A 109979-nucleotide genomic window follows, 5' to 3' on the forward strand; every position below is an offset into this window, starting at 1 on the left:
CGTGTGTTATTTGCTTTACACACAAACAATGGCCTTATTTACATTAAGTGTTATTTACATTCAACAACAGTATGTGATTGGAATACACGTTTTTTTTCCTGCCGATATCCGATCCAGTGATCTGGGCCAATATTGGACTGCCAGCCCTAATTTGGCTGAATTCATTCTTTTTTTTTAATTCTCACCGGTCTCTTTGTCTCTAAAGCTACAATGCACCCCCACATCAGGATGCTACCACCTCCATGTTTCACTGTAGGGTGAAGGAGGAAAAGGAGAAAAAGAAGTCTGCATTTCCCAAGCTGCTCATTATCCTGAAGAAGAAATTGTTGACTCTCCATAGAGCAGAAGGGCATAGGTAGTGGGCAAAGGAAAGATCCAGGAGTCAGGCAGCCTTCATTACAAACCCCTTTGGCTTTATCAAGAAACTGCATGAATATGCTGGCAAAGGCAGAGATGACCAAGTGTAGAGGGCATCTCACCAAATCTTGAGTACAGCTGCCGCTAACTGTGTCCTGACAATAGCAATGGCATCAGTTCAAGGCAGAAGATAGATCGGCAGTGTTTGGAAAGATTTATCACTTAAGCATGCAGGTCTGTCAAAGTCCAGGTCACTAGAGATAAAAGAGGGAAGTTTACTGACAAGTTTCAGTTCACTCTGAGAGGCTTGACTTGACTTGACTTGATTAGAGCCACAAATCAAGATCTGGAAGCATGGCTAAAGGCTGTGGATAAACAAGGGCTGCCAGACAAGTTCAGAGCTTAAATTTACCAGCATGACATTCTCTCAGAATCCTGTGGCCACTGTTGGTTTATAAGTTCTCTTGGTCCACCCTCAAAGGTTTTAAGAGTATGATAAGTCATCATCTCTGCAAGTGAATACAGTTGCCATCAAGCCTGATCAGGTGTAATGTGGTGGGTTGCACCTCGTAAGTAAAACGCAAGGTGAAGCCCTGCACCTACAACAATAAGAAAGAACCAAAGTGCAGACTAACAAAATACCCGCTGCCCACAATGAAACAAGCAAATAAAACAGGGATAGTGCAGAACTGAGAAGTGATTGTAACAATATGACAGGATGCTCCAGTTGTCTGCAGCAACTCTCACAGGATGATCCCCCCACAGGACGATCCTACCACCTCCATGTTTTACTGTAGAGAAGGAAGAAAACAATGACATCATAGTTTTGCTAGTTGTAGCTTCTGGCTCAGCAGGGCTGAGTAATACTTGAACTATCTGTTAAGGCCAAAAGAAAGGATTGAAGAAAGATTGTCAAGAAAGGAGTGAGTGCTGAGGGAAAGGAGCTGTGTGTGAGCCAGGTAGTTGGGACGCAGCAACAAAGTATGGGAACAGGCTACCAATCTCCTGGTCTGAGCTCTGGCTGACAAAATCATTAAAGTGGAATTCGTTCTCCAGGAGAGGGAATGGGACATCGCTGGTGGGAACCCAGGAGTGTTCTTCCAGACCATAACCCTCCCAATCAACCCTCCTCCATCTTCGAATATGTCGGGTGGTGCATCTTCGGGGACCGTCTCCTGCAGGGAATCAGGTACTACAGGCCAAGGAAAGATACATGAAATAGTGAGACCTTGAATTGGTTAGGTAATTGAAGGGCAAAGGTTACCCGATCAACTTGTGACAGGATCTTGAATGGGCAATTATAGCAGGGGGCTAATTTCTTTGATGGGTATTCCAGGCATAGGTTTTTAATAAAAAGCCATGCCGGGCTCCATGTCTGTACTCCGGTGCCTCCCATTGCTATGTACAGACATGGAGCCAGGCATGGCTTTTTATTAAAAACCTATGCCTGGAATACCCATCAAAGAAATTATCGGCTTGCTGCATATGTTCACAGCTTCCTTGAGGAGTGGGTGAACAGACTCCCACAATACTTGACTGTGATGCATTCAGCCATCTACTGCAAAAACTGTGCCATTTCTGGGGTCTTAATAAAGAGGTTGATGTCCTAGAAAACACTGCAAGGAGGTCAAACCGGTAGCAAAATGAATTAAAGAATTCTGGGCATACTCAGTCTATGGCAGTAATCTCAACCACTCATGCTGCTGGAGGCTACAATAACTCATAAAGTACACCGATCAGGCATTAAAACCACCTCCTTGTTTCTACACTCACTGTCCATTTTATCAGCTCCACTTACTATATAGAAGCACTCTGTAGTTCTACAATTGCTGACTGTAGTCCATCTGTTTCTCTGCATACTTTGTTAGCCTCCTTTCATGCTGTTCTTTAATGGTCAGGACCCCCACAGGACCCATCTTTCATTAAATTACCTTCCTTCTGCTTCAGTTTTATCTTCAGCTGTGTCCGAAATCGCATACTTCCATACTCAATAGTATGTGAAAGCAGTAGCGAGAGCGGTTAGTATGTCCGAATACATAGTATACATAAAAAGGTACACGAGAAGTACCCAGATAACCTACATCTTGGGCAGCCATGTTCGAGTATGCAAACGCTGCACACTTTCCGCTAATGTATCCCATAATTCAACTGGAGCTGCGTAGGCATTCGAAGCGGAAGAAGAAACAAGAAAGATGGCGGAAAACGGAGAGTCCTCTGTTTACAAGTGTAAGATAAACAAAATAAAAATGTTAATATTGCGTACAACCCTAAATAATGTTAGGATTAGCCCAAAAAGATTATAAATATCCAAAATTTTGGCGAGTGGGGCTTGTGATGAGCACGCGGTCTGTAACTATGGTGATATTACGTCATCACGTCCTCACGTCATCACCTTGACGTTGGTAAGATGGCGGACGTAGTACGTAGGGGTGTTGCTTGCATACTGCACACTTCTGTACTGAAAGTGCTTACTTCTTTACCGGCCGAGCGGTGCGTACTTCCTCGAATCTAGTACGTACTCTGTAAGTATGCGATTTCGGCTTTCTTGTACATTTTGGGATTATTTGTGAATATTTCTCAACATCACTTGTTGGAAAACCGCCTCAGTTAAAGCTGATGTGGAAACACTGCCATCTAGTGGCGGGATGAGGTCACATTGCGGGTCACAAAATCGGCATGCATTGTGGCAGATGCAGTTTATGTACGATTTTACAGTGTATTTTAAGGGCCACATAAAATGACGTGGTGGGCCGGATTTGGCCCGTGGGTCTTGAGTTTGACACCTGTGACGTAGATGATGTCAGACTAATGGAGCATATTATGGAAAACCTTATTCAAGAATGACAGAGACCATAAAGCATAACAAGACGCGCCAGAGCACACAATTCTGCAAAGAACAGTAGGTCAAAATTCCTTTGTACTGATGTAAAAGATGCCTTAAACCTTAATCTTTAATAAATGAAATTATCTTTTCAAAGTGCATTTTGAGTTCACTCATGTTGTCTTTATCTTACAATTAGTTGGACGATCGGAATGATTGAAATGTGACAAATTAGCATAAATAATATAAATTGGTAGGGCTCAAATACTGTCTTTTAGCCGCTCAGGTGGCACAGCGGTAAAGTACGCTAGCGCACCAGAGTTGGGGTTTTGAATACATCGTATCAAATCTCAGCTCTGCCTTTCCGACTGGGCTGGGCAGTAGCATGAACAACGATTGGCTGTTGTTCAGGGTTAGAGGGTAAAAAAAGTCGGATCATAGGTCCTCATAATTGGTGAAACTGCGGCCCCTGCTGGATGACTGATTGCGCCTGCACAGAGCTGAGGAATAATGCTGATGGGGATGTGGCCCTCCATGCACAGTGTCCATCAGTGTATGAACTCGACTCGTGCAGGTGAAAAATGCAGTCTGTACTGACTGTACGTGTCGGAGGGGGCGTATGTCAGTTGAGAGGTGTCCTCAGTCAGCCGCGAAGGGTCGAATCAGTATAGAGGATGCAATCAGGGTAATTGGACATGACTAGATTAGGGGAGAAAAACTGGGGGGGGAAAAAGTGGGGAAAAAATAGAAAATTCAAAAAAAAAAATAACTTCAATATTCTATAGTTGTGTCCTTGTTCCAACTTGTGTGAGTGTGTTGCAGGCATCAAATACATTTTTTTATATATACAAACTACAGTCAGTTGCCCCAGTTTTTACTAATAGCCTCTGGGATAACAGAAAACACCCAAAATTCTCTGGTGCATTCAGTCTGTAGAGACAAGCAAAGTTAACAATATTTGGATACATTAATGTAGAATGATGGTTTACTTTTACTAACATAATTAATTACCCTTGTACTGCACATTGCTGGAAGTATGTGGAGTAGTGGGAGCTTGGTTAGGGTCTGGTGTTGGGTTTTGGCTCTGGCTCTGTGATTTGGCATTCTAATTATTAATATAAATAACTCCAATTATTTTTATTCTTGCTAGTTATAACTTTCAGTTCAATTTGATCTTGTGTTTGTATGATTTGTGTCAATTCTATTTATTTAAATTATCCTCCAGACCACCCAAGGAGGATGATGGGGTCCCTGCTGAGTCTGGTTCCTCTCAAGGTTTCTTCCTGTAATTTTAGGGGAGTTTTTCCTTTCTACTGTCCCCATTGGCTTGCTCAACAAGGGTTTTTGGTCTGTTGGTTCTGGATTCTGTAAAATTGCTTAGATACAATGTATATTGTAAAAAGCGCTATACAAATAAATTTGACTTGACTTGACTTTAAGCTTTTGTGTTAGATGAATTGGGCATTAAGACTAATGAAACTTTGTGTTTCCCACTGAAGTAGTTATTTGTGTACTTCTTAGACACACTGAATTCTTAGTGTGCAATTCTGTAGAATTAATACTTTGGCATTAGGATTAGAGCTGGGCGGTTCCTGAATCACCCGGGTTAATGATTCGAATCTTCGTACTGAATCAGGAATCATGAGTCCAAGGTCTCAATTAACCCGGATCCTATGACTCCTCTGACTGGCTGTTGTTAAGTACACAAGGCGAGTGAGCAGACTAACCGGAAACACTGCGCACTCAGATGATTTGGCTGAACCGGCTTCACTCCAGTCTGTGAATCTAAGTAATAAGTTAATTATTCCAATAAACAAGCGGTTAAACACACTGGTGTTTGTTATGTGGCTGATTTACTGCACATGCTATTATTATTATTATTATTATTATAATTATTATCAGTAGTAGTGGTATAGATTAGTAATGTAGCATATATTCTTGTAAGCAAAACAACAACAAAATATAGTTATATTATTATAAAAATGCAAATGCTTACAGGCTACTTTAGGACTGTACCACTTAAGGAGTGTCATAGCTCTCCCCCCTTGGTAATTTAAGGACTGTTTGTTTTGGTGCCACTGTGGCTGCCTGACTGGGTCAAGTTACTATGGCAATTTGTTGTTGACCATCCCCCTTGAACCCTTGACCCATTAATATACCCATCTGATTGGTAAGTGAGTCCACCTTATCCCTATCCCCCATGATCAAGATTCCACTTAGAAAAAAGTGCCAACTTGTCACTGACAAGTGAAGTGTGAGGTGCCAAGAGAATTAAGAGAGAAGGATTTATTAACAGAAGATGAGTGCACCAGTGATATTTGGATGCATTCTCATGCAGTAAATTAATCGCAATCAGGATGTCAGTACAAGTGACCTAGATGACTCAAGTAAATCAGATGACATTACTGAGTGACTCAGATTAACCCGAGTCCATAAAATGAACCGAATTTACCACCACTAATTAAGATTTAGACTCAAACTAAGAGATCCAGGCTAGAAGGTTGTCTATTAATTAAAAAGGAAAATATGTCAAATGCTTTTTGGCCACCCTGTTCCCCATTAACATCTTGTTTACTTTATGTGTATTTTAGGTGTTTTTTCTTTAAAATCATTTACATAAATAACTACATCATACAGGCCATTTAGTGCTGAATTCTTGTTGTAATGTATAAACCACACAGTTCCAAAGGCCTGACTTGCCTTGGTGTGCTGATTTACCCATTTGCCAGAAGCAAGTTGTTAACCTGGAAAAACCTGTTCAAATTGTCAGGTGTAACTCTAGGTCAACAGTTACCTTTGTGTAAATTTTTCCTTGTTTTACATGCCAATTGCAATGTAGATTGAGTTAAAATAAAAACAACATTTTCTAAAGGAGAAAACTGTAACTGTAATGTCGACACGAGGCGGTATATAGGATACAAGTGCAGGTGCAGGTTAATTTACAGATCAGCAATGGTACAGACAAGGACAATTCAAACTCAAAGTCAAATATTAGCAAGGTCAAGCCTACCCCAGCTTTTCAATGGGCGCAAGGCACAGAGTAACACCCTGGATGGGGTGCCAGTCCATCGCAGGGCAGACACACATACACACACATACACACACCCATTCACCTATAGGGCAATTAAGTGTCTCCAATTAACCTGACTGCATGTTTTTGGACTGTGGGAGGAAACACGGGGAGAACATGCAAACTCCGCACAGAAAGGACCCGGACCGCCCCACCTGGGGATCGAACCCAGGACCTTCTTGCTGTGAGGTGACAGTGCTACATATGAATGTAATCAAGGGAAACACAAATTGGGTGTGAAAAACAGGACAAGATAAAAACAGACGAAAGACCCAAAACAGGGCTCAGACCAGTGTGAGTAAGAGAGAGGCAGTAATCCAACACCACTCTTCAGGATGATATTCCTCCAATTTCACAAGGTACTTGATCCTCCCTTAGCTGCATTGGAAGTCTAACAGATTCTTTATCTAGTATGGCAATTGCCCATCTATCTCTTTGGGAGGTGGAGGCTCTGTAGCTCTGTAAGGCTCGTTTTCACATCAGTGATTTAGGTTTTGAACAACATCTTCAATATATAAAATGATAATTTAAAAGCTGCATTTTGTGTTGTCTTTATCTTTTAGTAAATGTAGTTAAAAGATCTGAAACATTTAAATGACTAGCAAAAATAGAAGAAATCGGGTGGGGGCAAAACATTTTTCACTGCATTGTTTCTGCAAAAAGCTAGAACCTGCTTAGGTCCATTGAGCCCACTGTAGCAAAACACACAGTCATTGAAACATCACAAGTATGCAAAACATTTGGGTGCTCCCCAATGCTTCAGAGTGTTTTCTAGATCAAGGGAAAAAATTAGGCTTTTGACTGAAAAGCAAGGTGGTGTTTTTTCAGAGGAAAAAGCAGTGGTAACACAAAACCCTCATCCCTGTTCTGAAGTGTGGTGGAGGAAGTGTTATTGATTCGACCTACTTTACTGTTTTAGAGCCTGGACAACTAACAGTCATTGAGGAAACAGTGAATTAAAATATATCAACAAATGTCTTTTATCACCACCAATTCTCTTTACTGTTGTGCAAGTCTTATTAGCAGCTAAAATAAACAATAATCATTAACTATATGACTATTATTAGTAATTAATGCAGAAATGTAGGTTTTTCTTGCAAGACAATATAGCTTTAATTATAATAATATTTAATGTAGTGCAAGCCCAGTTTTATAAAATTGAAATAAAACAACAGTCCCTCATATCTTGATGGACATGGCTGTGAAAGTTGCATTGTAGGATAGGAATGGATAAGAGGCTTAGAAACATTAGAGCAGATTGGATTTTGCTCTGCTAATGCAGCAGATTACCACTGCAACAACCCTACTGGCCAACAGTTTTGCTGTGCAACATGCTTTCTGTTGATTGTTTCTGGTTTTATTTAATCTTCTGCAGCATGGGCAGTAAAATGTACAGGGAAACTATGACGTCTTCATTTTATATTTAAGAACAAACAGCTTTTATTTAGGAAAACACATAATTGTAAGGGTAATGCATCCTTAGGTTAATTAAGTGATAGAGCATGTAGACACTGTGCATTATGACATACTACAGACAGTCACTTATGGATGCAGTGTGTCTTGGGCTCCAAGATACAAAGTTCAAGGATTATCTAGAAAGAAGACTGGCTTGGGAACTCTCCACTGATGGCATCACTTGTTTCATGTGAACAGATGTAACAGAAACAAAGAAGGGTTTAAGACATATCATTGGATCCAGAAGAATCAACAGAGACGGATCACGACAGACTCGAAGGATAACAAGTGCTTGCAAGCACAAGCTGTAACCTCCAAATCCCAGCAACAAACACTGGAGCCCAATTTGGTAATTGGGAAGATGGAGGAAGACAAGGACAAAGTGCCATGTAATAATGAGGCCAAAGAAGACAAAAACTATGAAGATAAAAGAGAAAACAATGCAGTGGACACTCATCATGCAGGAGGTTGTATAGGCACTGAGTGTAAAGACTCTATCAATGAGAATCACACGTCTAAAAACAAGCTGTCAAAAACACCCAGTTTTGGGAGGACAGTCCGCTTTTCAGATACTAAAGAAGTGGTGAGAGGAGACAGCTCGGAAGTTAACCTTTTCCCGGATCATGAAAACAAAGAATGGACCACGACTACATTTGAGGAGTTGTTCACATCTGGGGACTGGATCAACCTCACAGGTAAGCTATCTATTGCATAGTTGATATAAGTGATTCATGCATTGCATGTCAGAATCAGAATCTTTATTTTCTCCAAGTACATGATGTATGAAGAATTTCTCCATGGTGCAGGTGTCAACATATATTTATGAAATTAAATAATAGAAAAAAGGAACACGTTGGGTGTGTTCAAAAAGCTAGGGAGCTGTCTACATAGACAGCATTTTACGTCATCCTGTGCGCGCTCCCGAGAATGAGGCTGTTCGAAATCCTAGATGCCTTAAAATCCTCACTTCTGAGGCATCTTAATATTTCAATGTTATTTTGGCTCAAGAACGAGGGAGCATCCGACGCTGCCTTAGTGATCAAGGCAATCCCAACATTCATTGCGGGTCGGATGCTCTTCTCTCACAGAAAAATAAACATGGCTGATGGGGCGGAGAAACTAATGGAGTTATTTTCAAACGTAAATAAAATATTACTGATTTTTAACTTGTATAAACTTGTACCGAGTGTTTTTTGCAAGTTTGGGCTTGTCAGGAAATTTAACCGTTATCGGTACATGAAGGAAGATGTTATATTGACGTTAGCGTGCTGTGCTACCTCAGTTTATTGGTTTTAATGGCAAGATGCTAAATGCTAAACGCGAAATGCGAAACCCGATGGAATCGCTATCTAAGTAGTGCGTTCGAGTAACCTGCCTTATAAGTCACTGACTTATTAGAATCCTCTCTACTAAGGCAGCTGCCTATGTAGACAGTAAGACAGCAAGGCAGCTCCCTAGGTTTTCGAACACACCCTATATATAAACATAGAAAAACAATACAACAGTGACATAAACAGTACAGAATCAGACAAGTGTGCAGTGGAGACGTATAGTACAGCACAGTGACAAACTTCAGATAAAAAAAATTGTGTGATGGATTATTAAGTAAATAAGGTGCATATGTGCGTATGTGCATTGACTGCATAAGGGAAAATATTGTTGCTGATATTTGGCTTCCAGTTTGTGCAGTAGTCTTAACTTGCCTTTGTAATGCAGCAATAAACTATAGATTTAGCAATAAACTTACTGACTAGGGTTTTCCAAATTATTTCCAAAACCATGGTTATATTTATTACAGAAGCATGTAAGTTTTTGATAATAATGCCATCTGAGGAAGTAAAGTAACCAGCATTCACTGGTTTTGTCTGATATATATATTAGGCTTTAATCACTGTGTATTTTTACTTTAGTTTAAAAATGATTGACATTCTTAAAAGCCTGTTAATCAAGTAGATTGATATTGAATTCCCCATTCTGACTCTGACTACTTTTAGATGACTGTCTGCTTAGGAAGAAAGTGCTAAATGTCAAGCCCACACATGCCCCATGTCCCATCTGGGGGCATGAGGTCACCATGAAAATGCAGGGGATCCTGAAAGACAGAACCATGGTAGAAAAGGACTGCAAGCTGGTCTTTGTTATAGGAGAAGGAGATGTCAACCAAGTAAGATGCACAATTAAAAACCCTACAACACACACACATACACACACACACACACACACACACACACACACACACAGGTGTTACTCAGAGCACCTGCCACTGTTCAGACTATAACATTGCACTTGTTGCATATTGAGATCTCTATAGGGAACAGCCAGTGTTTTCACTGATCAGCCATAACATTAAAACCACCTCCTTGTTTCTACACTCACTGTCCATTTTATCAGCTCCACTTACCATATAGGAACACTTTGTAGTTCTACAATTACTGACTGTAGTCCATCTATTTCTCTACATACTTTTTTTTAGCCTGCTTTTACCCTGTTCTTCAATGGTCAGGACCCCTACAGAGCAGGTATTATTTAGGTGGTGGATCATTCTCAGCACTGCAGTGACAATGACATGGTGGTGGTGTGTTAGTGTGTGTTGTGCTGGTATGAGTTGATCAGAAACAGCAGCGCTGCTGGAGTTTTTAAATACCGTGTTTATTCACTGTCCACTCTATTAGACACTCCTACCTAGTTGGTCCACCTTGTAGATGTAAAGTCAGAGACGATCACTCATCTATTGCTGCTGTTTGAGTTGGTCATCTTCTAGACCTTCATCAGTGGTCACAGGACGCTGCCTACTGGGCACTGCTGGCTGGATATTTTTGGTTGGTGGACTATTGTCAGTCCAGCAGCGACAGTGAGGTGTTTAGAAACTCCATCAGCATTGCTGTGTCTTATCCACTCATACCAGCACAACACACACTAACACACCCTCACCATGTTAGTGTCACTGCAGTGCTGAGAATGACCCAACACCCAAATAATACCTACTCTGTAGTGGTCCTGGGAGAGTCCTGACCATTGAAGAACAGCATAAAAGGGGTCTAACAAAGCATGCAGAGAAACAGATGGACTACAGTCAATAATTGTAGAACTACAAAGTGCTTTTATATTGTAAGTGGAGCTGATAAAATGAACAGTGAGTGTAGAAACAAGGAGGTGGTTTTAATGTCATGGCTGAAATGGGTTGGCTGAAACACTTAAACTCAATAATTAGAAGTGTGTTCACATACGTTTGGCTATATGAACTTTAAACCTAAACTTTGCAATACACTAAATGTTAATGTTATTTTTTTTCTTAAATGGCTAAATAATAAATGTACTTCTAATCAGATTGTTTGAAATGGCATACAGTTTTTAATTCTAATCAATACTTGATAATCTTTTATTAAAAATCATACCGAAAGTCCCAAATGGGTATGGTGCTTATGTGCAGGCGTTGGAGAAGTGTGCCGTAACAATGAGGATGGAAGAAGTTGCATTATTGCTGGCAGACTCACAATATACTTATGGACAACTGGGAAGGTAGGGGAAAAATGTGACAAATTATTTTTTGCATAATGCTACAGCCTTAATTGTGTTTCACTCTGCTCAAATTTAAGCCTAAATAAGATGTTTGTTGAGGGGTTTTCATTGTCTTTCATCATGACATTTATCGTTACACAGAGGGTATGTTCTTTTGTACCTGTTGCTGTTAGGGTGAATGGCCTCTGCCCACCAGGTTGCTAAATGAAGCATGAATAGGAGCAGATGGCCTACCAACTAACACCATTCAGTAGTTGGCCAGAGGTTCCTACCCCTCCCTTCCATTCCTAGAAGTGCAGTGCTCCAATTTCAGTCAACGGCTCAGTTTTACCACTCTCATTTAGGAAGACCGGACATTAAATGTCAATTCAGTTCAATGTCAGTTAGTGTCCATAAGATCATCTGAAATTGCCACTCTAAAAATAAATTAAACCAATAAATAAAATAGCATCAATAAAACATGCACTAACTGGCACATGCATTGACATATACTGCAATAATTTTACACACACAGTAACTTCTTAAAAACCAAAGAAAATAAAGAGAAAAGAAAAACAGTTTTAGAAATACAACAATCAGTTAAGTGCTTTCAGCGGTTTGCTTAATAAAAAAATGTTTTACATTTAGCATTACATTTCATTCAATGCCATTCCTTTGTTATAACCATATACAGTGGTACCTTGAAACTCAATGTCAGTTGGATCTGGGAATGGTGCTGAGTTTAAAAGGTGTTGAGTTTTTAAGGTATTTTTTCCCCATAATGTATGAAAAACCTGTTAATGCGTTCCATTGTCCTGTGGAACTACATATATTTTAGGCAAATGTAAAATAACGGGGTTGTTTTTGACACTTATACACTGAAACTAAATGAAAATGCAATTTAAAAAACAGTTAAAAATCAATAAAAAATACAATAAAAACTGCTCTTTACCTTAACTTCTTTGTTTTCTTATGTTTCTTAATTAGTGACGAGAACTTATGAGCAGTAATTATTAAAAGAGCTTTAGTGTTTCTGTGTCATTCTTTTAATACATTAATTCACATTAAGCTTTTTTAACAATAAGCGTTTTAGACTTTCTCGGGAAAAAATGATTCTCACAATTTCTCAGAACCTCGAACTATAACACAAGTTTAAAAGTGAAACAGTGAGGAAAATCCAGCTAAACAAAGATACATGTGGACACTTTCAGAGTGGATTTGACGGTTATTCCACACAAATTCAGATTTGTATTCGCACTACGATGATGTTTTACTGCTGAACAAAACGACAGTCGCACGTTGTGTTTAAGTAAAACATTGAGTTCAAGGGTACAAATTTCTTGACGAATGGTGTTGAGTTTCAAAGACTTTGAGTTTAGGGGATGTTGAGTTACAAGTTACCACTGTACAATGATTTACCATAAACCATATATTTTTCCCAATTTGTGCTTGATTACTTGAACACTTCAGCTGCTCAACAGTCCAAAATTTTTCTTGCCATATATTGCACTTTATATTTTGCCACAGGTTTTCAAAGGGGGACAAGCCTGGACAGCAGCATGTCAGTCTAGCTCCTGCACTCCCTCACTATGAAACCATGCTGATGTAACAGCAATTGTCTTGTAAAAACAAGCAGGAACTATTCAAAGGCATTGTTCAAAATGTAGTTGTACCCCTAAGCATTAATGGTGCCTTTAAAGATGTGCAAGTTACCCATGCCATTGCCACTTACACACTACATGAAATGACAGATGCTGGCTTTTGAACTTTACATTGACAAACACTGAGATGGTCTTCTTTCTCTTTGACTATAGAGAACATGATTCCAAACATTTACAAGGTCAGACCACAGTACATTTTCATGTCTCATCAGACCATTCTAAATTAAATTGGGCCCAGATAACTGCTGTGTTTCTGGATGTTTTAATACATGTCTTTATCTAATAGAGTAATAGAGCCTTAACCTGCATTTGCAAATGCAGCAACGATCTGTGTTCACTGACAGGGGGTTTCCAAAGTATTCACTCATGTGGTTGTATTAATTGCAGAAACATATTGGCTTTTAATGCTGTGCCATTTGAGGAACCAAAGGTTATGGGTATTCAGCTTTCAGCCTTGACCTTTGCTAAATATACACTGATCAGCCATAACATTAAAACCACCTCCTTGTTTCTACACTTACTGTCCACTCTATTAGACACTCCTACCTAGTTGGTTCACCTTGTAGATGTAAAGTCAGAGACAATCACTCATCTATTGCTGCTGTCTGAGTTGGTCATCTTGTAGATCTTCATCAGTGGTCACAGGACGCTGCCCACAGGGCGCTGTTGGCTAGATATATTTTTGGTTGGTGGACTATTCTCAGTCCAGCAGCGACAGTGAGGTGTTTAAAAACTCTATCAGCGCTGCTGTGTCTGATCCACTCATACCAGCACAACACACACTAACACACCACCACTATGTCAGTGTCACTGCAGTGCTGAGAATGACCCACCACCTAAATAATACCTGCTCTGTGGTGGTCCTGTGAGAGTCCTGACCATTGAAGAACAGGGTGAAAGGGGTCTAACAAAGCATGCAGAGAAACAGATGGACTACAGTCAATAATTGTGGAACTACAAAGTGCTTCTATATGGTAAGTGGAGCTGATAAAATTGACAGTGAGTGTAGAAACAAGGAGGTGGTTTTAATGTTATGGGTGATCAGTGTATCTACTGATTCTCAAGCAAATGGCAAAGAAAGTCATTGTGATTATTTTGATGCATATTTAAACCACATTATCATATTACATTAATTGTACTGTTTAAATCAGACCTGTTTCTATACTTGACCAATGAAAGCTAATTTACTACCAGCTGGCTAACAGCTGTTAGCTGTTGACTTATTGGACAGCAAGAGAACAAGGCATTTTTAAATAAATACAATATTGAATGTTTGATTTGTAGATTCTGATATTTAATAAGAGTAATAATAAAAGTTTTTACTCTAGTTTTTACTGTGGTATTACTGCGTATGTTTTACATTTGTATTTACTTTATACAAGTGAGAATTATGAACTACCAAAATTATGTAGACAGCTTACTGTGAGCCAGACTAAATACAACCCCAAATCAGAAAAAGCATGGAAAATACAAATAATCAAAAACATTCACTTTGAGTTTTATTTGATTGCAGACAGGATGAACCTGAGATATTTCATGTTTTATCTGCTTAACTTTATTTCATTTATTATTAAACATCCATTCCTGCATTTCAGGCCTGCAACACATTCCAAAAAAGTTGGGACAGTAAAGCTTTTACCATTGTGTAATGTTGCCATTCCTTTTCACCACACTTTAAAGACGTTTTAGCACCAAGTGATTTAGCTTTTATTTTGTCTCATTCTTCCTGCAAACACGTCTTAAGATGTGCAACAGTACGGGGTCGTCGTTGTCACATTTTTTGTTTCAAAATTCTCCACACATTCTCTATTGGGGACAGGTCAGGACTGCAGGCAGGACAGTCCAGTACCCGTACCCTCTTCTTCCATAGACATGCCTTTGTAATGTGTGCAGCATGTGGTCTTGTTGTCTTGTTGAAAAATGCATGTACATCCCTGGAAAAGATGACGTCTTGAAGGCAGCATATGTTGCTCTAAGATCTCAATGTACTTTACTGCATTAATGCTGCCATCACAGAAGTGTAAATGACCTTTGCCATGGGCACTGACACAGCCCCATACCATGACAGACCCTGGCTTCTGGACTTGTTGCTGATAACAGTCTGGATGGTCCTTTTTGTCTTTGGTCCGAAGCAAACAGCATTAAATTGATTCTTCTTTTATACTGTTGCTGGGTGATTCGACTATGTGTTATTGTATTGTGATCATCGTTGTTTGTTTTCAATGTCTTATGTAAATTTGTTTGTATGATTGTTCCTCAAGAGGCTTTGCCTTTTGCCAGGCTGCCATTGTAAATAAAAAGCAGTTCTTAATGACTTGCCTGGTTAAATAAAGGTTAAATAAAAATAAAATAAATAAAATAAAAATCTGACCACAATACACGTTTTCACCGTGTGATGGTCCATCCTAGATGCCTCCGAGCCCAGAGAAGTGGACGCTGCTTCTGGACATGGTTAACATAAGGCTTCTTTTTTGCACAGTAAAGTTTTAAGTGTCATTTGTGCATGTAACTCCGTATTGTAGTTCTTGACAAAGGTTTGCCAAAGTAATCCCTTGCCCATGTGGTTATATCAGCTATTTTTGAGTGGTGGTTCTTGATGCAGTGTTGTCTGAAGAATTGAAGATCATGGGTGTTCAGCTTAAGCTTGCGCCCTTGGCCTTTACTCACTGAAATTTCTCCCGATTCCTCTAATCGTTTCATGATATTACGCACTGTAGAGGGAAAAATATGCACTTCAGGTACATAGTTTTTTAACATTTTAATAATTTTCTCACACATTTGATGACAAACTGGAGATCCTCTGATCATCTTTGCTCATCAAAGACTCAGCCTTTCCTGGATGCTGCTTTTGTACCAAACCATGATTACATGTTTGGAATCACATCATTATTTAGTTTTTTTCACCTCATTACTAGCCCTAAATTGCCCCTGTCCCAACTTTTTTTGGAATGTGTTGCAGGCCTGAAATGCAGGAATTGAGGTATATTAACAAATGGTGTTGAGCAGACAAAACATGAAATATCTTGGGTTCAAACTGTCTGCAATCAAATAAAAGTCAAAGTAAATGTAAGGAACACTGCATTTATATTTTATTATCATTTTTATACTGTCCCAACTTTTTCTGTTGGGGATTTGGGGTTGTAAATATGCATTTCTGTTGTAAAATGTACTTTTTATCAGCAGAAGGCAGATGTCTCCATTTGGCAGGATTTAAATTTCCACAGCTACATAGTGTTAGAGTGTGTACATTGGATTACCGCTTCGTCAGGGGGGGCAGTGAAGCTCGGTGCGTCGTAGGGGGGGGGGGCAAAGTGGATAGGATCACATGCAACCGAGCGTAGGTTCATCAAGGGGAGGGGGGAGTGTCGGATAACGCGCGTGGCAAACGCGACCGAGAGCGGACGCGGTTCGAAGGGTGCTCACGGTCAGTTCTTGTGCATAAGGCCCACAATTTGGTGCTACGCCCTGCTTGGGGGGGCACAGACACAATTTGGGGGGGCAATGCCCCCCTCAGCCCCCCCCTAGCGCCGGCCCTGATTGGATACATTTTCATTCAAATAAATCCAACACAGTGTTTTCCTTACTGACCTAAACCAAGATTTGTCTAGTTCTCTCACATTTATGTAAACAGAAAAACCAGGCTTCTTTTTATTTGTTTTGCTTTCTTTCCAAAAATAGAGGCTATAAACTGCATTTTACAAAAAGAAACCCAATCTTCCATCAGCGCTCTTGCTGAAGAGGCTTTGTGAATGCAAGCCCAGACCAGGTCATACCCACATTGTGTATGTACAATGTGTGATGTCGTGCCAGGGCAGGCCTTGTTTTTGTGCCAACTTTATGTGTGTGTTCTATTTATGTATCTATGTGTATGTGTGTGGCAGGAAATCAGATGGGGCTCCAGAGTGATTATTAGGCTTGGCTGGAGCTGTAAGCAGCCAGGCACTGAGGGGAGATGGTGCTGTGCAGCTCTCTCCTTGGCCCTGTTATGAACTGCCTCCTCCAGGACTTTGGCACTGGGGAAAGGCAGATAGATTCAGAGTTAATGGTTGTTTTGATACTACTGATTAGGGCTCTATGCAGGAGAGTTCACATGCAGCCTGGCTGACCCATGGGATAGCCTACAAAGAATTCTTAGCAGCAAATTAAAGGGCCATAGCAAAGCCTAAAACGAATTTGATTTGCTTTGCATTTTAGAACTCTTTCCCAAGCTAGCACTTGCATGATCATTTAGAGACAAATACAAGCATTTTTGCAAACCTTTTTATTAACTGAAAATGTAAAGACATAATGTAGATGAGTTAAAAAGCCTTTTCCAATGTTTAAACTGGCCTGCAAGACTACAACCAATCTATAAAAACAATTAATAAGAGCCGCTCAGGTGGCGCAGAGGTAAAAACACACGCTGGAACCAGAGCTGGGATGTCGAATACATCATGCCGGCTAGGCTGAGCGGAGAAAATGCATAAAAAATAAAATATATATAAAAAGAAACAATTAATAAAATATTTGACAATGTAGGATGCATTGCATATTTGCTCAAAAATATATGTGATTCTGTGCCAAAGATTTTGTGCCAAATGGCAAACTTCATGCCAATGTTCTTAAAATGTTTGCCACATGATGCCACAGTAGTTAAAAGCAGTCTATAAGTTTACAGTACACAAATGCATTGAAATATTATATATACAGAAAAAGGAAATACAGGTCATTTTATCATTAAGTTTTGTTTTACAACCCCAAATCAGAAACAGTTGGGACAACATGGAAAATGCAAATAATAAAAGACACAGAGTTCTTTTACATTTACCTTTATATTTTCATATTTTTTTCTAGGCAGACAGGATGAACCTGAGATATTTCATGTTTTATCTGCTCAACTTCATTTCATTTATTAATGAACATCAATTCCTGCATTTCAGGCCTGCAACACATTCCAAAAAAAGTTGGGACAGTAAAGCATTTACCACTTTGTAATGTTGTCATCACACTTAAAAGATATTTTGGCACCGAGGATACCAAGTGATTTAGTGTTTCAGGTTTTATTTTGTCCCATTCTTCCTGCAAACACGTCTTAAGATGTGCAACAGTACGGGGTCGTCGTTGTCGCATTTTTCATTTCAAAATTCTCCACACATTCTCTATTGGGGACAGGTCAGGACTGCAGGCAGGCCAGTCCAGTACCCGTACCCTGTTCTTCCACAGCCATGCCTTTGTAATGTGTGCAGCATGTGGTCTTGTTGTCTTGTTGAAAAATGCAAGGACGTCCCTGGAAAAGATGACGTCTTGAAGGCAGCATATGTTGCTCTAAGATCTCAATGTACTTTTCTGCATTAATGCTGCCATCACAGAAGTGTAAATGACCTTTGCCAAGGGCACTGACACAGCCCCATACCATGACAGACCCTGGCTTTTGGACTGGTTGCTGATAACAGCCTGAATGGTTCTTTTCGTGTTTGGTCCGGAGCACACGGTGTCCATTTTTTCCAAAAATAGACCTGGAATGCTGATTCATCTGACCACAATACACGTTTCCACTGTGTGATGGTCCATCCTAGATGCTTCAGAGCCCAGAGAAGTCGACGCCGCTTCTGGACATGAGTAACATAAGGCACAGCAAAGTTTTAAGTGGTATTTGTGCATGTAACTCTGTATTGTAGTGCTTGACAAATGTTTGCCAAAGTAATCCCTTGCCCATGTGGTTATATCAGCTATTGTTGAGTGGCGGTTCTTGATGCAGTGCCGTCTGAGGGATTGAAGATCACGGGCGTTCAGCTTAAGCTTGCGCCCTTGGCCTTTACGCACTGAAATTCCTCTTGATTCCTTGACTCGTTTAATAATATTATGCACTGTAGACGGAGAAATATGCAAATCCTTTCCAATTTTTCTTTGAGGTACATTGTTTTTAAACAGTTCAATAATTTTCTCACGCATTTGTTGACAAACTGGAGATCCTCTGATCATCTTTGCTCATCAGACATGGTTTTGTACCAAACCATGATTACAATCACCTGTTAACATCACCTGTTTGGAATCACATACTTATTTAGTTTTTATCACCTCATTACTAGTTCTAAATTGCCCCCGTCCCAACTTATTTTAGGAATGTGTTCAAATGCAGGAATGAAGGTATATTAACAAATTCATCATCTTTACCACACTTGCTTGCAGTACTATTTAATCACACACACTGTGCTCCTAATTGAGTACCTATTTGTTACCTATGGTATGTTCATATAATTTACCATAATGGTGTTTCAAGCATGAAAATAAGGTTTTCTTGCCATTGCATTACTTTCAAAAGTTCTAAGTTCAGGTCATTAAAACACACATACACGGTGTCAGTTACCCATTTTGCCTCAAGCTTGGGTTGTTGGCTCATTAAGTTCCTATTCGGTGTGTTTAGTAATTTTTTTGTATTTGTACTTTATATTTATATTTTATATAGTATTTTCAGTCATACTTACAGAAATACTGTTTTTTAATGGAATTTTGCACTCAAAGGTAAATGCAATCATCACTTAACTTTTTTTGGCTGCTTCTGACAGTTTTTCCAAATGGCTTGTGGAAAGCTTTTTGCAGGTGATGGGGGTAGACAATGACAGCAGCAGTGGCTGATACAGACAGCCCTGTCTCCTTTGTGGGCAGTTCTGCTTTTAGCCAGCAGACAGTATGATTTGACTGACTGGGGGATGAACTGTGACACTGGAAAAGCTTCCCCCCCAAAGCTTACTTTCTTTTTCACACTTTTTCTTTAAAAAGCTCTGCAATATTAACTTATAAAAGGCTAAGCACATTATTTTATTACTTGCAATTTAGCTGTCTGAACATGACAGGCAGCACGGTTAGAATGAACAGGCAGTGCAGTCAAAGGCAAATGGTAAATCATGGTAAAAGAGCACAGACTGTGATCTGCCAAATGTGTTGAAAATGAGCTACAGAGGTTAAACCATCATGTAGCCACTCTGTACAGAAAAATAAAAATAAAACATCTTAGGATAACAACAACCAAATGTCTGTTGGAAAGGCCACATGAATACATCATTAAAAACCACAAAGCTCTCAGAAAAATCACCACAATTCTATTGAAACATCAATGTAGACAGGATTAACATTAACATAAACATGATGTTAATGGGTGTAATAACACACATCAATAACAATATTCACTGAAGGCTAATTACTGTCTGAGAGCCTGATGTTATGACTATTTTGGAGGACAAAACTGTCATTTTTGAGCAGATGGCAGCAGAAGTAATTGTAATTCTCAGAGCTATGATATGCCTTTAGAGATTAGAGTTTAATGGTCAGCCATCGTTTGGCTCATCTTTTGTTAAATCTGTTACAGCATTCATTTATAAGAGTAAATCTTAAAATAGTTATACAAAGGTAATTTCTAACCCCTAATAATGTTTATTTTCATGAGACAAAGACAAGATTTTATGATTAGGTACTCATAAAATCTCTTTGAGTTTGAGGGAATGGACAGTATATGGACAGTATTTATTAAATTCATTTAACAATAAATACACTATATTGCCAAAAGAATTTGCTCACCCATCCAAATCATTGAATTCAGGTGTTCCAGTCACTTCCATAGCCACAGGTGTATAAAACCAAGCACCTAGGCATGTGTGGTACCATTATAGGATGCCACCTGTGCAACAAGTCCAGTCGTGAAATTTCCTCGCTACTAAATATTCCACAGTCAACTGTCAGTGGTATTATAACAAAGAGGAAGCGATTGGGAACGACAGCAACTCAGCCACGAAGTGGTAGTCCACGTAAAATGACAGAGCGGGGTCAGCGGACGCTGAGGCGCATAGTGCGCAGAGGTCGCCAACTTTCTGCAGAGTTGATCGCTACAGACCTCCAAACTTTATGTGGCCTTCAGATTAGCTCAAGAACAGTGTGTAGAGAGCCTCATGGAATGGGTTTCCATGGCCGAGCAGCTGCATCCAAGCCTTAAATCACCAAGCGCAATGCAAAGCGTTGGATGCAGTGGTGTAAAGCACGCCGCCACTGGACTCTAGAGCAGTGAAGACGTGTTCTCTGGAGTGACGAATCACGCTTCTCCGTCTGGCAATCCGATGGACAAGTCTGGGTTTGGCGGTTACCAAGTGTAAAGTTTGGTGGAGGGGGATTATGGTGTGCGGTTGTTTTTCAGGAGTTGGGCTCGGCCCCTTAGTTCCAGTGAAAGGAACTCTTAATGCTTCAGCATACCAAGAGATCTTGGACAATTACATGCTCCCAACTTTGTGGGAACAGATTGGGGATGGCCCCTTCCTGCTCCAACATGACTGCGCACCAGTTCACAAAGCAAGGTCCATAAATACATGGATGAGCGAGTTTGGTGTGGAAGAACTTCATGAATTTCATGTTACTCATTAGTGTGTATGGCCCCCATGTGCCTGTATGCACTCCCAGCAACGCCTGGGCACGCTCCTGATAAGACGGCAGATGGTGTCCTGGGGGATGTCCTTCCAGACCTGGATGGTGGCATCAGATGCACTGATACATAAAGTTCTTAATTGGATTCAGGTCTGGGGAACGTGAGGGCCAGTCAATGGCATCAATGCCTTTCTCATCCAGGAACTGCCTACACACTCTGGCCACATGAGGCTGGGCATTGTCTTGCACCAGAAGGAACCCAGGGCCCACTACACCAGCAAAAGGTCTGTCAATTGCTCTGAGGATATCCTCTCGGTACCTAACAGCATTCAGGGTACCATTGGCTATCACATGGAGGTTTGTTTGACCCTCCAAGGATATGTCTCCCATGTGACCCACCACCAAACCGTTCATGCTGGATGATGTTGCAGGCAGCATAACGTTCACCACGGCGTCTCCAGACTCTTTCACATCTTCCACGTGTGCTCAATGTGAGCCTGCTCTCATCTGTGAAGAGAACAGGGCACCAATGGTGGACCTGCCAATTCTGGTGTCCTCATGGAGTTTCTGACCGTTTGTTTAGAAACATGCACACCAGTAGCCCACTGGAGGTCACTTTGTAGGGCTCGGACAGTGCTCCTCCTGTTCCTCCTTGCACAAAGGAGCAGATACCGTCCTGCTGCTGGGTTGATGCCCTTCTATGGCCCTGTCCTGCTCTCCTAGTGTAACGGCCTGTGTCCTGGTATCTCGTCCATGCCATTGAGACTGTGCTGGGAGACACAGCAAACCTTCTTGCAACAGCACATATAGATGTGCCATTCTGGAGGAGCTGGACCTTTGCAACTTGAAAGGGCTGCAGGTACTGTCTCATGCTACCAGTAGTGACAAGGACATTAGCAATCAGTCAGGAAGGATAAGGAGAGAGTCTGTGGCCACCACCTGCAAAGCCATTCCCTTTTTGGGGGTTGTCTTGCTGTTGCCTCTCCAGTGCACCTGTTGTCACTTTCATTTGCACCAAAGCAGGTGAACTAGATTCACAATAACTTATGTTTCCTAACTGAGCAGATTGATATCCCTGAAGTTTAACTGACTTTGTGTTATACTGTGATGATTAAGTGTTACCTTAATTTTTTGAGCAGTGTATAAAATTAGACCTAAGCTGTAAACGGTCACAGACAGTGCTTTGAATAATTTCTATTACAGTTTTCCATCCAAAATAATTGGCACTACAGAGAAAAGATAAAAATAAGATTTAATTTAAAGAACTAAATTGCATTAGTTCATTGTAATCATTCATATTAGTTTCTGGTATTTCAACTCATTTTTCCATAATGTTCTTCCAATTAATTTCCATTACATGACAGCAACCGATCTAGAAAGGTAAGCTCATGCAAGCTTTCTCTAAGACATGCAGTACAAGCCAATCACATAATTTCAGCTCACATAACTTAAAGGCACTAGTCAGTGCCTATAATTTCATATTTTCTCTAATTCTTCATAATAGACCTAACTAAGCACAGGGATATGCTCAGTGCCAGTATAAAGGTCCTGTATCCTCCTAAAGAGCTATGCTTTTCTATGAGCTCACATATTTTAAATGTGTTTTTATCTTTATTTTAATTTGTGCTGTGCACCATATTGATAGCCTCACTGTTTATAGATTATATATTTAAATAATATACAACCCCTAATCAGAAAAAAGTTGGGACAGCATGGAAAATGCAAATAATAATAAAACACAGTGTTCCTTACATTTAGTTTGACTTTTATTTCATTGTAGACAGGATGAACCTGATATATTTCATGTTTTATCTGCTCAACTTCATTTCATTTATTAATAAACATCAATTCCTGCATTTCAGGCCTGCAACACATTGCAAAAAAAAGTTGGGACAGTAAAGCATTTACCACTTTGTAATGTTGCCATTCTTTTTCACCACACTTTAAAGACGTTTTGGCACCGCGGATACCAAGCAATTTAGTGTTTCAGCTTTTATTTTGTCCCATTCTTCCTGCAAACACGTCTTAAACAGTAAGAGGTCATCACTGTCGCATTTTTCATTTAAAAATTCTCCACACTTTCTCTATTGGGGACAGATCAGGACTGCAGGCAGGCCAGACCAGTACCCGTACCCTCTTCTTCTGCAGTCATACCGTTGTAATGTGTGCAGCATGTGGTTTTTCATTGTCTTGTCCCTGGAAAAGATGACGTCTTGAAGGCAGCATATGTTGCTCTAAGATCTCAATGTACTTTTCAGCATTAATGCTGCCATCACAGAAGTGTAAATGACCTTCGCCAAGAGCACTGACACAGCCCCATACCATGACAGACCCTGGCTTCTGGACTTGTTGCTGATAACAGTCTGGATGGTCCTTTTCGTCTTTGGTCCGGAGCACACGGTGTCCATTTTTTCCAAAAAAGACCTGGAACGCTGATTCATCTGACCACAATACACGTTTCCACTGTGTGATGGTCCATCCTAGATGCCTCAGAGCCCAGAGAAGTCGACGCCGCTTCTGGACATGGTTTACATAAGGCTTCTTTTTGCACAGTAAAGTTTTAAGTAGCATTTGTGCATGTAACTCCGTATTGTAGTGTTTGACAAAGGTTTGCCAAAGTAATCCCTCACCCATGTGGTTATATCAGCTATTGTTGATGCAGTGCTGTCTGAGGGATTGAAGATCATGGGCGTTCAGCTTAAGCTGGCATCTTAGCCTTTATGCACTGAAATTCCTTTGAATCATGGAATGTGTTGCAGGCCTGAAATGCAGGAATGGATGTTTATTAACAAATGAAATTAAGTTGAGCAAACAAAACATGAAATATCTTGGGTTCATACTGTCTGAAATCATATACTGTCCCAACTTTTTCTGATTTGGGGTTGTAAATAAACTTTATATTAGGATATTCAAATGTACAATACCAATCTTAAGAAAATTAAAAGAATGAAATATTAACTACATATCACACCTTTCAAACCACATCCCCATTCTGTATTCTCTTAGGTCATTACACGGCCATTACACACCCAGTCATAGCAGAGTTTTGCTTTACTGCAGCAAAATAAATATTTTAAGGAGCTCTGATCATAAGTGCAAACAGTATAGGCTTTTAAGCAAATAATGTATAATTTACCAGTAATTTTATAGTATAAGGTGTGAACGCAACCCCAAGCTGAAATCCTGGATAGATGGACATTAAGCCAACACCTCTGGATATTTGTCCAATCTGGGTCAAGCAGGAAAAATGAACTGACTGTTTATTCTGGTGAGCTGAACTAATTGTGTAAATTGTGTATTTCATTTCAAATATGTGAACTGATAAGACCTCATGAATTATTGCATTAAGGCTAAAAGTATGAAAGACACAAGGACAGGCATTAGCAGTAAACGTAACTCAGGTGTTAATTGTGAAATGGCTATGTGGGTGTGCATTTGTGAAAGTTTTAATAAAATCTCTCTGACAGGGTGCCAATTCATATTGAAAATGTACCTTTGCTGAGTTATTGTAGTGAGACTGTAAGGAGATCATATTATAGTGCTTTAGGACACATGGCAAGTACAAATCTGACCTAAAGAAAACCATGGATAATTATTGATGCCTAATGCCTACACAAATATTAGCTAGAATAATAATGAAATACATAGTATTTTATTGTATACTTAACCACATAACACTGTATTACAGGGTGAGTCAAAATTGAGGGGCGGAAACCATTTATTCACAAAACATACTTCATATGTATAAGATGATTTTTTTTTAAAGCATTTTCTCCCCTTTTTTCTCCCCCTTTTAGCACGTCCAATTGCCCAATTGCATCATGTTTCCTCTCCACCAATGCAGATCCCTGCTCTAACCGAGGAGATCAAAGCTAACCCACGGCCCCTCCGACACGTGGGCAGCAAGCCGTATGCATCTTATCACCCACACATTGACAAGTGTTGTGCCACCTAGCGTTGTGTACGAAGAGACACACCCTAAGAGCACTCTTTCCTCATCCCTGTGTAGGCGCCTCTAATCAGCAAGCAGAGGTCGTAATTGCACCAGTCTGACAGAGAGAGACCCCTATCCGGCTTAGTCCCACCCATCTGAACAACAGGCCAATCGTTGTTCATGTGGCCGCTTAGCCTCAGCTGGCAAGGCAGAGCTGAGATTCGATACAATGTATTCAAGATCCCAGCTCTGGTTGCAGCATGTGTTTTTACCGCTGCGCCACCTGAGCGGCTTGTGTAAGATGATTTACAGGACAGTTTCAACCTGTTCGCCATTATGTTCAACACACAAAAACCAGCGAGCAACAGTACCATTTAAAGCCCAGACACATTTCGTGGGGAATAGATCCATTAGTGTTAATATAATTTTGATTCACCCAGTATATAACATCCTAAACTAGTTTACCACCATCAATGTCATTAATATTCTGAACATCCTCCACCCTCTCCTTTATTACATATACAAATCTATTGTATTTTCACATATATTTTTAGGTGGAATTTTGTAGTATGTGATTAAAAGAGTGTGTAATGTGATTGCATATTGTTCACTACCCTATGAATTGCAAGTAACTGAATTATGAAGTGTGAGTGGTCCAGCACCTCTGAGTTTAATAACATTGTGTAGTATGCAACAGGCTCAAGTCAGCAACAGTGAAGTGAATTTGTGATGAATCTTCAGACTTTTGAGTATACTCACTCATTCACACACACTCACAAACAAACACACAAATTACATCCAGTCTCGAGAGATATCAGACTGGCAGCAGAAAAAAATGGCTGAAGCTTGTTTTCATCAATGTAAAGAAAACTGTCACAAGCCTTGAGGTTTGTCAAAAAGTTTAAAATATGACAAATTTTGGTGTCATAGATTATTATTCACCTCATCAATGAATACAGTACATTATTTATTTTATATACAAACCAAATCCTGATTGATGGCAACCCATTCTTGCCTAATCAGTGCTTGGAATTTGTTACAATTTCTGTGTTTTTGGTTGTCCACCTGCTTTTTCCCCCCCCAATTTTCTCCCTAATCTAGTTGTATCTAAATACCCTGGTTGCGTTACGTCTCACCTCTATCGATACAACCCTCCACTGCTGACTGGGGGGCTTTGAAACTGACACACGCCCCCTCTGACACGTGTGCAGTACAGATTGCATCTTTTTAACCTGCACAAGGCAGGTTTATATGTGGATCAGCTTTGTATACAGAGAGCCACACCCTGATTAGCATTATTCCCCAAATCTGCTCAGGTGCCATCAATCAGCCAGCAGAGGTCATAATTGCACCAGTTATAAGGAACCTGGTCAAGCTTGTCCCACCATGTAAACAACAACCAATCTTTATTCATGTAGGCACCCAGCCCAGCTGGATGGCAGAGCTGAGATTCGATACGATGTATTCTCAATCCCAGCTCTGGTGTGATAGCATGTTTTACTACTGCGCCACCTGAGCGCCGTCCACCTGCTTTTTGAGGACTGACCTGGTACTTGGTAGCCACTTAGTTATCACTTTTGCCTAGTGACAGTGCTCCACACAGGAAAAAGCATTGTTATGAACAGTTACAAATAACTGTTCATAAGGAGTTATGAGCAGTTACAAATATTACTCAAATGTGGTAAAACCTTCAGGCCTCTGCTAAAAAGCTATAGATGATGAGAAATTTGACTTTTCAGCATGACATCATCCCACCGCATAACTCCACATCAACAAAAAATGGCTTCACTAGAAAAAGATCAAAGCCCAGACCTGTGCACAGGAGATGACGTCACAATCTGACAGATTGTGAGTGCTTTTTTAAGCATGTTGTCCATTTTTGCACAGGTCAAGAAAACTTGTGGTTGAGTCTTGTGAGCTATTTGCATAGGATAAACAATAAAGCGGTATCATTACACTTAAATCTGGCTAGCCAGAGACATATTTATAAATGTAAAAATGCAAATGCATATATTGTATTGGGATCCAGTATATGATAGCATTATGATGCAATAAAATTGGTTGAGGTGTTCTATTTTAAATGTGGTCATTTTTTATACTTTTTAAAAAATGTTTACTTGTACAGTATATTTAAGTCCTTTCATGCACTGTTATCTGGGCATAAATCCATGTCACCTAGATGGTAGATCCAGCCATACCAGAAACAGGAAATATGTGTGTGTGTGTGTGTGTGTGTGTGTGTGTGTGTGTATGTGTGGCCTAGATACTGGCAGTAATGGCTAAGATGTTTTTTATTATGTCTCACACCTAAATGTCTGTATGCACAATGACAAAATGGGTTATATTTTACACATTGTCACGAATAAAGCCTCTATGCTTCTGGAGTTTGTTAATGTGCCACACCTCTCTCTCCAGGAGCACATGTTTGGAGTGTTTGTTTTCAACACCCCCTCACTATGATTGGTCATCTGCTAATGATCCACAGCGGCACCTGGTATCAGGTAAAATGCTTATGGCATATAAGGGTGCAGCTGTGGATCATTTGGCGGAGGCTAGTTTGACTTGATTTTGGTTTGACTGTGTCATGCCTTTGATATTCTTGCTCATGTTGGTTGGTTCATGCTCTTGTTGATTTAGTTTTGTCATGCTTTTGGTTTACTTGCTCATGTCAGGTTTGTCAGTTTTGTCAGTTTTAGTTCTAGCTCTTGCTCATGCTTCTTGTTTAGTCTTGTTCAGTCTTGTTCATGTTCTTTGTTAGTCTTGTTTATGTTCTTTGTTAGTCTTGTTTGTTTTGTGTTAGTCTTGTTCATGTTCTTTGTTAGTCTTGTTCATGTTCTTTGTCAGCAAGTGTTAGCTTAGGTTAAGGTTTAGGTTTCATGTGTTTAGCGATTAGCATTAGAAGTTAGTGTAGCATTTAGTTTAGCTTTAGCATAGTTCATGTGTGTTAAGATTAGCTTTAGCATTTAGCAGTTAGATTAACATTTAGCATAGGTCGTGTGATTGTGTCTGTTCTTGTCTTGTGTAACATTGTCTTGTCTTTTGTTATTATTAAATAATTGTAAGTGTGTGTGTCTGCCCCCTTTTGTCACAACTTGGCCCAATTCGTTACACACGTGGGGTGTGTTCGAAAACCTAGGGAGCTCTCTACATAGACAGCATTTTACATAATCCTATGTGCGCTCCCTAGAAGTAGGCTGTTTGATGCCTTAATAGCCTCACTAATAAGGTATCTTAAAATTTCAACGGTATCTGATTAAGGCATCTGATGCTGCCTTAATGGTGGAAGCAATCCCAGCATTCAATGCGGCACAACTTTTCTCACAGAAAAATAAAAAAACATGGCGGACGGTGCTGAGAAACAAATGGAGTTATTTTCAAACTTGAATAAATTATTATTGATTTTTAATTTGTATAAACTTGCACAAGTGTTTTTATTTGCAAATTCGGGCTTGTCAGCGAATTTAACTGTTTTCGGTAAACGAAGGGATATGTTAGTTGACATGCTAGCTCGTTGTGCCACCCCATCCCATTGGTTTGAATGGCATAAGGCTAACTGTGTTAGCTTAGTTAGCGAAAACTGATGGAATCACTGTCTAAGTAGTGCGTTCGAATAACCTGCCTTATAAGTCAATGACTTATTAGAATCTACTTAGGCAGCTGCCTATGTAGGAAGTAAGACAGCAAGGCAGCTCACTAGGTTTTCGAACACATCCGTGGTGTTTTTGCATTGTTTACTTTAAACTGTTTTAGAGCCGCATACAACATGCAATAAAGGACAGGGAGAACATGAGAAAACACAGTTGTAAATATCACCCATGTAAAAAATGTTAAATGTTGAGCCATCTTTTGCTACAACAATTGCAACTAAAGGTTTAATAAATAAAGATATTTATTTCACCATCAAAAAATGCTGGTTTACTCTTTACTTCAACTCAACCACACTGAAGGGTTGCTCATGTAATGTCCTGACACTGATTATGAGGTAGACTTGTTCTTATAGTTCTCATTATTGTCTGTTGTACTTAAGCTTTAAATCACAGACTGACGACTGGGCGTTGGCTACCTTCAGAATTTTCTGGAAGAGCTGATTTCTGGTAGAATGATGTTATATTACCATCAACTGTAATTGGATATTTCTGTTATAAAAATAGCTGTCTTAGAAAAACATGGGGTCATTCAGGTGTTTTTTTCTGACAAATTCGAGATTAGTCTTCATGTCCATTTATTTAATTTTTGCCCATCCACTGACCACTGATAACAGTAACTTCTGTTTAATCATTTCTATAATTGCGTTTGATTACAGCACAATGTGCTGTATGTTGAGACATTTTAACATTTGACATGTCTAAACATTGTAAGTACACAAACTCCCATACCCACATCACAGATACAAACACAGAGAAAAAGAGAGAGAGAGAGAGAGAGAGAGAGAGAGAGAGAGAGCGAGAGCGCAGCTGCTTCCAGTAATCAACAAAGCTGTAGGGCCAGCTGGCATGCTATTGGTCAGCAGCCTGACAAGCGTATATGGCTCTGTCTGTGTGCGTCACGCACTTGAAAGCAGAGAAACATGTGAAAGCAAGTGGGAAATTGAGTGAAGAGTCTGCTGAGTCTGAAGCCACTGGTCTGAGGAGGAGAACGTAGTAGCCAAACTCCTTTCTCCTTCACACACACACACACACACACACACACACACACACACACACACACACACACACACACACACGAGTCATAGAAAATGAGACATCAGATCTTCGTCACTAGTCCTCAGAATCAGCATGCAGCTCATTTCTCTCATACACACACACACACATACACACACTGTCCACTGCCTAAACATTTATTTGTCTTAAACACTCACCACTGAAAAGCATTTTGCAATTAGAGAAAAAATTTTATTTTTAATGCACAATTTGCCAAAAATATGTAGACGCCTGACAATGACCTTGTTGCACATTTTCCACAAATGTCAGTGTGTCTTTTGTAATTTTGTGCATATACAGTGAAAAGAGTACTGGCATTGATTTTGGACAAGAAGGCAGGTTTCGAATTGATCTCAAATGTGTTCAATAGGGTTGTGGTCAGATTGTGGACAATGTTACATCGCTCAGAACTTCATTTTAAAGCATCCGTTGTGTCTCATTATTCCCTACTGGCTAGACTTACTAGCTGGAGAAACTTAAGCATTCCTGAGCCTCAGATCTGGGCTGAGACTTTTCTCTATCTCTCTTTTTATCCATCTCTTTTGTTTCTGAGGACTCTGAGGTCAATAAATGGTAATGGATTTTGGTTTCTCCAGTGTCAACAGTTTCTTCTTTATCAAGGTTCCTATGGTTGTCATAGCAAATTTCCTAAGCCTAAGTTTTTGGGTTGTAACTTGACAGTTGACTACGTTTAGTTGAATTACACACAATTTTGTTTCCTTTGGAGTTTTTCTTTTTGATTTTTGAGATTACCTTTCTGAGTTTCACTTCATTGTTTTCCCTTTTTTGGTTTAGGCATGATTTTCACATCTTTAGCCATCCATCATCTAGTCTGGTTAGTAGACACATTGAGGGTCTAGCACTGGTTAGGGCCACTTTTCTTTGTCTTGTTCTTATTTGAATAGTTAATGCATGTAGTTATGAGTCTTATGAGACTTTATAAAGTCTTAGAGTTACATGTGGTGCCTCCATTCATTTGACGCGCTCGTCTTTGGTAAAGAGCTTTAGCCACAAAGTTAGAAACATATCATTTCAAATATTTGATTTTTTTTTACTTCCAGTAGGACAATCCATACATCCAAATCCATGCAAAATGGAAAGTCACAGAATCTTTCACTTTCCTTTATCTAAACCCCAGTGAAAACCTGAGGTGAACTGAAAAGAGAAGAGAATGCCTAAAATAATCTGGATAGAGTCTGTATTTAAACATGCTCTTAAATTCTCAGTTCTCTTTAATCACTATACAACATAGTAATGCCAAAATAAGAAAATAAAGGTTGAACAAAATAATAAATGTAGTTTTTATTACAATAAAAATTTTAAAATTAAGCCCTGTAACTGTTCTGTCACAGTCATATTTACCATGAACTTTTTCGTACGACCTTTTTTTTTTTTTTTACCAACCTTTACTAGGCAAATAACTGCTATTTGTAGTATTTACAATTATATGCTTTTATTTGTGTAATAATTCACACTTTATGAATGTTTATGCATGAAGGTGTGGGTAAATGTAACCAAAAATAAAATGATTGTTTAAAGGCATTAAACAAAAACAATAAATAGGAAAAAAACAAATTTATTTTTACATTTTTAACTGAAAGATGGCTTTATTTTCTGTTGGCATACTATTCTTCTCCCAGCATTGATATTAAGGTGTTTTAAAATCCCAACTATAACTATAAAATAAACTACCATATAATTATGCTGTTTGTGCTGAAAATGGTCCACCACACAAACATCATCCCATGGGGTCCTTTTTGATTGATAAATGGGGTATGGTGACAAAGTGTTTAGAGAAACAGGTTGGCTATAGTTAATTATTGTAGATCCACAAAGTTTATTAAAGCAAATGTAGCTTAGAAAATAATTAATGAATGTGTGTACTATATGTATGCCTAATACAATGCTTGGTAGGTGTATATAGGCATTGTATTATCTTATAGACCTTATAGATCACAAAAGATCATAAAAATCTGCACAGTCAGAAAGAATTGTTCACCCATTTAAGCATTCAATTTTTAAAAGGCTGGTAAATCTACTGTGTACCTGGTTTTCATTAGTTCTAGTATTTATTACTCCATTAATGGACTTAATAAGTCAATGAATTATGTTTTTGAGTCCAGGCATTTGCATATGCACCATGAACAAAAAAGTACCAGTAAAACCATAAAGGCTGCAATAATTCATTTATGGGTATAAATTTGAGTACAAATGGATTTCACCCTCTATTAATAAATCTTTACCATTTAAACTGGCAACTTAATTCAGCAAGTCTAGAAATGGTTCATGGAAAATATTCTGTATTAATAACCAAAATCCTATTACAAATTCATAATCATTGTTTTAAAACAAATGCCTATGAAATTCCCCCAAGGACTTTAGTATATTCTCGCTGTTGACTGGTAATGATTTTGACCCCAGTGACACTACATCTGGTCAGGTCTACACAGGGTGCAAGTCTGAGCTCCCAGTAGAAGGCAAACTGAAGACTAGTGCCATGATGGGTCAGACTAATGGTACTGCTATAATTAGAGCCCCAGATGTGACAAACTTCTCAATGACAACCCCAGGCATGTCTATCTCATTAACAGAAGAGACAGTGCCCTAATGGTGAAAAATAAAGAAAAAAGGAAAGAGAGACAGAAATGAAAGATGAAAAACAGCAAAGGCTTTTTAGCTAGAAAACATTCTTAATCCTTAAGTGTGCATTATTCTAATGGTTTCGGTATTTGGTTTAGATACTGGATGCTCAATAGACTAGGATTATCTCTTTCGTACTGAAAAACAGAGATGGGCTACTGTGGCTTAAATTGCAAATAATTTTTATACTGTTGAGTGTATCACAATACAGAGTGAATTCAACCCCTCTGTGTATAGAGCTGTGTAGTTGCAGACCATTCAAAATGCCAACTTCTGTCCACCACTGAAATCACCTACAAAGAGCATTCAGACATCTGAAATGGACATTGGAGCAATAGAAGAAAGTCAACTGGTCAAACTAATCCTGTTTTCTCCAAGATTATGTGGATAACCAGACAAATATGCATCATTTATCTGTGAGGTACAAGTATCTACAAAGAATAACAGATTAACAAAGTTTATGAGGACTATACAGTCGGGTCATAACCATTCACACTAAATCACACAGAAAAAGTGAATGAGCATACATCATTCAATGCTAGTGGCTGCCTGACAACTGACAGTTTGTTGCTTCTAAATCATAAGGTCCCCCCTCCTGCACACAGATGCACTGCTCTGATTGGTGGATGATGCTCAGCCATTCCAGAAATCAAAGCGATCTATTTGCTAGTCACAAACATACCTACAAAACTGGGTGGGAGGAGCACACACTTCCAACACAAATATATGCCAACTGCTCAGGAGGTGTAACATTAGACACACTGGACATGTACTGGTACCAGATACCACAGGGCTCCATTAGATGTCTTGAGAAGTCTATGTCTCTGAGCTTCAAAGCTGTTTTACAGCAGTTTTACAGCTTGTGGTCCTAATGTGTTAACTCATTTATGTAAATATATACACCTATCTCATCTGGTATTTTTTTTTATCTTTCACTGATATTAAGCTACACATATTAGACAGATGAACTTTCTGGGTATATAAGTAACTGTCGCTCTGTACACTTTCTGTACCTAATTTATCAACTGAACCCTATAGAACCCCCACTGTCCACATGTAATATGGGTGGTTGACCATTCTTAGCACTGCAGTGCTAACATTAACATGGTAATGAAATGTGTGGATAGGAAATACCTCACTGTTAATGCTGAGAAGAGAATAGTGCTCCAGAGTCCTGTAATCAGAAATTTTCCACAAACAGTAGCCTAGAGGATAATTAGACACACATTGTAAATAAAATTTTTTTTAAATACCTTTACTTTAACTGTACAATTACAATGAGTCATAACAGTGTATGTGTTCCCAATAAAGTGACCAGTAAATTTAAACAGTAGTAGTGACATGACATGACATGACTAGTGCTGGGATCCAGGGTTTGAATTTGGGTATGTGATGAGGCACCCACAAGACAACATTGAAGGCAGTATTAAGACAGGACTTGTGGAAGGACTCAGAAGACCAATTATATGTTGGATTAACATCACAACATGGATTGCATTATCAGGGGCTAGTCTGCTACAAGTGACACAAGGCAGAAGGCATTGGAGATAGCTAAACCATCTGTGCAGTCAACCATCGCAAAGTGATAATGGGATAGTGATGTAACGTGACATGTTGCATTATAATAGGCCAGATGTACTAGACTATGTATTGCATGGTGATCAAAACATGAATCTAATTCTCAGACATGGAATTGAGGTGTAGTGTTAACCAGACTAAGACAGTTGTACAAGACACATAATTCATTTAACAGGCCCAATATACCACTCACACTCCAACAACTGTTTATTTAAAAACAGCTGTGTTCTAGATACGAGAGAATACAAAGTTTATGTTGATTTAAGACTGGGAAACTGTCTCTTTTTCTATTTCTATTTTTTGAGGGTTTTTGGATGTCAAAACAAAACCTTGTTTAAAAAAAACTGAATAACTTAATTTGTTTAAACAGACCTGTAACTAAAAAATTAACTTGTTATTAAACAGCACAACAAGCACACAATGGATAATGTGAAGGATAATATTTCAGTAACTGAAAGAAATGAAAAAAAAATCCCACAGTTGTCCTGCTGTTATAATAATAATAATAATCTTCCTCTTATTATTATTATTAGTAGTAGTATTAGTATTATTATTATGTTGGAGGTAAAATTTTGTTCCATTTTCATTTTTTACAATTAATTGGGTAAATACCCATCATCGGTATTATAGTTTGGCATTGACAATAAGGTCACAAGGCTACAGTCAATGAAAACACAAGATATGAAGTGAGTGGGGCAGCACAGTGGCTCAGTGGGTAGCACTGTCACCTAACAACAAGAAGGTGCTGGGTTAGGGTTAGTTTTCCTCCCACAGTCCAAAGACATGCAAGTGAAGTGAATTAAAGATACAAAATTGTCCATGACTGGTTACATTCATGACAGAAACGATAGTTACTGGTTACACAAGATTAATCAGTTCTCAAGTTTAATGTAAAACACAAAGTGTGTAAAACATGACATTAAAATTCTATTAAATAAATAAATAAATAACGGAGTGAGGGGAAGCAGTTGTGAATGTATGGGGGGAGCGGTTGTGAATGTATCTTGCAGTGCGTGATCCCTAATCGCTGATGTGTAAAAAAACATATCAAAAACATATCTTAACCAAAGTTTGCAAATAACTTCACTATCTACCATATATAATACTGTGAAAAGATATATCTGAAAATATCTTCATCTGTGTGGGGCAAGACTGGAAATCGTTAAATGTGCATTGTTGAATGTGTGCCTGAATATAGCCACATGGGCACAGGAGTACTTTGGATAAATGTTGTCACTTAACGCAGTTCGTCACAGCATCACGAAATGTAACTTGAAACACTATTATGCAAAACTATACATAAAACCTATACATTAAAGCTATACATTAATTCTATGCAGAAACTTTCTCTATGCAGAAATGAGTTCTCATAGTCAGATGAGTTCAAATTTTAGCTTTTTTCAGGTAAAACACGAAATGACCAAACACGAAATGACCATTCAGAACACTTTTGTTTTCAGCAAAAAATGCAAAAACCAACATCATGCATAAAGGTAACATTGAAACAGAAACACATATTGGGAATTTAAAAAGACATGCTGCCACCAAGCAGCTTTTCCTTCACTTTTCCTGTGAAGTCCATGGTTATTTCAGCAAGACAATACCATGCCTCATTCTGCAAGTGTGCTATTTTTTGCCTGAATATGTAATATAATAATCTAAACTTAAACACACAGTGCCACACAGGTGTAGCGACTCCTGTTACTGTCTGGATGAATTTAGCATTGAGATTTAAAAGAAACACACACCACTAAATTTTCTCTGTGGTGCTGATTGGTATGATATTCACATCTGCACACTCAAGTGTTAGCTGTTAGAAATCAATACTAGTGACATTTTATTAACTGACAACATTGATTAAACTTATAATTTTTGATATACAGTATCAGTTAATCATTAACATACCTGGTGTAACTTTTATATTAACCAACATTGTGAATTCACAAAAATGTAATATTTAGACTCATCTAACAATTATTTGCCTATTTGTTTATTAATAATATCTTGCTCTCTTTCTCAGGCAGAGTGACCCCAGGCAAATTTTAATACGAAATTCAACATCTATTTACTGACAAAGCAAAAGAATACAATAGTAGTAGTAGTAATAATAATACTAATAATAAAACTAAATGATGCCCTATTTATGCAAGAAGGATAAATTCAGGCAGTGGAAAGAGAAGTACAATCGTAATATGACTACTGTGCTGAGTCAGCTTAAAATGTTATCCACATAGAAACCTGTTTACATTCTGAAAACATTCTATTTGATGTCCAAATGCTAGCTCACCGTAGATTTATGGAACCAAGTTAGACAATTGCTCATTTTTTTTCTTGTCACACTCTATAAATCATAAGGCAAACAGCAGTATATCACTTGTTTTACAGTGAATCTACAGCAAATCTACAGTAATTTGCTGATACATTGTGGTAATTGAGTTTTATGGTCTTGTTAATGAGCTAGACGTGTGTGTTTGTGTAGGTGTCCCTAAACAGCACATCCATTCACCATCTGTCCACATGGTCACTTGCCCCAATTCCATAGTAAGCAGATTAAAATTAACAAATCTTCAAGTAAAATAGGCTTTAAGTAAATGGTAATATGTTCTACATTCTCACCAACAACACACCAAAAGGCCACTACATTAATATAATTTAATGAATTGTAATATAATATAAAACTAGTTTGTTTAAAATGCAGTGTTAGCTTAGTAATTACAATACAAGAATAATGATAGGAAGGTCTTCGTTTCAAGCTCCAACACCACCAAGTGGCCATTGTTGGGCCTATTGTTAAGGTTTTTAACTCTTAATTGTTGGCATCGTATTTAGTCACTTCTGACAAATGTGTTTTCTAAATGCTGTACATGTAAAAATGTTGCTAACAATAATGTTTTCATAGCTGTTAAAATATAAAAATACTTAAATCCACCCAGATTCATAATTTTAAATCCACTGGTTTAAAAAGATCATGGTACAAAATGCTACAAAAATGCTAATAAAAAGCAGCGTTTCTTACATTTACTTTGACTCTAATTCAATTGCAGATATGATATCTTTAATAAAATTATCTTTCATAAAAAGGTTTGCCATGTTTAGCAATTAACATAGCCACTTTGTAGCTTGCTTTGCTAAGCAAACTGGGCAAAAGTTTAATTAGGTGAACTTTAAGCCGCGTGGCAAGCGGCACCGCCACACTCCATAGGAAACAATGGCACAGTCGGTGCAAAAACGGTTTTGTCGCTTCTCATGTGAATGCATTCTTACATATTGGTGCTGCCATCATATGGTAAAAAGAGGAATTACATGTTGAAATTGTATGATTTATTTTTTTCTGTTTGACTGTGCTGGCTGGCCATAAATAATGTAATGGGCAAGCCGCAGCGGTAGTGGGGCAGCGGTAAAAAGACACGCTGCAACCAGAGCTGGATTTTGAGTACATCGTTTCGAATCCAGCTCTGCCACCCCGGTTCGAGGCTGGGCGGCTGTATGAGCAACGATTGGCCGGTTGCTCAGTTGGGGGGTGGGACAAAGAACGGATGTGGGTCTCTCTCTGTCAGAATGCGATTACGACCTCTGCCGGCTGATTAGAGGCGCCTGCACAGAGATGAGGAAGAGTGCCCTTAGGGTGTGTCTCTCCGCATGCAACGCTAGGTGGCGCCAAAATCATCAATGTGTGGGTGGCAAAAATGCATCCGGCTGCTGCTCATGTTTCGGAGGGGATATGGGTTAGCTTCGATCTCCTCTGTCAGGGCAGGGTTCGGCATAGACAGAGAGGAAGCACGATGCAAACTGAACAATTGGATGCGCTAAAGGGGGAGAAAAAGGGGAAATAAATAAATAAATAAATAATGTAATGGGCCGGACTTTGAACATGCCTGATTTAGAGTAACTGCTTTTTCTTGGTCATCATGGCAATCATGGTCCTGGTTTAGTAATAGCTTAATCCTAATCAGGGTTAAAAACCCCAGGGATCAAGCATAAATACAGCTTGGCCGGAATGCAGGGTGCCACACATTCACTCATTAAATCACTCCAACCTAGATGCATTTTAGAGCTTACCTTCTGCATGATTTTGGAAGGTGGACAGTAACCAAGAGCACCAGAAAACAATGCATTAACTGTGAGAACATGCCATACTTCTTCGAGACAGTGACAGGAACTCTTGCTTCATCACCATGCCACCCTAATAATAGTATGATTATTATTATTATTATAGCACATTCTACCATGTACAGTCATAGCACATAATCACACAGGACAAAGCTAAAGCCCAAACACCACTTAACTGTCTTATTCAAACACATGAGGGGTGACCAACTCACTCATAATAATTATAAATTTTATAAATTAGAAAAAAAAATGAAAACATCAAGTAAAAAATAACTAGTAATTAGTGGTTACACTTGTGGAAATTAAGTACTGTGTTTATTTAACCCCTAAAAAGCTGCCTGAGCTCAAGAAGCTACTGCTTTTTTAAATGTGTACCTAATAAGCAATAAACTAAAAAAAAGCATTCCATTTTTTTTAAAGAAAGCTTTCAGAATGCATGCAAACTCAGACTGGGGTCAACACTCGATGCATACATATCTAAATTGTATAATTTTTACAACTACAACAATTGGTATTCTCAGTTCCCAAGCAATTACCAAACATTGTTAAAACATATTGGTAAGCATGTCCCAACTTTATATATATAATTGGTAGATAGATTAAATATCTTTTTTTTTTTTTTTACCATTTTCAATGAAATACAAAGGTTAAAAGGATTTGCAAATCATTTGTGTTTGTGTTCATTTCCATTTCGTCTAAACTAGATTATTAAAAATTGGGATTGTATGCTTAATTAAACTTAAACTTTAATGGAACCATTTTCATTCCACATTCCAACTTACTGTTAATATTGTTATACTTTTGGATGTACTTTTGCACATCTAACCTAAAACAATGAATATTGCAATGTGTGTGTGTTTGGCAGAGAGCCTGATATACCAGCCTGGGCACCTATTATGTACCAGCTGCAGCTCCTGGAAATCAAAGAAAAACTGGACCCCTTGTCTCTGCCTGTGGCAGACAGGATACGCATTGGCAATCAGAAACGAGAACGAGGCAACTTTTACTTTCTGAGGGAGGAGTATGATAGGGCAGCACAGGCCTATTGCATGGCCTTGGATGTGCTCACCACAAATTCACAAGGTAATTCACAAACACTTTCTTAACAGAACCCGAAACATGGTAATTTAATAACATATACATAATTAGAAGGTAACATGGTATGATAGTTTATTGTAATTTGCAATTATTTTGCTAGGTCATGCAATACCAATGAAACCCATTAACCTTTCACGTTATTTATTAGCTTCATGTTACAATAAATGGAGTTAACTGGCATGTTAAACCAACACCAAAAACTGAGGGCTGCTATTTTCCCCACAAAAAGGCAGAGCACACAAACATATTTAGAGCCCATTTAAGAGCTAGCAATTATAATTATCATCTGTTCTTAATAATAAGTTGGTATGTATATATTTGAATTAAAATGAAAAATAGATACTGTAAGTATTGTTTGGTTTTTAATTAATCTGATACTGAAATAAACTAAATTGGAAAAATCTTAAAAATACTGTTGTTACTTAAATATGGTAAAAGCTGAGAATAAACAACCTTTTCCAGCAGTTTGGATAAAAATTGCAATTTGGAAATTGGTCAATAAATACTGATCATAAAAGCATCGAGGCTAGGCTTTTTAAGCAGAGGAGTAACTATCATATGTTTAAAACAGGTCGGAACCGTACCAGTGGTTAGGGAGGTATTGAAAAATATCAAATGTCTTCCTAAGCAACTGTGGGGGCAAAACATCAAGTGGAAAGGTAGGCTTTGTATTCAGCAGTGGAGTGCGTTCCAGTGCTCTGTGATTGAGAGTATTTACTCCTCTGTTTCTGGCTTGGAGTTTCAGCTGAGGTTGACGGTGTGTGACGGACTGTTCCGGAAACACGGGTACCAGCCAACTGTAAACTGGTCCAGTGTTACAAAGAGACAGTTGTGATGAATGGGTCCAGACAGCACGTATTGTGAAAAACCAACCTTGCCATCCAAGCGATCCAATCTGATACTGAAATAGATTGTTTTGGAAAAATTATCTTTTTACCTTTTAATTGCAGTTACAAATTCTTGTCGCTTGTTGTGGCAAAATTCTCTTCCCCACAACCTAAATGACTAACAACCCTAATCACTTTGACTCCCCCCTTTCTAAGTATTGACAGAGTTAACACTTCCTAAAGGGAATATGTTTTTAAATGTAATATTATTCTGCAAATCTTAATGCAGAATTCAGTACAAAGTAAGCATATGAAACACTACATTTTTTATTTCCATTTTCAGTACTGTCTCAAATTTTTCTAAATCCTCTTGCAAACACGTCTTAAGATATGCAACAGTACAGGGTTGTCATTGCTGCATTTTTCGTTTCAAAATTCTCGAGACACAGGCTAGTCCAGTACACATACCCTCTTCTTCTGTCATGCCTTTGTAATGTGTGCAATGTACTGTGTTTTGCAATGTACAAACCTGGAAAAGATGTTGTCCTGAAAGCAGCATATGTTGCTCTAAAGTTCCAATGTACCTTTTTACATTAAGGCTGCCATCACAGAAGTGTAAATTACCTTTGTCAAGGGCACTGACACAGAAAATGAGAAGAGGGCATCCAGGGGAAAAATTGAAAAGGCTGCTCTCAAATAGTAGTGGGGTCAACAGGTGACATCAACAGGAGACATCAACAGAGGAAAAAAAGGGGGGGGGGGGGGCATCAACAGGTAACATAAACAGACGATCTGGCAAAGAGTGGAGGAAAACCAGGGGCTTTTAACGGCAGAGTGATGAGAAGCAGATTGAAATTGCGTGATTAGCAATGGGGGAAATCTATTGGTTGAACTATTAGGGAAAATCTGGGGCAGTTTCCTTTAGCTCCACCAAGTCGCCAAAGCTTCCCTGGGACTCCTGACCTTAACATGAAGACTCACGTTTTCAAAAAAGAATTAATCTCTCCATTCTCTCATCAAAATGTAAACAATTAAAGTAAAAAGTAAAAATTCAGCATCATCTTCAGAGATAACTGCTTGAACTTTGTCGTTGGTGGGTTTGCTCTTAAAAAACTCCATAATGGCTCTTCCATACCAAGCTCAAGTGCAAAATGAGTGTAAATGAGCATAGAGCCCCTTTTGAGTAAAGAAGGATGGTACTTTTTTCCTCACGTCTGCAATAGCTGGCAATGTGATGTTGGCAATGTATTTCTGTGACTATACTGCAGTCACAGAACTGCTTTACTTCTGCTCTCTTACCACCTTTTACACCTTCTTAAGAGTACATTTTTTTTGGGCATTTTATTTTCACTGTGTCATACATCTCCTCTGGTGGGGGATCAGGCTGGAATCTAGAACACCCATATGTGTCAATAATAAGTCCTGATGAATGGTGTTGCCAAAAACTACTGTTACGATTAAGATTTTCAGTTTGGGTTATGACTTGAATTAAAATAGAAGTATAGCTGCATGCTGAAACTCGACCACTGACACACTAATCTGCAAAAGTCTTAGAGTACTGGCAGACGATGCTCTGGCAAACAATGAGACATTGCGAGCGTGTAGGGTTTGATTCAAACTTTCTCATTTCATCTGCCAGTACTCGGCCTATCTGCTGTCTTGCTGCAGGTGAAGGTCACTTACCATCAGAGAGGTTCAACAGGCATGAGGTTCCATGGAACCTGGAAAGTCTCTGTCCAATCTTTTTTTATATGAAAGGAACACCCCTAATTTTCTTACTGGACTCTCGCTATATGTCACTGTAGAGGACAGACCCTAGCATGGCTGTGATGATAAGATGTTGTCTGGGTAGGTAGCTGTAGGTTCATGTTGCAGACCTCTGTAGGTAGCTGTAGGTTTATGTTTCAGCTGTAGGTTCAAGTGACTATATATTTGTATTCTTTTTCTTATAGACATTGATGTACAAATGCAAACATGTAAGATATCAATGAACTTTTGTCATAAAGAATGCACAGTGAGGAGCTTGAATGCCAAACAGTGTTACTCTGTCCTGTGCTCTCTTCTCATGATTAGCTTTATTGCATTTGCATCCCAAATTTTTATTTGCTACTAAATATGCTAGCATGATTATAATAAAAGAAAGTAAAGAAAGATTAGCATTTGCTTTTATTCAGTATAGAGTACATTCCAAATATATTGTAGAAGTTAGGTAATTAGTCATTTTAAATGCATCCAGTAGTTTATGTTGTTGAATAATAAATAGGTCATCAATGTCAGGTCAGCAATGTCTTTTTGCCTTATGTATTTAAGGTCATTTATTGATTCCAAAACCGATTTCAGTAGCTGGCTATTCATCTATGGTTGGCAAAGTCCTCAGGATAATCCCACTCAGCTCTTCAACCAAGGTGGGCATTTTTTCTATGATGAGAGTAAAGAATGATGAAGCACTACAACTGACATTCCATTTACTGTGTATTCAGGCAAAACAGAACTGCTTCATGAGCAATCAAAGTATTAGTAGGTATAAACAAACTCTGTGGCCTGTAAAAGTAAGAAGTCTCTCTACAAGAGTTGTGCTATGCAATTTTCTTGCACACTCTTTGGAGTACATATGTTTGCACTCAAATCTGAGAGTCCACAAACAGATAAGGGGTTCACCACTAAATTTGGTGCTTGGGTTTTGGTTGGTGACCAGGAAGAGCAGATTTCCTGAGATGCTAATATTAATCAATAAAAACTCACAAATATCCTATCTGGCCAGTGGAAATAAATGGTGCAACAATTTCAAAACAAAAGTTGAAAAAACTAGTTGCCAGTTTTATACAGTATTTCCAACTAGTTTGGTTCACTTCACAATGTACAGTGTATCACAAAAGTGAGTACACCCCTCACATTTCTGCAGATATTTAAGTATATCTTTTCATGGGACAACACTGACAAAATGACACTTTGACACAATGAAAAGTAGTCTGTGTGCAGCATATATAACAGTGTAAATTTATTCTTCCCTCAAAATAACTCAATATACAGCCATTAATGTCTAAACCACTGGCAACAAAAGTGAGTACACCCCTAAGAGACTACACCCCTAAATGTCCAAATTGAGCACTGCTTGTCATTTTCCCTCCAAAATGTCATGTGATTTGTTAGTGTTACTTGGTCTCAGGTGTGCATAGGGAGCAGGTGTGTTCAATTTAGTAGTACAGCTCTCACACTCTCTCATACTGGTCACTGAAAGTTCCAACATGGCACCTCATGGCAAAGAACTCTCTGAGGCTCTTAAAAGACGAATTGTTGCGCTACATGAAGATGGCCAAGGCTACAAGAAGATTGCCAACACCCTGAAACTGAGCTGCAGCACAGTGGCCAAGATCATCCAGCGTTTTAAAAGAGCAGGGTCCACTCAAAAAAGACCTCGCGTTGGTCGTCCAAAGAAGCTGAGTGCACGTGCTCAGCGTCACATCCAACTGCTGTCTTTGAAAGATAGGCGCAGGAGTGCTGTCAGCATTGCTGCAGAGATTGAAAAGGTGGGGGGTCAGCCTGTCAGTGCTCAGACCATACGCCGCACACTACATCAAATTGGTCTGCATGGCCGTCACCCCAGAAGGAAGGCTCTTCTGAAGTCTCTACACAAGAAAGCCCGCAAACAGTTTGCTGAAGACATGTCAACAAAGGACATGGATTACTGGAACCATGTCCTATGATCTGATGAGACCAAGATTAATTTGTTTGGTTCAGATGGTCTCAAGCATGTGTGGCGGCAATCAGGTGAGGAGTACAAAGATAAGTGTGTCATGCCTACAGTCAAGCATGGTGGTGGGAATGCCATGGTCTGGGGCTGCATGAGTGCAGCAGGTGTTGGGGAGTTACATTTCATTGAGGGACACATGAACTCCAATATGTACTGTGAAATACTGAAGCAGAGCATGATCCCCTCCCTCCGGAAACTGGGTCGCAGGGCAGTGTTCCAGCATGATAATGACCCCAAACACACCTCTAAGACGACCACTGCTTTATTGAAGAGGCTGAGGGTAAAGGTGATGGACTGGCCAAGCATGTCTCCAGACCTAAACCCAATAGAACATCTTTGGGGCATCCTCAAGCGGAAGGTGGAGGAGCGCAAAGTCTCGAATATCCGCCAGCTCCGTGATGTCGTCATGGAGGAGTGGAAAAGCATTCCAGTGGCAACCTGTGAAGCTCTGGTAAACTCCATGCCCAGGAGAGTTAAGGCAGTTCTGGGAAATAATGGTGGCCACACAAAATATTGACACTTCAGGAACTTTCACTAAGGGGTGTACTCACTTTTGTTGCTGGTGGTTTAGACATTAATGGCTGTATATTGAGTTATTTTGAGGGAAGAATAAATTTACACTGTTATATAAGCTGCACACAGACTACTTTTCATTGTGTCAAAGTGTCATTTTGTCAGTGTTGTCCCATGAAAAGATATACTTAAATATCTGCAGAAATGTGAGGGGTGTACTCACTTTTGTGATACACTGTATGTCACTTGCATCATTACCTACTTACTTAAACTGATTTATTCTTTGGTTCAATTTAAGGTAACTTAATTGTTTGTCCACTGACAAGATGCTGAATGTATAATGCAAGATCAGAGCAAATAACATCTTTAAACAAGGACATGAATGCAACCCTGGCTGATATACATGAAAAAAGACAGCTCATCTAACACCAAGTCTAATTTGATGCCTCCACTGTGGACTGCACCAGCTTCAAGTTTTTAACATGCTCCTTGAATGACTGTGCTGTGTGGCTCTGAAGAGAGAATTGTCTGAAAGGTCACAGGTCAAAGGAGTGAACCGGTTTTATCTGGGAGATGTGGAAAGTGGGATTAAATCTCATATGCCTAGGTAGTTTCAGATTAATTATCCTTTCTGTCAGAAAGGGGCCGATATACCGGGAGGCCAGCTTCCTTGCAAAGGGGAATGTTGTGAGAGGATAACCAGACTGATTGACCAGGGGAGTACTGGGTGCCAGGTCTCCGATGGCGGTTGGCAGAGCGATGAGGGGAGATACAGACCTTGTGGTATGCGGCTTAGGCCTCCCTCCAGATCTTGCCATCACCGTTGTAGGTGATGTTGCATGGAAGGGACAGCCCGTTCGGTCTCTTGTTCTGGGAGAAGTGGGGGCTGGTATCCAAGGGATGCTTCGAAGAAGGAGAGGCCTGTGGCAGTACAGGTGAGGGTATTGTGGGCGTACTCAGCCCAGGCCAGGTGGGAGTTCCACTGTGTGGGGTTCTTGGTAGTTATACAGCGCAGAGTGGTTTTGAGCTATTGGTTGGCCTGTTTGGCCTGCCAATTAGATTGGGGGTGGAAGCCCGATATGAGGCTAACATTGGAGATAAACATTGGGCCCGGTCATAAACAATGTCCAGGGGTGTCCCGTGAATCTTAAACATCTGGTCAAACAGTAGATTAGCAGTCTCTAGAGCAGTAGGATACTTGGGGATTCTGCGTCCAGAATTCCACGGCATTATTCTGCAACTGACCAGGAACCATGGCGCAGTTTAAGAAGCTGGCTGGACGCAGTCCCTGCGTGGTCCGGATGGTCAATCACAGCCCGGAACTGGTGGATGAAGTCTGCATATGAGCCCTCCACAGAGTTTACTTGGGACTGGGTGGCCTCAGCCCACATTAAAGCCCTCCCACGCAGAAGACCAATAATGTACGTGATTTTACTGGCATCGGTAGCAAAGAGGTGAGTCGCCGCTCGAACACAAGTGGAGCTCCCCATGGTACGGTTCTGGGGGGGTTCACTGGAACCACCAGAGGCCTGGGCTGACTGGATGGGAACCTGTGCAGGGACCTGAGGAGAAGGTCAGTCAGTTGCTGGGCCAGCATGCTGTTACTTTCCAAGAGAGAGCTAAGTAACTTATCCTGCTGACCCAACCAGGCTTCCTGGCAGCTAATAACCATCTCCAGCAGCATCTGGTCAGCACAAGGGAATGGAGGAAAATCTGATGTTCTTATAACACTGCTTGAAGAGGGGTGACTAATGATAAGGTGAGAGGTAGGAGTGGCCGAGAGATCTGATAGGAGTAGGTGATATGATGTAGTCAACTCGCTCCACCAATAGATCCCTGAAAAAACACACACACCACACTCACAGAAGCAAACGAAAACAGAGGAAGAAAGGGACCGGGGTAAATGAACCTGACAAGGGGAAAAAGGAGAGACTACTGGACGGACTCTAACACACTGGGGGTAAGGTACACCAGAGACTGGTACAAGAAGGAACAGACCCCCAATCTGCTTCCTCCCTCAGTGTATGCAAATCAAGCATCCTTCACTCTGGAATCCCAAATCTGGACGTCACAGATGACCAGAGACAATGTACTCCCCTCAAACCCAACACACACACAATTATCTGGAATTCCAGTGACCTGATCGGGATCTGAGCCATGACCTACCATGAGTTGGAAAAGAACTAAGCAAAGTAAATTCTACCAAAGACAATCCAACAACTGTTGTAATGTCTCTGAATAGTACCTTAGAAAACTGTCCCCATAATTATACCTTTTATGTATTGTTTCTGTCTTGCTTACTGTGTTTGACTTAAAACATAGTGTTAGGAATTATGTTATAACAATATCCTGTATAAAAGGCTAAAGAATATTTGTACTGCGTGCTTAAATCATTGGTGTAACCAACAGACATGAGGTGATTCGACTACGGGCCTCTCTTTGCAAATCCTTCCCTCATTAGCTGACAGGTACACGCCTCACAGGTGAAGTGCTTGGTTTTAATATTTATTTGTTTCCAATAATCTATCAGATTATTTCACAGTAATAGTTTACCTACCGATTTATACTTATCATTACCACTTACGTATGCCTTTTACTTATTAATTGCCCTTGTATGTGTTATGTTTTAGAGTTCAATAAACATTAGAAAGATTCAGAATTTAGTGCTGTGAGTTTGATTGTCTGGGTGAGAGAAATACTCGACCTAACAAACTTTACTCCAACAGAAAGTGACTGATCTGTTATGAATTTGGTTTTTCTGGTAATTTCCTTTAAAATTGCCAGTGGTGCCCCATAATTAGCTATTACTTACATAATTAATTAAATAAATAATTAATTGCTAACATCTCAAGAACACCCATGGGTTAGAGCAATATACCAGGCGAGTCAAAATTATGTTAACACTTGAATGGCGGAAACCATTTATTCACAAAACATACTTCATATGTGTAAGATGATTTACAGGACACTCTCAACCTGTTTGCCATCATGTTCAACACACAAAAAACAGCGAGCAACAGTACCACTTAAAGCCCGGACACGCAAATCGCAGGGAATAGATCCTCTAGTGTTAACACAATTTTGACTCACCCGGTGATGCAATATAATGAGAGAAACCCAAGGGCCTACATGTTATGCCAAGGACAATATTACAAGTCCATTAAGCAGTTTAATGTATTGGCACGGTGGGAAAAGATTCATAAATACATTCAAGCTGGAATCAAATAATATGTTCAATAATATGTTCAAACTGACATGATCTGAAAAGCATTCTTGTTTATTTGAGAGGTATTACTGATCTGCTGACTTGGGAAATTGTATTTTTTGAGACAATGTCTTGACAGAAATTCAGAGATATCATGTGCTATATGCACTTTGATGACAAGAACACCAGCGCTGCCCGCCTTGTGACAGATAAATTTGCCAATATACCAGAGATATTCAGTAAGTTAAAAAACAGTGTTGATTCTTAAACACTCTGTGAGAACATAACCAACATAACTATAGATGAACAGCTGTAGCCTACCAAGGCACGCTGTTGTTTCACACAGTACGTGGACAATAAACGGAACAAATTTGGTATTAAATTCTGGTTGGCACTCATCGTTGGCCTGTAGCTACGTTTTATTAAAGACCTGGCTGTAATTAAAGCACATATTCTGTAAAAACAAAGCATAAAGGTTTATTTAAGCAGAAGGAACTTAATTCTTTAGCTGGTAACAGAGTTGTGTGCCAATCAGAAAATGGCAAAAAAACGCAGAGGGCATAGCACACAAGTGACCTTTACCTGAAACGCCATCTCCACCTGCATAAAGGAGATTTCCAGGGAACAATACATCTGCCAGACATGTAAATGACTTACCTGTAGCAAATGCTTCAAGATTACACCAAAGCTGTGCTTGAAATGTCAATAAAGCGCACATCCTAATACAATTCAATACGTTGAGAAAAACGTAGCTTGCCTAGCCATGAATCATTTGACTTGCTGAGGTGGTCATATAAGCACAATGATTCTAATAAAATAACTGAATGCTATCAATACGGAAAAAAAAAATGACACACTAGCCAAACCCAGGTTGAGATTATAATCAAACTATTTACTTTGTGCAAGATGTGCCATTTACAGATCTTTACGTGTCAGTAACAGTACCCTTGTCTAGAGACTCGCCCCACTATAAGTTGACAAAACAAACACAGCTTTCAAAGTAGGTAGTCACAGAGGTCAGCTCTGCTCTACACAGGACTTTAGTGTTTAAATCTGTTGGCCTCAGATCAACGCCTTGTATGCAGGTCCTGTAGATGGACCTGAGGGGTCAGCTATTTACCTTACTCTGTTCACGTTGTGTTCATTGTTTGAACATGGCTTGGCTTGGGAAAACCTTGCAGTGTTAACGAGCCATTTTGTACAATGACACTCATGCACTATTGTACTCTGTAATAGTTAGTTAATTAATCAAATATATTTATTATATATTGTATATTCCTAATCTATACTCTCTTGTTCTCCATATTATAATCCTATCCCAATCCATATTATAATGGATTATACATTTTAAAACTACACACCCACCCAGCAAAAATACTCTTACCTTTTTTTTTTCTTTCTTTTTTTTTTTTTACTTCTATTACTTTCTATTTTTTCTAACTCCTCATTCATACAGTCTTGACAGTCTGGTACTGATTTACTGATTACATTTTTCCACTCTTTGCCTCACCTGCACAGCAATTAGACACAGCAGTTGGTTTCTAAGCCCATGCACCACCTGGTGTCCTAAACTATGAGCACCCCGGCTCGTAATTTTTACTTAACTGTGAGCTATTTTAGTCAGCCAGGCAAAGCTGTACTTATCTGTCCTTAGACAGATACCCCAGGAGGAGAATAGCCCCAACGTTTGGGCAGGGTCATCTATGCAAAGCTTTTAGATTTTTGTTGTTAATTTTAATATCATTAATTACTTCAGTTTTCAGTAGCACTGTTTCTTAATCTCTTTATTTTTTTTTTAATATTGTTTATTTTTATTTGTCTCTAATTAAATATTTTATCAAACAGCATTAACTCTCCTGCCTCCCAACATTCCTCAGTAACCTTAATTTTCTTACACCACTGTTTATTGTTTCATCATGGCAAACCTAAGGTCATGTTCTCAGACACAAACACACAGCCACAAGAGCATTGAAGTAAAAAGCTCTACAGTCTGAACTGAATGGCTGCCTGGGCTGGCATTTAGTAAAGTGAGGGAAAGAGTTTTGGAGAATCGACTCTTTCCCTGTAACGATTTAACCCTTTAACCATCAATTGCTTGCATGGAATTCGGTCATGTAAGTCACCTTGGATAAAATCTTCTGCTGAGTTCTGTAAATGTAAAAGGGAGTCAGCAAACCAATGCCATAAGTGATTCAATGGGAAAAAAAGATGTATAAAGCAAAAAGATCTCTTTGAAAAAAGGAGGTGGAATGCACGCCAACCACCTACCTGAGATTAAGGTATCTTCATAAAAAGTCAGAAGACAGTGCATTGATTTTTAAAGAACTTTAAAAATGACAGCCAATGAGCTACAAAAGGATCGAATAATGGGTGGCTAAACTAGTTATATGGTCACAAAAACTGAATTTTAGGCTTTAAGTGAAACAGTCTTAAAACAGTTCTATAGTGGAGAGTGAAACTTGTAATGTCACCATCTTTTACTTTGCTACCTTGATTTATAATGAAAACTCAGAATGTATGGATAGCATTTATTGCCACACACACACACAGGGAGAAGTGTTTAACTGGATGATAATAAAAATGCAGTTTAACAGGTACTTTTTACTAATGTGTTTACAGAGGAGCAATGCTTCACTCCAGAAGAGGAAGAGGTCAGTGATTACCGAGTAAAATGTCTGAACAACCTAGGGGCAGTTCAATTAAAGCTACAACAGTATGATGAGGCACTGCATACCAGCCAAGATGTGCTCTGCCTAGACCCTAACAACGTCAAAGCTCTCTACAGGAAAGGGAAGGTAAGACATGAATTTTCCTGAGACTATTAAGTAGGAAGGAAATGTTATGATTTAGTGTTCAGTTGTAGTAAGTCATTGTAAATTTATTTTTGAATATACAGTGTATCACAAAAGTGAGTACACCACTCACATTTCTGCAGATATTTAAGTATATCTTTTCATGGGACAACACTGACAAAATGACACTTTGACACAATGAAAAGTAGTCTGTGTGCAGCTTATATAACAGTGTAAATTTATTCTTCCCTCAAAATAACTCAATATACAGCCATTAATGTCTAAACCACCGGCAACAAAAGTGAGTACACCCCTAAGAGACTACACCCCTAAATGTCCAAATTGAGCACTGCTTGTCATTTTCCCTCCAAAATGTCATGTGATTTGTTAGTGTTACTAGGTCTCAGGTGTGCATAGGGAGCAGGTGTGTTCAATTTAGTAGTACAGCTCTCACACTCTCTCATACTGGTCACTGAAAGTTCCAACATGGCACCTCATGGCAAAGAACTCTCTGAGGATCTTAAAAGACGAATTGTTGCGCTACATGAAGATGGCCAAGGCTACAAGAAGATTGCCAACACCCTGAAACTGAGCTGCAGCACAGTGGCCAAGATCATCCAGCGTTTTAAAAGAGCAGGGTCCACTCAGAACAGACCTCGCGTTGGTCGTCCAAAGAAGCTGAGTGCACGTGCTCAGCGTCACATCCAACTGCTGTCTTTGAAAGATAGGCGCAGGAGTGCTGTCAGCATTGCTGCAGAGATTGAAAAGGTGGGGGGTCAGCCTGTCAGTGCTCAGACCATACGCCGCACACTACATCAAATTGGTCTGCATGGCTGTCACCCCATAAGGAAGCCTCTTCTGAAGTCTCTACACAAGAAAGCCCGCAAACAGTTTGCTGAAGACATGTCAACAAAGGACATGGATTACTGGAACCATGTCCTATGGTCTGATGAGACCAAGATTAATTTGTTTGGTTCAGATGGTCTCAAGCATGTGTGGCAGCAATCAGGTGAGGAGTACAAAGATAAGTGTGTCATGCCTACAGTCAAGCATGGTGGTGGGAATGCCATGGTCTGGGGCTGCATGAGTGCAGCAGGTGTTGGGGAGTTACATTTCATTGAGGGACACATGAACTCCAATATGTACTGTGAAATACTGAAGCAGAGCATGATCCCCTCCCTCCGGAAACTGGGTCGCAGGGCAGTGTTCCAGCATGATAATGACCCCAAACACACCTCTAAGACGACCACTGCTTTATTGAAGAGGCTGAGGGTAAAGGTGATGGACTGGCCAAGCATGTCTCCAGACCTAAACCCAATAGAACATCTTTGGGGCATCCTCAAGCGGAAGGTGGAGGAGCGCAAAGTCTCGAATATCCGCCAGCTCCGTGATGTCGTCATGGAGGAGTGGAAAAGCATTCCAGTGGCAACCTGTGAAGCTCTGGTAAACTCCATGCCCAGGAGAGTTAAGGCAGTTCTGGGAAATAATGGTGGCCACACAAAATATTGACACTTCAGGAACTTTCACTAAGGGGTGTACTCACTTTTGTTGCCGGTGGTTTAGACATTAATGGCTGTATATTGAGTTATTTTGAGGGAAGAATAAATTTACACTGTTATATAAGCTGCACACAGACTACTTTTCATTGTGTCAAAGTGTCATTTTGTCAATGTTGTCCCATGAAAAGATATACTTAAATATCTGCAGAAATGTGAGGGGTGTACTCACTTTTGTGATACACTGTACCATCAATTTTACTAAAACATTTTAAAAGTGACCCTAATACTTATTGGACTGCTGATTTTATGATAATGTCAGTGGGTTAAATTCTTTTCCCTGTTCAGCAGAGTTTTGACATGTTCTCAGTGTCATATGTTTTTTTTTTTTTTCCTGAAAACTACATCACAAAAACATGGTGGACTAACCCAGCGATCCCCAACCTTTTTTGCACCATGGACTGGTTTCATTTAAGATATAATATCATGGACCGGCAGGGGCGGGGGGATTTAAAATAGAATGACTGTACTACTCACAAATGAGCTTTTATTTACTGCAACGAGATGCTGCTCCCACCTAGGGGTAATTGGAGACAATAACACCCGCAAAGTAGTGTTTTCATTGCTAATGTAGCGACCTCAAATTATTTATTCTTTCTGTGTGGCCCTTTAATAAATGACCCACAGACTGGTACCGGTCCGTGGCCCGGTGGTTGGGGACCACTGGACTAACCAATGTAAGTTTGAGTGAATGTGTAAATATAATAGCACTTGTGTAACTGACTGGTAGCAGTGCTCCCGAGTTGGTTCCAGATCCACTGCAACCTTGATTAATGAAACTTGTCAAACCATGAACGACCCAGGAAGAGCCTATTCTCAAATTGTTGAAAGCATATAGTTTGTTTTATATAATTGATTGCATTTACCACTTAGCTATGAGTGGCTTAAAACTCCTGACCTCAGTAATTAACAGGGGGGTCCACACACTTTTGGCCATATAGGGTATGTGTTTATGCCACTGACACAAATAATGGTTGTAGATAATTTGACATGTTTGGCTGCTGATAATTTATTTTACCTTTATTTTCATCATGAATGTGGTCTGGCATCAAATGGAAATACTAAGAAGGCTGAAAAGGCACTAATCCATCACAAGGCAACACACATTCATTCACACCAATCCACCTTCTGAATGTTTTGGATGATGAAAGAAAATGGAATACCTAAAGAAAATTCACACATACATAGGGAAAACATGCAAAATTCCTTACAAATAGTCATCAGAGGCTAGATTTAAATCCAGGTCCTGTTGCCTACTTTGCCAGATACATTACCGTAACATGTCACCAGCTTAGACTGCCAGCAGTTGGTGACCTAGCTTTCAAGTTCTCAGCTCCTGCATGTGTCATAATACCAACACCACTAGCACTGAACTAATCAGACAGCTGACTGGGATGCAAATATTTAAGATTATACCACACATTTATGCATCTTTACTACTACTAGACATTTCAAAACCTTTATGACCACATTGTGAGTGCAGTAAAAAGCCAGTGTAAGTTTTGATGCAAAGTGGTTTACACACAATTAAAGAACATTCCACTTTTAAGGACTAATACTTTCACCCACTGAATGCTAAAATGCCTTTGCAGCTTTTATCAAACATGGGTGATTATGAGGAGGCCATGGAGACCCTAAAGAAAGCCTTAAAACTAGAGCCATCCACTAAGGTAAGAACTAATTTCCTTTCTTTGCATTTACATGTAAGTCTTTAAGCAATGGCTAAGGAGTAAGCAAAACCCAAGAATAATTAATACAGCTAAATTGTTTAAACCTATTGTCTTATGCTAAACAAAATATTAGGACGCACACACAGTCACTTGCATGACCAAATGTATTCGGACGCCACCAACTGCTTACTTGCACAGACATGCTCCGTCACCTGCATGACCAAAAGTATTTGGATGCCACCAACACCATGCTTGCACTGAAACACACTGTCACTTGCCTGAGCAAACTGCAGGGGTCCAGTGAAGGGGCAAGCTGGGTCTTAATGTGCCTTGCTTTTATACTTTTATAGTAAATATATCAACAATAAAATTTTATCTAGAGCCTGCAAAGTTTAAGTATGCTGCTTAAATAAGAACACATTGTGGATTCATTTTTAAAACATTAAAACAACAGTATACTTATTTAAGTAGTATATGCACACTTGTGTTGAGTTAGCTGTTGTCTGTGTCAAGGCTAAAACATGTCTTATCATGCCACTGTGGCTAGCGCAAGCTGGCAATTCCTTTGTGTAGTCACAAAGATTACAGATGTCTGGAGCTCACATTACTGTGTTTCTTTTACAGAGTGAATCCATGCTGTACTTTTTGTACTGCTGCTCAATAGAACAACCACAACATACAATAAAGGCTAAATATGCAGGTTGATGCCAACTGCTGACACTGCAAGACTTGTTTTCCAAAAATTGTGGAAGAGGAATACCAGACAAATAATAAGCTGAATAGAAATAACAGTAATAACTAGAGAGGTGCATTCCTGAACAAAATGCTAGTGTGATTGCAGCGCAGCAGTGGCAGAGTATGTGGTGGATGGAAAACTTTTGGTGAAAGACGCGAGTTTGTGCATGCATGTATGTATGTATGCATGTATGTATGTATGTATGCAGGCAAGGGGTCAGGGGTAAATACATTTGCTCAGACAGGTGATTGTGTGTGTGCAAGCATGTATTTGGTGGGGATGTGAATACTTTTGCTCATCCAGGTGATTGTGCAAGCATATATTTGGTGGGAGTGTGAATTATTTTGTTTGGTTTGATTGTATTTGTGCAAGCATGTATTTGGTGGAGATATAAATTATTTTGTTCAGACAGATAATTGTGTGTAAGCATGTATTTGGTGGGGGTATGGACAAGTTTGTTAAGGTAAGTGATTGTGTGCAAGCTTTGATTTGGTAGGGGGGTGAATAATTTTGCTCAGGTAAGTGATTAAATTTATGTATGTATGTTAAGAGAGAATACTTGTAAGGGAACACTTAATCACCACTGTATAACACAAAGTCAGTTAAACTTCAGGGATATCAATCTGCCCAGTTAGGAAGCATAAGCGATTGTGAATCAAGTTCACCTGCTTTGGTGCAAACTAAAAAGTGACAACAGGTGCACCAGAGAGGCAACACAAGACAATCCCCCAAAAGGGATTGGTTTTGCAGGTGGTGGTGGATAGGATGGAGACCTTGGTAATAAATGAAATGATTTGAAAAACTGAATAGAGAAAATCCTTTCTACGCAGCTGTAGGTCATGCAGTCAGAAACTAACCACTTTTAAAGGCTATAGGTTGCCTAATTAAAATTTTGCATACAGACTAGCTGTGGTCTCTAACTGCGCCCATACAATATGAATACCAACAAGGTAGTGCTAGCAAAACTAATTGGCCGGTATGTGTAAAGTTTAAATGTGTGATGCTTAAATACACCTACAACACTGCTGCATATCTTCTTGTTTACTTTGTTTCACAGGCCATACATGCTGAACTATCAAAACTAGTTAAAAGACAGGCAGGGGACAAAGACATATTGAATCCAGTCACTGCTGAGATATTTAGAGGAAGCACATCCCTGTTACCTAAAGCCCGCAAAAAGAACTCACATGTAAGTGAACATTTACTGTTGGGGGGAAATGCTGAAAGGAACAGAATTGTATTACAAATAATTTACCTTTTGTTTCAGGGCATTTCTTCAGTCATGTTGCTTGGTGCAATGGTGGTGGCCTTGGTCAGCTTAATCATCTCACTGATCCTGACTGCAAGAAGCTAAATCTCTTAAATACAAAAAGCTTACAACCACAAAACAAACATTTCACAAAACTTAAACCAGAACTCAACGAAAAAAAAACATTGCACTGCACTATGTAAATCAGTGTTTTACTTATAATACCCACTGGCAGCAACATATGTGCATAATTAGTAAACCTTGAAATGAAAAATGTAAGTACACACTTAATAAATGAATCCATTAATTTATGTTATTAAAGTTATAAGTACAGGGCCTATTTATTGCAGAGCAGTGCACACTTTTTACTCATTCATATATACAGATGATTTTGAGTATTCAGTCTATATTTTGAAAGGTGTGAAGTAACCAGAGAAAACCCATGCAGACATGGAAAAATTAAATAACTGAAAGCATGAATGAAGAAAATATAAATGGAGGCAAGAATTAAGCCAGGGTTCCCACTAGAGCTGTGTGACAATGGTGTGCTGAAACCACAGTCACCTGGCTTTATGAACATGACAGTGAGTTCAGTGTACTTCAGTGGCTTTCCAAGTCACCAGATCTAAATCCACAGAGCACTTTTGGGATGTGGTAGAACAGGAGATTCACAGCATGAATGTGTAACTGACAAATCTGCATTAATCATGTGATGTAATAATGTCAAAAGTGGCAACTGGGTGTGTGTTTTACAGATGTTTTAGATATTTTTATAACCCAAAACAGAATAAAGATTATTGAAAAGAGATTTGGAAGGATTTATACAGAATAAAACAGTTACTTATTACAAACAGAAAAACTTTATGATAATGTTAATATAAAATTTAGGGGCAGAACCCCCCTACATTGGAAAATTTCTAAACACATTAGAACAAAAACAAACAAAAACCTTCCTCAGAGCCACTCAGGTGGCATGATGGTAAAACACGCTAGCCCAACACTGATGAGATCTTAAGCTTTAGAATTCAAATCTCATCTCAGGGTTAAGCTTTACATGATTTTTTAAAGCAAAGACACACATCATCACATCACAAAAACAGTAAGTTCTACCCAGACAAGCATCTTATTTCCTTTACCTGTAAGTTTTAAAACTGTTAAAAACCTTGCTTGGGGAATATTGTATATTGTATTGCCAGTATATGCTAGTATTTTAAGTCTACAAGGACATATGCCTTTTGCCTGATTAGTAACCACTTTGTGTTTACCTCTGCTCATACTAAATAATGTTAAAAACCATGTAATATGTGAACAAGAAGAAGTATGTAATATACTGTATAATCAACATGAATAATTCCTGTATAAGAAAGAATTATGGTTGTTTGTACAAAGTTTCATGAATACATTAAAAATGGTAAAAACAAAAGTATGCTTATTTATTATTAATGATTTATTTCAGCCGGTTAAAACTGCTTAGTTGTAATTTCAGTGCTATACAATGTTGGCTGATATTAATAAAATCTGTTCCAATATACCACATATGCTAATGAGCCATTTCCATGCATCTTGAATACCTGGATGGAATTACTCAAGGATGTGTGTTCATGCACCTAAAACATTTAAATTTGATTACTCAGACCACAAAATTTAGAGGAAAATATATCATCTAATGTTGGAATACAAAGCAGATTACCCAGGAATTAACAACATATTTCATCAGCAAGTTTTAGGGGTCGGTGTGAGTGATTTGTGTCATTGACTTGAAAAGCCTAATACATTTATCAGGTAAGGTTCTTTACTAGAGACTTACGGCTGCATCTAATTAAGTGTACATAACCATTATTTCTTTCATAGATAAATTAGAATACATTCTCCTATAATATCCTGGTACATAATTCTATTCTTGATTTCTTTTATGGTGCATGTGTCAGGAGTTGATTAGTTGTGGGTTCATTAACCTTTCACTTTTGTATCATCTAACCAATTTTACTGACGGATGTTTAAGGTCTACACCATACAGCTCATCGACCTGGACATAAAAAAGATAAAGTGAGATTAGTGTAAATGCACACACATATGTACTCTTAGAATGTTCCTGTGCATGTACCTGTGGTGGATCTGGAATGGCTGGACTGTGGCTGTTTGTGAGCCACAGCTACTAAGGAGATTGTTTCCTCTTAGTGGATGTTCTTAGTGGATGGCTGTTCCATCCTTCAACAAAATAGTCAAGGTGCTGCTTCAGTCTGGGAAGAAACACCCAGTGAAGGGCGAAAATGTGCACATCATTGTCTGTAGATAGGATGCCCTCACTCTCCACACTTCTGAAGAGGGAGTGGAATGAATCTGTTACACAGGTAAACATCCCTCCAATGGCACTCAATTCTATAAGAAAGAGGAAGACAACATTTAAGGTTTCTTTGTTTCATATATTTCCAATAGCTAATAGAACAGTTCTGTACTTAATTAATACCTAAGTAAAAGTACAAATTACTTGCTTATGGATGTACTTGAGTAGCAAAAGTTCTCTAATTTATATTACTTTGAAAAAGAAGTTCTATAAAGGAGTCCTATGCCTGCAGAGACGAACAAGTTTTAATGTCTGCAGTCAAACAGATGTAGCAGTAACAACATCCTTTGTGTTACCATGGTCTTTACCTGACAAACTCTTTACTTTAGCTGCAGTTTTGTGTTTTGCTGAACTGGCACCTTTATTTGATACTGACACGTACTTGTCAGCCTTGTCAGTCATGTCTTCTTTACCAAGGATCCCGACTGAGACAATAACACAATTTTTTTCTGTAGTTCGTCTGTGAATTTTTATTTACGCTTGGGCATTTTTAAGAGAAGTGCGAGAAAACGGTACCTAAGGAGAAAGGTGGTCTTCAAGACAAGTGAAATCAGTGCAAAACACACAAAGAGTAGCACATGCAGACTGACAAAGCGAATCCCGGACATTTCTGGTGATTTAGAAATCCTGGCCAGCTGAATTTTTTAGGTTAAAAAAAAAGAGGACGTCTGGAAAAAAGAGGACATATGGTCACCCTGTTACCGTACAATAAAAAACAGGCATAAGTTAACCTATTCTCCACAGAGAATTTCCGCACATTTTAACACATAATTGCTGTTCATTTGCTAAACCTAACATAGTGGGAAATAAAACGTCACCATGGGGGTAAAACCAAAATCCTAAATATTTTTGGCTGTGTATGATGCAAGTTTATCTCTTAAAAAAAAGAAAATGTCCAACAAAAAATAAGATGTGCTGTCTTACTGGGAACATTTATTATTTAATGGGGTTTGGTTTATCTTTTATTCTTCATTATTCAAATTCACTGTGGGTACATAGCACCAGGTGAAAGGTAGGAAAAAATCTGGACAATCTGTCAACAAGCAGATATCGTTAGGCATGACTCTCTTTTACACTTGTTGTCTTCAAGATTAACCTCGTCTGACAGTGAACGATTTAGACCGACCGACGCATGATTTGTACTGGTTCTTCTAACAAGCGGGAGAAAGGATTTTAAATGTACAACTCCAGCGACATTGACAAATACGTAGGTAAGTACGTTAGCAAACATTTCCTTAAAACCATGCAAGTAGGCTAGTTGTGAACTGGTTAGTGGTTGTTTTGCTAGACTAGACAAACACTACATCTAGCTTGACGAGCAGACCAGTATCAAGATTCATGTTTTAGTTAGCTTTGAAGCATACCGTTAAAATTTCATTTTTATGCATCTTCTACTTGCACAGTGTCAGGTTAGGCAAGCTTTAAGATAGATAGTGTCAAATCCCATGTATTAATGATGTTCAAACAACAATATATATATATATATATATATACAGTGTATCACAAAAGTGAGTACACCCCTCACATTTCTGCAGATATTTAAATATATCTTTTCATGGGACAACACTGACAAAATGACACTTTGACACAATGAAAAGTAGTCTGTGTGCAGCTTATATAACAGTGTAAATTTATTCTTCCCTCAAAATAACTCAATATACAGCCATTAATGTCTAAACCACCGGCAACAAAAGTGAGTACACCCCTTAGTGAAAGTTCCTGAAGTGTCAATATTTTGTGTGGCCACCATTATTTCCCAGAACTGCCTTAACTCTCCTGGGCATGGAGTTTACCAGAGCTTCACAGGTTGCCACTGGAATGCTTTTCCACTCCTCCATGACGACATCACGGAGCTGGCGGATATTCGAGACTTTGCGCTCCTCCACCTTCCGCTTGAGGATGCCCCAAAGATGTTCTATTGGGTTTAGGTCTGGAGACATGCTTGGCCAGTCCATCACCTTTACCCTCAGCCTCTTCAATAAAGCAGTGGTCGTCTTAGAGGTGTGTTTGGGGTTGTTATCATGCTGGAACACTGCCCTGCGACCCAGTTTCCGGAGGGAGGGGATCATGCTCTGCTTCAGTATTTCACAGTATATATTGGAGTTCATGTGTCCCTCAATGAAATGTAACTCCCCAACACCTGCTGCACTCATGCAGCCCCAGACCATGGCATTCCCACCACCATGCTTGACTGTAGGCATGACACACTTATCTTTGTACTCCTCACCTGATTGCCGCCACACATGCTTGAGACCATCTGAACCAAACAAATTAATCTTGGTCTCATCAGACCATAGGACATGGTTCCAGTAATCCATGTCCTTTGTTGACATGTCTTCAGCAAACTGTTTGCGGGCTTTCTTGTGTAGAGACTTCAGAAGAGGCTTCCTTCTGGGATGACAGCCATGCAGACCAATTTGATGTAGTGTGCGGCGTATGGTCTGAGCACTGACAGGCTGACCCCCCACCTTTTCAATTTCTGCAGCAATGCTGACAGCACTCCTGCGCCTATCTTTCAAAGACAGCAGTTGGATGTGACGCTGAGCACGTGCACTCAGCTTCTTTGGACGACCAACGCGAGGTCTGTTCTGAGTGGACCCTGCTCTTTTAAAACGCTGGATGATCTTGGCCACTGTGCTGCAGCTCAGTTTCAGGGTGTTGGCAATCTTCTTGTAGCCTTGGCCATCTTCATGTAGCGCAACAATTCGTCTTTTAAGATCCTCAGAGAGTTCTTTGCCATGAGGTGCCATGTTGGAACTTTTAGTGACCAGTATGAGAGAGTGTGAGAGCTGTACTACTAAATTGAACACACCTGCTCCCTATGCACACCTGAGACCTAGTAACACTAACGAGTCACATGACATTTTGGAGGGAAAATGACAAGCAGTGCTCAATTTGGACATTTAGGGGTGTAGTCTCTTAGGGGTGTACTCACTTTTGTTGCCGGTGGTTTAGACATTAATGGCTGTATATTGAGTTATTTTGAGGGAAGAATAAATTTACACTGTTATATAAGCTGCACACAGACTACTTTTCATTGTGTCAAAGTGTCATTTTGTCAGTGTTGTCCCATGAAAAGATATACTTAAATATCTGCAGAAATGTGAGGGGTGTACTCACTTTTGTGATACACTGTATATATACAATATATATACAGTGTATCACAAAAGTGAGTACACCCCTCACATTTCTGCAAATATTTCATTATATCTTTTTATGGGACAACACTATAGACATGAAACTTGGATATAACTTAGAGTAGTCAGTGTACAGCTTGTATAGCAGTGTAGATTTACTGTCTTCTGAGAATAACTCAACACACAGCCATTAATGCCTAAATAGCTGGCAACATAAGTGAGTACACCCCACAGTGAACATGTCCAAATTGTGCCCAAAGTGTCAATATTTTGTGTGACCACCATTATTATCCAGCACTGCCTTAACCCTCCTGGGCATGGAATTCACCAGAGCTGCACAGGTTGCTACTGGAATCCTCTTCCACTCCTCCATGATGACATCACGGAGCTGGTGGATGTTAAGACACCTTGAACTCCTCCACCTTCCACTTGAGGATGCGCCACAGGTGCTCAATTGGGTTTAGTCCATCACCTTTACCTTCAGCTTCCTCAGCAAGGCAGTTGTCATCTTGGAGGTTGTGTTTGGGGTCGTTATCCTGTTGGAAAACTGCTGGAAAAGTTTTCGAAGGGAGGGGATCATGCTCTGTTTCAGAATGTCACAGTACATGTTGGAATTCATGTTTCCCTCAATGAACTGCAGCTCCCCAGTGCCAGCAACACTCATGCAGCCCAAGACCATGATGCTACCACCACCATGCTTGACTGTAGGCAAGATACAGTTGTCTTGGTACTTCTCACCAGGACGCCGCCACACATGCTGGACACCATCTGAGCCAAACAAGTTTATCTTGGTCTCGTCAGACCACAGGGCATTCCAGTAATCCATGTTCTTGGACTGCTTGTCTTCAGCAAACTGTTTGCTGGCTTTCTTGTGCGTCAGCTTCCTTCTGGGATGACGACCATGCAGACCGAGTTGATGCAGTGTGCGGTGTATGGTCTGAGCACTGACAGGCTGACCTCCCACGTCTTCAACCTCTGCAGCAATGCTGGCAGCACTCATGTGTCTATTTTTTAAAGCCAACCTCTGGATATGACGCCGAACACGTGGACTCAACTTCTTTGGTCGACCCTGGCGAAGCCTGTTCCGAGTGGAACCTGTCCTGGAAAACCGCTGTATGACCTTGGCCACAATGCTGTAGCTCAGTTTCAGGGTGTTAGCAATCTTCTTATAGCCCAGGCCATCTTTGTGGAGAGCAACAATTCTATTTATCACATCCTCAGAGAGTTCTTTGCCATGAGGTGCCATGTTGAATATCCAGTGGCCAGTATGAGAGAATTGTACCCAAAACACCAAATTTAACAGCCCTGCTCCCCATTTACACCTGGGACCTTGACACATGACACCAGGGAGGGACAATGACACATTTGGGCACAATTTGGACATGTTCACTGTGGGGTGTACTCACTTATGTTGCCAGCTATTTAGACATTAATGGCTGTGTGTTGAGTTATTCTCAGAAGACAGTAAATCTACACTGCTATACAAGCTGTACACTGACTACTCGAAGTTATATCCAAGTTTCATGTGTATAGTGTTGTCCCATGAAAAGATATAATGAAATATTTGCAGAAATGTGAGGGGTGTACTCACTTTTGTGATACACTGTATATATTAGAGATGGACCGATCGGGGTTTTTGGCACCGATTCCGATCTCCGATCTCCTTTCAGGGACATCGGCCGATAGCCGATTACGATCGGGGGGTGGATCAGCAGTAAATAAACTTAAAAAGAGCCTCACAGTAAAGATAAACCGGAGCAGCGCGCGCGCGCGTGTGTGTGTGTGTGTGTGTGTGTGCCTTTAGAAGATAAGCTTTGTTCACAGTATCGCTATAAGTGATTCATTGATTCATGAGTTGATTCGTTTTTATGTGAAGCGTAAGTTTCTCTTCTCGGTTATCTCTCCGTGTTTACTGTTATTAATTAAATGTCGTGGTTTTAAATAAACACCAACTACTACAGAACATTTTGTGTGACTCTTACATTAAAAAGCTTAATTAAAAAGCTTAATATTAATATTATTGTCATGGTGACGGTGGACGCTGGCGCATTTGGCTGCCGCTGCCGCTACCATTACTGTATTTTATTGTATTTTTTTGTACTTTTATCGTGTTTTTCTCTTATTTTCATCTTTTTATTCACTCCTGTAATCACTACCGCTCCTGTTGATAGATGACTATGGAGTGTGTTGGGTTATTTTAAAAGATGCGAGCACTAGTATGTTTGGCTACTGCAGGACTATCTCCATAATTCTCTTTGAGGGCGCTACAGTGACTCGTTATCTACCTATCTGCTGTCAGCGTTTCACAATAGGAACTTTTTACCTGGACTTGAATTTTTCTGGTGTGCCCTGCCTTGTGGTCTGGTCCTGTGCACCGCTTCCACGAGTAGCAGCTACAGCTGATCTCCACACGCACACGATGTTAAGGTATTCTGTCAATCAACTGAGGAAACTCAACAACTACACTACTCCATCGTGTTTATCAGCAATAAAACAACTTGGACTTTTACGCCGGTGCCGCTACATTCATAGAAGCTCCCGGAGAAAGTTTGTTTACTCCCAGTCCGATTCCAGTCCCAGCGCGATTCCATCTATCTGGTCAGCTGTGCGCTCCGTCTCAACACTACATGCGGAGCGGGATAGAAAACGTGGAGTGGACTTCAATACTCTTCGACGAATTCCCTCAGCTAATGAAACCTCGTTGGCTCCCCCTGTGAATATGTGCTTAATTAATGCACGCTCAGTGGGGAATAAGGCTCACGTGTTAAATGACTTATTTATTAGGACCAATTTGGCCTTTCTGTTTGTAACTGAAACCTGGCAACGAAATATGGATTTTGTTCACCTAAATGAACTTTGCCCACTGGACTGTTCTTTTATTGGGACCCCACGATTGTCTGGTCGCGGTGGAGGTCTCGCGGTGTTTTGGAAAAATCAATATAATTGTCAGTTAGGAAATATTGAAGACTTTACTACATTTGAACTGCAATTCATAAAAGTTGGAGGGCTAAAGCCATTTTACTGTGCTTTAATATATCGACCTCCTGGTCCAGCTGGTGAGTTTTTATCTGAGTTTACAGATTTTTTATCCTCAGTTATTAAGCTGAACAATGTTCTACTGGTTGGAGATTTTAATCTGCATATTGATGATGCCTCAAATTGCATAGCTACAGAATTTATTAATATTACAGAGTCACTTCATTTTAAACAGTTTGTTTCGGGTCCCACTCATTTGGGTGGTCATACTTTAGACCTTGTTTTCTCTCTGGGGTTAGATATTGATCATATCTGGTGTGAAGATCTTTTGATTAGTGATCATAAATGTGTCTTTTTTAACCTGTCTGGAAATGTTGCACATTTTTGTCCTAAAAAAATGACACATTCTCGCATTATAACTCAGAAATCAATTGATCAATTTTTAACTTATTATGGTTGTGATTTCGAGATAGATTGCAGTAATGCTGAGTTTTTAATGCAGTCTTTTAATAATCATTGTTCTTCAATACTGGATAAAGTAGCTCCGGTAAAGGCCAGGTCTAGAGCCATTCATAACAGTGTCCCGTGGATGACTGATGAGGTCCGCTCCTTAAGACGGAAGTGCCGAAGTTATGAACGATTATGGAAGTCTACTGGGTTGGAAGTACACCGCCTTTACTTAAAAGATCTTCGTCTTTCTTTTAATGATTTAGTAAAAGATGCTCGTTCTGCTTATTTTGCAAATCTAATTTTATCATCCAAGAGAAATCCTAAGATTTTGTTTGATACAATTAATACCATTGTTTCGCCACCAGTTACAACATTGCCATGTGTGTCTGTTGAGGATTGCAACAGATTTCTTTCTTTTTTTGTTGATAGGGTAATGGCTATTAGATCTAATATTCAGACAAGGTCGGATCTATCTAATATTGGTCCTCCAGGTCTTTTTATTGCTTTGGATTCTTTCCAACCTATCAATTTAGATGAGTTGTTGGATGTTGCTGGGAAATTAAAGCCATCAACAAGCACCTTAGATGTGATGCCTTTTTCATTATTTTTAAGAGTTTTACCAATTATAGGCCCCGCATTGTTAAATATAATTAATTCTTCACTGGCAACAGGGTGTGTACCTTTTTATTTTAAACATGCTATTGTTCAGCCATTAATGAAGAAACCCAATTTAGATCCTGCAGAGCTTAAAAATTTTAGACCTATATCTAAACTCCCATTTTTATCAAAAATTTTAGAAAAAGTGGTAGCTAACCAGCTCACTGCTTTTCTGGAGAAATATAATATTTTTGATACGTTTCAGTCAGGATTTCGAAAGGGACACTCAACGGAGACCGCTCTTTTGAGGGTTTCCAATGATTTGTTAATGTCTTCTGATGCAGGTGAATGTTCTGTTTTGGTTTTGCTTGACCTTAGCTCTGCGTTTGATACTGTAGATCATCAAATTTTGCTAGATAGGTTACGTGACTGGGTGGGCTTATCGGGCATAGCGCTAGATTGGTTTAAATCATATCTAACTGAGAGAAGTTTTGCTGTATCTATTGGAGATGTTGGGTCAGTTTCTGTTCCACTACTTTGTGGTGTTCCACAAGGTTCAGTTTTGGGGCCACTTTTATTTTCTTTGTATATGTTGCCTCTGGGACAGATTATTAATAGTTTTAATATTGCTTATCACTTATTTGCTGATGATATCCAATTATATTTTTCATTTAAACCTAATGAGTTGCATAATATAAGTAGACTCTTAGACTGTGTAGGTGCTATTAGGGACTGGACAGCAAATAATTTTCTACAGCTCAATGCAGAAAAGACTGAGGTTATGATTATTGCCCCTGATAAGGTGACTACCTTAATTGAAATTGGTCTTGGACCTCTCTTCTCTGCTGTCCATTCAGATTTAAGAAATCTAGGTGTTGTTTTTAATCAGTCATTGTTGTTTGACACACATGTTAAACAGCTGACTAGATCTTGCTTTTTTCATTTAAGAAATATAAGCAAATTGAGATCTATAGTTTCAAATGCTGACCTAGAGATGATTATACATGCTTTTATTTCATCTCGTATTGACTACTACAATGCCCTGTTTTCTGCTCTTAGTATGTCTGCTTGTGATCGGTTGCAGATAATACAGAATGCTGCTGCTAGATTACTTACGAGCTCAAATAGACGGTGTCACATAACCCCACCGTTAAGATCTCTACACTGGCTTCCTGTGCAGTATAGGATCCAGTTTAAAATTTTGACTTTTACCTATAGAGCATTGCATGGTCAGGCTCCCATCTATATATCCGAGCTACTTCACCCATATGTATCAGGGCGCTCTCTTAGGTCTAGCAAGCTGAACTTGCTGTCTGTCCCACGCTCCCGCTTAAAGTCTCGTGGGGATCGCGCGTTTGAGGTAAACGCTCCAAAATTATGGAATGCACTACCCAACTTTTTAAGATCTGCAGATTCTGTAAATTCTTTTAAAAAACAACTAAAGACTTATCTTTTCAAGCAGGCATTTGTTTAATGTTGAATGAATTGTTTATTTATTTTTATTTTCTTATTTAACCATTTATTTGCTTTTTAATTTATTATTATTATTATTATTGTTGTTTAATTTATTTTATGTTGTGTTTTATTATGTAGATGAGTGTATATTTTGTCATGCAATGTTTTTGTAAAGCACTTTGTGATTCGTATCTGTGAAAAGTGCTATATAAATAAATTTTACTTTACTTTACTTTAATTAAACTGCTATTACCACAGATCTGTAACCGAGTCAGACTTGTTCCGTCTAAGGAGCTAAAAGTTTTCTAAAAGTTCAGCAGATGATCCTGAACTAACGAATTTGGTAATGAATAATCTTTTGCCTCTGATTGGCTCTGTAACGTTTTCTGTTCTCATCTACATCACAAGTAAGAACCACTTACGATTTACCAAAGTGAACCAGGAGTTTATATAACGTGCTGATAGAATCGACTCAGATGTGACCGGGTTGAATTATCTTTTTAAAGTAAATATTACAATCAGCAAAATTACATCGTAAGAGCTTTCACGATGGTTTCTGTACGATTGTTGGATGAATGGTGATGTGATGGTTGGTGCTTCGTAGCTCAAAGTCTGGATCAATCCACTGAGCTGTTAACTTAACGTGATCTTTATATATCACACGATCGGATCGGCTACTTTTAGGAAATATCGCCGATCGCATATTTTGATTAAAAATCGGCCGATACCGATTCATAGCCGATCGATCGTCCCATCTCTAGTATATATATATACTGTGTATATACAGTGTATCACAAAAGTGAGTACACCCCTCACATTTCTGCAAATATTTTATTATATCTTTTCATGGGACAACACTATAGAAATAAAACTTGGATCTAACTTAGAGTAGTCAGTGTACAACTTGTATAGCAGTGTAGATTTACTGTCTTCTGAAAATAACTCAACACACAGCCATTAATGTTTAAATGGCTGGCAACATAAGTGAGTACACCCCACAGTGAACATGTCCAAATTGTGCCCAAAGTGTCAATATTTTGTGTGACCACCATTATTATCCAGCACTGCCTTAACCCTCCTGGGCATGGAATTCACCAGAGCTGCACAGGCTGCTACTGGAATCCTCTTCCACTACTCCATGATGACATCACAGAGCTGGTGGATGTTAGGGAGTTTTCGAAGGGAGGGGATCATGCTCTGTTTCAGAATGTCACAGTACATGTTGGAATTCATGTTTCCCTCAATGAACTGCAGTGCTACCACCACCATGCTTGACTGTAGGCAAGATACAGTTGTCTTGGTACTTCTCACCAGGGCGCCGCCACACATGCTGGACACCATCTGAGCCAAACAAGTTTATCTTGGTCTCGTCAGACCACAGGGCATTCCAGTAATCCATGTTCTTGGACTGCTTGTTTTCAGCAAACTGTTTGCTGGCTTTCTTGTGCGTCAGCTTCCTTCTGGGATGACGACCATGCAGACCGAGTTGATGCAGTGTGCGGCGTATTATCTGAGCACTGACAGGCTGACCTCCCACGTCTTCAACCTCTGCAGCAATGCTGGCAGCACTCATGTGTCTATTTTTTAAAGCCAACCTCTGGATATGACGCCGAACACGTGGACTCAACTTCTTTGGTCGACCCTGGCGAAGCCTGTTCCGAGTGGAACCTGTCCTGGAAAACCGCTGTATGACCTTGGCCACCATGCTGTAGCTCAGTTTCAGGGTGTTAGCAATCTTCTTATAGTCTAGGCCATCTTTGTGGAGAGCAACAATTCTATTTCTCACATCCTCAGAGAGTTCTTTGCCATGAGGTGCCATGTTGAATATCCAGTGGCCAGTATGAGAGAATTGTACCCAAAACACCAAATTTAACAGCCCTGCTCCCCATTTACACCTGGGACCTTGACACATGACAGCAGGGAGGGACAACGACACATTTGGGCACAATTTGGACATGTTCACTGTGGGGTGTACTCACTTATGTTGCCAGCCATTTAGACATTAATGGCTGTGTGTTGAGTTATTTTCAGAAGACAGTAAATCTACACTGCTATACAAGCTGTACACTGACTACTCTAAATTATATCCAAGTTTCATGTCTATAGTGTTGTCCCATGAAAAGATATAATGAAATATTTGCAGAAATGTGAGGGGTGTACTCACTTTTGTGATACACTGTATATATATATATATATATATATATATATATATATATATATATATATAATGTATGTGTGTGTGTGTTCAATTCCCAGGTGGAGCGGTCTGGGTTCTTTCTGTGTGAAGTTTGCATGTTCTCCCTGTATCTGTGTCGGTTTACTCCGGGTGCTCCTGTTTCCTCCCACAGTCCATAGACGTGCAAGTGAGGTGAATTGGAGATACAAAATTGTCCATAACTGTTTGATATTAAAACTGATGAATCTTGTGTAATGAGTAACTACCATTTCTGTCATGAATGTAACCAGTGTTGATGCATCAAAACATGATGTTAAAATCCTAATAAAACATAAAACAAACTAAACATATCTGACTGGATATATTAGCAATTTACCCTCAATCTTTTGATTAAGTGTAAAAAGTTTTGTTCACCAATATACGAATGAGTTATCTTTGATTTATTATCAAATGTTATATGTCAGACCATAATAAATTTTCCTGTCAATTGATTAATTTGATGTTACAGTATTAACATGTCTTTCTCCAAAAACATATTTGTTGTAAATGCGAGGAGGAACTTAGATTTTTTTTATTCTTATGTTTTATACAGCAGGTTATCAAGAATTAAAGTCATTACAGAATTTATCAGTGTCAAGCTGGCAGCAATGGGGTATCAAATATATATGCTGTTCAGTTCAAAACCTTGTATCGCATTACAAAAGAAAGAAAAAAACTTCCATTTGAAGTTAAATGTAAAAAGATTTTATTTCAAGTCTTTTTAACGCCATTCAAGTGGTCTATTCATCATGAAATAAATGTTAAACAACTGCCAGATTCACAAAACGTAAGAAACAGCAAAAACTGTTTTACACACTCAATATAGAAGCACTTTGTAGTTCAACAATTACTGACTGTAGTCCATCTGTTTCTCTACATGCTTTGTTAGCCTCCTTTCATGCTGTTCTTCAATGATTCTCCCAGAACCACCACAGAGCAGGTGTTATTTGGGTGGTGGATCATTCTCAGCGCTGCAGTGACACTGACATGGTGGTGGTGTGTTAGTGTGTGTTGTGCTGGTACGAGTGGATAAGACAGCAGCGCTGCTGGAGTTTTTAAACACCTCACTGTCACTGCTGGACTGAGAATAGTCCACCAACCAAAAATATCCAGCCAACAGCACCCCGTGGGCAGCGTCCTATGACCACTGATGAAGGTCTAGAAGATGACCAATTGAAACAGCAGCAATAGATGAGTGATTGTCTCTGACTTTATGCCCACAAGGTGAACCAACAAGGTAGGGGTGTTTAATAGAGTGGACAGTGAGTGGACATGGCATTTAAAAACTCCAGCAGCGCTGCTGTGTCTGATCCACTCATACTTTTTAAAGATGGCGGCGCGCAGCAGTGCAGCGGCTTCTCCAGCTCTCGGTGTTGGTGTTAAAGTTAGTACAACTACTGTCAGTAGAATAGCAATACAGTATAGCTCATCGGAGCTAATGGAAATAAACTACAGTTTTCATGTTCGTTTGTCTTCGGAACTCACAGCAGCGCTCGGCAGGCTGCAGATCTTACGGACTGCGGTGCGTAGCGGCAGACGGAGCTGGCTCGGGGCCAAAAGGAAGCGGTGTACAAGAAAACAGAAGAGGGGCAAAAGAGCCGGTCTGCTATCCAAGTTAAGAGCTAACGCAAATAGACCTACTATTCCATCGCTCTTTTTATCCAATGTCCGGGCTTTGGATAATAAAATGGACTTGCTGCAACACAGACTGTGCCAACGGGAGATGCAAAACTGCAGTGTCTTTGTCCTGACGGAGACGTGGCTTAACAACAACATGCCGGACTACGTCTTTGAACTCGCCGGACGGCTACTTTTCCGCTCGGACAGAGACCGGCAGCTCTCCGGTAAAACCAGAGGAGGACTCTGCATCTATATTAACAAAGGTTGGTGTACAAACTGTTCTGTAGTGGGAAAACACTGTTCTGAGGCGGTGGAACATCTAATAGTAAAATGCCGTCCTCACTATCTACCACGGGAATTCACAGCAGTGTTTATAGTAGCGGTTTATGTACCTCCGAAAGCTATAGCTAATGATGCGCTTAGAGTACTGCACGATAGCATCGGCTCGCTCCAAAACAAACACCCAGAAGCGTTGTATGTAGTGGCAGGGGACTTCAACCATGTGAATCTGCAGGACATTCTTCCCATGTTCCACCAGCACGTTAACGTTGCCACTCGGGGTGAAAACACTTTAGACAAAGTGTTTACAAACAGAAGAGGAGCGTACAGAGCAGCGCCCCGCCCCCACCTCGGAGCCTCGGATCACATCTCTCTCCTGCTCGCTCCTGCATACTGCCCAGTGTCAAGGAGCAGAAATTCTGTAACAAAGACCATCTGTGTGTGGCCGGAAGGTGCTGTGTCCAGGCTACAGGACTGCTTAGAGACCACAGACTGGCAGATCTTCAGGGAGGCTGCGACATCAGAGACCAACGTGGATTTAGAGGAGTACACATCATCTGTTCTGGGTTACATCAGGACGTGCATGGAGAATGTGACCACCTCTTAGACCATAACCATCCAGAAGAACCAGAAACCTTGGCTGAATGCAGAGGTTCGCTCCCTGCTGAGGACCCGTGACGCTGCATTCAGGGATGGTGATGCAGCAGCACTTAGAGCAGCCAGAAGAAACTTGACGGTGGGCATAAAGAGGGCAAAGTCCACATATGCTCTCAAGATCCAGGACCACTTCAACTCAAATGACCCAAAGAGCATGTGGAAGGGCATTAGATGTATCACTGACTACAAGAAGAATGATGCACAATGCCCTGAGGACCCAGATCTCCCCGACACCTTAAACACCTTTTATGCTCGCTTTGAAGTTTCCAACACCACCTCCCCCTCCCGGATCACCCCCTCCCCGGACGAACCCCTAACCATTAGCATAACAACAGCAGAGGTGAGAAGAACATTGCAGAAGGTCAACCCCCGGAAGGCCCCTGGCCCTGATGGGATCCCAGGTAGAGTTCTGAGAGACTGTACACACCAGCTGTCTGAGGTCCTGACGGACATATTTAATATCTCACTGTCCCAGGCTAGAGTTCCATCATACCTCAAGACATCCACAATCATCCCCGTACCTAAGTCCTCTTCAGCATCGTGCCATAACGATTATCGCCCTGTTGCACTTACTCCTGTCATCATGAAGTGCTTCGAGAGGTTGGTGTCGAGGCATCTGAAACAGACTATTGATGTAGCGGGGGATTTACACCAGTACGCATACAGACGTAACCGGTCCACAGCTGATGCCATCGCTGCTATAACTCATCAGGCCCTCACCCACCTGGAGGATAAGGACTCCTACGTGAGACTGCTGTTTCTGGATTTCAGTTCTGCATTTAATACCATCATCCCGCAGAAACTGGTGTCCAAGCTGAAATCACTGGGAACTTCCTCATCCCTGTGCAACTGGGTCCTGGATTTCCTGACCTGCAGGCCACAAAGTGTCAGGATCAACAACAACACATCCTCCACTATTATCCTGAACACCGGCTCCCCCCAGGGATGTGTGCTTAGCCCACTGTTGTTCACTCTGATGACCCACGACTGCAAAGCTCAATTTAAGAACAACCTCGTGGTTAAGTTTGCAGACGACACAGTGGTGGCCGGACTCATCACTCACGGAGATGAGTCGGTATACAGGCGGGAGGTAGAGGACCTGACATGGTGGTGTAGGGAAAACTACCTCATCCTCAACGTCCAGAAGACCAAGGAGATGGTTGTGGATTTCCGCAATAAAGCTGAGTCTGATACTAGCACAACACACACTAACACACCACCACCATGTCAGTGTCACTGCAGTGCTGAGAATCATCCACCACCTAAATAATACCTGCTCTGTGGGGGTCCTGGTCATCAAGAACAGAAAGGAGGCTAACACAATATAGAAAGAAACAAATGAACAGTCTATAAGTGTAGATATAAAAGGTATGTTTACATAATGAAGAGGCTTTTGTTGGCTTTTTATGCTTTTGTTTAAAAACAGAAATAGAGTATAAACTATAATATATATTTACAATATTTAAATGTGCACGTTCTTTAAAAAATTACTGTCAAAAACGAATGTTTAGCTCCATCCCCTGACAAGTGGTCCAATCTCACGACACAGTAAACAGCTGATTTATGCTCCCAGATAGCGATCACTGTGTCAAACAACTTATGCTTTTACCCGTCGGATGCAGCATTCAACATGAACCCTGAGAATGTTCCAATCCACTCCGATCTTGTTTTTGAAAACGCAAAACCTTCTTACTAATTGTAGAACTCAAACTCTATATATTCACCGATATACGACACGTTGTGATTAGAAATTTGCCGGTGTTTATAACAAACCGGATGCTAGACTGCCCGACTAACGCTAAACGGAAACGCGTCACAGAGCTTGCGTGCATAGAGCCTGCCCAGAGCCGTAGATAGAGAGAGTTGCGACACTCCTTGATCTCGCCGCTACGCGGTCACGTGGTTCATGTAACCCTCAATAGTTCCAAACAAACCCGGCGCTGTCATGTTCTCAAATGGGACAGGCAGCAGTAAATGAAATATTAAACGGCAAATAATAAACATTTGTACAATTTCTGGGTATTTTCAACTGCGTTTACATTTACTGCATCTGCTTTAATGTCAATTTGGTATATAAAGTGGAAGATTGATGTTTATAATGACTTGTTATTAGGTCGTTCTTGTTAACACACAGTACATTATATTAGCATACATTACATAATGCGATATCCTTAAGTAGTAGAGACAATATACAGTATAGACATTAAAGTTTTTTATGTTTTGTTTTTTGCATAAACTAATCTCCCTTCACTTTCCTGAGGATTCATAATAATAATCATTTTTGCTAAACACTAAGTCATGTGCTGGATTCATAAGGTTTACCTGCACTGAATGAACAGATTGATAAACACATTACCGTACCAAAAACATTATAGTGCAGGTACATGAAAAAGCATTCATTCATCTCTTATTTCATGAGTGATTAATAATTGATTCCTACATGTAATACATTAATGAATTCATTATGAATATGCACTAGTTCATTTTGTCTAATGTAAGTGGTGGACAAGGTAGACAAACCATGTAGTTGAGTTAAAGTAGAGATATCCAAGGTAACATATTACTCCAGTAAAAGTAGTAGTAAAAGTAAAAATACTCTTTACCTCCACTAAAGTACTAAACTAAATTTACCTTCAAATGTACTTAAGTATGAAAGTAAAAGTATAATGATTTATTGTGGTTCTAATGTTTTATGATCATTTCTGTAACAAGACTCAATGAGTTGATTAATCAACTCATTTTAGGTGAAAAGACTCGTGTGTCATTAATTAAGCTTAACTGACTAAGCTAAATTGGGTTATACCTATTAATTAAGATAAACATGTAACATTTAGTGCTGAGCAAATGCTAAACAATAACAGTATTAAGTATATTAATGACATTAAATTCATAATTTTTTTAAAACAAAGCAACATACAGCTAAAAATGTTTGATAAGTAGTGGAAATGAATGGGGCTCTATGGGTTGTTTGGAACTATACAGAGCTCCACAACCCGGAAGCTGGGCAGAAAAAATGTCCCGCCCCCTTTCCAACGGTTCCCTATGGGAGTGTCGCCACTCTGTTCTCTCTACCGCTCTGAGCCTGCCTATATACAGCATTGGAATGAAAATGACTAACCATCGCCATCTAAAGGCGCATTGCTCTGGAGCGTATATGAGTGTAGCTGACCTGATGTGGGTAGGTCGGTATACTGGGTATACCCAGAGCGGTAGAGAGAACAGAGTGGCGACACTCCCATAGGGAACCGTTGGAAAGGGGGCGGGACATTTTTTCTGCCCAGCTTCCGGGTTGTGGAGCTCTGTATAGTTCCAAACAACCCATAGAGCCCCATTCATTTCCACTACTTATCAAACATTTTTAGCTGTATGTTGCTTTGTTTTAAAAAAATTATGAATTTAATGTCATTAATATACTTAATACTGTTATTGTTTAGCATTTGCTCAGCACTAAATGTTACATGTTTATCTTAATTAATAGGTATAACCCAATTTAGCTTAGTCAGTTAAGCTTAATTAATGACACACGAGTCTTTTCACCTAAAATGAGTTGATTAATCAAGAGTCTTGTTACAGAAATGATCATAAAACATTAGAACCACAATAAATCATTATACTTTTACTTTCATACTTAAGTACATTTGAAGGTAAATTTAGTTTAGTACTTTAGTGGAGGTAAAGAGTATTTTTACTTTTACTACTACTTTTACTGGAGTAATATGTTACCTTGGATATCTCTACTTTAACTCAACTACATGGTTTGTCTACCTTGTCCACCACTTACATTAGACAAAATGAACTAGTGCATATTCATAATGAATTCATTAATGTATTACATGTAGGAATCAATTATTAATCACTCATGAAATAAGAGATGAATGAATGCTTTTTCATGTACCTGCACTATAATGTTTTTGGTACGGTAATGTGTTTATCAATCTGTTCATTCAGTGCAGGTAAACCTTATGAATCCAGCACATGACTTAGTGTTTAGCAAAAATGATTATTATTATGAATCCTCAGGAAAGTGAAGGGAGATTAGTTTATGCAAAAAACAAAACATAAAAAACTTTAATGTCTATACTGTATATTGTCTCTACTACTTAAGGATATCGCATTATGTAATGTATGCTAATATAATGTACTGTGTGTTAACAAGAACGACCTAATAACAAGTCATTATAAACATCAATCTTCCACTTTATATACCAAATTGACATTAAAGCAGATGCAGTAAATGTAAACGCAGTTGAAAATACCCAGAAATTGTACAAATGTTTATTATTTGCCGTTTAATATTTCATTTACTGCTGCCTGTCCCATTTGAGAACATGACAGCGCCGGGTTTGTTTGGAACTATTGAGGGTTACATGAACCACGTGACCGCGTAGCGGCGAGATCAAGGAGTGTCGCAACTCTCTCTATCTACGGCTCTGGGTATACCCAACAGAAATTGTCCAATGGCAGCACGTAGAATGTATTGCGTCAGCGTGTTTACGCCAATCACATTTTGTAGATTTTGCATATTTTTGCGAATGTCTGGCAGCTTTGCAGACTGTAGAGATTTGGGACGCGACTGCAACGTCATCAGTTTTTCGGTGTGAAAGAAATACGCTGGCTTTTAAGTGAGCTTATCAACAAACAGGATTGACTGATTCAGAATGACCAGTGAGTATGTGAGAAACACTAGTGAGAATGGTGCATGAGCTCGTTTAATTTGGTTTGAGTTCATTTTAGTGGTTCTATTTTGCGCTGAGGCCTATTGTTGACGATTAGCTTGTTAGCTTGTTTTTGTGCAACTCGAACAGATCTACTGATGTAGCAGTAAAATGATTGATATCCTGTTTACCTCGAACCTCATATTTAATGACAGAAAATGTGTTTTAAAGGAAGAGAAAATAAAGATGTCCAGTGGTTTGTTGTCAATTAGCGTTTGCTATTGCTATAAGCTGCTATGTCTATATAAACCTGTCAGTTTTTTGCGTGTTGACGTGTTTAACACGAACACCATCGTTTTAAAAGCGTTATTACTATAGTATAAAGTAATAAGGCTGATCTGTAACGTACAGCGTTGTTGTAACGTACAACGTACATGGCAGTAACGTACAGCGTTGTTGCCATGGCTCATGGCTTATATTCGAAAGCATTATGGGAAGATGTGAATACTTGTAACAGCTCGCTGACCAGCCAGTGAATGCCATTTAGCTTTGTGTATTCATTGTAGGGGGAAATCAGCGTGAGCTTGCTAGGCAGAAAAATGCCAAGAAGGCCAACGACTTGGGCAAGGGCAAAAGAAACGAAGATGGTTTGTCCCCTGCCGCCCGGAAGCAACGGTACAGTACCGCGACTTTACCAAATATCTATTACTGCTACTACTCTAAAAATAACTTCCAGCATGCCGTCAAAACTATTTTTATCTTTTTTAATAGTTTGTTAAGGTTCTGGAAGTTTCTAAGCTGGCATGGTTTGCATAAATGTTGGTTAGCCTCGCCCACAGGTCCAGTGTTGTGCAGTAAACAAGGCATACTTTTTTGCTTAGGTTATTGAGCTTTCCCTCATATTTAAGCTGTGTGGTAATAATACAGTGCTGTAAAGAAGTTACCCCTTTCCTAATTTCTTTTCTGTTTGCATATTTGTCACATCTATGTTTCAGATCATCAGACTTTTATTATTAGACAACAGAGATGTTCACAAGTCACAAAATACGAGTCCGAGTCGAATCACGAGTCTTTAGGCTAGAGTCCAGTCACGAATCAATATAATCTACACAAAACATATATTGGTAATGTAGCGTAGACATAAACAAATAATATGTACAGATAAAAAACAACAACAGATTAGCAACTGTATTTTGCCGTTTTAATTAGTGCCTTTACTTTCCTAGGTACCAGTTAAAAGCTTAAACTGACGTTTTGTTTTCATTGCAAATTAAGGCACAGCAGCCAAAATCCCAAACACAACAAAATATCCAAAACCACTGCTTACCTTAGCTTATGTTGTTCCAGATAATATTAAATTTGTAACCGTGTGTCTCATTAGGAATATAATCCGTTATTTTGTAAATGTGCTTATAATTAAAAACTTCCAAACTTTTGGTTGGTTGTGAAGTAAAACACGAACTCGTTAGAAAGCCAATCAAGCGTTTCATTGACAGTCATCTGTGTGACACTGCAATACATGCAAATAACAGCATTTCTTACTAAAAATTACAATCAGAAGGTCTTATTGGTTCAGAAAGCGGTTCTTTCAATCATTAGTGCCAATTCTGTAGGAGCGTTTCATTCACATTAGCTGTTACTGTGAAGTGCATTATGTATTCCACCATTTTAAGTGAGATTCATATTCAAAGTAGGGAGTAGGGAGCGACACTATCACTACGCCGGAAGCTGGCTGGAACGTTTAGCCGTTGCGGGTTAAGACGGCCGGAGCGTTATTAGAGAGCAGAAAATGACACGATCAGAATGATGTCAGATCATGTATATATAATTGTCACACGCAACTAATGTTGCTGACTTTTGTTGTCCACAAGTCATTTATTGCGAGTCAAGTCCAAGTCACAAGTTCGAGTCGAGTCTAATTTTGCTGTGTGCAACTTACATGCAACGCAGACTCGAGTCCCCATCTCTGTTAGACAAAGATAATCCAAATAAACACAATGCTTTAATTATTTTTTTTCTCCTAAATTATTTAATTTACTAAAGGAAATAAGTTGTTCAAATGTGGAAAAAGTAACTGTCCCTTAGCTAAAAATTACTGCCAGAACTCTTGTATCTACAAATCATAGAAAGTTAGCCAATGCCTGACAAGCTAGAGGGTCTCAAAAGGCAGCATGATTCTACATTTTAAAGTAATTCAATCTACCAGTGTTACAAAGGCTTTAGGACTACAATAAACCACAATGAAAACCACTATTCAAATCTATCTGTGGATAATGATTAACATTTCTAGACTTCCAAAAAGAACACTCCAAAAGAAGAACACTTCCAGTCCTCCAGGGGCTAATATAAGACAAACATCTACAGTGTATCACAAAAGTGAGTACACCCCTCACATTTCTGCAGATATTTAAGTATATCTTTTCATGGGACAACACTGACGAAATGACACTGACACAATGAAAAGTAGTCTGTGTGCAGCTTATATAACAGTGTAAATTTATTCTTCCCTCAAAATAACTCAATATACAGCCATTAATGTCTAAACCACCGGCAACAAAAGTGAGTACACCCCTTAGTGAAAGTTCCTGAAGTGTCAATATTTTGTGTGGCCACCATTATTTCCCAGAACTGCCTTAACTCTCCTGGGCATGGAGTTTACCAGAGCTTCACAGGTTGCCACTGGAATGCTTTTCCATGACGACATCACGGAGCTGGCGGATATTCGAGACTTTGCGCTCCTCCACCTTCCGCTTGAGGATGGCCCAAAGATGTTCTATTGGGTTTAGGTCTGGAGACATGCTTGGCCAGTCCATCACCTCAGCCTCTTCAATAAAGCAGTGGTCGTCTTAGAGGTGTGTTTGAGGTCATTATCATGCTGGAACACTGCCCTGCGACCCAGTTTCCGGAGGGAGGGGATCATGCTCTGCTTCAGTATTTCACAGTACATATTGGAGTTCATGTGTCCCTCAATGAAATGTAACTCCCCAACACCTGCTGCACTCATGCAGCCCCAGACCATGGCATTCCCACCACCATGCTTGACTGTAGGCATGACACACTTATCTTTATACTCCTCACCTGATTGCCGCCACACATGCTTGAGACCATCTGAACCAAACAAATTAATCTTGGTCTCATCAGACCATAGGACATGGTTCCAGTAATCCATGTCCTTTGTTGACTTGTCTTCAGCAAACTGTTTGCGGGCTTTCTTGTGTAGAGACTTCAGAAGAGGCTTCCTTCTGGGGTGACATCCATGCAGACCAATTTGATGTAGTGTGCGGCGTATGGTCTGAGCTCTGACAGGCTGACCCCCCACCTTTTCAATCTCTGCAGCAATGCTGACAGCACTCCTGCGCCTATCTTTCAAAGACAGCAGTTGGATGTGACGCTGAGCACGTGCACTCAGCTTCTTTGGACGACCAACACGAGGTCTGTTCTGAGTGGACCCTGCTCTTTTAAAACGCTGGATGATCTTGGCCACTGTGCTGCAGCTCAGTTTCAGGGTGTTGGCAATCTTCTTGTAGCCTTGGCCATCTTCATGTAGCGCAACAATTCGTCTTTTAAGATCCTCAGAGAGTTCTTTGCCATGAGGTGCCATGTTGGAACTTTCAGTGACCAGTATGAGAGAGTGTGAGAGCTGTACTACTAAATTGAACACACCTGCTCCCTATGCACACCTGAGACCTAGTAACACTAACGAGTCACATGACATTCTCAGGGACATTCTCAGGGACTTTCTCAGACTCAGGGACTGCCACAGGAGCTGCTAAGACAATTCTACACTGCGGCCATCGAATCAGTTCTGTGCACTTCCATCACAGTCTGGTTTGGTGCAGCCACAACACAACAAAGGAACAGACTGCAGCGACAGGTGAAGTCAGCTGAAAAAATCATTGGTGCTCCTCTCCCCTCTCTCCAGGACTTGTATACTTCAAGAACCAAGAAACGGGCAGAGAATGTTTTACGTTCAGATTGTTAAATCTTATTATAATAAAACATTGAAATATTGTAATTACACTCAAGTGTGTACACTGTAAAGTTTGTCTGCGACACAACCAACTCAACATGGGTTTTTGGTCTGTCGGTCCTGGATTCTGTGAAGTTGCTTCGAGACAATGTCCATTGTGGAAAAAAATGATATACAAATATATTTGACTCCAAAATTTGACTGTACAAAAATGGCATCCTTGGTAGAGTTGCAAGGCACAAACCAATGCTGACCAAAAGGAAGAGATAGGCTTGTCTTGCAATTGGCAAAAATATCTAGAAGACTTTTGGGATAATATTCTGTAGACTAATAAGTCAAAGGTTTAACTGCAGGGTTATTTAGTAGGGCAGTGACAAGCAAGTTAAGGTTTGAGTGACCGAGTCAAAGATTTGACTTGAATCCTACTGAGATGCTATGACAACCTTAAACGAGTTGTTCATGTGCAAAATGACAATAGTTTAAACAAGTGTGCAAAATGACAATAGTTTAAACAATTGTGCAAATTGTGAGGTTACATGGTATTTAGCTTGTTTAATAAAACTGTTCAGTGAGCTCAGTGAGTTTCAATGTCTAGCGGTCATGTACTAATGTGTTTAACAGATTTACTGTAAATGTTGGTATTGATTGTGTTTTTTTTCTTTTTTTTCCTCAGGGATGCTGAAATAATGCAACAGAAACAAAAGAAGGCAAATGAAAAAACTGACACTAAGCCCAAGTAGCTATGAAGAGCTAAAAGCAAACTCTTGACTTTGACCCTCAGTAAACTTGAGCATTTCTGTTAATAAACTGCATTTGGATTTTGTTTTCAAAGCACAGCATTCTTTCTGTCTGGACATTTTATATTGTAAAGCTTCAGGAAGACCATATCTAAATTAAGAATTCAGTTCTTTACCCCAGTGTGCAGGTCTCATTTTCTTGATCAGTATTTACCATGTAAAAAGCAAGAATTACAGACCATACTGCTTAGAACCAATCCTGTATTTTTATATCTCCCTCCCTTTATTTGAAATGATTAATAAAATGTGGCTTCTGTACTACACAAGGCTGGTTTGTGTGCTTGAATAAATGTATACATTTGATACAAAATTTTATGGGTGACTTGTATTGTGCTAGTTAATATATTTTTCTGTGTGTCACCACCTTACAACCTTTTCTTTCTTTATATTTAACCCATAAGCTTTTCTAACTTGTGGTTGTTTAATTGCAACCTTGTTATTTCTTCACCAACTATGCTCATCATTTGCAATAATATGGGTGTCTCCCTGTATTTCTGAATTGCCATGTAAGATGTACAGGGGTTGGACAAAATAACTGAAACACCTGTCATTTTAGTGTTGGAGGTTTCATGGCTAAATTGGACCAGTCTGGTGGCCAATCTTCATTAATTGCACATTGCACCAGTAAGAGCAGAGTGTGAAGGTTCAATTAGCAGGGTAAGAGCACAGTTTTGCTCAAAATATTGCAATGCACACAACATTATGGGTGACATACCAGAGTTCAAAAGAGGACAAATTGTTGGTGCACGTCTTGCTAGCGCATCTGTGACCAAGACAGCAAGTCTTTGTGATGTATCAAGAGCCACGGTATCCAGGGTAATGTCAGCATACCACCAAGAAGGACAAACCACATCCAACAGGATTAACTGTGGACGCAAGAGGAAGCTGTCTGAAAGGGATGTTCGGGTGCTAACCCGGATTGTATCCAAAAAACATAAAACCACGGCTGCCCAAATCACGGCAGAATTAAATGTGCACCTCGACTCTCCTGTTTCCACCAGAACTGTCCGTCGGGAGCTCCACAGGGTCAATATACACGGCCGGGCTGCTATAGCCAAACCTTTGGTCACTCGTGCCAATGCCAAACGTCGGTTTCAATGGTGCAAGGAGCGCAAATCTTGGGCTGTGGACAATGTGAAACATGTGTTGTTCTCTGATGAGTCCACCTTTACTGTTTTCCCCACATCCGGGAGAGTTACGGTGTGGAGAAGCCCCAAAGAAGCGTACCACCCAGACTGTTGCATGCCCAGAGTGAAGCATGGGGGTGGATCAGTGATGGTTTGGGCTGCCATATCATGGCATTCCCTTGGCCCAATACTTGTGCTAGATGGGCGCGTCAATGCCAAGGACTACCGAAGCATTCTGGAGGACCATGTGCATCCAATGGCGGTGCCGTGTATCAGGATGACAATGCACCAATACACACAGCAAGACTGGTGAAAGATTGGTTTGATGAACATGAAAGTGAAGTTGAACATCTCCCATGGCCTGCACAGTCACCAGATCTAAATATTATTGAGCCACTTTGGGGTGTTTTGGAGAAGCGAGTCAGGAAACGTTTTCCTCCACCAGCATCACGTAGTGACCTGGCCACTATCCTGCAAGAAGAATGGCTTAAAATCCCTCTGACCACTGTGCAGGACTTGTATATGTCATTTCCAAGACGAATTGACGCTGTATTGGCCGCAAAAGGAGGCCCTACTCCATACTAATAAATTATTGTGGTCTAAAACCAGGTGTTTCAGTTATTTTGTCCAACCCCTGTACATTACCATCACTTCACAGCCAGATGCACTGTTTATCTTACATGCAAACTGTACACAAATCAGCTGCTATTTCCCAGTCTACATGTCTCAATATGGTACTGATCCTTCCATGCTACACACCAGCTGTCCACCAGTAACACAAGGTTATATGAAACAGTCATGGACAATTTTGTATCTCCAATTCACTATTGAACTGTGGGAGGAAATCGGAGCACCCAGAGGAAACCCACGCAGACACGGGAAGAACATGCAAACTCCACACAGAAAGGACTCGGACCACCCCACCTGGAGATCGAACCCAGGACCTTCTTGCTGTGAGGCGACAGTGCTACCCACTTCTTTTTTTTTTTTTATTAGAACATACACTACTTGCCCAATAGCAAAACCCTAGATTATTGACAGGTCACCAGAGAGAAGATAAGCCAAAGAGCTAAATCAGTTTTAACAGGCAGAAGTATAATGTTTTGAGTACTATGATAATATTCCGTGTGTGGGGGTACAACAATGTAAGATGTCACTGCAATCATATGTAGAAAAAACAAGCAGCACTGCTAGGCTCATTGATTTCTCAGTGCAAATCTGTAGAAATTTTCTCATAACTGTTGTTGGCCACAACATTGTTGGGTGGGAAGAAAAACATCTAGCCCAATGTGGCCAAAACAAAAATGATGGACTTTTGAGGTTTTGCCATGATCTCTGTGCTGGACTAACTGAAGACATAATACGGAGGCCATCTACAGAGAAGTTTACTCATCAGGAAAGCTCAGGTCTGGTCAACAAATTGCATTGGCTAAAATATGTAAATATTTAATCATGTGTTGACTTCAGCAATTGTATTGGACAAACGATCACTTAGTTCTGTAATTTTGAAATTACCCCAACTGAGAAAACAAAACTTTAATAAATGCATTTTACCTTTATTTATCTGTCATTTAACTTGTTTAACATTTTACTTGCCTACTGTTATCCTCAGAAGAATCAGCAAAAAAGTAATTCATTTGTAAAACATAAAAAAAAAAAAAAGATGCTCAGAAAAAAAAAGTTTTTTAGGGGACATTGTACTCACATAAAGGAAAGCCTCTTACCATGTTCAGTACCAGTGATTAAAAGCAAATCAAAGCAAATCAAAATTACTTCAAACAATAAAAATTATAAAAATACAATAAATACTAATTCCACCCAAGAGCAAAGACATAATTTGATCATTTTGCTCCATGTACACATAATAAAAGTGACAAATGACTGCATTAAACCAAAGCGCTTAGGCATTTATTTACAAATCTAAAACTTCCACCACTTGGATGGCGATAATCCAATTAAAAGTGCAACAAGCAGCATTAACATTATCTGATTTATACTCTAAGGACAAACATTGTAATGCAGCAAGAGGTAAAATATCAACATATAAAAACGATTAATAAGCATTAAATAATTAACACAAAGCCATTAATAAACATCAACAAAGTAGGTTACTCTGTCCTTAATGAGCACAACTTTGATGAGCAGTCACTGTTAGACTCCACAGCAGTTACTTAGTGCCTTTTTCCCACCATTTAGACTCAACTTAACCTGTGTCTCAGACTTCCTCCTTAGCTTGGCATGCTTCTTAATCTCTCTGAGGGGTATAAAACATGCAGTCATCAACCACTTCCTGTTTAACATTTAACATGTTTTAATTATTAACACATCACAATGTTTGGATTATGTAACTTTTTATGCTTGGGTCACAACCAGGTTTGATGTAATTTAGAATAAAAACATGGACATAGGGGATTTTTTTAAATGGAGTTGAGGTGGATGAATTATTTTCCAAAGATTAAATGATTTTACCATAGCATAAGGTTAATTTTACATTATTTTATAATCTAAAACTACCTAAAATGCTGCATCATGTAGAATATCTACATTTTCATGGACTAGACAGCACTTATATGCTCACATGGCAATTAAGATATACGTAAGCTTTGTGGAAAAAACATGGCATTTATTAGATGGTTTTATACAAAGCATATAACAAATGTGACCAAATATCATGCAAGCATCTAGGGGTTAAGGGCCCTGCTCAGGGGCTTCAGTGACAGCTTAGTGGCAGCAAGGGCAGTGATAATTTAGTTACTAGTCATGATATTTGGCAGAGATAGCTGAGTGGTTAAGGTACCCAACCAAACCAGACATGCCCACACCCAGCAAGCAGAGGGCACTACATTACAAGAAATGAAAGTAGATACAGTGGGGCCAAAAAGTATTTAGTCAGCCACTGATTGTGCAAGTTCTCCTACTTAGAAAGATGAGAGAGGTCTGTAATTTTCATCATAGGTACACTTTAACTATGAGAGACAAAATGAGAAAAAAAATCCAGGAAATCACATTGTAGGATTTTTAAAGAATTTATTCATAAATTATGGTGGAAAATAAGTATTTGGTCACCCACAAACAAGCCAGATTTCTGGCTCTCACAGGCCTGTAACTTCTTCTTTAAGAAGCTCTTCTGTCCTCCACTCGTTACCTGTATTAATGGCACCTGTTTGACCTTGTTATCTGTATAAAAGACACCTGTCTACAGCCTCAAACAGTCAGACTCCAAACTCAACCATGGCCAAGACCAAAGAAAATTGTAGACCTGCACCAGGCTGGGAAGAGTGAATCTACAATAGGCAAGCAGGTTGGTGTGAATAAATCAACTGTGGGAGCAATTGTAAGAAAATGGAAGACAAGACCATTGATAATCTCCCTCGATCTGGGGCTCATCCCGTGGGGTCAAAATGATCATGAGAACGGTGAGCAAAAATGCCAGAACTACACGGAGGGACCTGATGAATGACCTGCAGAGAGCTGGGACCAAAGTAACAAAGGCTACCATCAGTAACACTACACCGAGAGGGACTCAAATCCTGCAGTGCCAGGCGTGTCCCCCTGTTTAAGCCAGTACATGTCCAGGCCCGTCTGAAGTTTGCCAGAGAGCATATGGATGATCCAGAAGAGGATTGGGAGAATATCATGTGGTCAGATGAAACCAAAATGGAACTTTTTGGTAAAAAAGTCGTGTTTGGAGGAAGCAGAATACTGAGTTGCACCATACCTACTGTGAAGCATGGGGGTGGAAAAATCATGCTTTGGGGCGGTTTTTCTGCAAAGGGGACAGGACGACTGATCTGTGTTAAGGGAAGAATGAACGGGGCCATGTATCGTGAGATTTTAAGCCAAAACCTCTTTCCATCAGTAAGAGCATTGAAGATGTAACGTGGCTGGGTCTTCCAGCATGACAATGATCCCAAATACACCGCTCAAAGGAGTGGCTCCGTAAAAAGCATTTCAAGGTCCTGGAGTGGCCTAGCCAGTCTCCAGACTTCAACCCCATAGAAAATTTGTGGAGGGAGTTGAAAGTCCATGTTGCCCCAAAATATCACTGCTCTAGAGGAGATCTGCATGGAGGAATGGGCCAAAATACCAGCTAGTGTGTGCAAACCTGGTGAAGACTTACAGGAAACGTTTGACCCCTGTCATTGCCAACAAAGGTTATGTTACAAAGTATTGAGTTGAACTTTTGTTATTGACCAAATACTTATTTTCCACCATAATTTACAAATAAATTCTTAAAAAATCCTACAATGTGATTTCCTGGATTTTTTTTTCTCATTTTGTCTCTCATAGTTGAAGTGTACCTATGATGAAAATTACAGACCTCTCTCATCTTTCTAAGTAGGAGAACTTGCACAATCAGTGGCTGACTAAATACTTTTTGGCCCCACTGTATGTACAGTACCATTAATGATCAAGCAAAGGTTAGCTAGCTATAGGTTTAAGTTTATTGTTAGTTTTTAACACCCTGTCTGCCCCTTCATGGCAGGAAAGATTGTGATGCATCTTTTTAGGTCAACAAATAGGAGGAAATTTACAACCCCAAATCAGAAAAAGTTGGGACATGGAAAACGCAAATTATATAAAAAAAATAAATAAATAAAAAGTTTTACATTTACTTTGACTTTCATTTCATTGCAGACAATATAAACCTGAGATATTTCATGTTTTGTTTGGTCAACTTCATTTTATTTATTAATAAACATCCATTCCTGCATTTCAGGCCTGCAACACATTCCAAAAAAGTTGGGACAGTAAAGTATTTACCACTTTGTAATGTTGCCATTCCTTTTCACCAAACTTAAGATGTTTTGGCACCAAGGATACCAAGTGATTTAGTGTTTCAGCTTTTATTTCTTCCCATTCTTTTATTTTGTCCCAAACACGTCTTAAGATGTGCAACAGTACGGGGTCATCGTTCTCGCATTTTTTGTTTCAAAATTCTCCACACATTCTCTATTGGGGACAGGTAAGGACTGCAGTATACTACAAGTACAGTATACTAATTCACCTTATTGTCTTGCTGTAGGTTCGTTATTTTTCGGTTGTTGGGGTTTGTTAAAAAAAAGAAAAAGAAATTGGATAAAAATTGAGACCAGATTCTAAAGCTCAAGTCTCAGCAGTGCCACTGGCCTTGTCAGGCATTGTACAGACACAGGAGGAATTGGCACCCTTGAAATTAAGGGTGTCATGCAATCAACAGTGGTATTCTCCCTCGTCCTGCATGTAGTTCTTTGCCTGCAGTTTTACAAACTCCAGCTCAAGTGTCTTCCTTTCTGCTATAAAGGTATGATTTATGGAGCGTTGCAGAGATTGTCCAACAGGGTTGCAAAACTCTGCACAGGACTTTGAGCACTTTTGAACTGACCATTGGGTCCTTTCCTATCCTCCCCAACCAATGGCCATTTAGCTGGATATTTAGTTTGGCCATACAGCCATCTTTAAAGAGGTTGTGCCAAGCTTTCTGCATTTTAAAATTGAGACCTCTGTGGTCCTAGGAACACTTGACACCTTAGGAATTGTTTTATATGCTTGCACTTTAATATCCTTGCCCAATTCAAATGGCAACAGATAAATTCCAACTGAGTTCGACATAATACAGGAAGCACCTGATCACAATGTAGTCACAGAAAGGGGTCTCCATACTTTTGAAAAAAATAAAATTTGATTGTATTTATTAAAAAAAAAAAACTCTAAAAACATCACTTCACATATATGGGTGATTAAATGTAAAATGATGGTCATTATATACTTGTAAAATTTAATTCACAATTCATGCCATAAATTTCAAACTTTTTGGGCTTTTAGTCCAAAAAACACTTTTTTGCATTGTGGTGGTGTGATTACCATTTTTAGCCAGTGACTGCATTAAACAGAAGCTACAGGATATATCAAACATACCTTGCCAAATGCAGAACTGCCTCTACCACATTGGTACCCTCTTTTGCACTTGTCTCACAAAACAGGGCATTGTACGTCTGTAATAACACACATTAATAATAGCTGGTAGTATTGCCCATTTTATTTATAATTATGCATATCTAAGAAACTCACCATAGCAAGCTTTTCACCATGGGTGTAACTCACACATCTTCCATCTTTCATCTCTGCTCTGAGGTCCACTTTATTACCAATTACACACAAGGGGATGCTGCCATCTGTGGACTCCTAAGCAACACAATATTTTTTGTGGTTCAATAAAATGTCATTATTTGTGATTTTTAAACTGGAAAAGTCATGTGTTAAGACTACCTGAATCTGGTCAACCCATTCTCGAACATTTAAGAAACTGCTCTCTGAAGTTACATCATAAAGCAGAAGCACCCCATGAGCTTTCCGAAAATATGACCTTGCAATGCTGCGGAACCTTTAGAGATAACATTTTATCAAACATTACAGAATAGTGTAAAATACCTAGATAACACCTTACCAAATTTACACTCACTTGCCACTAGAAACAATACTAATACTGGATGGGTTACCCTGTTACTTTTAAAGCAGCCTCAATTATTTGTGAAAAAACACACTTTGCAAAACTTTAAACTGAGATCATCTTACAAAATAACTTTACCTCTCCTGCCCAGCGGTGTCCCATATTTGAAGATTTGTCCCTTCTCCATCCACAAGCATCTTCTTCATTTGAAAATCAACCCCTACAGCAACAATTACCCTTTATTATTTAGTCTTTATACTATAGACAAACACATTTTAATGAAATATACAACCCTTAATCAACAGGTTGGGACAGTATTGAGAATGCAATTGAACAATACTGAAACATGTTCCTTAAAGAAAGACATATTTCTCCATCTACACTGCATATCATTAATGAACAATTGAATGAATCTAGAGGAATTTCAGTGTTTAAAGTACAAGGGCACAAGCCTAAGCTGAACACCAGTAATCTCCAATCCCTCAGACAGCACAGCATCAAGAACCGTTACTCATTAGCTGATATAACCACATGGGCAAGGGATTACTTTGTCAAACCTTTGCCAAACACTAAAATACTAAGTTAAAATTTTACTGTGCAAAACAAAAGGCTTATGTTAACCATGTTTACAAGTGGCATCAAGTTCTTTGCATTGTGGTCATCGAATCAGTATTTCAGATCTTTTTGGAAGAAATGCACACTGTGTGCTCTGGACCATCCAGACTGTTACCAGCAACAAGTCCAAAAAACAGAATCGGTCATGGTATAGGGTTGTGTCAGTGCCCATGGCAAAGGTAACTTGCACAAAAATGTGTACTTTTCTGCACAGAAGTGTAACATATGTTGCCTTTAGGATGACATATTGCAGGGACGATTAAGTGAATTATTAAATTATAAAATTAAATTCTCTCTAGAAACTCCAGGGCCAGTTAGTTGCTGGAATGCCTGCTAAACATGATTACTATGGAATATTACATTTAAGTACTACTAACTAAGCTGCCAGGAATGTAACAATGTACTCTTATTAAGTATCTAATATTGTGAATACATGCTTAAACAAGTTAACTAGTTTCTATAATAATAGTTCTAAAAGTATACAGCCCAAATAACATCCTACAAACTACATGGAATGTCAGAATATGTTAACTCTTACCAAGCGTTGTTTTCATGTCTTCTCTGAACTCATTTGAACTAAGACGCAGCAAAAAGCTGGATTTGCCAGATCCTGCATCCCCTGCCAGCACCAGGCGGTACATTGGAACAAAGCCATCACAATCAAAGTTGTCGTCTTCAGCTTTCTGAAAATCACAGATCACTTGATTAACCAAAGTATTACTCCAACAAGACAAACAAGCTACATCCACAAATTCCTTATTTGGGGGGAAAAATAGACTAGAACCCCAAATCGGAAAAAAAAGTTGGAACAGTTTGGGAAAATGCAGCATTTCTTACATTGACTAATTTCATTACAGATCCTGGTTGAGCCCAAGCTACTTCATGTTTTGTCTGTTGTACTTCATTGCATTTGTTAATATGTCTTCATTCTTGCAACACATAAGAAAAAAGTTGGGACGGTTAATGTACCGCATTTACCGCTATGATGTCATTCCAACACTTTTTGGAATTTTCTGACAACATGGATAGCAAGCTATGATGTGTTTCGGGTGTCTTGTCCCATACTCCCTGCAAACACGTCTCAAGGAGTGCACCAGTATGGGCTTATAGTATTTTTCTATTTGAACATTCTGGCAGGCCTGTTCAGTACCTGTACCCTCTTTTTCTGCAGCATGTGGTTTTTCATTGTCTTGCTGAAAAATCCATGATCATTCCTGGAAAAGGTGTCATGCTGTCATCATAGAAGTGTAAATTACCTTTACCAAGGGCACTGACAATCTCATACCATGACAGACCCTGACTTTTGGACTGAAAACGGTCAGTCCTTTTCATTTGTAGTCCAGAGCACAATTTCTGAAATACTGATGTGTCTAAATACAATTCACGTTTGTGTGATGGTCCACCCCAGATGCCTCAGAGCCCAGAGAACTCAAGCATTGTTAACCATGTCCAGAAAAGGCTTTTTTTGGCACAGTGAAGTTTTAAGTGGCATTTGTGCATGTAACTCTGGTAAACCTTTGTCAAGCACTACAATACAAAGTAATCCCTCACCCATGTGGTTATATCAGCTATTGCTGAATGATGGTTCTTGATGCAGTGTCATTATCAAGGGATTGGAGATCATAGGTGATCTCCAATAGCTTGCACCCTTGTCCTTTACCCACTGAGATTCCTTGAATTATTTAATGATTTTATGCACTGTAGAGGTAGAAATATGCAAACCCTTTTTGTCTTTTATTTGCACTTTCCATATTGTCCCAACTTTTTTCTGATTTGAGGCTGTAGTACAAAAAACTAAACTTTGTTCTAGATACATTATATAGCCAAAAGATAGGGGACAGTCCATATTAATGCCAGTTGTTGTGAAGTCCAACAATCTCATGGATAGCTGTCCACTTACCTTTGGCTACACAGGGTATTATTTATTCTAAAGCGGATGTTTATTACTGAAACATTAAAGAGTATGTTCCATATTGTTCTGTAAATATACTCCAAAAGTGACATGAGAAATACCTTTAGGGGAAACGCAGACAGACGTCGTCTCAGAGAGGATGTTAATGAGCTTACTCTGCTGGATGCCAAATTCATCTCAGACTTCAAGTCTGATACCTACAACAGAATATTCAAGTTATTTAATGTCACTCAGAATTTTAAGTTTTATCATGAAGCAATCCACAAAGCACCAGTTCACCTCCAGTTCAGACTGAACATAAGAGTAGCTGTGGTGTGCTGTGACCTCAGAAGTGCTACTCGTGTCACTGTCATAATAATTGCAGCCCGACATGTGGTCCGTGTCTGTCTGTAAAGAAACACCACTGTCCAGATACTTATCTGCCCAGTGTGTCACAAGGGAGAACTTCTCTTTGGAAGGAACTGCATCCATGTCATCCACTTCATTAGCAAAGCTTGTTCAGAAGAATGACATACAAAATTAGGTAGAGCAAGAGTGGTTTCGGAATAAGTTTTAAAAATAAAGTAAATATCTGAAATACCTGTACTGATTTATTGTGCTTTGTCGAAGTGGCTTTAATTTCCTTGAACGCATTTCATTTTGGGGGGAAAGCTGGTGGAAATATGTGAGAAAAAGAATCAAGATTTAACCCCTCACAAAGACAAACTCATGTCAATCCTTATATCACATTTTAACATCTAAACCAAAAGAATAATGGTTAAAAACTGGATGTAGCTGAATAAACTTAATTGAACATACCATAGAGTATAATGCTGTTGATTATTCTGCTTACACTTACTATCCAATCACCCAGTCATAAGGCAGTTACTGTTCACATCAAACATATTGGGGTGTCTGTGTAATTTGGGGCCATGATGGAATGTGGTATGTAACTTCTCATTGCAAGACAGGGTGATTTGAGTATTTAATTTTAAAAGTGACTACTGGGGCCAGTAATTACTTAACTACTTTGGCAACTCTTCTAAATTCTTTAGTCACCCAAACTAATAAATACTAAGATGTATATTATTGAACTGATCCTTGATGGTACACAGTCAATTTAAACTCTGACACACAATTCCCAGTAACTTCTCCCAGTACTGCTCCCAAAATTCTCATACCAGCATCACACATCAATCATTGAAATGCTACCTGGTCATTGGTGGCAGCACAGAGATTCCTTCTGATTAAAAGAAAACAGTGGAGGGCCAAAAACTAATGCAGCATTTAGTAACTATACTTTAACTGCACCTACAGGGGTTGGACAAAATAACTGAAACACCTGGTTTTAGACCACAATAATTTATTAGTATGGTGTAGGGCCTCTTTTTGCGGCCAATACAGCGTCAATTCGTCTTGGAAATGACATATACAAGTCCTGCACAGTGGTCAGAGGGATTTTAAGCCATTCTTCTTGCAGGATAGTGGCCAGGTCACTACGTGATGCTGGTGGAGGAAAACGTTTCCTGACTTGCTTCTCCAAAACACCCCAAAGTGGCTCAATAATATTTAGATCTGGTGACTGTGCAGGCCATGGGAGATGTTCAACTTCACTTTCATGTTCATCAAACCAATCTTTCACCAGTCTTGCTGTGTGTATTGGTGCATTGTCATCCTGATACACGGCACCGCCATTGGATGCACATGGTCCTCCAGAATGGTTCGGTAGTCCTTGGCAGTGACGCACCCATCTAGCACAAGTATTGGGCCAAGGGAATGCCATGATATGGCAGCCCAAACCATCACTGATCCACCCCCATGCTTCACTCTGGGCATGCAACAGTCTGGGTGGTACGCTTCTTTGGGGCTTCTCCACACCGTAACTCTCCCGGATGTGGGGAAAACAGTAAAGGTGGACTCATCAGAGAACAATACATGTTTCACATTGTCCACAGCCCAAGATTTGCGCTCCTTGCACCATTGAAACCGACGTTTGACATTGGCACGAGTGACCAAAGGTTTGGCTATAGCAGCCCGGCCGTGTATATTGACCCTGTGGAGCTCCCGACGGACAGTTCTGGTGGAAACATGAGAGTCGAGGTGCACATTTAATTCTGCCGTGATTTGGGCAGCCGTGGTTTTATGTTTTTTGGATACAATACGGGTTAGCACCTGAACATCCCTTTCAGACAGCTTCCTCTTGCGTCCACAGTTAATCCTGTTGGATGTGGTTTGTCCTTCTTGGTGGTATGCTGACATTACCCTGGATACCGTGGCTCTTGATACATCACAAAGACTTGCTGTCTTGGTCACAGATGCGCCAGCAAGACGGGCACCAACAATTTGTCCTCTTTTGAACTCCGGTATGTCACCCATAATGTTGTGTGCATTGCAATATTTTGAGCAAAACTGTGCTCTTACCCTGCTAATTGAACCTTCACACTCTGCTCTTACTGGTGCAATGTGCAATTAATGAAGATTGGCCACCAGACTGGTCCAATTTAGCCATGAAACCTCCCACACTAAAATGACAGGTGTTTCAGTTATTTTGTCAAACCCCTGTACATATTGGATGTGGAAATAAAACTGCCAAAGAGCATATATTCAAGATAGGTATTCAATAAACAAGCAAAATTACATATAAACAGTACACTTACCAATCAGTTTAGCTTGCGAGTACAGCAAAGAAAGAAAAGAACACCTACCCGCCTTTTGGAAGAAGTGATGTCAAAAGCCAGTGTAGAGCGCAGCCCATCATTGCTGTCATACAACTTTTTATTGGCATCCCTATCACAGTGAGAAAACACACAACAGGCATTGAGTATAAAGTAATTCAGATAAGTGACATTGTCTAATGTTTACTTCTCTAGCTTACACAAAATCATGTTTAACCATATATATATATATATATATATATATATATATATATATATATATATATATACAGTGTATCACTAAAGTGAGTACACCCCTCACATTTCTGCAAATATTTCATTATATCTTTTCATGGGACAACACTATAGACATGAAACTTGGATATAACTTAGAGTAGTCAGTGTACAGCTTGTATAGCAGTGTAGATTTACTGTCTTCTGAAAATAACTCAACACACAGCCATTAATGTCTAAATAGCTGGCAACATAAGTGAGTACACCCCACAGTGAACATGTCCAAATTGTGCCCAAATGTGTCGTTGTCCCTCCCTGGTGTCATGTGTCAAGGTCCCAGGTGTAAATGGGGAGCAGGGCTGTTAAATTTGGTGTTTTGGGTACAATTCTCTCATACTGGCCACTGGATATTCAACATGGCACCTCATGGCAAAAAACTCTGAGGATGTGAGAAATAGAATTGTTGCTCTCCACAAAGATGGCCTGGGCTATAAGAAGATTGCTAACACCCTGAAACTGAGCTACAGCATGGTGGCCAAGGTCATACAGCGGTTTTCCAGGACAGGTTCCACTCGGAACAGGCTTCGCCAGGGTCGACCAAAGAAGTTGAGTCCACGTGTTCGACGTCATATCCAGAGGTTGGCTTTAAAAAATAGACACATGAGTGCTGCCAGCATTGCTGCAGAGGTTGAAGACGTGGGAGGTCAGCCTGTCAGTGCTCAGACCATACGCCGCACACTGCATCAACTCGGTCTGCATGGTCGTCATCCCAGAAGGAAGCTGACGCACAAGAAAGCCCGCAAACAGTTTGCTGAAGACAAGCAGTCCAAGAACATGGATTACTGGAATGCCCTGTGGTCTGACAAGACCAAGATAAACTTGTTTGGCTCAGATGGTGTCCAGCATGTGTGGCGGCGCCCTGGTGAGAAGTACCAAGACAACTGTATCTTGCCTACAGTCAAGCATGGTGGTGGTAGCATCATGGTCTTGGGCTGCATGAGTGTTGCTGGCACTGGGGAGCTGCAGTTCATTGAGGCAAACATGAATTCCAACATGTACTGTGACATTCTGAAACAGAGCATGATCCCCTCTCTTCGAAAACTGGGCCTCATGGCAGTTTTCCAACAGGACAACGACCCCAAACACAACCTCCAAGATGACAACTGCCTTGCTGAGGAAGCTGAAGGTAAAGGTGATGGACTAAACCCAATTGAGCACCTGTGGCGCATCCTCAAGTGGAAGGTGGAGGAGTTCAAGGTGTCTAACATCCATCAGCTCCGTGATGTCATCATGGAGGAGTGGAAGAGGATTCCAGTAGCAACCTGTGCAGCTCTGGTGAACTCCATGCCCAGGAGGGTTAAGGCAGTGCTGGATAATAATGGTGGTTACACAAAATATTGACACTTTGGGCACAATTTGGACATGTTCACTGTGGGGTGTACTCACTTATGTTGCCAGCCATTTAGACATTAATGGCTGTGTGTTGAGTTATTTTCAGAAGACAGTAAATCTACACTGCTATACAAGTTGTACACTGACTACTCTAAGTTATATCCAAGTTTTAGTTCTATAGTGTCGTCCCATGAAAAGATATAATAAAATATTTGCAGAATTGTGAGGGGTGTACTCACTTTTGTGATACACTGTGTGTGTGTGTGTGTGTGTGTATATATATATATATATATATATATATATATATATATATATATACATATATATATATATATATATATATATATATATATATATATATATACATACATACATACATACACACACACACATACACACACACACACTGATCAGCCATAACATTAAAACCACCACCTTGTGTCCTTGTTAACAGCTCCACTTACCATATAGAAGCATATAGAAGGACCCCCAAAGGACCACCACAGAGCAGGTATTATTTAGGTGGTGGATCATTCTCAGCACTGCAGTGACAATGACATGGTGGTGGTGCGTTAGTGTGTGTTGTGCTGGTATGAGTGGATCAGAAACAGCAGCGCTGCAGTAGTTTTTAAATACCGTATCCACTCACTGTCCACTCTATTAGACACTCCTACCTAGTTGGTCCACCTTATAGATGTAAAGTCAGACACAATCACTCATCTATTGCTGCTGTTCGAGTTGGTCATCTTCTAGACCTTCATCAGTGGTCACAGGACACTGCCCACGGGGCGCTGTTGGCTGGATATATTTTTGGTTGATGGACTATTCTCAGTCCAGCAGTGACAGTGAGGTGTTTAAAAACTCCAGCAGCATTGCTGTGTCTTATCCACTCATACCAGCACAACACACACTAACACACCACCACCATGTCAGTGTCACTGCAGTGCTGAGAATGATCCACCACCCAAATACCTACTCTGTGGTGGTCCTGACCTTTGAAGAACAGGGTGAAAGCAGGTTAAAAAAAAGTATGTAGATAAATAGACTACAGCCAGTAATTGTAGAACAACAAAGTGCTTCTATATAGTGAGTGTAGAAACAAGGAGGTGGTTTTAATGTTATGGCTGATCAGCGTTTGGTTCTAAAACAAAAAACAGAAGTTGATAACTTACTGGAGAATTTTAACATGTTCTGCATATGACTGGTACTCAATCACCATCTTCTTCAGGTCATTACACTCTCTGTAGGAAAATTGGCAGCAAACACAATTAGCACTGAACTGAACTGAATTGAGTGCTGTAATGTCAGGCCCATTGTGCAGATTTAATGAGGAACACAGTTTACATAATTTATTAACTAAACAAATTATTCTCTTCCTGAATTACTGACTCTCAGACAAGCCAAAAATATCTGCATACCTCACTTAAGATTTATGATTAGAAAGTAAAAAGACGACTGTATGCCCCCGATACACACACGTTCATAATTATACATAATTGTATTTTCATAAATAAAAGTGCTTTGGTAACCTGCTGGAAAAAAACAATCCACAAAGTTGTGGAACATTACCAGAGCAGGATGCCAGCTTTCTTCCAAGCTTTCCATGTGTCCTTTACAAAGACATCTACAGACTTCTAATTTTGCTTAAGCAGCCTCAGATCAACACCAATCCATCATCAAATTCCAGTGTGCAAGACACTGCACAATCTCTGTTGTTGGCATTCCAGTGATTGTTATGGAATGATTTATAATGATTTAAGTCCCAACATAATTGGTATAAAGCAACCTTCTGAATGCAGTATGTATGGAGGTGGACACATACTTTTACACATTAAATCAAAGAGCTATCAGTTTATGAAATACTGTTCTACCAGGCCGAAAACGTGTCATGTCAGCAGATATTAGGAATCCTATAATTTAACTTCAATTAACGTAATTCAAAACAGACCAAATATAGTTGTATCTGATAGTGGATTATTGTGTAGTTGTTTAACAATTCAGTTTTCAATAAGATCTATATATCCAATTCCAATCAGAAAGAAAACAATTCTACATTGAATTCAGAATTGGACAAAGAGCAAAGAACACTAACAGTATAAAAGTTCACCTCTCATGTTGGAGTTTCTCATCAGCATATGCATTCTTTAATCTGTCTAGCTCTACTTGCTGAACAGAGATGTTTATTTGTGCCTTTAGAAGAGATCTCCTGAGCTCATCATTCTCCTAGAGATAGACAAAAAGGAAAAAGCCAATGTAAATGCATTTTACCAATTCTCCCCAAATATTACATGTGTAACAATAAAAGTGTAGTGGTAAATTACTCCTTTTAAAAACGTAAATTACGCCTAAGTGGGTAGCACTGTCGCCTCACAGCAAGAAGGTCCTGGGTTCGATCCCCAGATGGGGCGGTCCGGGTCCTTTGTGTGGAGTTTGCATGTTCTCCCCGTGTCTGCGTGAGTTTACTCCGGGTGCTCCGGTTTCCTCCCACAGTTCAAGTGAGGTGAATTGGAGACACTAAATTGTGACCGTGTTCGATATAACCTTGTGAACTGATGAACCTTGTGTAATGAGTAACTACTGTTTCCTGTCATGAATGTAACAAGTGTAAAACATGACGTTAAAAATCCTAATGAAACAAACAAACATTACTCCTTTTCAGACTAATATACACACTCTCAGAGCATTTTATTTGTTGCACCCATCTGGTACATTCACTTACTGATTAATGTTATAAGCTACACCTACCATACAGATGGATTTTGTAAGTATAAAATTACTAACTGTAGCCCTTCTGTTGCTATGCACATTTCCCACACATCCACCAGACAGAATGCAGACAATTGCTGTTGATGCAAATCACAGTATTGCCACTGGGGTGAGACAATACATAGACCAAAATCAATAGATTTTATTAAAACGGTGCCACTGATGTGAGGGAGAAAAAAAAAAAAAAATCTTAAAATAGCACTACAGAAAATTAAAGAGCACAACCACCACAGAAGGGCAAACCATAATTCTGGATTTGGATGCATACTACAGTATATTGTACTGTGGGGTACGGTCCAATGAAAAGGGGGCATTCTAAACTAAAACGTTATGCATGAATAAAGACAATGGCTTTAATATTTCTCTAGTCTTTTTTCAGGACAATTTGACACTGTTTGGTTGGAGCACTATTCTCCTCCCAGCATTGACATTAGGAGCGTTTAAAAATCCCAATAACACTGCTGCACCTAATACACCCATACCAGTACCACACACACTACATTTACATCAGTGGTATTGCAGTGCTGTGCAATATGTTCACCAAATCACCACATCACAAATGCTTGATTTACTGCATTTTGCAAGAACTTAAATGGGGTTTGTATTTATGGTTCAATAATTTGCAACTACACAGCTCAGAAAGCTTAACTAAGTTGCACCAAACAGGATTTCAATGTGCTCGAACTTATGATAAATATTAGAAAATCAGCATTTACTCAAAAAATAGAAGCAGGACTACCCCAGAACAACTGGAATTGTTGAATAGATTACACTACAATCATCGTTGTACTTCTTTTTTTAATAGCAGAGTCATTTGTAATTTATAGGGACAAGAAAACACCAACAAAATCATTTAAACAAATTTAAATATTAAAGATCGGGGAAAAACAGAATATTTTTGCTAGATAGAACTTACTTCATGTATAATTAAATGCATTTAAATGAGCAATCAAGAGTGTAGGAAAAAAACTCTGGTATGAGGTAGGCAGGTTCTGGACTGCTTTGCTTTTTAAAGCCAGAACTTTATTCAGGGCTTGATTTGTGGAGGAATGATGGCAGCAGAGCTAATGATACTGGTTTAAAATAAAATATGAGGTAAATAAATAGTTGCATGTGTCTTCAAATTAAACTTAAAACATAATGATAATCATGAACTATATTTTCTCAGAAATGTTAATATTTTTTCAATAAAACTGTACGTAGTCTCTGTAAATGTTAGCTAATAATATCATTTTTGCCCCCAAACACATGACACGGAAAGCAAAAGCATGCATCAGCTTTTAAAGAATACTCAAGCCATGGCCTGGATCGATACCAGCCTCGGATTAATAGCCTGTGCTGTCTGGCCAAAGGTGTGCTTCAGAAAAGCATTTAAAAAACTGTCTGTGATGGCGAGGAAACGTTCAAACCATGAGCTGCTTCGGCTTGTGCGGGGGGAAAGAGAACAGGCAGCTAGACTGACTTGGCATGGAGGAGCCCTCAGATGTGACACTAGCAAGTTTGGTTGATTTTTTATTATTAGTTTTTTTTTTATCAGAAAACAATGCATTATAGGTTTTCCTACAATGTATGTTTATTAAATGCAAAATTCACAGACAAAAAAAAAAACAAAGTTATCAAGTAAATTTAAGTCAGACTACTAACTAGCAGCTAACTGCTAATAAAATTAAAAAATATTAAAAGTAAATATTAAATATTAAAGTCCCCCCTTCCCCTTAATCCCCCCCCCAGCACCAGCCCTGCTCTAAAAGTAAATAAACTGCTTGGCCAAAACGGTCAGTGAATTAAAAGTTAAAAACCTAAAAGTCTTTGGAAATTTACTGCAGTGATTATGTTTCATCTGGCAACAACTCTTGGAACCCCAACTTGTACAGCAGGAACTATGCATTTAAGAAATAAGGAGCTACCTACTGTATAAGCCTCTGGAGGCAGTGTTATGATCTTGGACTGTTTTAGTCAGTCAGGCCTAGGTTCAGAATTATTTTGTGAAAATTCATTCCCTGATGGCATGGGCAGATAACATGTTGACGATGCCAAAATGTATTGGACAATTGAAGAAGAGTTGTTGTAAAATTGTGAATAGATGAGAAATCATTTTCAACATGAATTGCCAACACATCATTCTGGGCTTAATCATACTGAAAGATGTGCTGGAAAAAAACATGACACTCAAATAAACAGGTCACGTTGCATAAAATCTTTTGAAACAATGCCTGAATAAAAGCTAAAGGCAGCACAAATAAATCTTAGAAGTTATGACTAAATATTTATGGCATGACCAAATGTATTTTTGTATATTCTCACTTGAAAGGCATCGTAAGTCTATATTACAAAAGTCATATCTAGACCAGAGCAGTAGTTTCTTTTTGATACTGGTTTGTATTAGCACAAATATGATGATTAAAAACCCACTTTCCATACCTGTGTCAGCTCTTGAATGTGCTCTCTTAATTTGATTTCATCTTTTTTGGGACTGTTAAACTCTGCCTCGTCTTGATACTGCAAGAGTCATTTTTAGTAATTTAGGAATCTCATTGAATAAACCTATTCAGTTCAACAAGATTAATAAGATTTTACAATATAAAACAGTTCTGAAACAGTAGTACTAGCTCTACACAGTGTCTATAGACTTAACATGCACCTACAGGTTAAGTGATACATGAGGAATTGATACAGAAAAGTCTGTGCACAATGGGTTTCCACAGCTTCCTAATCCGCACAAGCAACACTGCAGTTGCCGAGATCCCGAGATGCATTGAAGAAGATCCGAGTATTCTGGAGAGAACTATCAACAACAAGACATGGGTGCATCACTATGACCCAGTAGTGACCCTACACTCACTGTCCATTTTATCAGCTCAACTTATCATATAGAAGCACTTTGTAGTTCTACAATTACTGACTGTAGTCCATCCATTTCTCTACATACCTCTTTAGCCTGCTTTCACCCTGTTCTTCAAATGGTCAGGACCCCCACAGGACCACCACAGAGCAGGTATTATTTAGGTGGTGGATGTTTCTCAGCACTGCAGTGACACTGACATGGTGGTGGTGTGTTAGTGTGTGTTGTGCTGGTATGAGTGGATCAGACACAGCAGCAATGCTGCTGGAGTTTTTAAATACAATGTCCACTCTATTAGACACTCCTACCTACTTGGTCCACCTTGTAGATGTAAAGTCAGAGACAATCGCTCATCTATTGCTGCTGTTTGAGTTGGTCATCTTCTACACCTTTATCAGTGGTCACAGGGCACTGTTGGCTGGATATTTTTGGTTGGTGGAGTATTCTTAGTCCAGCAGTGACACTGAGGTGTTTAAAAACATCAGCATTGCTGTGTCTTATCCACTCATACCAGTACAGCACACACTAACACCACCACCATGTCAGTGTCACTGCAGTGCTAAGAATCTTCCACCACCCAAACAATACCTACTATGTAGTGGTCCTGTGAGAGTCCTGACCACTGAAGAACAGCATGAAAGAGGGCTAATAAAGCATGCAGAGAAACAGATGGACTATAGTCAGTAATTGTAGAACTACAAAGTGCTTCTATATGGTTTTAATGTTATGGCTGATCGGTGTATGTCTTTTCTTGCAAAGAAGATATTGAAGTCAGCCCTCTGTCAAAAAAATCATGTTAACATTCTTTTAAAACATCAAGGGGTTTACTCAAATGGGCAAACAGGGAACGGTGCAAATTACTTTGCAAAATAAACTTAAACCTGCAATTTGCAGCAAGAGAAGATAAATGCTGTCCAAAACCATCTTGCTGCACAAGGACAATGTATACACACACATCACGGTATATATACATACATACAGTTTATATACACTGTTGGACCCACCTGTGTAAGCCTTTCCACTGCTGCTTGCAGGTCCATTAACTCATTCTCATGCTTAGACTGGAGCATGGCAATGGCTTCTTCCATTTTATTTTGCTCCTGGATCCATGAAATCCAATAACACACATTTTATTACACACACACAAGCCTTACAGAGACCTTTATAAAATGCCTTTAAATAGTGTTAGTCAAGATTTTAAAGAGCTGGCACAGTTGATGTCAGCACTGGAAACTACAGGAATCATGGTAAATCAGTAAATTATTGAAAAACAAAACAAAGGCTACATTACAGAATGTCTATACAGTCAAATATTTTAAAAGATGAATCTAATTCAAAGTTCTGGTTTAGTAATTTTGTATTTTCAATTTTAATTTCACTACTTCTTGTCCTGGTCAGGGTCACAGCCTTTTATCCGGATATACATGATAAACTGCAGAATTAGTAAATTAGTGTTATTTTACAAACAATAGAATAAGGCATGAATTAATGAAACATTGTTTAATTTATACCCTTTCTAGGATTCTATGCTCTGTGCTGCTTAACTGTTGCTGCAAATCCTCCTCCATCTCTGTTAGCCGAGTATCTGTCAACTCCTCTGTTCTATTAGCAGGAAAAAAGTAGACAACACTGATAAGTGAAAAGTTTGGCCATTTCAGGTCTTACAATAATATTCACAAGTTCTCCGAGATGTCAACTGATGCTGGGCATGGGTATGCAGACATTTGAAGTAAGAAAAATCAAGTTAACAGCCACATTTGTTTTTGAGTGGTATAAGTGTCCCAATTGTTTTGCCAAGCTTCTGTGGTGTATGCTTTTATGGCTGATCTGAGATCAGATAGCAGGTAAGAGCATTGTTGGATCATGGATGTTACACGTACTTCTTTGCTGCCAAGTCTGCTTGCGTATTGTCTTTAAGGCTGGAGTGTCCTGGGATCCAGCAGAACTTTAAGGCAGCTAAAAAGCTGCAGTAATCACATAGTGTTGGGGTGATTGCTATTATCGGGTGTGTGGAGTAATGATGCTAAATTCTAAAAGTAGGATTTTAAATTTGTTTAAAACAAAACAAAAAACTGAGCTGTTGGTTTCAGCATTGATTCAAACACAGACAGGCCAGCCTAATAGACATATGCGCAGGTTGTAACTGTAAAATGAAGTGCGATATGTTTATATAGAGTACTACGTTTTAAAACAGATTTTAAACATCATTTTGGATTTAATCGATGTTATTCTAGTGTACCTGAATATTTCCTGGAGGGGGTGTTAATTTCAAGACAAACTTTCCCAAACTGTTGCCTATAATTGTAATAAATAGGAGAAGTGCTTCCATGATTTTTGCCTGTGCTTTATATTAAATAATATAGCTACATTTGAGCCGCTCAGGTGGTGCAGCAGTAAAACACGCTAGCACACCAGAGCTGGGATTTTAAATACATCGTATCGAATCTCAGCTCTGCCATTCGGTTGGGCTGGGCGACTGCATGAACAACAATTGACTGTTGTTCACAGGGTAGGATAAAGCTGGATAGGGACTCCTCATAACTGAGCGAATCATGACCTGCTGGCTGGTCGAGGAATAATGCTGATCAGGGTGTGGCTCTCCATGCACAAAGCTGATTGGCATATGAACTCGCCTCGTTCAGGTAAAAAAGATACAGTCAGCTACTGCACGTGTAGGAGGCCCCGTGTGACAGTCTTGATCTCCTCAATCAGGGCGGGGGTCAGCTCCAGTGGAGAGGAAGCATAACGCAATAAGGGGAAAAAAAATTGGACACACTAAAATTGGGAGAAAAAGGGACAAAATGCACAAAAAAGCTAAATATATGTACAATATATATACTATAAATAAATGCTGAAAATAAGAAAATTAACAACAGATTATTAAAATATCACTTGTTCACAGTTTTACTATCAGAAGTAGAAGAAGATTTGTTTGTTAAAACAGCATATAACATTTCATGTGAACTAACGTGTGAAATGGTTTCTACTTCCTTTATCCCTCAAAGACCTTAATCATTTTATTTCTGAAGAAGGGACCATTATTCAAGTACATATAGTTTGAAACTTGTAAAACTGCATTCCAACATTGACCGAAACTCTTCTATTGACAAAGTACAGCCCACTGATTAGTAGGTGATGTTAAAACCTGTTATCACCCAGCATATAAATGTCCAGTCCATAAAGCATTTGTACTTTTACATCATCCTTACCTAATTATTAAGGGGAATTCTCACCATTACTTAAATATTAACTACATTGAAAGTACATCAGAAAACAGCACTCCTTTATACCAGGATCATATTACGTGTGAGTGCAAAGGCCCAAACTAATTTAAGGAGTTTTAAAGCACGAATTACAAAATGCTATTTGTAATCTCTGTAGTTGCTATCCATAGGTGTTTTGGGGGAAAAAACTGTGATGCAGTTCTCACCTTCTTAGACTGGTCTCCAATTGTTCTCTCTCCAGTCCATGTTCTCTGCTCTCCACCACTAGAGCTTTGATCAAATCCTCATACTGCTGTAAAAGCAGCATGTCGGTGGTGGAATGAACTTGCTGATACAGCTCACTCAAAGGATCCAAGAGTCTAGCAACATATTACAATAAACCAGAGACTTAACAGAGAATCTGCAAGCATGGAGATGATGAATCATAAATGGAAATTCAGTAAGTTATTAAAAGAAAGTGAAGAATGTTTCTGTATAACCCCTTTAATCTAATTTAATCACTTATTAATTCTCACACACAATTCAAGTTCACGATTCACAAGCTATTAATGAAAAACAAACTGATTTATGTTACCAGGGTCCCTCTGCTTATCCCCCACCTTTTGTGCAGGTGCCATCAAACACCCAGCAGAGGTCATTATTGCAACAGTTATGAGGAATCCCTCCGGCCCTCCCTCCATGGACAAGTCGATTATTGTCTGTAAAGGCACCTGGCTGTCCGTTAAAATTTTTCCACTGTGCCAACCGAGCACATTTCATAATTGTTTTACATTTTCAACTGGAATTTAAGTCAGAAGATCAGCAATGTAAGCACCCACAAACTTGAAACACCAAAAAAGCCCTACCTAATTAACGACCGTAAAAATCATGCCAAGAATCGTAAAATTAACCTTTTCCCATGTGTTATTTTGCAATTTGCTGTGAAACTCAAAAGATAAAGGTTTGTGTTTAGCGATTTAACATTTTTTATTTGCGTAGTATTCAAGTGCCCTACTTAATAATTAATCTGCACTATGAGGCATTCCTAGCAATCATACGGCAATTCAGTTAGCAATCGGTTAGTAAAAATTTCCAAGATGTCAAAGCCTAAAGCAGCTAAAAATATGATTATGTGGACGCAGAAAGGGAATGTGTCAAAACGCAGAAGAGAATTTGTCTTTGAGGCAAGACTCACACCATTGCTTGATGTTCTAGGTTTACATTCAACCATTAAGGTTGGCGATCATTCAATTTATAAGTGTTATTTAATGACTGCCGTGAAATGTGGCACCTTTCTTAAAAAATCTGCAAGGTGAAAGTAAGCACACTTTCCTGTGAATTTAGTAGGACCCTACCAATAAGATATATATTTTGGCACCCAATAAAATAAATTTGTATCCAATATTGCCCAGTAAGTCATTCTATTCATGTTCTTTCTACTGTGTGTCCATGTACAGTTTTTACAGTAGCAACCCAATAACACAACGCTCCAACCTCTACCATGATTTGGGACCAAACCAGTATCCACAAAAGGTCTTTAATGATGGGTAGTGGATATCCAATTTGTCAACAAATTAGTGTAAAAAATGATGAACTATTTAACTATGTTCATCAAGGAAAGTGTGAAGGGGATTTGCATATTTTTCCCTCTACAGTGCCTAGAATTATTAAACAATTCACGAAATCTAAAGGAATTTCAGTACGTAACGGGCACTAGTCTAAAAGCTGAAAACCTGTAATCTCCGATTAATTAGACAGCACTGCATCAAGAACTGGCATTCATCATTCAATCATTCAGCAGATATAACCACATGGGAAAGGAATTACTTCGGCAAACCTTTGTCCGGCACAATACAGAATTACATTCACAACTGCCACTTAAAACTTTACTGTGCAAAAAAGAAGCCTTATGTTAACCATGTCCAAAAATGACGGATCTTGCATGGACCATTACACATTACAAAAGCCAAGGTCTTTAATGGTATGGTTTTTTTTTTCCAGTGCACTTGACAAAGGTAATTTACACTTCTGTGATGGCAGCATCCCAGGTGCCAAAACGTCTTTTAAGTGTTGTAAGAAGAATTGGCAACATTACAAATTTCTGGTAAATACTTTACCATACCAACTTTTTTTAGAATGTGTTGCAGGTCTGGAATGCAGAAATTGGTGTTTATTAACAAATGAAAATTACCAGACAGAACTCTTAGGTTTGACATATTGTCTGCAATAAAATAAGTCAAAGCAAATGTAGCAAACACTACATGTTTTTTTTTTTTTTTTGCATTTTCCATACTGTCCTAACTGAGTTGTAGAACTTGATTTATTTTCATGTAAACTTAAAACTATCAACTGCCATCAAGTTCTTCATGAACATCCTGTCTACAGGAGTAGGCAAACCTTTTTGGCCACACTGGATTCTAAAATTTGACAATTGGCCGGGCCAATAGCATATGGGGGGATGAACTAACATAAAATTACATATGAAAGTCATTTACATAAGCAGTAAAAATTATCTACCTACTTGGCTTCATTTCAGTGGGAAAAGTGTTGTTGATCAACCATTTTTGCCAGTGTATCCACTTGCTTTAGCAAAGGTCGGTAGTTTTTGGATAGCACCATTTAGTGAAATCAACTGAAATGCAGGGTATTGCAGGAAAAATATGAAATAAACGCTGTCTTCAGGACAACTTTTGTAAATACTCGAGGGGCCGGATTAAACAGCCTAACGGGCTGATGTTTGCCCACCACTGCTTCATTGTATCCATCTATCCCTTTGCTGGCTCTTTATGTGTCAAGTGGGTAGCACTGTCGCCTCACAGCAAGAAGGTCCTGGGTTCGATCCCCAGGTGGGGCGGTCCAGGTCCTTTCTGTGCGGAGTTTGCATGTTCTCCCCGTGTCTGCGTGGGTTTCCTCCCACAGTCCAAACACATGCAGCCAGGCACTGAATTGTCCTATAGGTACCTAGCCGCTATGATGCATAAACCAGTGCATTGTAGTGCCGGTCCCAAGCCCGGATAAATAGGGAGGGTTGTGTCAGGAAGGGCAACCGGCGTAAAAACGATCGGCCGGCGACCCCTATAACGGGAGCAGCCGAGGAAATAGATAGGTTTGTTTATCTGTGCTTCAAGTGATATGTTCAAGGTTCCATTTGCTTGTCTTCCTGGCTGTCCAAGGTACTCTCAAGTCTTGGCCAGCACCAACGTTTGAAAACGCAATGTTCTTCTGCCTGTCCCTCTTTTTTAAATTCGGTTTTCAAATAAACCACAGAGAAAACAAATAATTCTATTTTTTGTTATAAATCTGAACATATTCAGCCTACATGTTTACACTAAACGTTTGTAAATTTGGTTTGTATTGTAAACTTTTAGTTTACTGTAAAATAAACTAACCGCTTAGACTTCATTGTTTAAGTATAGGCGGTGAAATTAAAAGTTTAAAAGCGTGTAACGTATACATATTAAAACCCAACATTTGTATTTATTTTCTACGACGTCAGAATATGTATTCTAAGCATTAGTAGTAACAGAGCCATTGTTTAGAACTTTAGGTGTACTTGCCTGCCCAAATAGTAGGCCACGTCTCCGTCCAAAGTGTTTTCAAACTCATCCCATACACTTGTTCGACTCTGACTGTAGTGGCACAGTGAAGAAAAATTGATCGTTTCTGATACTTCGTGAAAGCTCAAACAAAAATCGTTATAATTAATGCAGCCGTCTCCATCCACATCAAACTTTTTAAACAAAGTCCTCATCTCAGATGATGGAACATTCAGCTCTCGGCACACAGTTGTGAAATCCTCATACTCGATTCTTCCCGACTTATTTCCATCGCAGGCGGAGAACAATCTGCGCAGGTCAGGTGTATCCATGAATTCTCTTCTTACAAACACTTTATACTTTACTTGTAAAATTCCAGCACATCGAAAACACTCAACTCAACTCGACCAGTGAGAGCGATGCTAGTTTCCCTTCTTAGAGGAGAGGACGGAACATATACAGCCTTTCACGGTGAAAACAATAAGAAAGCCCCTAACAATTTAAACCACTCGTAGGCACGCAACACTATACCTAAACCTGTGTACTAAAACGTGATCTGAAAAGAAGTAAGGCGTTGTGTGGCTATTACATCTCGCATCAGTGCTCTCGACTTATGATTGGTTGGTAGTAAAAGAGGGCGTTAAAAATTACTAGCCGCAGGTGAACTACATTCAAATAATCCAATGATACACCTGTTCTGTTGTAGAGAGGGGTTCGAACCGTCAGGGCTCTCGAGGCCCTCAAGAAGGGTCGAATTTTCTAAGAATAATATAATAAATAATTAAACAAGTGTTCAGTTCTAATCTAGTTTTTCTACTCATAATTTGAAAATTAACTTTTAAGCAAATACAAATCTAAGCAAAAATCCTTCATACCTTCCTATTTAATTTGTGTTGGAATTTGAAGTGGTAAATTAAGGTACAGTGGTACCTTGAAACTCAACGTTAATTGGTTCTGGGAGTGGCGTTGAGTTTAAAAGACGTTGAGTTTTAAGGTATTTTTAAGGATGTATGGAAAGCCTGTTAATGTGTTCCATGGTCCCGTGGAACTGCATATATTTTAGGCTAATGTAAAATAATGGGGTTGTTTTTGACACTTATACACTGAAAATAACACAAATATAATATGAAAACAGTTAAAAATTAATACAATACAAAAATACAAATAAAGCCTGCTCTTTACCTTTACTTCTTTATTGTTTTTTTATGCTGCATAATTAGTGGAGAGAACAAATAAGCAGTAATAATTAAGAGAGTTTTAGTGTTTCTATGTCGTTCTTTTAATACATTAAGTTACACAATTTTTTTTTTTTTAACGATAAGTGTTTTAGACTCTCTCGGGAAAGCTGATTATTACAATTTCTCAGAAACCCGTCTGTAACACAAGTTTAAAAGTGAAACAGGAGAAAAATCCAGCTGAACACAGATACATGTGGAGCTTTCAGAGTAAATTTGACGGTTATTCCACACAAATGCGGATTCGTCTCATGTTCACATGATGTTTAACCATAACGCTCAAGCCGAGCGCTGAGCAAAGCAGCAGTCGCACACACGTTGAGTTTAAGAGAAATGTTGAGTTTAAGGGTACAAATTTCTCGACAAAGGCGTTGAGCTTCAAAGATTTTGAGTTTAGGGGACGTTAAGTTACAAGGTACCACTGTAGCTCTCTTGTGAGGGACCGAATGCTGCAGTACCTTCTCCCACACTGCAGAACAGTGAAAAGTCCATGTGATGGGTCTGATGGGTGTGATGGATCCTCCACAATACTGAGAGCTTTACGGATGCAGCGTTTACTGTAAATGCCCGTGAGAGATAGAACAGAGATTTTTGGTCTCTTTTGGTCGAATATAGTGCAATTCCCAAACTAGACAGTGATACAGCTGCTCAGAATGTGCTCGGATTTTCCTTAGCCTTCTCAGAAAGTAGGAGTGCCGTTGGGCTTTCTTGTTATGGAGGTGGTGTTGAGGATTCAGGTGAGGTTCTCTGCCAGGTGAACTTTAAAGAATTTTGTGTTCCTGACGAGGAGCTGTCAACATTCAGCAGAGAGTGATCACTCTGTGTTATTCTGACGTCAAGAACCATCTATTTAGTTTTGTCCACAGACATCAGGGTCTTGATATGTCTCATAACAAGCTTCTCAAAGCACTTCATGACAAGGTAGCTCAATCTCTTAAGAGTAGCTAATCCAGTTTATTTTTGTTTTTGGAATGTGGAAAGAAATCTGACAACATGAAGGAAACTGTAGCACACATAATACCGGCTGCACCACTGTGGCCTTGTTTCTTTACCATATCCCTTGTATATGTAAAATACATAAATATATAAATGTAGCTTTTATTTCCCTCTTTATAGAATGCAGTGTAGTGTAGGTAAACATGCTTTTTATATAAAAGTGCACCATATATTTGATGGATAAATTATACAATTTTCTCCAATCAAAATATTTAAATTAGTATAAAATGCTATTGAGTAGTTAAAATTTAGTTTGACTTATTTAGTTTTGTTAAATTTTTATTTATTTATGTATTT

At 39.4% G+C, this 109979-nt stretch overlaps 3 protein-coding genes and 1 long non-coding RNA gene across 4 annotated transcripts; 2 read left to right on the forward strand and 2 right to left on the reverse strand.

Annotated features, from left to right (window-relative positions):
- Positions 1-1421: 1421 nt before the first annotated feature.
- fkbp16 (FKBP prolyl isomerase 16) lies at positions 1422-55714 on the forward strand. The gene is made up of 9 exons (XM_063005094.1): positions 1422-1546; positions 7902-8398; positions 9698-9867; positions 11134-11222; positions 39078-39295; positions 50226-50401; positions 53547-53624; positions 55418-55549; positions 55628-55714. The coding sequence occupies exons 1-9, from the start codon at positions 1422-1424 to the stop codon at positions 55712-55714; spliced, it is 1572 nt and encodes a 523-aa protein (XP_062861164.1).
- Positions 55715-57067: 1353 nt separating this feature from the next.
- On the reverse strand, positions 57068-63653 carry LOC134323559 (uncharacterized). The gene is made up of 3 exons (XR_010014064.1): positions 63414-63653; positions 57714-57988; positions 57068-57635 (listed from the first exon to the last, which is right to left on the reverse strand). It is a non-coding gene; the product is annotated as an uncharacterized LOC134323559 (long non-coding RNA).
- A 12212-nt stretch (positions 63654-75865) lies between these two features.
- Positions 75866-81027, forward strand: serf2a (small EDRK-rich factor 2a). The gene is made up of 3 exons (XM_063004556.1): positions 75866-76004; positions 76561-76669; positions 80638-81027. The coding sequence occupies exons 1-3, from the start codon at positions 75998-76000 to the stop codon at positions 80702-80704; spliced, it is 183 nt and encodes a 60-aa protein (XP_062860626.1). The 5' UTR covers positions 75866-75997; the 3' UTR covers positions 80705-81027.
- Positions 81028-83897: 2870 nt separating this feature from the next.
- rasef2 (RAS and EF-hand domain containing 2) lies at positions 83898-107783 on the reverse strand. The gene is made up of 17 exons (XM_063004640.1): positions 107473-107783; positions 104143-104295; positions 102224-102314; positions 101717-101812; positions 100292-100369; positions 97212-97327; positions 96277-96345; positions 93530-93611; positions 91426-91496; positions 91125-91338; positions 90947-91042; positions 89472-89616; positions 88457-88538; positions 88138-88252; positions 87940-88053; positions 87787-87863; positions 83898-84142 (listed from the first exon to the last, which is right to left on the reverse strand). The coding sequence occupies exons 1-17, from the start codon at positions 107781-107783 to the stop codon at positions 84040-84042; spliced, it is 2013 nt and encodes a 670-aa protein (XP_062860710.1). The 3' UTR covers positions 83898-84039.
- Between the last annotated feature and the right edge of the window lie 2196 nt (positions 107784-109979).

The sequence above is a fragment of the Trichomycterus rosablanca genome, chromosome 11, assembly GCF_030014385.1.
Source record: "Trichomycterus rosablanca isolate fTriRos1 chromosome 11, fTriRos1.hap1, whole genome shotgun sequence".
NCBI lineage: Eukaryota > Metazoa > Chordata > Actinopteri > Siluriformes > Trichomycteridae > Trichomycterus > Trichomycterus rosablanca.

What these genes read in the sequence shown, in the direction of transcription:
- fkbp16 (XM_063005094.1), top strand. Translation starts at nt 1,422, where the DNA reads ATGGGACATCGCTGGTGGGAACCCAGGAGTGTTCTTCCAGACCATAAC. An exon ending in AACTAGAGCCATCCACTAAG is followed by an intron (nt 53,625 to 55,417) that starts GTAAGAACTAAT and finishes TTTGTTTCACAG; the next exon opens with GCCATACATGCTGAACTATC. An exon ending in CCCGCAAAAAGAACTCACAT is followed by an intron (nt 55,550 to 55,627) that starts GTAAGTGAACAT and finishes CTTTTGTTTCAG; the next exon opens with GGCATTTCTTCAGTCATGTT.
- serf2a (XM_063004556.1), top strand. An exon ending in CCTGCCGCCCGGAAGCAACG is followed by an intron (nt 76,670 to 80,637) that starts GTACAGTACCGC and finishes TTTTTTCCTCAG; the next exon opens with GGATGCTGAAATAATGCAAC.
- rasef2 (XM_063004640.1), bottom strand. Translation starts at nt 107,783, where the DNA reads ATGGATACACCTGACCTGCGCAGATTGTTCTCCGCCTGCGATGGAAAT. An exon ending in CAGTGGAAAGGCTTACACAG is followed by an intron (nt 100,370 to 101,716) that starts GTGGGTCCAACA and finishes TGACTCTTGCAG; the next exon opens with TATCAAGACGAGGCAGAGTT. An exon ending in TGTCTGCGTTTCCCCTAAAG is followed by an intron (nt 89,617 to 90,946) that starts GTATTTCTCATG and finishes TGTGATTTTCAG; the next exon opens with AAAGCTGAAGACGACAACTT.